We start from the raw sequence: 144,179 nt of genomic DNA on the forward strand, positions 1-144,179 counted from the left end.
ATTGCTTTTCATCTCATAGCAGTTGTTCTTTGCATGACCCCCGTGTCTCGCTCTATTGCTTTGTGAGGGTTCTGAATGAATTCTGGGTGATTAACTGGAAAGTGGTGATTGGCTTGAATGGATGGTGGGTTGTCCAGCCGCTGATTTTTACAATAGGAAACAATGGTGAATAGGCTTGTCTGACAAACATCCTTTGTCTGCTGTTTAAAAAACAGCTGTGTGTTTTTTAAAGAGAGAGAGAGAGAATCTGTGCCGGATACTTTATAGTACAAAATGGCTGTAAATTTAGAAATATCACATTTGTGCCTGAACCACATTTGCGAGGGCATCCAACTGTAAAAAAATGACATGATAAACATACTTTCATTTTTTTAATGTAAAGGTTTTTGACCCACAATTTTCTAACTTTCTTAAAGGAGTAGATCACCTTCAAAATGAAAATTCTGTCATCACTGACACGCCCTCCTGTCATTTCAAACCTGAATGACTGTCTTTCTGCTGCGGTACATAAAAGAAGATATTTTGAATAATGTTGGTAACAGAACAGCACAGTCCCCCATTCACTTCTATTGTAAGTGTAAGTGAATGGGACGCTGTTAATAACAATCTTCTGCGGAAGAAAGACAGTCACACAGGTTTGAAATGACAAGAGGGTGAGTAAATGATGACAGAATTTTCATTTTGACTGTGAACTACTCTTTTAAAAGGGAAAATTGTATAAGACTCATATGTGCATTTGTGTTTAGAGCAGTAATGTGCATGAAATGAGTTAATGTCTATAGAATGTGACCTTTAGCATTTGGAGAGCAGAACTCAGAACAAAATCCACGAAAGCTTGACATACTCAATACCAGCACTTTACCTTTTGTAGACACATGCTAATGCAAACACTCATGCTCTCTTTTTGGAGTTTATTGGAACAATGCAACCAGCCACTCGGTACTGCATTCCTAACGGTTTAGAGGTCAAAGGTTAAACTGGGGTGCACCTTTTTGTTCGACAAATAAAGCGAGGACCAGAGGCGCTGAAGTGTCATAGTGTGAGCACTAGAATTGTTTTGCCTAAGGGCAGATTCTCAGTATATTACATATTTTACTGTTTTCATATTGACTGATGCATCCACAGTTTAAATGTCCTTGTTTGGGATAAGCGCTTGATATTACTTGTAACAAGTAATATTTATTTTGTAAAAAAATACAATTCAAGTATATTTTTAATGAATTAATAAATGATGAATAAATAATTCATAAGCTACAAAATGTGGACACATACCACATGGGTTGGCCACCACAGAGTCAAGACCTTAACCCCATTGAGGATCTTTGGGATCTGCTGGAGAAGACTTTGCGCAGCGTCCCGACTCTCCCATCATCAATACACATTCTGGACATTGCGCAAGCTTATCGAAACAATGCCACAGCGAATGCGCTCCATCCTACTCTTAATTCTTCTAAATCAAAGCCCCCCCACCAGGTTTAGCTCAAATGTTTTGTGAAAACCTGCAGCGGTGTGATATAACATCACCGTTGCAACTGGTGGAAGTGTCTCTTTCTTCAAACAGTTTGTAATTTTGTCACTTTCCAGCGGTGCATTCTTAACAAAATGGCCTTGCAACATAATTAGAGTGTCTACTCCACAGCAATCCTTCCTAAAAGTATTTAAACTCAAGAGTTTAAGAGACAAGAAAAGCAAATCCACAATTGTATTTTTACAACTGTTGCCTCTCTGTCACCGTTTGAAACTAAATTGCAGGTTACTTTACAAACGTATCTTTACATATTTCAAATGATGTCAAACACACATTTCCTGTAAAATCGTAACTAACAACTTAAGTAGACAATTTTGAACACCGATCATTCGTGTACTCAATAACTGTTCATTCATATAATTAGTAGTTTTTAACCCCTTAGATGTATGGATTGCGGCTTTTAAAGCTCTGGGGAACACTTGATTCTTATTGATCATTGTGTGGTTAAATATCTTTGTGAAGACGCATGCACATCATTAGAAACCGCGGGTGGCCGGAGATGTCGCAAGCATTGTGCTGACCTGTGAGGGGTAAACGTGCTCCTGATTGGTTCTCGGTTTTGGCCATGGCAACGTGTAATCAGCACTGTTAGATGAGCTTTGCGGCCCTGACTTGATGTAGGGTATTTTAGGATCTGAAATGGGGCCCCCCAAACCCCCACTTCCCTCTAAAATTCTGCGGCACACCACAAGTAGATGCACTGAAAAGGGCCACCTTCATAGTCCACTTTAGGATTAGACCACTCCGTCTGAAAGCTATTATGGATTATATATTAGATATACTGTGTGTGCATATAGGGTGGCGAAAATAGACTTCTGCTCAGACCACCGCAAGTACTATTAAGACGAAAAAATAATGAATGCCACACGGTAGACTGTTCTTGAAAATGCATATTTAAACTAAAAGGATGAACGTTACTGAATTTGACATTATACTTGGAGGTAAGACGACAAAATTTATTTTTGGTAATATAAAGAAGAAACATATGCAAGATGTTGCACTATTCTTGGTCAATAATCAAATGAAAACACATTTGTTAGATTTAACCATGTTAACTATTGACTTGTAAGACAAGCATTCAGGAGCATCAAAATATGCTCATTCTCAATTGCATGTAGAATTTTATATTTTTGTCCGTAATATCGACAGATCATTATTTAATAGAGAATACACGCATTAGCATTTAATAACAAGTGTTTAATTTATTTGAATTGTCAGCTGGATATATTTGGAGGGGCCAAGAAAACTCTGGAGGGGCATGTTTCTTTAGTTCATGCTGTCAGTAAAAAACTTGCCGGCACCGAAAGCTAAAAATTCAAGACTTTGTAACAATTGAAAATCTTATACTCGTCATATAATTTGTAATGCAAATATTTGCATTAAATACTAGCACTTTTTCCTAGTAGTTTTAGATTTTTACATTCTGCTATAAACCTAGTAACACGTTTCACTAAAGTCAATCTAAACTTGATCCTTTATATCTTTTTATGATTAAACACATATGACATAGTAACTTATTTATTCGACAAATTCATACTGTACTCTTAACTGTAACTAAATAAAATATTTGCACATTGCAGAAAGCTATCATCCAAACTGAAATACCTATGTGAATAAATTAAAACTTGAGATTGTAATGAGACTAACACTCTATTTCAGTGTGAATGTATGCGTGTGTGCACTAGTATTCTCTTTATAATGTAATGCAGCATTCTGCATTCACAAGGGACCCTGCACACACATCCCCTCTACCCACAATCCCCCCTGGATTAACACATCCCTCCCTTTGCTGCTGTTGCCATAGGAAACCCTCCACCCCCTGTGGTCTTCTGAAGAGATAATTTGTCATGTGTGAACTCTTGTTGATGGTTGTGTGGCATGTGGATGTACGTTTTGATGTGCATTCAAACAACATACTTTTTAAAATCAAATTTTCCATCTGCATGAAATATCAAAGAATATATATGCTGTATGCAGTAGTGTAATCTAACACGGTTTTGAGTACATTTATTGAATGATCGAAAAATCTACTTGTATTTTTGTGTCCTAAATATCAGTGAGAGGTTATTTGACTTATGATGTATTTTCTTAATGTCAATTTTCATGATTTCAATTCGTATTTTTTTGTCCTCAGATTCCTCACTCGGTTCTCATTTTATCTTTCAGCGGTCATTCATCCCAGTGTGGAGATCAAGAACCTGATTGATGCAGAACCACGTGTTTTCTCTTTTTGCTGGTCTTGTTGAACATTCAACGCTGTCGGTGAGTTTCTGACATTAAAAAACCATCGACCGTTGATTGTGCCCTGAGGCCACGCCCACATCAACCAGACACACCAACTGTGGACACGCCCACCTCTGTCTTTCCATCTACAGTTAAAGGTCATGATCAACATTCATTGCTGTCGGTGGGTTTAGTTTCATAACAGCTCTCTGAACAATGAATGTAGCTACGGCCCAGAACATCACGCTCAGCAGAGATCTACTTCTTTCTTTCATGCTCCTCTCATCCTCGCGGAGCTGGAGTTCTTCAAGGTAGACGCAAATAGAAGCAGCCACGCTGACTGCTTCCTCCGGCATCTAATTGGTAGTTGTGCGTATGAGCGTGTGTATGTGTCGAGCGGATAGAAGGAAACGGAAGATGAATGTGTAATCATTGAGATGTTCTTCTCATTTGGCTGTTTTGTTTGTTAAATTATATACTGTGTTCATTGCAGCTTAAAATGGCACTTGAATACTGGGTCCTTTCTCTCTCAGCTGTGTGTATATGGTGTCCTGGCACTGTTTTCTAGCTTTTTCGTGATTGGGTGTGTAATATTCTGTGTGAACATGTGTCTGTTCAGTCTGCAGCTCAGACATCAGAAGAAGCTTCAGTCTCCAAGTCTCCAGACACTGAAACACAACAACGCAGTCTTTGTCTGATGCTGAACTATTTCTGTCTCTCTTTGACTACCTTTCATTCTTCCATGTTTTCATCTGAAGCGAATCTCTGAATAATAAAATCGTAGATGCACTTCCGCTGTGTCCTGATTTCGAATGCTCTGTTTTTCAAAGAGAGTTCTACACAACCTGACTAACAGTAAAATATGATTTTCTTAGAATAACCAAGCTTGTGTTCAGATTTGGACAGTTTTACCCAGTGGTTTTGCTTGGGAGACATTTTACTTACTACATCTGAAAGCATATCATCACGCTTTTCACTCCAGTATTAGTAAAAAAATGCAATTGAGTAAAAAGTGATTTAGTTAAAGATGTTTAGTGTCAAAGCTAAAAACGAAAAAAACGAAATATTTGTGAAATGTAGTGGAATAAAAAGTAGAGTATTCTTTGTATGAATTAAATAGTGATTCTTGTCTATTACATTTATTTGGCTTTAAATGATACTGCATGACATTAAACTAAATCAATATTATTTACAATAAGTTAATTATTCAACTAATATTAAACAGAACCTTTGCAGAAATACAGTAGTATCTGTCATAAGTCATGTCAATAAACTCACTAGTTAGGATATTATTGTGTTGTCATCAGTTTCTTGCTCAGGACCCCATGAGCCGTCAGACCCATAGCACTGGAATCAAACCACCTTGCCTAAAGCTAAAAATGAAACAAATGAAAGGTAGTGCATAGTGATGCTGTCTGACCGAGTTATTCTTGGAGTATGAGGTGTGTCTCTGTAAAGTCAATGGCTTAATTGGAAATCCAAGGCACTATCATTTGTTTAAAAAAAAGACATTTGTAAAAGATGAATTCCTTAACAATAGGTTATGCTCAAAAGGCAGTGGTTATACTGTGTGCTGCTGCTATCAAAAAAAAGATAAGGCATTTTAGTGACACAACACAAACATGCAGAAATGTGGACTTAAACATAAGATATTATTCAAATCATGACCATTCTGCATTACATACCACGGTGGAGTCAGGTTTTCGGAGCAGATGGCTTAAAAGTAAAAGATTTGTGACATCATCCAAAAAGGAAAGTTTTTTCATTTGACTTAAACAATGTGGGAGACCAACTCAACAGTACACAATATGACCAAAAGCATTATTTAAATTGGGTACATTTGGATTTATTGACTCTTAACTGGTGAAAATGACATAAAGGATTGTCAGCTCTTAAAGATCCGCAGACGTTCATTTGAGGCCATGAGTTTCAGGGGAAATTTTGCAGTTCAGCATTTGATTACGTGAAAGGAAAGATTAGAGCTGGGCAGCTGAGCTTTTTTGTTGCCGAGTTCCTGTTTGTGGCTCTTTAGGAATGTGTGTGTTTCTCCATTATTCAGCAGGAAGTCCTCTGTGTGTGCAGCCATGCAAAGAGCCAACGATGTCATGGCTATTAATTAAACCACTCAGCTGCAGGAAGTGTGTTCCTATCCTAATCGTATCCCAATTTTCATTTACTACAAGATGTTTCATATAGAATACTGAGATTTGATGGAGATTTGATAGATTTAAAACTGTCTATATGCAGATAATTCTGAAATAAAATATTTTATAAGTCATATAAAATATGCCCTGACCTAAAGATTGGGACCAATACATTCGACCTGAAAACAGTTCAACCTTTCTGATTACTGTGACATGTAATGTTTCTACATTAAAATATATTTAGGCCTTTCAAATGAGTGTTTTAATAAATATGAATATACTTGAATGTAAAAATTAATAACAATAACCTAAAAACATTATTGGTCTAATGTTGCTCTTTCACGGCACCTAAAATGCGTGTCAAACGTGAGAGAGCGACACCCAGTGGATTTTTGGATGACTTCACCCTTTTACAGTGGCATGTCGACTGTCTTAACATGTGACAAATGATGTTTCAAGCCTTGTTTGTTTTAAACCACGGTGAAGCTATTCCGCATTCTCGGGATTCCCTTTAGATGACACAATCATTGTTATTTCCAGAGCTCAAGTATTTATGGGGAATTTTTCACCGAAGAATATCTAGCAATGTAACCCTCCTCTTTAATTTACCTCTTGAATGAAAAACCACTTTCTAGTAACAAACATTTAAAACATATTTATTTAATCAAATCAATAATAAAAAAAATTCATTCATGCTTTCTATAAATCTCTACATTTCTTCACCTTTAATTGTTCTCGATAACCAAAGTAAACCGCAGCGTTTTATTTAAAAACAGAAACAGAAAACAACTTTCAACTTTACGTAAAAAAATTATTTTAATGCCTTTGATTAAAAAGAGACGGAACAAGCAATACAAAATTAACATGCATATACAAATATGCAAAATAGATTTTTATGCAAATTGCATAAAGAAAAGAACTCCTTCATGAAAAAAGAACTACATTACACATTTGGCAGGCACTTTTATCCAAACCAATTTGCAATGCATTGGCCTGTCTGGATGTTTTCCAAATTAATTTCTTCGTTTTTTCTTGATCGCCTCCACTTTCTCCCTAAAAAGACAAACAGACAACAGAATCATTAGCTTTGAGTGCAAACCTTCAATTACCCAACCGACTTCATTTAGCCTCCGTGTCTATTCACACATTTTTATCTTATCTGCAAGCTTACCTCAGTTTACGGATGTTTTCCATTACCCAGGATTTAGATGGGTCTGTGCAAATATTCCTGCCACCATGTGCATGAAATCTAAAAGGGAAGAATGATCACGTTGTATGAATTGTCTCTATGAATCAGTTATTTCATTCAGGGTGCAGCAGGTGTGTGTAGGTGCATCTCACACTTACATTACAGCATCAAGGTGGCAGTTTTCTTTGTTCGACTGAATGGAGAAGCCTCTGATATACGAGATAGGTATTCTTGTCTGGGTGTATTTTCTGCAGCACGCTGCAGACAGAACAAAGCAAATTAAAACATGCTGGGAGAAGAGGAAGCTTCTGCTGCGGAACTTAAAATCGACACGTCAAAGAAATTCAAAATGAGTTTCATTGACAAAGAGAGAAAGAGAGTTTTGTAAATTCATGTCCACTTTTAAACGTCTACTCTATGCTTTGGAGTGGAGATTTTGCCGACTATAAAATGTGAAAGAGAGAAGAACTGGTTAAACTAGTAAAATAGGTTTACAGCAAGAGATATACTTACACAAAGCCGAGGCATCTGTACAAAATGCACTGAGAGCCAAAACCAACAGCATGATCGTGATAACTGAAGTCCGAGACATCGTCTGTCTGTCTGTCGAGCTTTCTGTCTGTGATGCTCAAAGCGACAGTCAGGTGAGAACTGGGGCAGGTTTGAACGTACAACAGCTTTATAGAGGTAGGACTTGGAACATCCCTTGTGACAAAGCATTTGGTATTTCCAATGCATACGTAAACATGAACACATGTGTACAAATATATCATTAACTAAATCCACTCACAATGAGATGTGATGTAAAAAAATGTGCAACAAGGAAGAAGCTGAAGGTAGAAAGGCCTGAGGGAAAGTACGGCACCCTGTTACACATTCACCTACCTGAAGGAGAGAGTGAAACATGTAACATATTTAAATTGCTGGAAACTCCAGGAATAATGTGCTTTATGATGTTAAAGGTCAGGAGATTTAGGAAAGTGTTGAATGTTCCTAAAAATAGACATACATTTTTAACTTCAAAAATCTTATGTAACAGTTCTATGCAATGTAGTCTATAAATAGTATGGTACTTACAAACATATCATTGTTTTTACAGCGGTACAGTGAGCATCTTGATATTTATAGATTTTATACCAGTCAAAATAGTTTTCATGATATTAAAAACCTTTAGTTCCAACGGCAAATGTCGGAATCTTTGAAATTAGCTATGTGGAGAAAAATGCCACCATGTTGCTTTCATTACAAAACAAAAATGTTTTGAAAAAATAAAGAAAAGCAGCCAATAAGATTTCAGAATATACTATGGTTACCTTTGCTACAGTGGGTATTATTCTTAAATGTGACAAATATAAATAAAGGCTCGGTATGTGACACTAAACTTTTAACATGTAGTGTATGTTTTATAATGTGAAAATCAAATATAAAAGACGCCCATTAGAGGCACCTCAAGACATTAGTTTTGGTGATTTTATAGATTCAGTGATTAGAGATTGGAGTTTTCTGAATGAATGTTAAGTGTTTCTGTAATTGATGGAAATGAACATAAAGTCAAAAGAGTACAATCCAATAATATAAAAGACTTCATAATACTGAATTTGTCGAATATTCTGTACTTGCATATGGCTGGTTGCCAATGCCGAGAACTGCAAAAGGAATCTAATTTATTTGTTCAAAAGCATTTTGATAGTTCTTGAAAGTTTTAGTGTCAGGTATTATCCACCTGAGCAGGGACTCAAACCAACAACTTTGTGGTTGCAGTATGAAAATCATGTATTATGAGACTATTGTTATAATTATTAATAAACGAAAGCACACTCGAGTGGATTGTTCCAAACCACCCAGACGCTTGTTTGCATTTCGACATATTATGCGGTCCGTGTGGGTGTACTGGATTTGGTTTGTATCTTTTCTAGGTCATAATGTTTTATGTAACCCATGTCCTAAAATCGAAGAGTGAAATGGGTCACGAGAGCAAGAACAAAGCCTTACGATGTTCCATTATCACTGAGTAATTTCCTTTAAAAACCACAGACTTTGCTTACTGTTGCAGCATGACTTTATTGCTCTTAGAAGCTTAAAATGCAACTTGCATTGCTTAATACACTGGTAATTTCACTAAAACATCCTTTTGATTTAATTACGTACATCTACAGGTTTGGAGAGGTCTAAACCTTCTTGACATTTTGAAACTAATTTCTAAAAAAGAGACTTGTAACACGGGGGTCTGCAGAATCTCTCTTGATGCTGTTTTGTGTCATCAGACTGATTCAAGCTGTGATAAGAGATCATAGACAAGTGATCAGGGTTAGATTTCCTGGAAATGTGATGCCTTTGAACACACGTTAGTCTAGATCTTTTACTAAACGATTATATGATTTTCTCTTTGACATGCTTTGAAAGTATATAGAACGTTCAATATAAAGAGTTTGGAAATGTTTAGAATTAACATAAAAGATTGCCAGAAATGTTAGATCGATTAAGCAGTGGGGTGTATAGTATTAACATGTTATCAGAGATTGTGATCAGATTAAAGAAAATGTGATGAATCTTTGATCGGTTTTCTGATTTTTGATACTATAAATAGGTTCATGTTTATGTCAAATTTTTGTTTCATTCAAAATACTAATATTTTTACCACATTCTCAATTGAAATATTGTTTCTTTTTGTATTTATTTGGAGAAAATGAAAACTGGAGATACAGGTCAAAATAACAGAAATGATGCTGTGTATTTTTCAGACTTCAAATACTGCAAAGAAAACAAGACCATATTTACTTTTAAGCAATTCAGCAGTAATATTTTAGAAAAATCCAAAATATTTAATGTGATAACATAACCTCGTGTCATGTGTCATTCGGTCAGTCTTCCACATTGCTGTTGGATGACTTTATGGCCCTCTTGAGGTTTGATTAGTTTCAATTAATTGACATATACATTTATTAATTAAACAGACATTGATTAAACAGATGTTGGACTGGAACGGCCATCATTCATCCAAAAATACTGATTAAATTATAATTTTTTGCACGGCTATATCTCTGACCCCAGTGGTCTATAATGTGCTTTTTTATGTATTTTCTAAACGTTAACCACATATATGTAAAAGGTATACCTTAACAACATGGACATACTGTAAGCAAGTTGCTTCAAAAGTGATCATGGTATGGTTTAGATAATGGTTATTTTAAAACAACTGATTGGGCACTGTTTTCAAAAATATAGGTTTTACCTGTTTCAATTCAATTCAATTTTATTTATATAGCGCCTTTCACAATTTGCATTGTTCCAAAGCAGCTTTACAGGGGAAAAACGAAAAACCCAAGAAAGGGTAAAACACACTACATGGTGTTTTATATAATAAATCCAACTATTCTAGTAAATAATATCTAATGTCAGCATCTCCTGGTGGTTTATTTAGCATATTTGCATTAAGTGAATGCTTGGCTGAAAAGATGCGTTTTTAATCTAGATTTAAATTGGGCGAGTGTGTCTGATCCTCGAATAATATCAGGGAGGCTGTTCCAGAGTTTAGGTGCTACGTATGAGAAAGCTCGACCCGTCAACTATTTTGTGTAAAACTTTAAATACTACAGGAATTCTACAGTAGACCTATACAATTTTGAGAAAGAAATGATTGTTGCTAACAATAACAATATTGTTGACATTTATTAAAAATGATTATAAGTTCAATATCAAAGATTTTGTAACCAATACACATTTAAAATATTTTAATTGTATTATTTTACAAATCCACTCAATTCTGGCATACGATGTATGCATAATAACGATTATATATTAATTTTAATTATGTATAATAATGCGCATCATTATAAGAATGATAATAGTAATCTTATATCTTTTAATAGTATAGCAATATAATTGATGATAGGATGAACAGAATTTCTAAATGCACTATAGAAAATATTTCTAAAAATGGAATATCCCACTTGATAACACACACCTTTTCCTGACCTACAAACATTTACACCAATTTCCCCCTTTCCACCCTCCAATTCCGCTTTAACGTGGTCAACAAATTCCCCCCATGTATGTATATATTGTAGCTTCTTGGGATGTCAAATAATGTGGACACATATTAGACACATACACTCTAGTTCTTTCTGTACAACTGTCAAAGTTGTCATTTCATTTTGCGATCTCAGTTTTCTTTTCATTAAGCGACTTTTTACACTTTAATGATGAACAGACTTTTCCTGACATCTTCAACACTGCTGTTGTTGCTGTGCGTCTGTGTCACCTTGTGTCAAAGCGGTAAGTGAAAATATGATGCTTTCTGTGTTTACTGAATTCTTCAAGTTTACATGAATGAAAAATATACCTTAATGCTTGTAAATATTCAGGATAGGGACTGACAGAAACAGGTCACTTCACAAGTGCTTTTGCAATTGTTCTGATCAATTAAAATGTAAGAACATGGATTATAATAAAGTTAATCTCAGACTTATCTCACCCATTTCACTGAACCTCTGAACATTGCTAACCTAATGAATATAGTTTTTACAGCTGCATAAGGGGCCAATGGGTGGAGTGATAAAATATTGTCATATTCTCCTCTCGAGGAAACCAGAGTGCTACAATTTATTTCGAACATAGGACACATTTTGAAGATTCATACATTCAGTTATTTTCAGTGAAGTGGCAGTTCATAGTGACCACATCTGTCAAACTGCAAAAACCACCATAAAGAAAAACACTCCACAAAACGTGCATGTGTGTTTAAAAAAGCAGACATACGAATGAAATCTTTAAATAAAACGATAGGTCAGATTAGGTGTCATGAAACAAAGAGAAATTAGATTGCATAATAATGTGTCATGAAACAAAGAGAAATTAGATTGCATTTGTTGTGTTTTTAGGTCCGGTACGATGCTGTACCAAATATTCGACACAATCTCTTCCTCTCCGGTGGCTAAAAGATTACAAACGGCAAGATGTCACCATGACATGCAACATAGAGGCTGTCATGTAAGTAAAAATCTATTTAGGTGCATATATTCCTATATTCAAGTTATAGATTTCTGTTAGTGTATTCTTCACATATACTTTGTAAATGTTTGTGTGGTTGTAGTTTGATATTTTATCCTGCACTTTATTTTTCTTTTCTAAAGTTTCACTACTGTGAAGGACAAACTCATCTGTGCTAACCCGAAAGACCAGTGGGTTCAGAAAGCTATATCATATATCATGTAAGTTCACAAAGACTTACATTATGTGTTTCTTCTTTCATTTAAAAACAGTGCATGTAGCAACACACACTTGTAAATATTTGTTTATTCATACATTTGTTGTCTTTTATCTCTTAACAGGAAAACAAAGTCCGAATAATGTACACAGCAGACATGCCTCAAACTGGGATTTATGTTCTGACAAACCAAAATATTTGTTTATATATTAATTAATTCATGAAAGAAATGTATCTAAAACATGTGAGGATTTATTCCTCTTTTTTCCATTTGTTTTGTAACTCTAATATTGAAAGTATGGGTAGCCTACTTGAAGTTTCCTCAGTTCTTACCTTCCTTCTTATTTTGCTCTGACATTTTAAATGATGGAAACAATTCTAGGCAGAAGTAACAAAACATATTTTGAGTTATAAACAAGTGTAGAAACGCTTTGGATAAAAGCGTATGCTAAATGAATAAATGTAAATGTAAAAAGTTGTATGTTCATCCACTTATAATAAATACACACAAATCTCTCTTCTGCGACAAAATGACGGGTCACGTTTTCATCAGCATGTATTACTTAAAGTTAAACTAAGGCCAGTTATGCTGTAAGGTACGTTTGCCGCTAGACGTCAGTGTTTCCTTCGTTATTTGGCTAATGAATACAATTTAAAGAAACGTCACTGAAACGGAATTAATGGTTACAGTGAACCGTGTCTTTTGGGAACTATAGTGACATGTGTGGGTCCATAGATGAGAATATTATTATTATATAAGGTCTTAAATTAAAAATAATCCAAATAAATAAATGAATATAAAGTTCGTATGGGTTTTCGAAAACGGTGTCCTCACTGTATATGTCATCGAGGTTGTCTCATTTCAGTAAAAAAAGACATTTATTTCTCCTTAAAACTTAGCGGTTGCTTTTCTGAAAAGATCCTGAAATACTACATCCCTAACGTATGCGCCCGCCCAAAACACCATTTCCCACAAAGCCTTGCGCCGCTGACGAAACGTCACAAGTCAACATGGCGGAAAGCAGCGTTTTAACGCTTAACTCAAATGTGCCTGTTTTTGAATACACAGACGTGAGCTCCAAAGAGTTTCACATCGGTTCTTTTAGAGATTTATGGCTGAATGCGTTAAACCCGGATGTGTATTCATACAGCGACACGACTCCAGACATACAAGACGTGCAGCTTATTGAAGAGATGGGCATTGAACCTGAAACCCTGGAGGAACTGAAGAACATGTGCAGCGTTGAGTCCCTGAGAAGTGAACATGAAGACACAGACACCGTGCCCGCAGATTCTCAGCTCTCCACTTTGAAACTGCGCAAGAGAAGACAAGAATATAAAGAATCTCTAACCAGGGACCACATCGACAGACATGAAGCTTACGCCAATGAATTGGAGATGATATGTGTGGGTAAGAAGCCAGAAGACCTGGGAGATCTAGTCCCCGAGGGAGAGTTAATCCTGACTTTTAACGTGCTGTATCCCGTGCTATTTCAGCGGTTTAAGCATGTAAGAGCATATCAGACACTGAATGTGTTGGGCTCTCAAAAGTTGACCGAGCTTAAAGATGCCATCTGCTGTGTCAGCGATCTCCAGGTGTTTGGAGAGTTCAGCAACAGTCCAGACATGGTGCCGCAATTCATCAGCAAGGATCATTACAAGTCGGCTTTCTTCTTCTTCAACGGGACTTTCTACAACGACATGCGCTTCCCAGAATGCCGAGACATCAGCGCCACAACAATCGAATGGGCCAGAACCAGAGACTTTCCGGAATTTGAGATTGCCAAGATGGAGGACACTTGTTTCCACGACCTGAAGATGAAAGTGGGGTTTCCCTATTACTACACCCACCAGGGTGATTGCGAGCATGTTGTTATCCTCACCGACATCAGACTGGTCCATCAGGATGATTGTCTGGACAAGAAACTCTACCCGCTCATCACACATAAGCACAGGGTCGTGACTCGGAAGTGCTCTGTGTGTCATACCTACATCAGCAGATGGGTTACATCTAATGATGCTCTGGCCCCCACAGACCCCTGTCTGTTTTGTGAGCAGTGCTTTCGATTGTTTCACTACGACGATAAATTAGAAAAAGTAGGAGATTTCGTGGCCTACGCCTATGTCGATCCTGGCACGTTTAACTGATCCTTCAACACAATCGTGTTCTCCAGATGGCGTTGTTGCACTGTGTGTCACTGAAGATTTGTCATGACACTTCATCTTGCAATGTTGGGAAAGTAAAACATTTGCACTGTTATGTGCCACTTTATATGTTAAGTTCTCTGTTTTTGTGAAAAATTAAATAATTTTAAGACTTGAAGCGCTACAGAATCTATGTCGATTATCATGTTTATTGTAAAAAACAAATTCTTATACATTACCAAGGGATGTTATGTTCTGAATTAAAGTCTGGCAAGTTCAGAGTTGTTTGATAACAAATAAAATGGTATTTTGCGAAGTTGATAGTGTAATACAGCCCATTGTTCTTTATTTTTTATAAATTGTTTAAATGAGATCTGTCCAGCTGCGTAAATCTTTTAAAGATTTAAAGGCATAGTTAACTCAAAAATTCTAAATCTGTCATGAATTACTCACCCTATTTGTTCTAAATATGTATACATTTATTTTTGTTCGGTTAAACACAAAGATGTTTGGAAGAATGCTAGCAACTGACAGTTCTGAGGCATCATTGACTACCATAGTAGGAAAAATTTTAATATTAGTCAAAGGTGCCCCAGAACTGTTTGCTTTTCTAAATTCCTCAAAATATATTATTTTGTGTCCAACAGAACAACAGAAAATATATACAATAATTTTTCTTACTATGGTACTCAATGATGTCCCAGAAATGTCAGTTGCTAACATTTTCCCAAATATCTTTGTGTTCAACTGAACAAATGCATGTATACAGGTTTGAAATAACCTGAGGGTGAATAATTCATGACAGAATTTTCATTTTGGGGTGAACTCCCTTTAAGGTACACCTAGTATTTTTTATTAATGATCACACACAAAAAATATAAACAAAAGCCAGAAGACACCAATGCTTATTGCAGCCTATGTTTAAAATGATGTACCATTATGTTTAATGGCCTAAAAAGTAGTTTGCAGCTGAAAAAATGACCAGAAAAACTAGCTTTACACTTGACTGCCAAATGTATCTATTTGTTGTGCCTTATACCAAAAAAACGTTGGCCTGATCTTGTCCATTATTTATTGCTACTTTTAAAGAAGATATGGTGCAACCTTTAATTCTTCAAGGTGCAACCAAAAATCTGTGAATAAATACGTTCTTAATAGCATAGTGCTAAAAAAGGCATCAAACCACTTGCATGCAAAGCATTTGATAGATCATTAATTTGTCAATCCATACAATACAATCAGGATGTTTCATATTGCTGATATATCTGACTAAAATATAGTTTGTGCTAATTCACTATCGTAGGAATCTGATCTGAACTTCAGGAGCAATCAGCAAACTTGAGTCTTATTCATAAATATCATATTCCTTGATCCCATGTCTTACCACACTTTCTTAATTTCCCACATACCCACATACTGACTGGGATTTTGAAAACGATTGTAAAACCCCACCCATGAGGAGTCGAAGTTATATCACATACGAGCACATGCTTTACCCTCTTTATCGTAGAGCTGCAGACTTGCGTCAAACTCCCTTTATTTTAGGAGGGATGACTCCGTTGGCATCCAGTCCATAAATGTTCTTTCGATCAGTCAAGTATGACAAGACTTTAGGTCGATCGGGATTTTGACAGTCTGATAATCATTTCATCCATTCTTCAGCAGCCTTCCAGGGTGTAGTTTGTGTTAGTCCGCTAGTATAGGTATTCTTTAAGAAAAAGCGGCTCTGAACTCCAGGAGCAGTTGGCAAATTTGACTCGTATTCATAAACATCATTACACTTTTTGTCATGTCCTCTTCTTTTTTTAAATATACAGCATACGAATAAGTGTTATGTTTTTCATTGGGACTTTCTGAACTATTGTAAAACCCCACCAAAGATGTGCTGAAGTCATCGAGCCATTTATGTAGAGCCGAGCATAAGCTTTACCGTTTTTAGTGTAAAAGTCAAATCCTTTTATTAATGTGGGAATCATTCTGTTTTCATCATCAAACTCACAAATTGTTGGTTTAGTCTTTTGTGGACTTTTCCACATTATCGTTACTCTATATTCCAAGGTTTCAACTTGTGGACAAGTTTGGGTCAATAAGTGTCCTGATTAAATTATTTGTATTGTTTACTTGTAGACTTGTAGATTCTCTACCTGCTTAAAATCTTTGCTTCTCCAGTATCTTCTGCTTATTTGACCCCTGACCAGCAGACTTTATGATGTTGACATTCATCATTTCATACTTGGGTCAATTACCTGTATGAGACTGATACACAACCATTACAGCAAACACGATATATTTAAAAGTAAATCAGGTTGATGGTGCCAATTATTTTTTAAACTTATGAAAGTCATTACCAAATACAAAAATAAACAAAAACATCAGTTACCCAAAAGTTGACATTCACCTGACTTTTAAATGAGTATTGCCATGTGTTATTGATATGTAGATATGTTGAAAATAACGTGTTCAAGGCAGTACTAAATTAAAAACATAAGCCTTATTTTTAGAATTCCTCTTTTTTATGTAATCCAGCATAGTTGTGAAATGTAGCTCTTATCATACCAAAAATAGTGGGTAATTTGCAACCAAGTGGGACAATCTGAACGCATAGTTGCAAATACATGTTTGTGTTGGATTTACCCAATGGCTGAGTTTATCCCTTTACAGACTCACTCAACAGCATTTTTAGAGTTTCCTTTTATCTAAGCTTATAGTTTTTCCCACACTAAACTGGGCTGCGTTTTCCAAAAGCATCGTTACTTCAACAGCACTTGAAAATCATCGTAGATCTACGAGCACTCTGGAGTAATCGTAAAGCCCTAAGTGCATCCTAAAACAGATTTATGAGGTCACCTGCAGGAAACCAGAGAATTGCGTTTAAACCATTTTAGTGGCATTACACAATATTGTATGTAATTTTGTATTTCCCAAAGGAACATACAGAAAAAACGATTACTTTTTTAACTTTTATTAGTCTAAACAACCCTTTCCTTTACAAATAACCTTTTCTTCATGGTTCCTTGGAACCACTGAGCCATAAATTGTATTATATGGCATTATGATAGACCCTTATTTTTGCAAGTGTAAAATGCTTTAAACGTGTTACTACCTGTATATTCAACAATATCATTTTTTATCATATCAATATCAATATCATATTACAGCAAATAGCTATTAGAATTTACTCTACATAAATATAATGGATCCAAGGCCATAGGTCAAATGACACGATACATAGTTTAATCCATTTTTACAACATCATTTATTTCAAACAAATAGTTATAAAAGGTGTTTAGATGTTTTGCATGGGGTTTCATTTTACTACATCAGCAAAGTGTACTTTTGGATAGCTAACGATAACTCGTAGTTTTCTGCTGATAAAGCAAACTGTTTCAAAAGCCTTGTTTTGTCTTTTTCTGTCATCTGTTTCTGCCGTATTGGTTAAAAACAGAAACTAATTCAAGGAACTTTAACTTTAACATTTCTTATGAAAGTGGAATTAAAACTAACCCCGCTACTCAACCTAATAACCATAACCCCCTAACCCAAGCCATAACATAACATAACAACATAACAACATAACAACATAACAACATAACATAACATAACATGACATGACATGACATGACATGACATGACATGACATGACATGACATGACATGACATGACATAACATAACATAACATAACATAACATAACATAACATAACATAACATAACATAACATAACATAACATAACATAACATAACATAACATTACATAACATAACATAACATAACATAACATAACATAACATAACATAAGAGGGAAATAAGTTGATAAATATGGCATAGAAGACCTGGCTCCCTTTCTTTTTTCTCAATGAACACAATGGATCCTTATCTGACAGGAACATTATTGTAGTTGTCATATTACGTTCTCCTCTTTTTACTGAAAAATTTAGTAACATAATTAAAACTTGTACATACATTATGTGCAGATTTAAGTTGGCTCCACCCCCGGCTGCAGGCTGTGCGCGCGCCTGATGCAGCACCCTCCGCCCCGGATGAAGGCGCTGTCTTTTGCGTGCGCGTCCTTCCGGTAAAGAATGAACGCTTGCGATGGATCACTGTTTATGTTAAATGTTAATGTTGTATTTGGCTATAGTGAAATTCATGATGGATCCAACATCAGTTTGATGCTTTTCATTTCCTATTTCCAATCATGTAATTCAAAACTTCCAGGAGTATATACAGCGTGTTAGCATCTCAACCTATGTGACGGTACGTCTGTTAGATTCAGTAAGTAATGAGCAATGCACAACTATAATGTTGAATATCTTAACATTATCAAAGACACATTTTGAAGAGTAGAAATACTATTTATAATCGCGTCTTTAACGGCACAGTCGGAACTTACGCATGGTAGTACTTAACGTTACTTCGATAAACGGGGATACAATTCGTTTAGGGATCATTTAGCTATAAGGTTGGTTGATTGTTTATTTACTGTATTTAAATATATATGTACATATATTTATAATTTGTTTATAATCAAATATTAGCAATAAAATACAAAGGAAAATAATGCTATTGTCAATTACACATATGTCTGTGCGATAAAACGCCCACGATGTTCATAATCACAGTTATGTGTTTCACTTTAGAATCGGTTCATCTAGTTGCCATGCAAACGGAGGCTGAGCAAAATGGGATGTTTGTGGATGGGAGCTTTCCCGCTGATGACTCCTCCCTTTTCTCTGACTACACCACGCCCCTCTCCAGTTTGCTTGCTGAGATCACATGGCTCCGCCCACAGGTACAATGATTATTTTGTCGAGGCAAAAGTGTATGTAGATGTGGCTGTATTGAGCAGTGATTTCTGTTTTTGGCAAACTCTTAGGAGATATGTGAGCATCCTCGGCTCTTCCCGGATGAACCTGTTGAGGCCAACCCGAAGCAAGGGATTCTGGGAGATTGCTGGTTGCTATGTGCCTGCTCCATGTTACTCAAGAACCAGCATCTGATGAACAAGGTAAATTATGTGAGGTGTTCTGTTTTGCTATAAGTGTGATTTAAAACCTATGTGTTTTAAATTATTCATTAGATTGTTTTCTTACGTATCAGATTATCAGGTATTTCCACAGGAACAACCCTTATGGGGTGACAGTGGTTACCACGGTGATTTCCGCTTCCAGTTCTGGAAGAACGGAAAATGGATAGAGGTACGGGTGGATGACCGACTTCCCTGTATTAATGGTACCCCTTGTTTCTCACGGTGCGTGAGCTGCAGGTCATTCTGGGTAGCACTGCTGGAGAAAGCATATGCCAAGTAAGTGTTGTCACCTGTTTTAACACTTAACTATGGACCCAACCTGATTCATGTTTTAGTGTAAATATATACTAATGGACATACGCTTTATACCATTCTTTATGCAAGGTTACACGGTTCATATGAGAGTTTGTGGGCGGGTCAAGTGTGCGAGGCCATGGTGGACCTAAGTGGAGCAATAGCAGAACGATGGAGTCTAAAAGAGGTGAAGTCACTGCAACAGCCCAACAATATTCAGACTAAGGACAAACCCAATGGGACGAGTCTGTCACAGCTTTCAGAGGAGCTGAAAAAGCGATGTTCCATCAGCTGCTCCATCCACAATGCCACCACTGGTAAGAAAACAAAGTAACTTGGAAGTGTTTATGTATAAGGATTATAGATAGCAGCTTTGAATACAATAGGTCTTTCTTTCTTTTCACATAAAAGATTTCTAGTCATATTTTTGTTTGTCTGTTGGTTAAGTAACTTGTAGGTAGATTGATTAATTCCGGTAATGGGATTGTTTTTTGTCTGTTTTCTTTTTGTTTACATCTCTTTGTCCATCTTTGTCTTACTGCAGGGGTCCCAGAGCTTGGCCAGTTCCACGCCATGAGTGTGATGGAATGGACCAACGTAACAACAACAACTGGTGAAAAAGTTCAGCTGATCAGGATTCGAAACCCCTGGGGGAGGAGGAGTCGGAGTGGGACCTGGAAGGAGAGGTTAGTGAATGTGTTTGCTAAAAAGTTTCCAGTATATTTCTCTTCCTACATTTGCTTTTATGTTATTTTGTGTCTATTCTTTGTGCCACATCCAAATTCATGACACAAATATAAACAAATATTGATATTCATCCATACAGTGGTCCTTTAACACCATATAATGAGATTTATTTTATTTAATTAGAAACTGCAGTTTTGTTTCTGTCTGACGGTTGTTTCTTTTCATACAGTGGTTTAGGGTGGAGTTCTCTAGAACCCTCGTGTACTCAGGCTTTGCTGGCCCGTACGGCAGAGGGGGAGTTTTGGATGAACAAGACAGAATTCCAGCAGGAATTTGATGAGGTCACAGTTAGTTATCCAATTAGTGAGGAAGGACACCTACAGAGCATCTACACAGGTAGTATGTATGTTTGTTGGGTAATTTTCATCCCAAGACCATGTCATATAACTCGGTATCCTTTCATGTAGGTAACATTTTAACCCACAGCCACCACATTGGTGGTCACTGGGTCAAAGGTCACTCTGCAGGCGGTTGCCGTAACAACAGCACCTTCAGCACCAATCCTAAATACTGGCTGAAAGTGATTGAGAGGGGAGAGGTGTTGCTGTCATTGCTGCAGTGTACAATGCCTGACCAACCAACAGAGGGCAGTGTGAAGCTGGCTATTGCACTACATGTGTGGAAGGTTAGAGAATGGCAAAACTCATCTAACTCATTCTGTTGTACAAAGTGAATTTCACAGGTTTGATATTTTGGGCTTTGGAGTCTAGTTGCTTTTAAATTGTTTTTTATAGGTGGAGACACAGCGCTTTAACCTGACACGGACGATAAACAACCCACCACTTCTGTCACACACACATGCGTACGATCGCGAGGTGGTTCTACACACCCATCTGAGCCCTGGGTTTTACCTGCTGGTTCCAAGCACCTTTCTGCAGGGAGCTGAGGGACGATTTCTCTTGAGAATTTATTCATCCTGTTCTACCTCTGTCAGGTGACTGCACATATTTTATTTTTTATTCATGATAGACATATTTTGTTGTACTTTCATCCAGTAAAAGCTTATATTCATGCAAAGTGTGTTGCTTGAGCAAGATGTTTTTATCAGTCGATGCAAAAGTCCAAAACCTCTCTCTCTATTTCTCCAGTGTGATGAAATCGACGCCTCCTCTACAGCCCTGTTCAGGTGGAGACTGGGAGTCCATCAGCTCACATGGATGTTGGACTGTCGGTTCTACTGCCGGAGGAGGTCGCAACTTCCCCACACATGGACGTAATCCCCGCATACCCCTTGCTGTGACCTATGACCCGGGAGGCAACAATGTTAGGGTCACACTACAACAAAACAGGCCAGAAGATGCCTTACATGCCATTGGATTCCATATTTATAAGGTCAGAATATATATATGACCATAATCTATATCGGATTTCCCATATCAAATTTTCCAACCCAAAATCATCCTTCAAGAAGTGATATGATTTTTTGCAGGAAAGCACACACAATACTGGATGTTTATGAAAGTTAGACATAAACCTTTTATAAAAGTACAAGCAACAGAACAAGCATATTTTTGTCTTAAAACTAATTTCAGGATACAGCATAACAGGAATATGTGCGGTGTGTTCGTGTCCAGGTACCCGATGGTGTCTCATGCTCCTCATTGGCCCCCAGTGTCATGTCTCCTGTGGTTAGACTAGTCCCTCACGCCCACTCCCAGGAGGTCAGTGTGTCTTGCCATCTGCAGCCGGGCGAGTACGCTGTAATTCCCTCCACCTACCAGCCTGAGCTCAGCGGTCAATTCACCCTAACGCTTACACGCAGGATACATCGGTGAAGTCACCTTTCTTATGTCTCTTATACTGGTTTGATGTGTTGTGGCAACTCTTAAGTAATTTGTAAAACATGATCGGTTACACAATAAAAGTATATAGTTAGTTACCATCAAAACATCATGACCATGTGTCACATAATTTACCAAATAATAATTATATAAATGTCTCAAAAGATCTTTGTTACACTATAGATTTAGCACCAAACACAACGTCAAATGAAACTGCACAAATAGCTTTTGCCTACAGTACAGTATGCATATTTGGTGCATTTAGAAGTAGAACTTGTGAAATCATTGTGTTCCGGTACTAAAGCTGTCAAATTTTCCACAGGAAAGCATTGCAGTGTCAGGAGCATCTGGGTAGTGCCATTCAGGAGGTAAGAATCAATGTTCAGATGATCTTAAGCTTAGCACAATTTGTTTAGGAGAGCATGCATAGACTCTATTGATTTTGAAATTGATATATCAGCGCTTGTTTTCTTTTCACTTTTGCTACACCTAAGGCATTTACCCTTTACTGTGAGACAGTAAAGAATCCCGAATGGACGATTGTGATCTGTAATGCACCATCTGTGTGTGTAAGATGCTCAAATTTTTTCTTTTTTCTACAATAGGTCTCCTGTATCTCTGTGATGAGACGATAGTCTGGGGAAGTGGATGAGATGCCCATGCTGACGTGTGCTGGTCTCTTCCTCTCGGACAACAAATGAAAGTCTTCTTACAGCACAAAACAGGGTTTACAATGTTAACGCCTGCCAAAAAGTGTTGCAGCTTGCCACACCAGCACATAGAGTTCTGTTGATGTGCCTGTTAGAGGTGTGTGCATACTGACTATTTAACATTTGCTTTGAATGTGACCCATCCTCATTTTTTCACATCAGAAGTCTTTTTATTTGCATTTTACATAATATAAAGCTGTTTTTGCACTTATAGACATTAATTTATTTAGCATTTAAATCATCTTTTGTTTTGCCTTTGGTTTTGAATAAAAAGAGAAGAAATAACCACAATGGTGTGCTCTTCATTTATTTGTATTCCTGTGTAAATTCATGGAAAGTAGCATTACTACAGTTCTCTCAAATTTTAAGTGGAAAATCTTACATTGAACGTAAACCCGTTTGTTACATTTCCAGCAAGAATACTGATTTATCTCGAAAATATAAAGATACTGTCCTTTTACTGTAATGCAAGTTTTGTATACTGTATACTGCTTACAACAGGAATAGACCAGAGACAGAGAACTATCAAAGAAAAGGAAAACCAAAGACATCGATCAATTTGAAAATTATAAATAAAAATAATGTATTTTTATTATGCTTTATTATGCTATTATACATTATAATAACATTTCAACACAGTTGTTGTCACTTCAATTAGTGTTGTAATTGAAAAGAATGTGAAAAATTGCATTAAACTAAAGTAGCATGTTTTTGAGAAGTTTTTGAAAAGTATTTTCAGTTCTCGTAATAAGTTACGGTTTAATTTAGAGACTTCATTTAAAAACTAAAATTTGAGATGATATATATTCATCAATTAACTTGTCACACTGTGGTTAAACAACTATTCAACAGGCAGACAGAGCGCACGTCGTCCGATGTGGCGCGATGCGCGCGCCCGCTGCAGTCGTGCGCGGCGCCGTTGCTGCGGAATTGACGGGTTTGCCGTCGGCGCGAGAGCGGATACGGACACCCACATAGAAAATAATGAACAACAAATTTGACGCGTGAGTAATGAAGACTGCGTCACGCGTGGGTTATAATGCGTGAATGCATACTGCATGCATGCGTTTCACGCGATCTTTTAACGCGGGGCGAGAGAAGGAGAGAGAGAGAGTGAAAGAGGTGTGTCTGTAAGCTTTGGCATGGACTGGGCTGTCAGCGTTTGGTGCATGATCGGACTCTCTCGTTTTTGGTGAATCGGTTTTGAATACGTGCGGTCAATGCATCACGCACGTAAACCGTCAGAGGCCCCGGAGCTGCGCGCTCACGGCCTTCGAGCCGAGAACGGATCACCGGGTACGCGTGCGTGTGAGCAGCGGGGACAGGTGCTCTGCGACCCGGGCACGAACTCTCTTCTGCTGCCGTCCTGAAGTAGCGTTATAGTTTGCTTGTGAACCAAACTGTAGCAGATCACTGTAACATTGTTAAACTCATATGTTTGTAAACTTTTCACGCACAACGGGGTCACAAAGTACACTTCCTTACGAATATTAACCTTGCTTTTACTACTGTAACCATAGATTAACTTAAAATCATACTAACCACACATGTGCTATGGTCTCATTACAACCATTTTTAACCATACTGTGTAATAAAATATGGTAATACATGTGGTAATCAATCCGACAAAAACATACACTTTTAGGGTAAAAAAACATCTTAGGACTCGGCCAGCTCAGACTGCATATTATGTCATACATGGACATTATTATACAGTAATGGCAAGCTTTTTATGCTTTATAATGTTTTGTCTCTCTTTAAGCCTAAAAGATGATGACAGCGGAGACCATGACCAGGACAACATCTCACCGAAAGATGGGGAAAAGGGAAAAAATGACGACGAGGAGAAGGATTCAAACACTACAAAAAGAAAGGTGGGTGTTCAATATGAATAAAACATTTCTTTTTGATTTCTGATGCAAAGTGAATCGTTTTAAGTGAGTTGTGATGCCCTTATGCATAACTGTGCTTGTGTATACAATCTCAGGCGACGGTGCCAGGGGCCGGTGAACACCCTCTTCAATACAACTACTCATTTTGGTATTCTCGCCGCACACCGGGACGGCCTGCCAGCACGCAGAGCTACGAACAAAACATCAAACAAATCTGCAGCTTTGCTTCGGTGCCTACATATCTATTTATGCACACAAACTTGACACAGATATTTATTCACATTTATCTAATGCACTTTGAATGGCTTAGTTAGAATGCCTTAATGTGGATCACATGATTTACAGCTGTCCTGTATTTCTAGGTGGAGCAGTTCTGGCGTTTTTATAGTCACATGATCAGACCGGGCGATTTGACTGGCCACAGTGATTTCCACCTTTTTAAGGAAGGGATCAAGCCCATGTGGGAGGTGAGTGTGACGTGACAATTCTCTTTTTGAAAACCGCTTAAGTCTCTTAAATGTGTGCCACTTACAAAAGGATTTTGCAGCAGGATTATGAAAGCTTGAACGCTGATAGTCCCGCCCCATAAAATGTTTCTAGGATGATGCTAATAAGAGTGGAGGCAAATGGATCATTCGGCTTCGTAAAGGTCTGGCGTCCCGCTGCTGGGAGAATCTGATCCTGGCAATTCTGGGAGAACAGTTCATGGTGGGAGAGGAGATCTGTGGGGCTGTCGTGTCCGTTCGCTTCCAGGTACTGCTGAATGCTACATCTCATCTTCAGTTATATTTTCGTCTCATATTTTAGTTTTATCGATACCTCACTTAAACTTGATTTAGCATTTTTCCTTATATTTAATATTTTAGTTTTTATTTTATTTCATATTTTGCACAGTGTACAGTGTAGCTGTCCAGTTAGACATTCTACTACAAGCTGTTTATCTTTATCATCGTGTGAGATTATCTTTCATATTTTTCTAATCTGTATGAAAGTGACTTGTTTAATTCTCAATCTGTCTCTGTTCTTTTTAAAGGAAGATATCATTTCTATCTGGAATAAGACGGCCAGCGATCAGGGCACCACCGCTCGCATTAGAGACACTTTACGCAGAGTTCTCAATCTGCCTCCTAATACCATTATGGAGTACAAAACACACACCGACAGCATCAAGTGAGTTACGAGACGCGCACACACTTCACACATCTTGGCCTTTCTCAGAACCATATTAATTGTAGCTATAAGCCTGTGGATCAGAGCAAAATCTATATTATGCATTATAAACGTTACAGTATAAGGAAATATACATACATTCATTATAGCGACAGAATTATATAAAGTTTTATGACGTCAAAAAATGGGTGTTACATTTTTAACCAGCAATAGCGAAAGCTTATTGTTTTTGTGGGGTGTTGATATTTTGTGTAGTATTTGTTAATATTAACGATTTTTCATTTGTGTGTTACTTAAGGGCCTGGGAGGATTTTCATGGTCTTGTAAATCCAAGCGGAGGTCGCTAGTGTTTCATCCTGATTGTGCGTAACATAATTTTTAAGACAATTCTTTACAAACATACAATGAATATTGTGTCACCAAGCTGCTGTCATTACAACACGTACACAGTAACTGGTCTTATTGTAGCCGCTAAATTCATTCTCATTATTTCAGCATAACTCGGACGTCAAATGTTCACATTATATTTTCCCCATATCTACACTTCTAGGGTAATACTCCCAATGAAGATGACATGTCCCAGCGACACTGACCGGATATCTTATCGGCAAGAGAAGTTTTAACACTGAAAGCATCTGGATTTAGTTTTTAAGAGTCATCTGAATAAATCACCTGAAAGTTCGACAGAAGAAACCAAATCATCAGAAAACAAAATATTGTTTTGGACCCTACAGAAGTTGAGTGTAGAGTGGGTGGAGCCAGCGGGACCACAGAGCTCAGCCGCTGCGATATGAACTAATGGCTGGGAACTGCCACAGTTGTCTAAATAAAATAACACACCCCTGAGTAGTGAAGACACATTTACCTGAATTAGCACTTTATTAACGCAGTGTCCCAAAAAAAGCGAAAAGGCGGATTTTGTTTAGCTCACGTGAGGTCGCAGGTTGATGGGAATATTTTACTATAGTGCAGTATTTTAGCTACAGTGTTGAGAGTTGTTTTAACTTAGAACGGAAGAGTTATATTTCTATTTGAAAAGATCTTTAATGCAAACTTTATTTCTTGTTGATGGAGTGTAAACCCAAAGGACAGTGCCCTCCCTGAGGCGAGTGCCATGGGTACCATGCTGCCTGATTCACTGTGCCTGGTCTTCTGGCCAAAACACATTAGCGCAGATTTTCAAAATAGCTCTACATCCTGGCACTCCGCTGGGGGGTGGAGTCACTAAAGGCATCACGTGACGGTGTTCTCTCAAAAGAAGCCGATTTTAGAATCAGCGGAAATCACTCAAACATGTTGATGGATAGTGTTAACACATCTGGAGTTACTGGGGACTCTGGTATCAACACCTCAACTGCCTGAAATTCTGTGGACAAAGTTGAACTTGAGGTACAAAAGGAGATAAAATGTGGTTTAGGATTGATCACAGCAATAAATGTTGATTATGCATCTGCTGCTAATTTTCAGCTGTGTTGTGATTCCCTGGTAATATTATATTATTTGGGTAACATGCATATTGTATCCATGTTTTTATCAGGGTTTTATTATAGTATATTTAGTTTATATTTGTTAAACAAACATGTGTTTGATACTGGACCACAAAACCATTCATAAGGCTAAATTTGGTTTAAATAGATATTTATACATCATGAAAGTTGGATAAATAAGATTTCCATTGATGTATGATTTACCAGTATATGACCATATGTGGCCGAGATATAACTAATTGAAAATTCAAAATATTGAGAAAATCACCTTTAAAGTTGTCCATCAGAGATGTAGCAGGCTGTTGCTTCGAAGAAAAGAGGTTTGTTTTAACAATTTCTAATGTCTTATCGCTGTAATAACGTTGCAGAGAATATATAAATCACAAGCACACAATACATCATCGCATTGATTCACTATACTGTAAGTTTGTGTTGTTTACATTATGCGCAATAAGGTCATACGTCCAACTCGTTTTTTGACAAGTTGACAGTTGACCATGTCAAGCATGAGTAGACAGCAGGTTTTACATTGTAAATAAGAAAGAATGCACGAAACACTGTTAAATCACGCCTTTAACATGACACAAATCATTCACGCAGTTAATGGGTTATATAGTTAGATGACTGAAATAACTCATGATGAGACAACATTTTTTATCGTGTTTAATTAACTCATTCATAGAAACATGATGCGGTGCAATTCATTTTGCTATGATGCACACATTTCCTAATGCTATCTTCACAGAGATGTAACATCTGTCTGTGACGTTTGCAGTCCAGAATTCTTTTGTCGTTTATGCCCCCCAAATTCCACTTAGCTCATCTCAAAAAACATATGATTCTGTAAACAAAAAGAGTGAAAACAGCGTTTTTTTTAGTTCATCAGTCGGTATTCTTCAGCCAGACAAGAATCTGTTTTGATGTCTTACCAGAAGAAAGGTGGCAGCTAACAACAGCACTTTAACTTTTAGATTCATTCCTTGCGGTACTAAGAAAGACAAATGTTTTTAATAATCACCATATAGAGGCTTTTAAACTGTGACAAGATACACTTTCACTTGCTATGAAAGTGGATATTAATCTTACCATCCAGTCCGAAATACTCATGATCCATGTTGGATTCTTCTCTATAACCAGGCCACCTCTTCCATATTCGCCCAATGGTCTCACCAATACTTGATATTACCTAACAAAAAGGAAACAAGGTCATTCTCACAGCAGTCCAACATCAATAACCAGATCAGTCACTTTTCTTTGTAGAAATTATATTTCTATATGGCAAATATTTTGTCAAATAGAAAATCTAGTACTGTGCATTTCTCTCTGAAGATCTGAGTAAAATGGGTCGTTCCAGACATTGCTCAGAAGAACAGCGTACTTAAAACTACAAGCTGGAGAGTTTCTGACCTGGAGCTCCTGCTCGGAGAGACATCGTGTGTTACAGCAGGAACCCTGAATCCTTACAGTCGAGATGCCCTCAGAGTCACAGACCTCAAGATATGGCGTGAACATACTCCACCTGATAAAAACCAAAGTATCTTCCTTGTTAAACAGTTTTTGGGGTTTTGCCTTTAAATGTGCAGCTCACTAATAGAGAGGACAGGAAGCGAAGTGAGAGAGAGAAGGGGATGGGTTCGGGAAAGGACCACGAGACGGGAATTGATGCGCAACCGTGCCACGTGTCGGAGCAATGCCCACGAGGCTAGCTCCGATGTTAAGCAGTGTTTTGATGAGTCTCATATCTGTTTTATGGTGAAAAATATGTAGAGATGCACCAACGTATCAGCCGACAATTTCTTTTATTAAAAGAATCATATTTTCTAAAGAATAAAAACCTCTAATTACCAAACTGATAAACGTGTGTCTGGTGTACTGAGGAAAAGGAGGTTATGTTGATGTGTTCATTACATTTCCAAGTTTTTAATTGCATTCTTATAATGGTCAGAGATTTTCCTCTGACGCAATTCTTTATTACACACTGGTGACCTCCTCTGACATCTCACAATACTTGGCACCAGAATAAAGAGGGGAAAGGGAAAAAAGAGCAGAGAAGAGGATCAAAACAATTTAATGTGGCTGTGATGTAACGCAAAATAAAATTACACTCTGGTAACAATTTTTTTTTCTCTAAGTTAATATAATGAATCCGTGTTTTATGTACATCAGCATTTCTTATATTTTTAGGTGTTACGTTCTAAACAACACTCTATGTTAAAACTACAACACTCCAAGATACATAGGCCTATACTTTCCAAGAAACAATCCAAAAGCCAATACTAGTTTAATGCTAACAAATGTCTTGAGCTAGGTGGCCTATATAAACTTTAAAAACATTGGTGGAGTAGCTTTTTTTCTGTTTTGACAAGTGCACTGTCCAGATCTTGTGGTCACAATAAAAACGTTGGCTTTGTGAGTCTGCTGATCTCTACCTTTGATAGACTGTCCCGATCAGTTGTCTGTCAGGTGTGAATGCTCTCATTTCCATCAGGCAACATCCAAGCCAGCACACCTCTGCTCTCGAGGGCCTCTCAAACAAAAAGACGCATTCTGAATCTTTGTCAAAGCACTGTAATGAGCATGAGCGAGCTGGACCGCAGAACTGCACACAAACACATGAACTCTCTAACAAAGAAAGACACATTGTGAGTTATTCACATACACATCATTTCAAAGAATCTTTACAGAAAATCATACATACAGTACTTACCTGAAGCTACACCTAATGGATTTAGTGTGTTAGGTGAGTGGATTATTTTTTGGCAGTGGTTTTATAATGTGATGTGCATCTAGTTCTTTATATTTACCCTCTACAGCCACAAATATTTGATCTCTGGTTTCTGTGGAAATGCTGTATGTTCTTCGGGCGACACACTGTGGACCTGAGAGACACAACAAAGATACATAAGGTCGTTCGTAAACATCCCAGTAAACCGTTCAATATTTGTTAATGATGGAAGAACAATGTAGGTCATTCAGTTATAAATGTCTTAAACCATATTCCTTAACAGTAATAGAGATGCTTTCTTTCTAAACATGCAGAAGACAGTCATACAGGTTTTAAAGGACATTGAGGGTGAATACATGACAGAATGTTTATTTTTGGTTGAACTATGCCTTAAAATTAGCATTGTCCAATAGTTCTCCTAAAGTATGTTGTATTAATATCAAGTCTATTAGCTAAAATAGTGTGATCCTTAAAATCTTCAAAGGTGTCTTCAGCAACTATCAAAGAAATACCACAAAGCCTATGTACAAAAATGATTTTAAGTTAACTTTAAAGCTTTATGTTTAGATTTAAAGTAACCATCTCACCTTGCAGCTCTGGTCTGGCAGTAATGTGGAGTCGTGTGACTGTTTTCAGCACAGCTAGTTTTCCAAGTCTTTTATCCCCACCGTCTATCTCTGTATCTTCAGGACTTGCAGCCTGGACCACGAATGAGACGTTCTGCGGTTCATCTGTAGGTCTAACCTGCCTGTGGAAAGCCCTGAAGATCATGTCAATGTGTTTCTCTCTCTCTAGACCAAAGGGAAGCGGTTGAGTGGTCACAGATGAGAAGGCCTGGAGAGAGAAAGAAAGAGAGAGAGAGAGAGAGAGAGAGAGAGAGAGAGAGAGAGAGAGAGAGAGAGAGAGAGAGAGAGAGAGAGAGAGAGAGAGAGAGAGAGAGAGAGAGAGAGAGAGAGAGAGAGAGAGAGAGAGAGAGAGAGAGAGAGAGAGAGAGAGAGAGAGAGAGAGAGAGAGAGAGAGAGAGAGAGAGAGAGAGAGAGATAGGAGCAGGAGGTAAAAACACAGCATAACAATATTACTTTACGAAATCACTATAATGTGTATTTCTTAACGTTAATGCTAGAGGTTTAAAAAACAGCATTCTGCACTTAAAAGTTTAGATTTTTTAAATCAATTTTATATTTTCGAAGGATTGGTAAGAAATATTGAAAATATTTTTAACCATAAAAGCATAAAAAACATAAGTCCATAAAAAAGCAGTAAGCTACAGTTACGTATATTTTATATAAACACACAAAATAATAGAGCATTTATCGTGCAGATATATTTTATACAGTGTATCATAAGAGAATCTTCTCTTACCATTTTACCAGTTTCTTCTCAAAGTTCTTTTTGAGTCATGAAGTTTCAGGGGCTTTTGGCGTGTGTTAGTAGCTCTGATGCCTCCCCTACACTGGACACCCCCTCACCCCCATCCCTCTCTTTCTTTCCCGGATCTGGTCTTTGTAAGACAGAAAAGTACCAGTCTGCCATGTAATGAAGATCCTTTTCAAGTCAGTGGGGGGGGGACTACTAGTGCAACAGTGTGGCTTTTTAATGAAACTTTGACCAAAGTGAAAGATCATCATTTAATTCTTTTTTTAAATAAAAACAGCTGTTGAACTAATACGTACATTTCAGATGTATGTTTTTACGCTTTGCTGATAAAACGACAGTGAGTATACAGATTTATATGTACAGGTATCGTGCATACAGACAATAATTTAAGCAAATAAAAAATAACTTCAACAATGTATGAACACATTACATTTATACTTGTACATAACTCCTCTAAGCATTAAAATGCTTTCAGATCCGATTTTCCAAATCACTTTCGGGACCCAGCTTCTCTAAATTGAAACACTAAAAGTTCTATATCCTTAGTTGTGCTGTAGCAAAACCTGCTTGTCATCTATCTCTGAAGCAAACTACGTCCTTCAGGTTTCTATGCCTAGAGTTTTTCTCGTAGCTCTTCAGCTTGTGACGTCCCCAGGTGAGATTTCGGGCAGGTATTTTTTAAGATCTCCAGGGAAAGGCTGTGACGGTGCCTGGTTAAAATGGCCCGCCAAGAAGATTCCAATGGTGCCCAGTAAAAACAGCAACACCATGACGATGAAACACATCCTGTCGATCACCCTGGCGACCAGAAACCATTCTTCGTTTTCCTGCAGAGCGAACAGAGAGGATATCCGCAATCCACACATCAGCATGGGGTTTTCTTGTATTAGAAAGCTAATCCCCAGTGCATATATTTACTTATGGGAACGTATGTGCAAATGAGAGACAGTCAGTGTGAGGGATAAAGAATTAGGGATCAGTGACTTACACTTTGAAAGTCATTTTGATGTTTGGCACTTTCGGCGATGTGTTTGCAGGAAGCCACACATTGCTGCACTTCTGGTGATGCCAAAGCCAAACTGGATTCCAGATCCTGTGCTGTGTCTCCTGCCAGACCATTTTCTGAGGTTAAGGAAAAAACACATTTAACGCTGACAACCACAATGAAGTGAAATTTCATTGTGTGTGTATATAAGAGTTTTACGTGTTTTATCCCTACTAAAGGGATAGTGTTTAAATTACTATGATGTCATTCCAAACCTGTATGACTTTCTTTATTCTGCAGTGACCAACACTCAACAACATTGGCCTCCACTGACTCCACAAAACCACATTTATCAAATATCTTCTTTTGTGTTACACAAACAGGAGTCATAAACAAGTTTTGAACCACACTGGAGTGAATTAATGATGATAGATGCTATTGTTGGTTAGTTTGTAATGCTTGACTCACGTATTTTCTCTAAAGTGTTCTTCAGCAGTCCTTTCCTCTCCTTCAGCCGACTAAACATCAGCTCCGAGCGAGCCGTTCTGAACATGTACTCATCCGCCTTCGCTATCAGTCCCAGAGAGCTGCGTCTCCTGTGCCGGAGCGGAGTCCCGTTGCCCAGGGCGAACATCTTGAAATCCCCAACTTCTTCACTGTTCTCGGGTGTCCAGCGCTGCATAGTCATCCTCAGCAGGCGGGGAAGAATGTTCAGAAAGACCTAGGCAACAAAACATGGAGTAGAAAGAGGTTATATGATTATGCTTAGATTTTTGTAATTGAAGGACTTCTCTTTCATACCTTTCTAACATTGTTGCTCATGGGGTGTGTGTTTGGAGTTCGTAGTGAAACGTTCAGCACAACCACACAGTTCATCACAGTTAAAGTGGTCACGGACATCACAAACATCAGATACCTGACCAAACGAAACAAACATTTCCAATCAGAGTCACTCGGTAGGGGCTATAAAACAAATATTTATTCTCTTGATTGACCTCTTATGCTAACATTTTGTGTTTCAGAATCTCAAGAGTTACTACAGGTATCAGCCTTCAATGCTTTACTCATATGCACCCGGCCATGGTCTGTTCATTGATTTAAATTACATGAACTTCTGGCAAGCTGAATTGAAGCTTATATTCAAAAGAATTTAAATTTGTCACTAACTAATAAAAGTCAAAACCAGCCTAGTCAAAGCTTTGAAACTTGTTTCTTCTTTTGTTTGCTTTGAAAGTAGAGAACTATAAGAGAATGTTGTGCACTTAATAATAGCACAGCTAGGCATTGATAGAAGGTTTCTGACAATAAGAGGTGATGAAACAGACTCACTTGCCAATAAGAGGCACAGCTTTTGAGGTTTCTGGAACTTGCTTGGCAATAAGGAACAGGAAGACGGTCTGACCCAGCAATATTGCTATGGTCATTGTGCATTTCTGTCCTCCAGCTATTAGATAGACAAACACAGGCCAATTCATCAGTAAACACAGATCATAACCCAGTCAGTAATTATCAACAGAGATCATTTATTCTGAGCCAGTTTGATCAAGTGCACTGGTCTCGGGTTAAAGAGATTATCTGACTGTGAAACTTTTCTAAATAGCATTACACAGTATAATGAATCCAAGTTTATTAATCTGAATGCAAAGACAACATATTTTCCTATTTATTGTCAATATAAAATGTTTTTTATAAATTGAAAAATATGAGCACTTGGTAGGGATATTTAATATATTGCATTATATATTCCAGTATATATCCATATATTTTGTTTCATAAGGGCATATTCAATTATTTTTATCCAACTTTACATGTCTATAACTTATTTTAGTCAGACATTTCTCATGTAGGGCACCTTTAATAGAGCATGATGGAGTAAGAGAACTATAAAGACACTAAACAGTGGATGTTTAATGGAAATGATGCTGGTTTTGTTTAGACCTAGAGTCTCTAGTCAGTCTGGATATCAAAGTTATGTTAAGGCCAGCGAAGCATCGAGTTATTTTTGGCATGTTAACACGTGTGTGGCAAAGATGGAGCAAAACATAAAGAGCTGAGGGAGATTCATTCAGTAAAACAAAACAAATTAGAATTTCTAAGCTCTTGTTTAGGTACCAAGCCTGTTACATTTAAGGCACTGACACCTCTTAGCACTGGCTCAATAATCTGACCTTTGGCTGGCAGGAAGTAGACAAGCAATCCAAGAGAGGAGAAGAGGACGCATGGTACGATGATATTAATGATGTAGAACAGTGGCTTCCTCTGTATGATGAGGAAAAAGATGATCTCCTGGTACTCCAACTCATCTTGGCTATATCGTGGATTTACAATGTTCTTAGCTGGGCGGTGCTTAATAATCCATTCCCCATTCTCTGACCAATCAGAACACAGAAGAAATGCATGTTAATGACCTTAAGGACAATAAATGGTTGTCCTATTTAATATATTTGTACATGGATGTTTACGTTCTCTCCTAATTTCTTTAAGTAACTTTCCCACCTTGCATATAAAAAAAACCACATGACTTTTACATTGGTACATGGTTTCAATTGGGCCTTTTTGACCGAATTCTCATTTTTGGGCGAACTGTCCCTTTAACATCTCTCAACTAATGTATTTAACACTTTCACAGACTGAAATATGTGCTACTGCAGTACCAGTAAAAGCTTCTGGATCAATCTCAATCCATTCCATGGTGATGTTGTCCTCATCTGCCAGCATCAGTTTAATCTCATTAGAATTGTATGTCTGAGACCTGCCAATCGAAGTACAACCAAGTTTAAATGTTAAACTAACATTTAGGTTACTTTAGGAGAATTATAATATACTTCATGAAGTCAAAATTTTTATATTTGTACATCAGTCATACCTGAACACCATGCTGCAGTTTTGCCAGTCAAAGGGAAAATAGTTGACTTTAATGGCACAGGAGCTTCGGTAGATGGCCGGGGGCAACCAGTACACGTAGCCATCAGGATCTATCAGAGCATTCGTGTAAAGGGCCACCTCGAATTTCCCATCCACACTGCAAATAAACATTTTGAATTGCACTTGGACCAAATTACTTCGAAAGAAAAATGGTTTCCCATCAACCAAAGAGTATAATAAAACTACAGTGAGTTCACTGTAACACTGTCTCTGGGTGTCACTGTAAGGTAAATAAATCTCCTTTTCTTAATAACTCACTTGTTTTCCAGACCAACGTCAGGCAGCCAGATGGATTTAGAGGGAAGACGCATGCGAGTGATGTTCTCATAAACTTCGAACCCTGTCCTGTTAGCCCAACGGAGTCTATAATCACGCCATTGCTAGAGAGAGAGAGAAAGAGAGTTGGGGCAGATGTTGTTCAATCTTGCAATCGGCCAAACCAGCCAAGGCAATTCAAACTTAGATATTCTGGCTAACATTACCGCGTCTACATTTTCAAAGTCAGATATTTTTGAGGCTACAGTAGTTCATACTACTTTATGACATAGATTAAATGTTCTATGTTCATCCTCAAAATAGCCAAATGCATTTACATTAACGCATTTGACAGTGCTTCTATCCAAAGCAACTTACATTGCATTATGCAACATCATTTTTTTTCTAAGTAGACCTATGTGCAATCACTGTGATCAAACCCATAACCTTGGCAATGTTAACGCCATGCTCTAACCACTGAGCTACTGGAAATCTGTCTTACCATCTCAATCCAAACACAAGTGGTGAGAGTCTCCTCTTTCTGATTCTGAATATGAAAAGAGAAAGTTTAGTATAATAAAACCATACGGTGTCCTTTATTACACACATGCAGTGGTGGATTAACCATAATGGCAATTCGGCGAGTACCCAGGGGCACCAAATAAACACACCATGTACACATACTTCTTAAAATAGCAATTGAATAGCTGTATGTGCAATGAAACACGTCTGTTTAGTGCATCTCTCTAGCAGCTAAAATAGCAGTGTTGTAGTCGAGACCAGCTCATTCGAGTCAGAGTCTAGAATAGTTCGAGTTCGAAGCAAGACGGAGTCCAGAGAGGGTCGACTCTGAGTCAAGTCCGAGTCCGAAACAAGACCTATAGAAATCTTCAATAATATGTTAAATGTTTGGTGGAAACAATAAAACTGGCTCTTAGTGTGCATTAAATATTACATCGCATATACACTGTTTTATTTACTTAGACTGATATTTGTTTAAAGATATTTTTAGTTGAGGGTAAAAAGGCCACATAGTTGACTTTTTTTATTAAAATTTTATTACAATTTGGACTTCCCCCTGACCAAAGATAAGCACAAAAGACGTCTTTTCTGCTTCTTTCGATGTTGAAAAGACATCCCTTTATTGCCCTTTCATGGTGTTTTCTGAACGTCAGATATTGACGTACAGGGGATCTTTGTACAATGTAAAAACTGGTTAAAATCTGGAGTTTGTCAGAGTACTTTCAGTTTTCACATGGAAATAAATTAAATGAGACTCTTTGAAATAAATTGAGTTAAATGATTTGAATGGAGTAAGATATCAAAGGAAACATTAAAATAATGATAATTGCTTTAAATCAATATCAGTTTTGTAGCCACAATAATGGTGATTCAGTGTTTGCTTTAGATGGGCTCTTCATCCTTGACTTTTGTTAAATTAATTAGTTTAGGTCGTGTAATAGTGTTTTAGAAACACCTGTGCGCTGGAGAAAGACAGAGATGCTTTTAAAACATTTTTGTTATTCTCGTGGAAATTGTCAGGCTATAATAAAATGTAATAGTTTTAAACATTATGGATCAATGGATGATGGTCTGGCTAGTCAATGCACAAGTTGAGAGAAAATAAACTAAACTAACATTACACTATTACACTGACATCAACACTCATCATACAAATGGCGACGATCGTCATCATAACTTCCTGCTTGCACAATCAAACCTCTCCAGATGATCCAGAATGCGTTCATACGCAGATTCTCAATGTCTTTGTGTGTTAAAGGGGTTGAGCAGTTTGTGAATATGTTAATTCCTAAAGAAATCACAGTATATCAAACTACATATCCACAGAGCTGACACATTAATAAAACAAACCCTATAATTACAGTGATCCAAACAGCTTAACCATTCAGAAGTCATCAACTCTTTGCCACAACTAATGTATTTTAACACACAGTTAAGGCTGAAGGAAACCTAATTTATCATTAAAATAGAAGAGCCAAGAGCTTAACCTAAGCAAAAAAGATCACAATAATGGTGATTTCTGCAGGTAACAAAAGCAATACTGATTCAAAAAATACTTTCAAAATAAGTTGTTAGTGATTGTATTACAACACAAAGCAGGTGCCCCTTAACTATAGGCCTAATTGTTAAAGATACTTGATGAAAAGAGTCTATTCTACGAATGTGTAATTCTTGTCAAATAGTATCTTGTAAATTGCTGAGTTTCATCCTTATAAAATCTTTAAATGCATAAATATTTGAATGAGTGGATTATTGCATGTGGGAAGGTGGGTGGATGGGGGGCACCTCTGGGGCTGTTGCCCAGGGTCACCATGAGGTCTTAATACGCCTCCGCACACATATTGACTTTTTCTCACTGGCACACTTAGACAGGTAGAGCTTTACCAGAGAAATGAGGTTGGTGAGGGTCATCTTGATTTTTACATTGGTGATGTCTTCATTGTGCTCAGATGGCCGTATGTTTTTCTTGTAACCTCTCATCAGATCTCTATGCAGAGATCCTTCCAGATTACAGACCACAGCTGAAACACATACACACTCAAATTTGTTATTAAAAATAATTTTCTATAAACAGTGACATAGATTAAAAACAATTCATATTACTTCTTATTCACCATATACATTAAGGAACACTGAACAGTAGCCCTAATGTAAATATTGACTTGGATTTTAGCTTGATTCACAAACATTTGTATTCAAATTCAAATAATGAATGATCAGACTTCATCTACACTGTTAAACATGGTTGGTGCATGGCTTACATTTTTAAGTACAGTCAAATTGGCTCTACAAGTCATTTAAACTAACTGTTGAATTGATGTAACTTATAATTTGAATAAGTTGAATTAATTTAATAACATTTTAAATTGTAAATTTAAAAGACTTTAATTGAAATTCATTTCACCTACTGAACTTAAAAACTTAAGTCACCAAAATAGTTTTACAGTCTATATAAAGCCTGATCATTCACAATAGATGATAAATGAATATTTGTGTGCCATTATTTATTTGTTTTTGTTTCTTTTATCATTTATTTATTCACTGGGCTGACAGAATTAGTTGCTGCAAGTTCGACACTTTTCTACATTCCAAATGTAATCCGTTGAAATCATCATCAGATAAAAGACTGTGCAGAAAACAATAAAACATCCACATATGTCACCTGGGCCTGCTCATCACTCTTTAGTGAAGCCAGTTTCACAAACCCACATTTTTCATTCATCCCATGTGAAGTCTTACCTGAGGGCAGAAGAAAAAGAAAAATCCAGGTGACTGTAGATGTAGAGATTAGACCCATGTCTGGTATCCACAGAGCAGCATTAGAGAGAATATGGTCTCTATATCACAATACACATTCAGCAGCACCTGGCCTGTGTGGGTCGAACACAGTTGTGGGGAGGGATTATGGGAAAATGGGTGTGGTTTCAAACTTGAATCCACATTGTTATTTTCAGAATGCTCACACATTCTGTGCCCATACAGCTCTTCGCATTGTCAGCTGTCACCATCCACACATACTGTACACTCCCAACACACACACAGAATATCGCAGACATTGTGTCCAACAGGTCACAGGACCTATGTTGCCTTCACGCGTTCTTTCTTTGTTACTCTATGTGAAGTAAAGCAGAAAGGTTACAGTATTTCCGCAAAGGTCAGTTTACAGGTTTACAGTCATCAGTTGTCCTGCGTTTACCCCTGTCTAGTGACTGCCAGCTAGACTAAAGACTCAGGCCACCATGAAATCTATACTCAACTGCTTTGGTTTTAGATAAGCTTGTGAGAGTATTTTAGATGATGTTTTGGGAAATAGCAAAGATTAGATGATACACATTGTTATCACCTTCTATCAGCAAAACTATATGTGGAGGCTAATCCATAAACTGTAAAGTGGGTGCTAATAGGGACTTCTGAATATAATCTGTTGTGTATTTAAACTTTAAGCATCTCTGAAATGTATATATATAGAATCCTAAGAGGATTTTGAACAGAAGATGCATTAGGACATTAAAGGACCAGTTCTGGAGCAATTTTCACTACCAGTTTTTCCTTCTATGGTAGTCAATGCTGGCCAAGAACTGTTTGGTTAAAAGCATTCTTCCAAATATCTAAATGTTGACAGAATTTTAATTTTTGAATGAACTATCCCTTTAAGATTTATTCAAACATTGCTATCCCGCATCACTTTGGAATACTAAAAATGACAGATTGTTTTTGAGAATAAAAGATGCAAGACATATTATTCAATAATTTCAACTGGAATTAAATATTTACACTGTTAAAAGTGATTTACTGTTCAAGACAAGATCAGGATTTTTAGGGAAGGCCGGGTTATTAAGTGCTAATGTGAGATGCCATTGCTCAAGTATCCTGCAGAATCTTTAATAGTCTCTCTGAGAGCCTAATGGATTAGCATCACTTCCAAAGAAAGAATCTGAGCGGCGTTTGCCAGTAATTCAGAGACACCTGTCACAGAAGAGCACAATTACCACAGTTCCCGTATCCAACAACACCCCATGCTGTCGCTCACAGATCAAATCGGAGCCAAATAAAACAGCTCCCCTGTGTTCTCTAAAGCTGCCTACTGTTGACAGAGATGCTCAGCTGTGGAGGAGCGGAAAGCTTGGCTGCTTTGAAATCTGGCAGAGGTAAACAAGCTCCAGATGACTTGCCTTTCTGAGCCATTAAAGTGACAGTTCACCCAAAAAGGAAAATTAATAATTTATTCACCCTCATATGTCATTCAAAACCTGATTGTTTTTTTTTTGCAGAACACAAAAACATATTTTGAAGTCTAACGTGTATTCAAAAGGATGAATAAATGATGCCAGAATTTCTGTACTCATAGTATTTACAGAACAGAATAGTGAAGAATATGTAAATTGGAATGGATAAGTGGCTTAACAATAAGAAATAACAATACAAAATAATGAAAAAGAAATGAGAGGTTGGGACAGTAAGGCAAGGCAGTTTTTGTGTAAGAAAATAAAGGAAAAGTATAAAGACAAACATGTATTTAAATATAGTCAGTTCTCAAAATTTTATTTAGATATTTTTCCATAATGATTTATATTATGTAAAAATACAAATACTTAATGCAAATAAATATGACAAACATCAATTATAAAATCTGTACAGTTTGCAGGTGGGGCAGTAGGATCAACCTATACTCCTGCTGAATAAGTTAAGTCAGGGTAGACATAGCGTCACTGTCAGGTCAGGTCAGGTCAGTCCAAGATTGCAATGACCAGCTGGGATTGTTCATCGTCCAGAAAAGTGCCAGCTGTCCTGTACAACTCATTCTGAGAGGAAGACTTGTTGAAAAGCGCTCCCTTTGTGATGTGAGTTTGTAATGTAGGTAATGCCTTACAGCATCCAGTTACAGTATCATTTCCGCTTTCATTTACTTTTTGAGTGCATCAATGGCAATGCCAATGATTCGTGGCATGCTCCGGTAGAATGCCTCTGTCTCCAGACCCACCAAGCTGTAAAAAGTGAAAGGTTGCCCACCAACAGTAGCCTTGATCCGTGACTGATACAAACCGTGGTCATTCTTAGAGTTCAGGTCAACCAGCACCTGACACAACACGCACAATGAGATGCATGCTAAATTAAAATACAGCATAAAAACATTTTAGGTTGTTACACTGAACTAGTTTAATGAAACTTTTGACACACACCTCTTGGAAGATCATGTTTAGGTTGTTAGAGGGAACAGCCAGGATCCAACTGTACACCTGCTTGGTAATGCTGACCAGCTGAGCAGATTCAGTTACTCCTGAGCAGACTACACATTGCAAAAAAAAAAACCTTACCAAACACATTCTTTAACATGATAAGCAACAAATAATGTATTTTTTTAAATATTCCTTTGAAACAAAAATGAACCAGAAGCGTGTTTGCTTATTTGGGAGTAAAATACCCAAATCAACTGAAAATTACCTTTGTCATCTGTTGCTCGCGTACGTCTCTTGTGCAGATCTCTCTTCCTCCTGCGAAGGGCTTCTGGAATAAAATCAAACGCATCAGATTCAAACAGGCTGTTTATTTACAAATAAAATCTTAAATATTTAAAAAAAATTCCAAGTACAGTATCTGTGGCATTTACTAAAATTAGATTTACAGTAGTTTCTCAGTTTTCATCGATTTTCTAAGAAATTTCTTTAAATATTTGTATTAAAACCAATTGTGGTTTTAATAACCAATTAACAAGCATCACATACTTTCTTGCTGAGTAATACATCTAGAACACTATTCATGTATTTCATCATAATATCCTTTAATGTGTTAGACTGGAATGAAGCTTTTCACATTGTTTACTCATACATCATTTTATAACAGAATTGTAATTTTAAGTTGAACTGTTCTTTTAAACTATAAGAACCCAAATCATATTTTATCGTCTTACTTTTGAAGAGTGGCTGAGGATTCTGGGTAGGAACAGACTTTTTATCAAGCAGTGACTCAGCAGGGCCCAGGGTTCTTAACAGTTGAGCAGATGTTTTCACAGATGCTGTATCCATATTAACTTGAGGGTATGCGGTCATCACTGGACTTCCTGTGACACTTCCTGTGTCGCTTCCTGTGAGAGCTTTAAATATCTGAGCGGTGGTATCCTGTTGGGGTATCCAAGTGGTGGGAATGCTGAATTTCCTCTGAAACAGCTGATTTTCTAATTCTGGAATGACAGGAATGCGGAGTGACTCCAGTTTGGAGCGCAGGGAAGCAATGGAGGAGAGAAGTGCTCTGTCTAGCTGATGCACAGGTGATTTCTCGATGTTTCCATCCTGAAAATGTAAAAAGAAATCAGTTTATGGTTATCCGTCCAAAAAGTTAATAGTTAGTATGTTGCTTCATCACGGGCAAAACATCATATGTTATTACAGAAATGTACCGGTATAAAGAGTTGCTCCTCCTGAGACAGTTGCTTGGAGTTCTTCAACTTATTTTGCTGATCCAGATCTTCAGCAATGTCTCTGAGGTAGTTTTCCCAGTCGTCCACCAGAGGGCCCACTTTCTGGAAGAGTGCTGGTAATTCTACCTGCTCTTTGAGAACAATAAATTGATAATAAAAAAACAAATTTAGGATGAATTAAGGTCCTGAGTTATGATGGTAATTTAACATATACAATATACCATACTTAACCATTTTCTCTGGTTATGACTTATTTTTCTGATATAACACTGCCGTCTGCAGAGCACTGTACTGTACTGTTCTCTCCATCTTGGCAGTAAATGCACAGTGTAGAACAGTTTAATGGCTGTACCTGTTTCAGGTGCGTCTCTGCGCTGTCGTGTCATATGAGCAGAGTTGTAGACATTCTCCACCAGCTGAGGAAGAGTCTGCGTGAAAAAGGTCAGATCGACATTGTCTCTAATGTAGTCATCGGCCCTCTGAAGCAGGTCCAACAGAGTCTGCAGGAAGGAATGTAACTCTACAGAGAAAAAAGGATGTGATGCAAAATGAGTGCTATTGGTAAACAAAACAAGATATACATTCAGTAATCTGATGCATTTCCATATACTTTTATATACTGTACTTGAAAATTATGTTCAAATTCATATTTGACCCTGGACCACAAAACCAGTCACAATGCTACATTTTACGAAACTGAGATTTATACATCATCTGAAAGCTTTCCATTGATGTCTGGTTTGTTAGGAAAGGACAATATTTCGCCTTTGAAAGTGATCCGTCAGAGGAGCTGTTGAAGCTATCTTCACATGGATACAAATTTCCCAAATAACAGGCAGCAGCGAGAGAAGTTTGGCCATTTTTGTTTGTGATTTTGCTGCAGCCACTCACAAAAATAACATTTTCTGAATATCTTCATGAAACGTGATCTTTACTCAATATCCTTTTGAAAAGGAAAAATCTATAATTTTTGCCCAATGTTACCTATGACATGGTTTTGTGGTCCATGGTCACATATTTTTACAATACATAATACAAATAATAAATCAATTGTAAACTGTAAGTTTTATGTTATTTTAAAGAACATTTTAAGTGATCTTGAAGTACTGGATACAGTATAAAAATTACTAAACTAGTAGTTTACTGAGACGATACTTCCAAGTGTTTTTTCATAAAGAAAAAAAATTAAGTTTGAGCTACAGTAGTTGTAAGTCTGTATTAATGGGTCAGGTGTTGGCGGAAGAGATGTGTTTTTAGCTGATTCTTTAAGATGGCTACCGAATACACTATTACTATAATTATATTATTTTCTCTTTTATCCAAAAACGTAAGAAAGAATCATTCATGGTGATAGATTGGGTGATTCAAAGGTTTGATCAATGTTCATCAACTTCATCACAGTAATAAATTCTTCTAAAACACAAGCTGCATCACTTATAGTGATAAAAAACCTGGGCAACTTACGGCACTTCTTAAATCGGCTTTGGCATTTGTCCTGAGCGAGTTGCTGGCAGTCAGAGGGGTCAAGAGTCGAAGGGCAGGACAGTGTGTAGAAGTGGCAGAGGGTGGTGAACTCTGACATCTGTTGCTCTTCAGACAGATCGGTTGTCTTAAGCAACTCAGGACATGTGGGCTCTCGACTTCCAAGAGATTCTGAGATGCGAAGAATGTAATTCCATAATTGTGTATTTAAAACTTTTCAAATGGAAAGAAAGTCAGGTTGGTTTAATAGCGTGCTAGTGTGTATGTAACATCATTAACTCACTCTGTATCTCTGTCATGACCCAGTCAGAGAAAGCAGTGACCCGTGTGTACACCCCAGGCTTTCCTTTCTCCCCACAGCCATCACCCCAAGAGGTGATGCCAAAGAGCTGAAAACGTCCCGATAAACTGTCCTGAAAAATCAGTGGTCCTCCTGAATCGCCCTGTGCATATGCAAGGTGAAAAATATAGGCGAGATGTTTTTATTCCAGGTTTGAGAGGGTTCGAAAAATGTATGTTTCCTAATTTAAATGTGGTGTTAATAAAGCAAATGAATGCTTTTAAAAAAGTATGTTGTTAAAGCAAATAAAACATTTCTAAAGCAGGTCTGGTGTTTACAATGCATGTGACTATGATACCTGACATGAGTCAATGCCTCCAGACAGGTACCCAGCGCAAAACATGGTGTTAGTGAGAAGCTCCTTTCCAAGTGCATTGCGACAGGTGGTCTGAGACAGCAGAGGTACCTTCGCCTCCATTACCACATCTGCAGAAGGACCGTCTACAAACAAAGAAAACACAGACATTGAATTAAAAACTATATTTAGCCTCAAGCATTTCGAAAATTTTAAGTCGTGTGATTTCCCTTACCCTCAAACAGCGAGCCCCAGCCGGCTACCAGACATGGTGTTCCAGTTGGTGGATCGAGGTCAGAGGGCAAACAGACAGGTGTGACCCGTTCAGACAGAATAACCGGAGAACTGAGCTCAACCAGAGCAATGTCGTTATTGAATGTCTTTGGGTTAAACTACAATGAGAAAGAAGAGAGATGCATTTAGTATCAACATATTGTTTCTACTAGCTTAACAATTATGTCTGTGTTATTAAACTAACTTGCAATTCAATTGCAATTATGTGTAAAAATTATGTTTTATTCTGAGTAAAGTTTAGGTAAACAGAAACATTTGTGAATTATGCAATGTATTTGCCTTCGGGTGGGTGATGATGCGATTGACCTTCATGACCTGCTCATCAGGGTCGGTTTTCGTGAGATCAAACTCCCCTACCACAGCCGTCCAGGAACTCTCACTGCGACTCCTAATCATAAAAGTTGTATTTATATTTCGTTTGCCCAAACAATCAGGTTGGGTATTGAAAGGGCAAATGGTTGTGTTATGATGCTTAGGCGTTTTAATTTTCATAAATATTTAAATTAATTCCTATTGCAGGCCGCACTTTTGTTCATTAGGTCCGACTGCAATTGTGCAAATCAATTTTTTATTTTACAAAGGGAATCCAATCAGGTTTCAGAACATGAACTATGATTTTACTATACAAAAGAATTGTATACTCTGACAACCAATCCTTTAAGTATATTTATCACAAGAAACTAACAATATCTCAACTTCAAAAACTTTGGAAAAGCAAGAGGGCCATTATGTTTCTTACCCAGAAAAGCAGTGGGTAGCAGTGACAACCCAAGAGCTGTCCACCAACACACCTCCACACATCAGAGCCCCGTCCAGCCGCAGGTTCACCAGCCACGGCCAACTGCCAGGTGGGGCACGAGACCCTCCCATGATACGAGAGCGAGGCTGTGTCAGATTTTGCATGATGGACAGACGCTGACCACAGACAGCTGTATGAGACAAATGATCATTCATTAAAAAAGTATAGCATGTTGAGTGATCTTTCCCTTGTATTTGTGTGTGTTTACCCTGCGTTGTGGTTTGTGTGGCGGGCTCCAGGTTCTGCATGGTGTTGAGCAGACTGCAATGCAGGACACGAGCGCTACAGCTCTCCCCCATGACTCTGATGCACGAGTCTTTGTTCAGCTGAGCAGGTGTGCAGCGGTGTCTGTAGTAGCCACAGGCTTGACTGAGCAGCCAGCTCCGCTCGCCTTCATCTGATTCCTGCTGAGCACGAAAGATCGTCTCACAGCTCGGCTCCGACTGTGTTGCTTCCAGAGATGCTATGGAACGGCCATCACTATTACTACAACTTAAATTCTTCAGTCAAATAGTTTTCAATGTGAAAATGTGTGTGCCCATGCCTACCACAGGTGCCTGTTCGCTGTCCACAGTCCTGAAACAGACAGGGCACACACCCTCTGCAGCCCGCCTCCGCCTTACTGCGGTCTGATACGGCTGAATCTACCACAGACAGGGCGCGGGACAGAGCTGCCTCCATCACTACAGTTCCTCTATCAGACAGCGCTATGGAGAGAGGCGTGCAGGTAAAAATAACTACAGGACATGGCAAAACAACCACAAAGCCAACCCACCAAGCATGTTCTATGTCGAAAACATAAAATTAGGTTTGCATAAATAATGAGTGTGAGAAATGTTTAGACTTGCAACTGGGAAGAAACCTGGAACTGACTTCTGGTTTTCAATGTACAGGGCAAATGCAACATAGTTTTTCAATAATAATTGCTTTAAAATAAAGACTAAAGAATAAATTCAGTAAGGATACTGAAGAAGAAAAAAGGGAATGCTTTCACACGAAACAAATTGACAAAAACATCAGAGAAACCAGATTCATTCTGAACTTCTGGTGCCAACTGCTGGCAGTACAGTTCAATTTAAATCTTTGAGACTAATCGGAACATCATTCAGTTGTCCCCTCTTCTCTATATGCCAGAAAGCAACACGGGACCTCTGCTGGGACCTCAATTACCGGTCCGAACTCTGGCTTTCATGCGGTGACTATGCCACACTCTCACTGTAAGAGTCTTGATTCTTGGGCATTTTAAAATCTACAGATGTCCATAAATTAAGAGTTAAGTAAAAAATATTGTACCAAAAATACACATACTGGAGTTATTTGGATCTTATTAATGACATAAAGGTAAATGTCCGAAAAATGGTACAGTCACAATCCGGCATTTCAACTCTTCATGTTTTGGTAAAACTGTATTGAACCTTTAACATCTGAAGAACATTTCTGTCTCAAAAGGTTTTTTTTGTGGCAAAAAATGTGATAAAAAGATATGAAAGAGATGGTTGTAAGGTTCATTGTGCAACAAAAACATTTTCTTCTATGGCATCACTGTGAAGAACCTTTTTAAGCACCTTTCTTTTTAAGAGTGTAAGACAACACCTGAAATTTCTAGAACAGCAAAATAAGATCTGCACCTGACAAGTAAAACAATAGATCTGAATACCTTTGAGCGTGTTCTGTGGCATCCTGTAGATCTCCCTCACTGGTGGTGCTGCACTGCTCCGACCAATCACCATCAACAGCAGTAGCAACATCAATCCCATGATTCCACTTTTCCCGAGTCTTCCTAAGAAAAATTAATTTTGAATAGACAGACTTGTTGAAAATCCAGTTTCCTTCCTGCTGTGCAAAAGATAAGTCACAGATGCGTGCATCGATACACTACGGCTTCTTTCGCAAAGGGTGCGCTGGGGGTGCGAGGGCAGCGCAAGTGTTTTCCACCTTCTGACTTGCTCAGCTATCTCCCACAGTCCCTCTTCAAGTCTCAGTTTGTGGTGGTTGCTGATGTAACCATTGAAGTGCATGGAGCATTCCTGTAGATATATGCAAGAGCATCGCTCTTTAAAGGGGTGGGCGTGCAGGGCCAATGCACTTCCAGCTGAATTCATGAGAGCGAATCGAGAGGAACTTGCCAAGGCTGGAATTGGTTTAGTTCAGTGGTGAGAGAGAAAAAGAATAGAAGGGAGGGGAAAGAAAGAGATGGTTAGGGGGCGGGTCATTTGAATTCATTAACATTGGAGAGACGGAGAGAGAGAGCATCTGTCATTCAGCCAATCTCTGAATGAGGGCATTGTGCTCCTCCCCAAGAGTTCATCAAAGCGAGCGAACGTGGCGATCACAGGCACGCCGACCTCCTTGATCACTTTCACGCTTTTATGTGCTCCATTAAACTATGGTCAGTTCAGATCATTGCATCTTTCTCAGCTCAGCCTATCCTCATTGCATAAATACACACAACATTAAAAAACAACAGCTCATCGTTTGTTTACTCAGTACTGGTTTGAGGGTTCATAGAAATGTTTGTTTCTTCCAACTTTGATGGCTATCCCAGAATCTTCATAACATTGCAAAGAATGCCAATAATATTTCATGCAATTACATTATTTTGCCTGAGTTTAATATTTGGCTTTTACAATACTAAAACAAAAATTCAAAAATTACAGATGAGAATTAAATCAAAATCACAGAATCTAAATGATTTTCCTAGACATCAAGGATATTAAATAGAGCAAATGAAAACTTAAAATGAAGAAACCTTTGCTGAAGTTTCCTGCATCTTTGATATTGCTCCCACGAAAAAGACATCTCAACAATATCTAAAACTGAGCCCAGATTTTCCCGATCAAATGTAAATGTTGCTGAAGAATTACTACTAATAATAATTCCTTACATTTTTATAGCGCTTTTCTGGACACTCAAAGTGCTTTACATGGAAGGGGCAAGGTATCTATACTCTTTTGAAGGGGGGAATCTCCTCAACCACCACCAATATAATTTAAATATAATAATCTCATCAAATTTTCCCAACTCTCCATTATTTTACCTACAGTCTACATTTATTTTTACACCTCTAAAAATAAGTCATGTGGCTAAGTAAATATCACAAAATAATATATTTTTACAGTATATTAACTTGATAAAAATAAATGTCATCATTTAACTTTTTTTTCAATGGAACATATTTTAGAAATGATTAAAAATACAACAGTTCATTTTTCTAAAATGTATATATATTATTTAAGTTTGTTTAATGCAAAAATAAGTATTTAATTAACAAATTATACTTTTAAGATAAACTTAATATTTTTGGTGAATTCTAATTTGATAAACTTGAGTTCTTAGATTTACTTAATTTTTTTATTTACATTTACACCATTTAAACAGCTTTGATTTGATTTCACAATTTAAAATGTACTATTTTTGTGTAAATGTTTTCATGTCAGCGCTATTTTAACAATCATCTTATTTGTTTCAAATTTAGGAGAAACATTTAAGACTTGGAAAACTCTATCAATTCTCTTATACAATCAGTTATAAAATAGTTCAAATTGTGTTCAAATGCGCCTTAAATATTGCATCTGTTCTAAAGATTCTAACAAAAGACATCTTATCCATATGCATAAGATGAGAAATAGAAAGAATCAAATATTATTTGTCAATAAGAATTTAAAGTGTCAATATCCCACTAGAGTATATAGACAGTTTTTCAATGGCAACAACAAATGTTATGTGTTATGTGGCCCATTCTCCACGTCCAGAACTTCTTCTGGACCAGAAGACCTCCGCTAAGAATCAATAATTGCTGAGTAGTTTCAATGTATTGATTAAATTAAATTAAATTCAAATACAATCAAATATAAATATTAATTCATATAAATTAAATATAAAACAAATTGTTATATTATCACCAGATAGAAAGTTAACTTCAGGCCAGGGACGTGCGTCTGATAAAACCATATAGACATCCCATCTCAACAACATTCAACAATGTGATCCGTGCAATAAAGTGTGACATTTTTGCTTATTGACCCTTTTGCAAATGCCCCAAATCTTTTGTGAAATAAAATTCAACATTATCTTATCAATTTAGAAAAAAACCATCATAACGACCATGACCTGATTTTTGAGTTGAATGAATCTCTTGTCTTCAATCGTATTGCCTGTTTAATAAGGTAGGACATGACGACATCACACAGGCGTTACCGAATAGCAGAACAAAGCGCAACAACAAAAAAAACGTAAGGCCAGACTTCATCAGAGCTAATGAATGATCATTTTATGCTGTCACACGGTATCAGGTTGGTAGCATCTCTTTGATGTGGCCACATGACATGCTTTGTGATGAAGTGTGGAGAGATTAGCAAATCTGTCTAAAGACCAGAGAGGAACACTGTGTAATCTACGTGTGCTGAGTCTGCAGTCAGTATATCAAAGACCCAAATTGTAGTCATCTTTGAGCCAATTTTGCGACAAACGAACACAGAGAGGACATGCGGAACAGCAGCCAGCTTTTAAACTGCTTCACACAAGCCCTATACAGACAGCATACAGTATGGGATTGAATGTGCCACGACCTCCTTTGAAATACAGCAGCAGATAAGAAAGACAGGTCGGGTTTGGTCAGAGCTAAAATCCTATTTTATGAATCAGGTAGATATCAGAATGGAGGAATCAGATAGAAGTATTTAGTTATGCTTGGTGAACAAAGTTTTAAACACTGAAAATATGATCAAAGGAACAGATCAAAAGACAGAACATATCAAACAGAAATAAGGCCCAGAAGAGTCACATTCTCCTCCTCTTCTGGCATGCAGAATAAAACCAGGAGCCGACAGCGTGGTCCAGGCGTTTCATGCGGACCCAGCACAATGATTGTGCCGTCCAACTGCCAACAGAAGCACAGAGGGATGGCACAGAATAAACAAACAGGCGGTTGGTGTTCATTTATCTTTTGCCCGGTTTCCTCCCTCCACCCTGTTGCTCTCTTTGAAGTTGCCTGATTAATCTGGCCACAGCTCCCACCCGTCTTGTCCACTTTGTGGTGCTCTACCACTTTCCTCCACAGTGAGATGCTTATCGCAGCACTAAAATTAATAACTGGAAGACTTGTGACCACAGGTACCACAGATAGTATTTTAACTTCTATCTGAGTTTGTAGCTAACAAAAGCACTAACAACTGAAATAAACTTTAAATACCAATAAATTATCAAATGTTTGCATGTTTGTATTATGTAGGATAAACACAATTCGTGCTCTATTAATGGTTACATTTTTGTTTTAAAATACATATTTAATTGAGTTTGAGAGATTGCATTTGTAAGAAAATATGCATGTTTCCACCATACCTCAGCGAGGTATCATTGAATGTAATTGCAACAATATATCATCTTAACACAAATAAAGTAGATTTATTGTGAATATAGATTATATTTAACATGTACTTTTATTAAATAGTTTTTAAAAACAAATATATAGTAATAACTAAGAAAAAAGTGTTGTTTCCTCAAATTCATGTCTTTGGTGTTACAACAATGCATGTCGCCCCTTTAAGATCTATTTGGACTACTTCCTGTGTGTAAAGGTCATTGCAAGTGCTGTTTGATCGGAGGGGTGCATTGCCAGTACATATTTTCTTATAATTTTTCTTAAAGTTAGCTATTTCTAACAATTTCTTGGGTCGTGCTTTATTAGCATCTGATATTTGACCTGCTTTGACTTGCATAACCTTATATGTTTTGCTTGTAGTCAATATTTTCCTGTAGCTCAGTAGTAAGAGCATTGCGTTAACAATGCAAGGTTGTGGGTTCTTATATCAGGGGATTGCAGATACCTATGTAAAATGTATAGGATAATTCTATGTAAGTCGCTTTGGATAAAAGCGTCTGCCAAATGCCTAAATGTAAATAAATCTGACTATGTTGATAACTTGCAGACTTTATATATATAAATAAAAAATAAATACATTTACATTTAGTAGACGCTTTTTATCCAAAGCAACTTACATTCTTAATTATATTTCCATCATGCCCCCTGATCTTGAAATCATCACGATGGCAGCCTCCACTTTAGAAAAGTTTTCTCCAAATTTGGATAATCTCAAATGGTTGTTTCACCAGTGTTTGCTTAAAATTATTTAAAAATAAAAATGCTATAAGGCTTCAACTGTAATGGATACAGCATATTAAATGGATGTATAGCTAACCTAAATGGTGTGTTTGTTAATTTAATTAAGTGTTTATATTTTCTATGACATTTGTAGTAATGACAATTTTAGAGAGAGAGATTTTTGGTCGGCCGTTATCCCTTTTAGTAGAAATGAAAGTAAACTTTCAAGTATTAGATCAGTACAGAAAAAAATAACAGTCCATCAGTGTCTTAATCTTTATTATGTGTTTAATACAACAAAAACAGTACAGCTGTTGCTTGTTCAATGCTGAAAATGTCTTTCCTTAGAAGTCATACTGCTAACATCACTTCCCAAAAAAAACCTTAGCTTTGTATGGTAGGCTAAGACCAGTTTTACTGCACTTATTCTTTTTGCTGTCCTTCTTTCTGTTGTTCCAATTGCTTCTATTATTTACCTCATTTGTAAGTCGCTTTGGATAAAAGTAAAATGTTACTTCATAACATGTATGTATTAATGATTCCAACAATATCGTTTGACCTTAAGCGAGTTCCCACTTCAGCAACCCAGAAATCTGGTAAACAACTTGATTGTATCTACACACGCTACTGCTCCACTCTTTACTCTCGGGTCATCCCTGTAGGGGATTCAATGAGGAACAGTATTATTTAAACACTATTCTCAACCAAAGTTGGCAGGATTATCATGAGCTTTGATTACAATTATAAGTAGCATATTCTCCACCACCCGTTGCAAGGGAAACAAATAACAGCCCAAATTTGGATGAATTTAATGGATTATTATCATTTATACTTATCTGGGTCAAATTCATGATTTGGGAAGATCACTTGGCATTACGAGCAGTTAGCAAGAATCAGCATGATTAGGGACTCTGGATTATGAGCATGAACTACAAACAACGTCACGTGTGACATAAAACAGGATTACCTTGACTAGACACACTCATAATGGGCAGTCGTGGCCTAATGGTTAGAGAGTCGGACTCGTGACCAGAAGGTTGCCAGTTCGATCCTCAGGGCCGGCAGGTAACGACTGAGGTGCCCTTGAGCAAGGCACCTTACCCCTACTTGCTCCCCGGGCGCTGCAGTGATAGCTGCCCACTGCTCCGGGTGTATGTGTGTTCACCACTTGCTGTGCGTGTGTTCACTACTCTCTGGATGGGTTAAATGCAGAGGGCAAATTTCAGGTATGGTTCTCCATAACTGACAAATAGGTCACTTTCACTTCACTTTCACTACACACTTACGGTGTAGCATTGGAGGAAGGTCGAAGTTGAAGCAGAGAGAAGAACAGAACATGGATTTATGGCAGTATTTGATATTCAGAAGATCAATAGTCTAAACAAAACAGCAGTTTCTTGTTGGTATAGCACCTTTGTTAAAAGGATTAATGATGCTCTATGCATCCATCAATGAGAGTATGATACTTGCATGTCTTGCTCATCAAAAGAAAGAACGTGTCCAGATGCAGTTTGTTGAGGCCTCAGTTGATCTTGGCTGGATGTGATCCAGCCAAGAGAACCAGTTGAGAGAGAACCAGTTGATGCAGATTTCTGTATCTGGAAAGACAAGGCAGAAGCTGGCACAAATTTAGGGGTACGGGTGAAGAGAAAAGAGAGAAAAGAGAGAAAACACAGTGACGGTGGTCTCTTTTTAGCTGTAAGGATGTCACATCCTACAGATGTGACTGACCCAATCGAGAGATGGCACCTTTGGAGGGAAAGTTAATGGTCTTTGTCATCCAGCATTTGTTTTGCATGTGGATGTTCAGTAAGAAAACGTCTAAGCGTTTAATAAATCTTGTATATACTATATCAATAATTTTTACTTTTACTTTTTCATATTAATCACAGAAGCTCTACAACGCCAGCTTGTCTTGACTGGTTTGTTTACCGAGACTGCGTTCAATTTGAAAGGGTTCATACAAAGTGTTCACTGCTTCCTTCTACCTGAGCCCGGGATATCCGTTGAAGTTGACTTCACTGACAAAAAACGCTCAATTGTAATGCCCTGCAAATTCTTTAAAGAAAGAGATTATAATATAAATACATTTTGTAAAATGTAGAAATATACATAAACCTACCATGCATTATGTATCTAATCTATATAATCTTAACTTGTGTTTATACTTTTAATTGATTTGACTGATGCAGCTTTATTTGAAACTCCACTGTTATGCAAAAATACATTTTAATTTGGTTGAAGATGCTGCTTTTTACCAGTTTTACATTAGTTTGTATAATAATAGCAAAATGGATGAATCCTTACACATATGAAAACTTATTTTTAATAGCACAAAATATAAATACAAAAAAATCTATGCGTCATCTCTATTAGCCTACATAATAACATTATTACAACAAATAAAAAATGTTTTATGTGAAGCAAACAACAATATTTAATATAATTAACAATAATTAAATAAACTTTCACAATAAACCTAAGGCATAAGTTACCTTAACTCGTGCTTAGTTTTCTGACTCGTGACGCGCGCTCAATTACAGTTGGGTGCATTTCCACTTCTGGCGAATTCTGGAATCTCACTTTAGACGTCGAAAAACCCTGTAAAGTCCACTTCACAGTCCACTTACGTCCAAATGAAACGTACCTACACTTCCATAACACTCGGGTCATTATGAGGAAACCGAGACTGCAAGTTTGCCAAATTATCATAAATTATCATACTTCTAAATTATTATATTAGCCTTTCTGTATGAGACTGACATCTGGTGGTCATGTTTATGATCAACGGCACTGTTTTGAAAACAGGAACTTCGAGGGAAAAAACGAAAGCAAGCTGTCGCGCCGAATCGTTCTGTTTTATCCTCATTTCTGCGACATACAGTGAAATGGCAGAAGCCAGTATTTCAGTGGATCAGGATCAGTTCAGTTGTTCAATCTGTCTGGATCTACTAAATGATCCAGTGACTAACTGTGGACACAGTTACTGCATGAGCTGTATTACGGATTACTGGGATAAAGAGAGACCACACCTGCCCTCAGTGCAGACAGACATTCACTACAAGACCTGTTTTAGGTAAAAACACCATGCTGGCCGAAGTGGTGGAGAAACTGAAGAACACTAAACTGTTATCACACTGTTATGCTGGACCTGGAGACGTGGAGTGTGACGTCTGTACTGAGAGAAAACACAAAGCTGTCAAGTCTTGTCTGGCGTGTCTCAACTCATACTGTCAAAGTCATCTAGAACAACATGAGAATTTATTCAAAGGCAAGAGACACAAAGTGTCCGATGCCACTGGAAGACTTCAGCAGATGATCTGCTCTCAGCATGATAAACTACTTGAGTTTTACTGTCGTACTGATCAGTGCTGTATATGTTATCTATGCATGGCAGTCAAGCACAAAAAACATAATACTGTATCAGCTGAAGAAGAGAGGATTGAGGAACAGGTAAGAGCTGAAAAAACGGAAAGATGTGTTAATGTGATGAACACATAGTTTATTATTTCCACATTCAACAGAAACAACTGAAGGAAACACAAAGTAAATACCAGCAGAGGATTCAGGAGAGACAAAAGGAGCTCCAGGAGATGAAAAAGACTGTGAATATTCATAAGGTGAGTTTTGATCAGAGGACTGGAAGCTGCTTGAAGAGCTCTTTACAACTGAGCTGAGAGAATTCATTGATTCTAGTGGTCTCTCTCTCTCTCTCTCTCTCTCTCTCTCTCTCTCTCTCTGTCGTAAAAGCGCTCTGCACAGGCAGCAGTGGAGGACACTGAGAGGATCTTTACTGAACTGATCAGCTCGATTGAGAGAAGTCGCTCTGAGGTGATAAAGCTGATCAGAGATCAGGAAAAGGCTGCAGTGAGTCGAGCTGAAGGACTCTTGAAGCGTCTGGATCAGGAGATCGATGATCTGAGGAGGAGAGACACTGAGCTGGAGCAGCTTTCGCACACAGATGATCACATCCTTTTCCTCCAGGTAACAGGGTATCAGAGTATATATAATTAAGTATACACAAGACAATGAGTGTGAAGTGTACTTGTGTGCACTTGAGAAGGAACCTGTTGTGTTTCATTCACCGTTCTCAGGGAACATTTGTAACCAGATACGTTTATGTTTGTGTTGTTTGTTTTTGTGTCTGTGTAGAGTTTCAAGTCTCTATGTGTTCCTCCTGGATCTAATGACTCATTTTGCATCACTCTCAGTTCTCTCCTTTCCTTTGATGATGTACAAAAGAGTAAAGAGAAACTGGAGTGTCTGTGCAGAGAAAAGATAGAAAAGATATTTGATAGAGGTAAAGCAACTATTACAAACATACACATAATAAGTATATCATCTTAAGATGCTGATAAAAATATAAAGTCATAATATGCATTTAGTCGGTGTAAACCCATGGTTTCCAGGCAGATTAAAACATTGACATTTTGTATTTCAAATTTCTCCCAGAGTATTGTCAGGTCACTGTGAATCCAAACACAGCCCAGAAATGTCTCCATTTTTCTGAGCAAGGAGTAAGTACTTACACAATCAGCAGGAAGGGAGGGGCTTAGTAATTGTTGTCTAGTCCGCATTTTAAGTTTAACATTTAAAAGGACAGTTTCTTCTGTCTTCATTCTTACCACCCTCAAGTTGTTCTAAATCAATATACATTTCTTGGTTCCGATGAACACAGAGAAAGATATTTGGAAGAATGCTTGTAACCAAAGAGTTATTGGTCACCAGTGACTACCATAGTCAAAAATGCCTCAGAACTGTTTCCTTTGGTTTCCTTTTAAATATTCTTTAAAATATGTTATTTTATGAGCTTGAAGCACATTAACATGTTGTGTATGAACTCTGGGTGAGAAGCTCAACAAGAAGGAGCTCACTAAACAACTGGACAGGTTGTTGCAGGAGAAACCCGACAACCAGACCATATGTGACTGGATAGAGGTGAGCTTTTGTATTTTGGCTAGGGATTTAGGCTCATTGAAAAGTTACCATATGGGGAGAGTCCACCTAAAAGCAGTCTTTGCACATTAAAGGCCAACCTATTTGAGCAGCAGATAAGCTCCCATGAGTTTGTGCGGGCACTTATGACGTCTGTGTGTCAATCGGCCATTACACGTAAGAGAATCCTCTATGTGCGATCCACATTCCTTAGTTTTACCTGTTCCTGGTGTTTCATTGCATTGGTCATTCATGAATCTGTACAGGTGTCATCTCTTACAAGGTGGATGTGTCTCAGCTTAGTCAAAGAACCGGACTGTTATCTAAGTACCTGTGTGATGAAGAGAAGGAGTTGCAGGCGCTCTATGCTCTCCAGGCTCTCGTGGTGACAATGAAGCAGCCCTCAAGTGAGTTCCTTTTTTAATTCCTCCCATAGCATTCACGGGCCTTTTGATTTCTCTTAAGAATGTAGCTGAATAATGATTGACTTTTACCAGATTTGCTGCACATGTTCTTTGACTGCCTATACGATGAGGACATTATAAAGGACGAAGTTTTCTTCAAATGGGAGTCCAGCAAAGACCCGGGAGAGAGGCTGGGAAAGGGTGTGGCCCTGAAGTCCGTCACTGCCTTCTTTACCTGGTTACGAGAGGCTGAGTTTGACGAGTTAGAACTGGACTAAAACAAGCACACCCCTGCTAAACTCAAGCGAAATGATCTTTACATTATTTACAATAAATTGATAGAGAAATTGAAAATTACTCCAGCCATGGGTTTATTAAATTAATGTGAATGTATTTATATCTCATGGGAACCTATATTTATATTTTTTGGCTCCCTCCTTGTACAGTGCAATTAGCAAGTGGAGGATACAGTGAATAAATACAGAATACAATATTAGGGAAATATTATACAGTGGGCATTGACAAATGAAAATACTTAACAGTAGGTATGTACTTATGAAAATATAACAGTAGGTATGCACTATGAACAATATATACAGATGGCTATATACTATGAACATTAATGTACAGGTGGCTTTGAACAGATAATAATTTAAACTAAACAATAGTGCAAGTGACTTAAGTGTGCATAAGTTATAGACATTAGCTATTAAAGTTGCAGTGCAATAGGTGAGTTAATGCAGTTGTTGAAGTTATAGTGCAATAGATGAGTAGATGCAGTTAATAGAGTTACAGTGCAGTAGATAAGTTAGTGCAGTTATTGAAGTTACAGTGCAGTAGATAAGTTAATGCAGTTATGAAAGTGGTCCATTAGTGCAAATGAGCATTCGGTATAATATTTCTGGTGTGCAAGTGAGCAGAATAGAGTGCAAATGATGCTGTGTGTATGTAAACAGTCCGGTAGAGCAGATAACATGAAGTACTGGTGTGTACAGTTCAGTCATGCATGGCAGCCCTGTAGTGCAATGTAAACAATGTTATAGCAGCATTAAAGTTAAAGGTATGAGGGGTAGTGGAATCAGTGGGGGGCAGAGTTCAATAATGAAACAGCTCTGGGAAAAAGGCTGTTTCTTAGTCTGCTGGTTCGGAGGCACCGGAAGCGCCTAGCGGAAGGCAGGACAGTAAACAGTCTTTGAGCGGGCTGAGAGGAGTCCTTGAGAATGCTGCAAGCTCGACACAGAAAGAAGGGATGCTGGTGAGCCTTCTTGACCAGGCATGAGGTGTTGGTGGTCCAGGACAGGTCCTCCGAAATATGAGTCCCCAGGAACTTAAAACTGGAAACACGTTCAACAGCCATCCCATTAATGTGGATTGGGTTATGTGTGCCTCCTTTCACCTCCCTGAAGTCCACGATGATCTCCTTTGTCTTGGATTCGTTAAGGAGCAGGTTGTTGTCTGAGCACCATGTGACCAGGTGCCGGACCTCCTCCCTGTATGCAGTCTCATCGTTGTTGCTGATGAGACCAATCACCATTGTATCGCCTGCAAACTTGGAGTTAGATCCGTTCACAGGGAAAGGGGCTCAGTGTGCAGCCCTGTGGAACACCAGTGTTGAGGGTGATGGTGGCGGAGCAGATGTGGCCTATTCGTCAAAAGCTGAGGCCTGTTCCTCAAGACATCCATAATCCAGTTGCAGGTATTGTTAATGCCTAGGTTTCCAAGTTAGATGATTAGCTTGGAAGGGATGACGATATTGAATGCAGAGCTGAAGTCTACAAACAGCATGCGTGCATAAGTGTCCTTATTGTCCAGATGTGTGAGCACGGAGTGCAGCGCCATAGACACTGCATCATCTGTGCTCCTATTGCTATGGTAAATTTAATTGTGGTTTCCCATACCAGGAGTCGAACCCAGGCCACCTGGGTGAAAACCAGGAATCCTAACCGCTAGACAGTTCATCTTATTAAGCTAAATTGTCAAACTGTGCATAAACACGCTATGTGTTAACAGCTGTCATTATTCCAGACCGATAGTTCCCATTTTCACCTCCTTCATTATGCTGATATCTTAAACTCTCATGCAAATGTCCTCACAAAACAAATGTGAGATAAATGCAGAATCAGTATTTGTCATTTAAAACGCACCATTCAATTACATGAAAAGGTAACCCTCAATCTTTGTGCTCATTCTGATGACTTGAAATAGGTTTGTGCTTAGTTGTACAGTTAAAGCTAGAAATAAACACTAAGCATAATGCAGTTGAATGTTTAAACCGATATAGGCTAATATGTTTTGGGTGTTTAACAATGGATGTTCATGTTTCTAATAAAATAAAAGCTTTACATTTCACTCTTCTAACGAAACAACAGGATTTCTTCAGGTCTATGTAAAGTCCTCCTTCCGAAACGCTCTGATTGGTAAAGCTGACGAGGTCTTATGTCTAAAATAGACTTGCAATATAAAGCGTTTTTATATAAAGTCAAACACCCCAAAACATACTCAAAGCTTCAAAAACAGCGAAATAATTTCTCCTTTAAAACGTAGATGCGGATTCATTCGCAGAGTTATTACTTACCAGGACTCAGCAGTGCAGATTCGACACACCGCCATATTCCCGCCCACGTTCTCTGGTTTGTTACATAGATTTGAGTGAAGTCCCATTCAGCCAATCACAAGTGAGTGTTAACCTACGAGGCGAATCGTGTTTTCCTTTTCCTGAAATCTGTTTGTCCAAACTAATGAGCGGGAACAGCGGCTGTTGTATTGTGTTGTAGCGGCAACTGAAGTCGGGTCCTATGGGCACAGATGAAAGGTATGGACCATATATACGCGTTAAAAACAAGCTGCTGTGGTGTCGATCATGTGTGATTCGAGTATGCGGAAGTAAGGGCGTTTACAGGATAAAAGTTCAGAGCTCGCGATCACTGCAGTTGAACCTCTGAGAGGAACGGATGATTCATGCGCGTGCACGAATATTACATGTAATATTATAATTGAACGTTTTCGATGTCCCGCGGTACAGACCCGCACGTGACGGTCCAGGCATTGGCATGTCCCGTGTCATGAGGTTTCCCTCTGTTATTTAAAGTATTTGACGTAAGGATTTTTAACGTCATCAACCCTGAACCCTGACCTCTATGACAAGAATAGACGCGAATATTGTGCTTCAAAAGAACGTTTGAATATCTGTGTGTGTCATTGAAACACGTCTGTTTAGCACAGCAGTTCAAATCTAAGACTAATAATACATTTGAATGTTATTTCTCATAAATATTCCGACTATACATTGTAATCTGGTGAATTAAAGTCTCAATGTCCTGCTGAAACAGCAACATCAGCAAAACCTTGTTTCCTTAAAGTAAATATACGTGTGTATGTGTGACAGTATCTTTTAAAATGCCGCCTCCGCTCCTGGCTAAAGACTAATCTGAATCGTTCTCTAACATCTCCAGTTCACACCAACAGTGATTGACACCTTCAGTAAAGCTCCTCCTACATCAAACCACCAATAAATACCAGAAAGCAACAAGCAGAAGAATCACTTCAGGTGTAAGAACTGAAATCTTCACACAGTTGTTGGAGTTTGTGGAAGAGAAGCTTGAGAACACGAGAGATCCAGAACTACACACAACAGAAACTCAGAGGACTAAAGAACACAGAGGTTGGTTTCTGTTTTTAAATCTTTATTACAGATTGGATTTAAAATCTAGATTATAAATTTAGTGATTGTTGGTGGACAATAAATGCAGAAAATTAGCAATAAAATAAATTTCATTAATAATATGGCAATAGGTTGACCCCCCTTTCCGCTTTGTTTTTAAATAGCTTTTTTTACACATTTTCATCAGTCTATTTTTTTATTGTCTTATTGGAAAAAACATGAATGCATTTGTTCTTCTACCTGACCAGAACACGGACGTGATGATTTTAATTATAGGACATATAATTCAATGACACAACTTTTTTTTCAAATAAACATGAATTTGTTCTCTGGCTTGAACAAATAATATTTTAACATAGAAATAATAATTCTATTGCTTTTTCTGCTGGAAATCTCATTACCATAAAGCGTCCCGCTACATCTGAGTGCATTTTATGTTGTAATTTAAACAGAGTAAAGTTAAAATATTCTCTTAGGATGTGGTCAATTTACATGGCAAACACTTTTATCCAAAGCAATACTCAGTGCACTGAATGACTGAGTTAGCTGAAAATGAAACAATGATCTTGTCTTGTGATGTTGTTTTATACAATTGTAAAACTGTGTTTAACGGATAGTTTTGTTCACTTCAGATATGATGGAAGTGAATAAGGACAGTCAAGAAGAAGTAAAAGATGCTGATCAGAAACATCAACGTGCACAAAGATTCCAGAAAGTTTCACTGGAAGAAGCTCTGAGAACAGGAGACAAAAAGAGTGAAAAACAGCACATGAGAATTCACACAAGGGAGAAACCTCACGCATGTCTACAGTGTGGAAAGACTTTTACACAAACAAGTGACCTAAAGATTCATATGAGAATTCACACTGGAGAGAAACCTCACGTATGTCTACAGTGTGGAAAGACTTTTAGAAAAACAGGTCACCTTAAGAGACACATGCAAATTCACACTGGAGAGAAACCTCACGCATGTCTACAGTGTGGAAAGACTTTTACACAAACATATCACCTTAAGACACACATGAGAATTCACACTGGAGAGAAACCTAACGTATGTCTACAGTGTGGAAAGAGTTTTACAGGCACAAGTGACCTTAAGAAACACATTAGAATTCACACTGGAGAGAAACCTAACGTATGTCTACAGTGTGGAAAGAGTTTTACAGGCACAAGTGACCTTAAGATACACATGAGAATTCACACTGGAGAGAAACCTCACGCATGTCTACAGTGTGGAAAGAGTTTTACACAAACAGGAAACCTTCAGACACACATGAGAATTCACACTGGAGAGAAACCTCATGTATGTCTACAGTGTGGAAAGACTTTTACACAAACAGGAAACCTTCAGACACACATGAGAATTCACACTGGAGAGAAACCTCATGTATGTCTACAGTGTGGAAAGAGTTTTATAGGCACAAGTAACCTTAAGAAACACATGAGAATTCACACCGGAGAGAAACCTCACGCATGTCTACAGTGTGGAAAGACTTTTACACAAACAGGTGACCTAAAGATTCATATGAGAATTCACACTGGAGAGAAACCTCACGCATGTCTACAGTGTGGAAAGACTTTTAGAAAAACAGGTCACCTTAAGAGACACATGCAAATTCACACTGGAGAGAAACCTCACGCATGTCTACAGTGTGGAAAGACTTTTACACAAACAGGAAGCCTAAAGACACACATGAGAATTCACACCGGAGAAAAACGTCAGACATGTCTACAGTGTGGAAAGAGTTTTACAGGCACAAGTGACCTTAAGATACACATGAGAATTCACACTGGAGAGAAACCTCACGTATGTCTACAGTGTGGAAAGAGTTTTACAGGCACAAGTGACCTTAAGATACACATGAGAATTCACACTGGAGAGAAACCTCATGTATGTCTACAGTGTGGAAAGAGTTTTACACAAACAGGAAACCTTCAGACACACATGAGAATTCACACTGGAGAGAAACCTCACGTATGTCTACAGTGTGGAAAGAGTTTTACAGGCACAAGTGACCTTAAGAAACACATGAGACTTCACACTGGAGAGAAACCTCACGCATGTCTACAGTGTGGAAAGAGTTTTACACAAACAGGAAACCTTAAGACACATATGAGAATTCACACCGGAGAAAAACCTTACGCATGTCTACAGTGTGGAAAGACTTTTACACAAACAGGTGACCTAAAGATTCATATGAGAATTCACACTGGAGAGAAACCTCACGTATGTCTACAGTGTGGAAAGACTTTTAGAAAAACAGGTCACCTTAAGATACACATGCAAATTCACACTGGAGAGAAACCTCACGTATGTCTACAGTGTGGAAAGACTATTACAGATCCGAGTAACCTTAAGAGACACATGAGGCTTCACACTCGAGCGTAACCCTTCAATGGATCAGTGCAGTAAAACGTAGGGCTGTACGATGATGGTAAAATGATCATCATGATTATTTTGTCATTGAGAACTTTGGTTTTTAATTTCACTTGAGTGTTTATTAGGCCTATACTTTACAGCCAGTGAAAATGTTATAATCTGCTGCCATTGAACTTCTTCAACATGGTATTTCAAACCACGCAAACAATAATCTATAAAAATGTCGAAACAGAAATGAAAATGTTGTGACCTTCGGAATGAAACCTTGCTGCTCCTTTTTTTATATAAATCCTTATTATTGGTAACTCTTCATGTTTGTCTGTGTGTTTTGCAAGAGAGTATTAAAATAGTACAAATGCTGTGAAAAAATGTGCTCTTATTTCCTGTTAAGTGGCCATTTACAACCATTACAAGATACAACCATGATTTTCTGACGCTATCGGGAGTTTAGTGTTTGCTTTTAAAACATTATTGTCACCACGATTGTGCTAAATTAATTGCACATTTAATACACAGCTCGTTGGAATGCCTGATTCTGATTGGCCAGTCGCGACATTTGCAGGTTGGTTATTCCCAAATAACAACCGCTCAAATGACTGATAACACAATGTAATAACATATATTACATGATATTTACAACTTATTAAACCAAATTGCCTGTTCATGACATATGAACGTCCTTTCTGACCAAACTGAAAGTAAACGGCTCAACATCTGTAATCTGTATGAATTTCTTTCTATATCACCTTCAAACCGTCGGTAGAGACTGTCTCCAAACCCACCTTTATAGTTTGGTACAAAAAGAGGTTCTGGTGACCTATCTATTTAATTTTGTTATAATTCAGCTGTTAGGGGTGAATTTATCTGTTTCCATTATATTAAGCCTTAAAGTGCTGCATAATTTAGGTCATGGTCACATTTACATTACCAATTTACAAGTAGTCAACATTTTGTCATCACGCTAAACAGTACCGTTAGTTTTCAAGGCCATGCTACTTAGAGGATTAAAGCTGTAGTAAGCAAATGAGAGAATGAACAATAGGATTTTTATAGACACAAGACAAAGACTTGGTTATTGGTTAGTCAAATAAATGCAGAACATGTCTGCCGTTTGGGTGGATGCTGGTTGTTCATTCCACCACAAGGGATCCGAATGAGTAAAGGTTTTTGGAGGCGATTTGTTGCCTCGCTGTCGCTCATTTTCAGACTGAAGATGACCGGAAGGGATGTAGACCTGGAGCAGAGAGTTAAGGTCACTTTATTGACAGGTGGAATGCCGCTGCTGTCCGCCGTTTGTCGGTCTGAGCTAACTTGATCACGTCAAGATATTTATTTTAGTGGAAAAAGTTCTGTTAAAATAAAATGTAAATTTCTCACACAGCAATACTTAACTTTATTTGAAACGACAAAATGATTTAAATTAAGATTATGTCACGATCGTCAGCTGGAGTGCCCATGAACTCCAGTAGAGGTCCCTTCACTAAGGACTCTTTTTGTGTCCTTTCCCATTTTCAACTCCATTTCCCATAATCCTCGGACTAATCACCACCAGGTATTTCCAATTCCACTCCCTATATAATCTGGTTCCAGACTCTCAATCAAAGTAAAGTCTTTTTAAGCCTGTCTGACATTTCAGAGTTGTCCCTGTTGTTTTTGATCTCGGATTGCTTATACCGACTGTGATGACCTGCCCCGACCTCTGCTTGTTAGTGTTTTTGGATATCCCCTGACATACCTGACGCTGTTCTCTGACCTCTGCCCGTTTGACCATTCTTTATAATAAAATACTGCATATGGATCCGAACGTCTCTGACTCCACATTACAGATCGACATCATTCAATGTTTATGTACACAGTAAAACTGTAAACCAATTTTCAACGGCAAAACACTGTTCTTTTAAAAAACGGTTAAATAATGTTAATTTACAGCCATTGATCTGTAAATTAATTACTCGCTAGTAAAATTAGAACATTCAACCGTAAATCTGTTTACGGCATTTAACCATAAAGAGCTGTATAGCAAACAAAGGCAATCAGAGTTCATTTATATGAACTCTGATTGTCTATATAGTTATAGATTGTCTATATAGTTTATATCTATATTTAGTCTGGATTTATACATTTAAACAGAGTAATTCAAAACATTACTGTGATAATTTTTCCTAATTCTCTTCCCTTTCCTTTATAATAAAAAAAACTTACTAACCTCACTATTCTTAGCTTTGTATACTGTGCTAGGCTTTAATGGACTAGTTTGATGCACTTATGTATTTTGTTGCCTATGTTGTTATAATTGCTTCCAATGTTTCCTCATCTGTAAGTCGCTTTGGATAAAAGCTTAATGAGTAAATGTAAATGTAATTTACACAATCCTTTATTACAAAGTAAAAGAAGTTTGCAGAGTAAGTAATATACAAGTTATACAATTTAACTTTGCCCTCAGTTAAAAGAATTTCCCCATGGACAAATAATTAAAGGGATAACATAATTAAATCCCCTATTTAAAGGTTTTTTTCAGGGGTGAAACAAAATAACCCCATGTTTTACTCAACCTTAAAGTATCGGTGTCATCAGACAAATACAGTCGGTGATAGAGAATTTATAAAGTTTGGAAGAGAAAGGCTAACGGGTATGATAACTCAGAATGTATTCATAAAAAATACACCCTTTTTTGTTGAACCTAGACGCTTCGTTGGAATTCAACCAGAACGAGTCTCCAATACCTGCAGAGGAAAGGTAGTCTCCAAGAAGACCGGCAAGGTGGTGAGTAAAAATATTCATCAGTTAATCCAAAGGTTGCCTCTCTACTGAAGAATCTCATGGATTAGACACACACACACACACACACACACACACACTCACACAGATAGCTTGTAATGCACACAGTTTGGGCTTTTCCTGGCACCAGAGATGTTATATAATGTGCAGGGTTACAGTTTTCCGTGCATGAGAGAGCTTGTGATGCACTTGTGCACTGGTTTTTTCTTGCAGAAATTGCTATGCGTGTGAGTGTTCAAAACCAGTGCACGAGTTGTTCCCGCTTACTTGTTATTAAGGTTTCAATGAGATGACTGACCCTGGTAATGTCACAAAGACTATTCTAGCGGAGGTAGAGGTCGTCTCTGGATGCAAAAGAAATCCGTGCAGATGTTATGCATTCTGTTATAAAAGCAGGCCGTTTTATTAAGTGTAATTCTTCTTTTTCTTCCACTTCTCTGTGTTGCTGAACACACCGCTTTTTTATAATTCTGAGCTCCATTGTCTTTCTCATGGATCAGCATAGTCGTGGCTGTTACACGAAAATTCACGAGTTACACGAGCAGAGCATCATCATGCAACAAGTCTGCGTTATTTTTGGGGCAACTTGTTTGACGTGACCATCGACACACAGTGCACATTTCATTCATTTTAAACACCGTGGCGAGACTGTAGCTTTCCAGGAGCAGGGTTGGAGATACCTTCTATAGATACTCTGCTTAAAGTTTTTTTTCCTATCTTTCAGACTACCAGACCTGCGTCTGGAGTTGGTCACAGATGGTGGAAAGTTCTTTGCCTATTCAAGTTTTAATAAAACAATGTTTTTTACTGTTTTAGAAGTTTAGATAATATTTCTATAGACTGTTCTTTTTGCACAGTATCTGTTTATGGAGAAATAATAAATTGTAATCTGTTTAAATATGTCTATAGACTGGGTCCTTTATGCACAACATATCTGTTTGGTAATTTTATGGTTCCTCTTCTCATCTTTGCCAGTCTGTTGTTTAATTTACTTAAATAAAAAGCATTCATTTAGAAACTCTGCTGCTAGTATTTTACCATTAATTTACTGAAAATGTTATTTAATAAAACTGTAAAATTACGGTATGCAGCTGGAAACCCTATTGCCAGTACTTTACCGTTAATTTACAGAAAGCCGTAAATGAGTGAAGCCGTAAAATTCTTTACCTGGTTACGAGATGCTGAGTTTGACGAGTTAGAACTGGACTAAAACAAGCAAACTCCTGCTAAACTCAAGCGAAATGATCTTTACATTATTTACAATAAATTGATAGAGAAATTGAAAATTACTCCAGCCATGGGTTTATTAAATTAATGTGAATGTATTTATATCTCATGGGAACCTATATTTATATTTTTGGCTCCCTCCTTGTACAGTCCTATTAGCAAGTTGCAGTTAATAGAGTTACAGTGCAGTAGATAAGTTCGTGCAGTTATTGAAGTTACAGTGCAGTAGATAAGTTAATGCAGTTATGAAAGTGGTCCATTAGTGCAAATGAGCATTCAGTATAATATTTCTGGTGTGCAAGTGAGCAGAATAGTGTGCAAATGATGCTGTGTGTATGTAAACAGTCCGGTAGAGCAGATAACATGAAGTACTGGTGTGTACTAATAATGAAACAGCTCTGGGAAAAAGGCTGTTTCTTAGTCTGCTGGTTCGGAGGCACCGGAAGCGCCTACCGGAAGGCAGGACAGTAAACAGTCTATGAGCGGGCTGAGAGGAGTCCTTGCGAATGCTGCAAGCTCGACACAGAAAGAAGGGATGCTGGTGAGCCTTCTTGACCAGGCATGAGGTGTTGGTGGTCCAGGACAGGTCCTCCGAAATATGAGTCCCCAGGAACTTAAAACTGGAAACACGTTCAACAGCCATCCCATTAATGTGGATTGGGTTATGTGTGCCTCCTTTCACCTTCCTGAAGTCCACGATGATCTCCTTTGTCTTGGATTCGTTAAGGAGCATGTTGTTGTCTGAGCACCATGTGACCAGGTGCCGGACCTCCTCCCTGTATGCAGTCTCATCGTTGTTGCTGATGAGACCAATCACCATTGTATCGCCTGCAAACTTGGAGTTAGATCCGTTCACAGGGAAAGGGGCTCAGTATGCAGCCCTGTGGTACACCAGTGTTGAGGGTGATGGTGGCGGAGCAGATGTGACCTATTCGTCAAAAGCTGAAGCCTGTTCCTCAAGAAATCCATAATCCAGTTGCAGGTAGAGTTGTTAATGCCTAGGTTTCCAAGTTAGATGATTAGCTTGGAAGGGATGACGATATTGAATGCAGAGCTGAAGTCTACAAACAGCATGTGTGCATAAGTGTCCTTATTGTCCAGATGTGCGAGCACGGAGTGCAGCGCCATAGACACTGCATCATCTGTGCTCCTATTGCTATGGGAAATTAAATGGTGGTTTCCCATACCGGGAGTCGAACCCAGGCCACCTGGGTGAAAACCAGGAATCCTAACCACTAGACAGTTAATCTTATTAAGCTAAATTGTCAAACTGTGCATAAACACGCTATGTGTTAACAGCTGTCATTATTCCAGACCGATAGTTCCCATTTTCACCTTATATATCTTAAACTCTCATGCAAATGTCCTCACAAAACAAATATGAGATAAATGCAGAATCAGTATTTGTCATTTAAAACGCACCATTCAATTACATGAAAAGGTAACCCTCAATCTTTGTGCTCATTCTGATGACTTGAAATAGGTTTGTGCTTAGTTGTACAGTTAAAGTTAGAAATAAACACTAAGCATAATGCAGTTGAATGTTTAAACCGATATAGGCTAATATGTTTTGGGTGTTTAACAACGGATGTTCATGTTTCTAATAAAATAAAAGCTTTACATTTCACTCTTCTAACGAAACAACTGGATTTCTTCGGGTCTATGTAAAGTCCTCCTTCCGAAACGCTCTGATTGGTAAAGCTGACGAGGTCTTATGTCTAAAATAGACTTGAAATATAAAGCGTTTTTATATAAAGTCAAACACCCCAAAACATACTCAAAGCTTCAAAAACAGCGAAATAATTTCTCCTTTAAAACGTAGATGCGGATTCATTCGCAGAGTTATTACTTACCAGGACTCACCAGTGCAGATTCGACACACCGCCATATTCCCGCCCACGTTCTCTGGTTTGTTACATAGATATGAGTGAAGTCCCATTCAGCCAATCACAAGTGAGTGTTAACCTACGAGGCGAATCGTGTTTTCCTTTTCCCGGAATCTGTTTGTCCAAACTAATGAGCGGGAACAGCGGCTGTTGTATTGTGTTGTAGCGGCAACTGAAGTCGGGTCCTATGGGCACAGATGAAAGGTATGGACCATATATACGCGTTAAAAACAAGCTGCTGTGGTGTCGATCATGTGTGATTCGAGTATGCGGAAGTAAGGGCGTTTACAGGATAAAAGTTCAGAGCTCGCGATCACTGCAGTTGAAGCTCTGAGAGGAACGGATGATTCATGCGCGTGCACGAATATTACATGTAATATTATAATTGAACGTTTTCGTTGTCCCGCGGTACAGACCCGGACGTGACGGTCCAGGCATTGGCATGTCCCGTGTCATGAGGTTTCCCTCTGTTATTTAAAGTATTTGACGTAAGGATTTTTAACGTCATCAACCCTGAACCCTGACCTCTATGACAAGAATAGACGCGAATATTGTGCTTCAAAAGAACGTTTGAATATCTGTGTGTGTCATTGAAACACGTCTGTTTAGCACAGCAGTTCAAATCTAAGACTAATAATACATTTGAATGTTATTTCTCATAAATATTCCGACTATACATTGTAATCTGGTGAATTAAAGTCTCAATGTCCTGCTGAAACAGCAACATCAGCAAAACCTTGTTTCCTTAAATATACGTAAATATACGTGTGTATGAGTGACAGTATCTTTTAAAATGCCGCCTCCGCTCCTGGCTAAAGACTAATCTGAATCGTTCTCTAACATCTCCAGTTCACACCAACAGTGATTGACACCTTCAGTAAAGCTCCTCCTACATCAAACCACCAATAAATACCAGAAAGCAACAAGCAGAAGAATCACTTCAGGTGTAAGAACTGAAATCTTCACACAGTTGTTGGAGTTTGTGGAAGAGAAGCTTGAGAACACGAGAGATCCAGAACTACACACAACAGAAACTCAGAGGACTAAAGAACACAGAGGTTGGTTTCTGTTTTTAAATCTTTATTACAGATTGGATTTAAAATCTAGATAATAAATTTTGTGATTGTTGGTGGACAATAAATGCAGAAAATTAGCAATAAAATAAATGTCATTAATAATATGGCAATAGGTTGACCCCCCTTTCTGCTTTGTTTTTAAATCGCTTTTTTTACACATTTTCATCAGTCTATTTTTTTATTCTCTTATTTGAAAAAACATGAATGCATTTGTTCTTCTACCTGACCAGAACACGGACGTGATGATTTTAATTGCAGGACATATAATTCAATGACACAACTTTTTAAAAAATAAACATGAATTTGTTCTCTGGCTTGAACAAATAATATTTTAACACAGAAATAATAATTCTATTGCTTTTTCTGCTGGAAATCTCATCACTGTAAAGCGTCCCGCTACATCTGAGTGCATTTTATGTTGTAATTTAAACAGAGTAAAGTTAAAATATTCTCTTAGGATGTGGTCGATTTACATGGCAAACACTTTTATCCAAAGCAATACTCAGTGCACTGAATGACTGTGTTCGCTGAAAATGAAACAATGATCTTGTCTTGTGATGTTGTTTTATACAATTGTAAAACTGTGTTTAACAGATAGTTTTGTTCACTTCAGATATGATGGAAGTGAATAAGGACAGTCAAGAAGAAGTAAAAGATGCTGATCAGAAACATCAACGTGCACAAAGATTCCAGAAAGTTTCACTGGAAGAAGCTCTGAGAAAAGGAGACAAAAAACGTGAAAAACAGCACATGAGAATTCACACAAGGGAGAAACCTCATGTATGTCTACAGTGTGGAAAGAGTTTTACAGGCACAAGTGACCTTAAGATACACATGAGAATTCACACCGGAGAAAAACCTCACGTATGTCTACAGTGTGGAAAGACTTTTAGAAAAACAGGTGACCTTCAGACACACATGAGAATTCACACTGGAGAAAAACCTCACGTATGTCTACAGTGTGGAAAGAGTTTTACACAAACAGGAAACCTTAAGACACATATGAGAATTCACACAAGGGAGAAACCTCACGCATGTCTACAGTGTGGAAAGAGTTTTACAGGCACAAGTGACCTTAAGATACACATGAGAATTCACACTGGAGAGAAACCTCATGTATGTCTACAGTGTGGAAAGACTTTTACACAAACAGGAAACCTTAAGACACATATGAGAATTCACACTGGAGAGAAACCTCACGCATGTCTACAGTGTGGAAAGAGTTTTACAGGCACAAGTGACCTAAAGATTCACATGAGAATTCACACTGGAGAGAAACCTCACGTATGTCTACAGTGTGGAAAGACTTTTAGAAAAACAGGTCACCTTAAGACACACATGCAAATTCACACTGGAGAGAAACCTCATGTATGTCTACAGTGTGGAAAGACTTTTACACAAACAGGAAGCCTTAAGACACACATGAGAATTCACACCGGAGAAAAACCTCACACATGTCTACAGTGTGGGAAGACTTTTACACAAACAGGAAGCCTTAAGATACACATGAGAATTCACACTGGAGAGAAACCTAATGTATGTCTACAGTGTGGAAAGAGTTTTACAGGCACAAGTGACCTTAAGAAACACATGAGAATTCACACTGGAGAGAAACCTCATGTATGTCTACAGTGTGGAAAGAGTTTTACAGGCACAAGTGACCTTAAGATACACATGAGAATTCACACTGGAGAGAAACCTCATGTATGTCTACAGTGTGGAAAGAGTTTTACAGGCACAAGTGACCTTAAGCAACACATGAGAATTCACACTGGAGAGAAACCTCATGTATGTCTACAGTGTGGAAAGACTTTTACACAAAAAGGAAACCTTCAGACACACATGAGAATTCACACCGGAGAAAAACCTCATGTATGTCTACAGTGTGGAAAGAGTTTTACACAAACAGGTGACCTAAAGATTCATATGAGAATTCACACTGGAGAGAAACCTCACGCATGTCTACAGTGTGGAAAGACTTTTAGAAAAACAGGTCACCTTAAGATACACATGCAAATTCACACTGGAGAGAAACCTCATGTATGTCTACAGTGTGGAAAGACTTTTACACAAACCGGTGACCTAAAGATTCATATGAGAATTCACACTGGAGAGAAACCTCACGCATGTCTACAGTGTGGAAAGACTTTTAGAAATACAGGTCACCTTAAGATACACATGCAAATTCACACCGGAGAGAAACCTCATGTATGTCTACAGTGTGGAAAGACTTTTACAAAAACAGGAAACCTTCAGACACACATGAGAATTCACACTGGAGAGAAACCTCATGTATGTCTACAGTGTGGAAAGACTTTTACAGATCCGAGTAACCTTAAGACACACATGAGAATTCACACTGGAGAGAAACCTCATGTATGTCTACAGTGTGTAAAGAGTTTTACATATCCGAGTAACCTTAAGAGACACATGAGGCTTCACACTCGAGCGTAACCCTTCAATGGATCAGTGCAGTAAAACGTAGGGCTGTACGATGATGGTAAAATGATCATCATGATTATTTTGTCATTGAGAACTTTGGTTTTTAATTTCACTTGAGTGTTTATTAGGCCTATACTTTACAGCCAGTGAAAATGTTATAATCTGCTGCCATTGAACTTCTTCAACATGGTATTTCAAACCACGCAAACAATAATCTATAAAAATGTCGAAACAGAAATGAAAATGTTGTGACCTTCGGAATGAAACCTTGCTGCTCCTTTTTTTATATAAATCCTTATTATTGGTAACTCTTCATGTTTGTCTGTGTGTTTTGCAAGAGAGTATTAAAATAGTACAAATGCTGTGAAAAAATGTTGTGCTCTTATTTCCTGTTAAGTGGCCATTTACAACCATTACAAGATACAACCATGATTTTCTGACGCTATCGGGAGTTTAGTGTTTGCTTATAAAACATTATTGTCACCACGATTGTGCTAAATTAATTGCACATTTAATACACAGCTCGTTGGAATGCTTGATTCTGATTGGCCAGTCGCGACATTTGCAGGTTGGTTATTCCCAAGTAACAACCGCTCAAATGACTGATAACACAATGTAATAACATATATTACATGATATTTACAACTTATTAAACCAAATTGCCTGTTCATGACATATGAACGTCCTTCCTGACCAAACTGAAAGTAAACGGCTCAACATCTGTAATCTGTATGAATTTCTTTCTATATCACCTTCAAACCGTCGGTAGAGACTGTCTCCAAACCCACCTTTATAGTATGGTACAAAAAGAGGTTATGGTGACCTATCTATTTAATTTTGTTATAATTCAGCTGTTAGGGGGTGAATTTATCTAAACAGTACCGTTAGTTTTCAAGGCCATGCTACTTAGAGGATTAAAGCTGTGGTAAGCAAATGAGAGAAACAACAATAGGATTTTTATAGACACAAGACAAGACTTGGTTATTGGTTAGTCAAATAAATGCAGAACATGTCTGCCGTTTGGGTGGATGCTGGTTGTTCATTCCACCACAAGTGATCCGAATGAGTAAAGGTTTTTGGAGGCGATTTGTTGCCTCGCTGTCGCTCATTTTCAGACTGAAGATGACCGGAAGGGATGTAGACCTGGAGCAGAGAGTTAAGGTCACTTTATTGACAGGTGGAATGCCGCTGCTGTCCGCCGTTTGTCGGTCTGAGCTAACTTGATCACGTCAAGATATTTATTTTAGTGGAAAAAGTTCTGTTAAAATAAAATGTAAATTTCTCACACAGCAATACTTAACTTTATTTGAAACGACAAAATGATTTAAATTAAGATTATATCACGATCGTCAGCTGGAGTGCCCATGAACTCCAGTAGAGGTCCCTCCACTAAGGACTCTTTTTGTGTCCTTTCCCATTTTCAACTCCATTTCCCATAATCCTCGGACTAATCACCACCAGGTGTTTCCAATTCCACTCCCTATATAATCTGGTTCCAGAATCTCAATCAAAGTAAAGTCTTTTTAAGCCTGTCTGACATTTCAGAGTGGTCCCTGTGTTTGTCCCTGCTGTTTTAGATCTCGGATTGCTTATACCGACTGTGATGACCTGCCCCGACCTCTGCTTGTTAGTGTTTTTGGATATCCCCTGACACACCTGACGCTGTTCTCTGACCTCTGCCCGTTTGACCATTCTTTATAATAAAATACTGCATATGGATCCGAACGTCTCTGAATCCACATTACAGATAGACATCATTCAATGTTTACGTACACTGTAAAACTGTAAACCAATTTTCAACTGCAAAATACTGTTCTTTTAAAAAACGGTTTAATAATGTTAATTTACAGCCATTGATCTGTAAATTAATTACTCGCTAGTAAAATTAGAACATTCAACCGTAAATCTGTTTACGGCATTTAACCATAAAGAGCTGTATAGCAAACAAAGGCAATCAGAGTTCATTTTAATCTATATTTAGTCTGGATTTACATTTAAACAGAGTAATTCAAAACATTACTGTGATAATTTTTCCTAATTCTCTTCCCTTTCCTTTATAATAAAAAAACTTACTAACCTCACTATTCTTAGCTTTGTATACTGTGCTAGGCTTTAATGGACTAGTTTGATCCACTTATGTATTTTTGCCTATGTTGTTATAATTGCTTCCAATGTTTCCTCATCTGTAAGTCGCTTTGGATAAAAGCTTAATGAGTAAATGTAAATGTAATTTACACAATCCTTTATTACAAAGTAAAAGAAGTTTGCAGAGTAAGTAATATACAAGTTATACAATTTAACTTTGCCCTCAGTTAAAAGAATTTCCCCATGGACAAATAATTAAAGGGATAACATAATTAAATCACCTATTTAAAGGGTTTTTTCAGGGGTGAAACAAAATAACCCCATGTTTTACTCAACCTTAAAGTATCGGTTTCCTGGCACCAGAGATGGTATATAATGTCCAGGGTTACAGTTTTCCGTGCACGAGAGAGCTTGTGATGCACGAGTTGTTCCCGCTTACTTGTTATTAAGGTTTCAATGAGATGACTGACCCTGGTAATGTCACAAAGACTATTCTAGCGGAGGTAGAGGTCGTCTCTGGATGCAAAAGAAATCCGTGCAGATGTTATGCATTCTGTTATAAAAGCAGGCCGTTTTATTAAGTGTAATTCTTCTATTTCTTCCACTTCTCTGTGTTGCTGAACACACCGCTTCTTTATAGTTCTGAACTCCATTGTCTTTCTCATGGATCAGCATAGTCGTGGCTGTTACACGAAAATTCACGAGTTACACGAGCAGAGCATCATCATGCAACAAGTCTGCGTTATTTTTGGGGCAACTTGTTTGACGTGACCATCGACACACAGTGCACATTTCATTCATTTTAAACACCGTGGCGAGACTGTAGCTTTCCAGGAACAGGGTTGGAGATACCTTCTATAGATACTCTGCTTAAAGTTTTTTTTCCTATCTTTCAGACTACCAGACCTGCGTGTGGAGTTGGTCACAGATGGTGGAAAGTTCTTTGCCTATTCAAGTTTTAATAAAACAATGTTTTTTACTGTTTTAGAAGTTTAGATAATATTTCTATAGACTGTTCTTTTTGCACAGTATCTGTTTATGGAGCAATAATAAATTGTAATCTGTTTAAATATGTCTATAGACTGGGTCCTTTATGCACAACATATCTGTTTGGTAATTTTATGGTTCCTCTTCTCATCTTTTCCAGTCTGTTGTTTAATTTACTTAAATAAAAAGCATTCATTTAGAAACTCTGCTGCTAGTATTTTACCATTAATTTACTGAAAATGTTATTTAATAAAACTGTAAAATTACGGTATGCAGCTGGAAACCCTATTGCCAGTACTTTACCGTTAATTTACAGAAAGCCGTAAATGAGTGAAACCGTAAAATTCTTTACCTGGTTACAAGATGCTGAGTTTGACGAGTTAGAACTGGACTAAAACAAGCACACTCCTGCTAAACTCAAGCGAAATGATCTTTACATTATTTACAATAAATTGATAGAGAAATTGAAAATTACTCCAGCCATGGGTTTATTAAATTAATGTGAATGTATTTATATCTCATGGGAACCTATATTTATATTTTTTGGCTCCCTCCTTGTACAGTGCAATTAGCAAGTGGAGGATACAGTGAATAAATACAGAATACAATATTAGGGAAATATTATACAGTGAGCATTGACAAATGAAAATACTTAACAGTAGGTATGCACTATGAACAATATATACAGATGGCTATATACTATGAACATTAATGTACAGGTGGCTTTGAACAGATAATCATTTATACTAAAAAATAGTGCAAGTGACTTAAGTGTGCATAAGTTAAAGACATTAGCTATTAAAGTTGCAGTGCAATAGGTGAGTTAATGCAGTTGTTGAAGTTACAGTGCAATAGATGAGTAGATGCAGTTAATAGAGTTACAGTGCAGTAGATAAGTTCGTGCAGTTATTGAAGTTACAGTGCAGTAGATAAGTTAATGCAGTTATGAAAGTGGTCCATTAGTGCAAAGAAGCATTCAGTATAATATTTCTGGTGTGCAAGTGAGCAGAATAGAGTGCAAATGATGCTGTGTGTATGTAAACAGTCCCGTAGAGCAGATAAAATGAAGTACTGGTGTGTACAGTTCAGTCATGAGAATGCTGCAAGCTCGACACAGAAAGAAGGGATGCTGGTGAGCCTTCTTGACCAGGCATGAGGTGCTGGTGGTCCAGGACAGGTCCTCCGAAATATGAGTCCCCAGGAACTTAAAACTGGAAACACGTTCAACAGCCATCCCATTAATGTGGATTGGGTTATGTGTGCCTCCTTTCACCTTCCTGAAGTCCACGATGATTTCCTTTGTCTTGGATTCGTTAAGGAGCATGTTGTTGTCTGAGCACCATGTGACCAGGTGCCGGACCTCCTCCCTGTATGCAGTCTCATCGTTGTTGCTGATGAGACCAATCACCATTGTATCACCTGCAAGCTTGGAGTTAGATCCGTTCACAGGGAAAGGGGCTCAGTATGCAGCCCTGTGGTACACCAGTGTTGAGGGTGATGGTGGCGGAGCAGATGTGGCCTATTCGTCAAAAGCTGAGGCTGTTCCTCAAGAAATCCATAATCCAGTTGCAGGTAGAGTTGTTAATGCCTAGGTTTCCAAGTTAGATGATTAGCTTGAAAGGGATGACGGTATTGAATGCAGAGCTGAAGTCTACAAACAGCATGCGTGCATAAGTGTCCTTATTGTCCAGATGTGCGAGCACGGAGTGCAGCGCCATAGACACTGCATCATCTGTGCTCCTATTGCTATGGGAAATTAAATGGTGGTTTCCCATACCGGGAGTCAAACCAAGGCCACCTGGGTGAAAACCAGGAATCCTAACCGCTAGACAGTTCATCTTATTAAGCTAAATTGTCAAACTGTGCATAAACACGCTATGTGTTAACAGTTGTCATTATTCCAGACCGATAGTTCCCATTTTCACCTCCTTCATTATGCTGATATCTTAAACTCTCATGCAAATGTCCTCACAAAACAAATGTGAGATAAATGCAGAATCAGTATTTGTCATTTAAAACGCACCATTCAATTACATGAAAAGGTAACCCTCATTTTTTGTGCTCATTCTGATGACTTGAAATAGGTTTGTGCTTAGTTGTAATTTATTGGAAATCTGGAAATTACTGAATTGAGTTGTTAAACTGAGTTATTTTGAATGAAATCGATTTTTATTGTGAATCGAACAGAACTGATTCATTCTGAGATCAGTTTTTAATCGAATTGAAAACTTGTTGGTTCAAATTGAATAAACTACCTAAAGATTCATTACAGTCAATCCCTGCGTTCAATGACAGTTAAAGTTAGAAATAAACACTAAGCATAATGCAGTTGAATGTTTAAACCGATATAGGCTAATATGTTTTGGGTGTTTAACAATGGATGTTCATGTTCCTAATAAAATAAAAGCTTTACATTTCACTCTTCTAACGAAACAACTGGATTTCTTCGGGTCTATGTAAAGTCCTCCTTCCGAAACGCTCTGATTGGTAAAGAGGTTTAATAACAGGTTTCCCTTTGTTATTTAAAGTATTTGACGTAAGGATTTTTAACGTCATCAACCCTGAACCCTGACCTCTATGACAAGAATAGACGTGAATATTGTGCTTCAAAAGAACGTTTGAATATCTGTGTGTGTCATTGAAACACGTCTGTTTAGCACAGCAGTTCAAATCTAAGACTAATAATACATTTGAATGTTATTTCTCATAAATATCCCGACTATACATTGTAATCTGGTGAATTAAAGTCTCAATGTCCTGTCTCTGTTTTTAAATCTCTTTTTTGACCCTTTTTTACACATTTTCATCAGTCTATTTTTATTGTCTTATTGGAAAAAACATGAATGCATTTGTTCTTCTACCTGACCAGAACACGGACGTGATGATTTTAATTACAGGACATATAATTCAATGACACAACTTTTTTTTTAAATAAACATGAATTTGTTCTCTGGCTTGAACAAATAATATTTTAACATAGAAATAATAATTCTATTGCTTTTTCTGCTGGAAATCACATTACTGTAAAGCGTCCCGCTACATCTGAGTGCATTTTATGTTGTAATTTGAACAGAGTAAAGTTAAAATATTCTCTTAGGATGTGGTCAATTTACATGGCAAACACTTTTATCCAAAGCAATACTCAGTGCACTGAATGACTGTGTTCGCTGAAAATGAAACAATGATCTTGTCTTGTGATGTTGTTTTATACAATTGTAAAACTGTGTTTAACAGATAGTTTTGTTCATTCAGATATGATGGAAGTGAATAAGGACAGTCAAGAAGAAGTAAAAGATGCTGATCAGAAACATCAACGTGCACAAAGATTCCAGAAAGTTTCACTGGAAGAAGCTCTGAGAAAAGGAGACAAAAAGAGTGAAAAACAGCACATGAGAATTCACACAAGGGAGAAACCTCATGTATGTCTACAGTGTGGAAAGAGTTTTACAGGCACAAGTGACCTTAAGATACACATGAGAATTCACACTGGAGAGAAACCTCATGTATGTCTACAGTGTGGAAAGAGTTTTACACAAACAGGTGACCTAAAGATTCATATGAGAATTCACACAGGAGAGAAACCTCACACATGTCTCCAGTGTGGAAAGACTTTTAGAAAAACAGGAAGCCTTAAGACACACATGCAAATTCACACTGGAGAGAAACCTCACGCATGTCTACAGTGTGGAAGGAGTTTTACAGATCCGAGTAACCTTAAGAGACACATGAGAATTCACACTGAAGAAAAACCTCATGTATGTCTACAGTGTGGAAAGAGTTTTACACAAACAGGAAACCTTCAGACACACATGAGAATTCACACTGGAGAGAAACCTCATGTATGTCTACAGTGTGGAAAGAGTTTTACAAGCACAAGTGACCTTAAGATACACATGAGAATTCACACTGGAGAGAAACCTCATGTATGTCTACAGTGTGGAAAGAGTTTTACACAAACAGGAAACCTTCAGACACACATGAGAATTCACACCGGAGAGAAACCTCACGTATGTCTACAGTGTGGAAAGAGTTTTACACAAACAGGAAACCTTCAGACACACATGAGAATTCACACTGGAGAGAAACCTCATGTATGTCTACAGTGTGGAAAGAGTTTTACAGGCACAAGTGACCTTAAGAAACACATGAGAATTCACACTGGAGAGAAACCTCATGTATGTCTACAGTGTGGAAAGAGTTTTACACAAACAGGAAACCTTCAGACACACATGAGAATTCACACCGGAGAGAAACCTCACACATGTCTACAGTGTGGAAAGAGTTTTACACAAACAGGTCGCCTTCAGACACACATGAGAATTCACACTGGAGAGAAACCTCACACATGTCTACAGTGTGGAAAGAGTTTTACACAAACAGGAAACCTTCAGACACACATGAGAATTCACACCGGAGAAAAACCTCACGTATGTCTACAGTGTGGAAAGACTTTTAGAAAAACAGGTCACCTTAAGACACACATGCAAATTCACACTGGAGAGAAACCTCATGTATGTCTACAGTGTGGAAAGAGTTTTACACAAACAGGAAACCTTCAGACACACATGAGAATTCACACTGGAGAGAAACCTCATGTATGTCTACAGTGTGTAAAGAGTTTTACAGATCCGAGTAACCTTAAGAGACACATGAGGCTTCACACTCGAGCGTAACCCTTCAATGGATCAGTGCAGTAAAACGTAGGGCTGTACGATGATGGTAAAATGATCATCATGATTATTTTGTCATTGAGAACTTTGGTTTTTAATTTCACTTGAGTGTTTATTAGGCCTATACTTTACAGCCAGTGAAAATATTATAATCTGCTGCCATTGAACTTCTTCAACATGGTATTTCAAACCACGCAAACAATAATCTATAAAAATGTTGAAACAGAAATGAAAATGTTGTGACCTTCGGAATGAAACCTTGCTGCTCCTTTTTTTATATAAATCCTTATTATTGGTAACTCTTCATGTTTGTCTGTGTGTTTTGCAAGAGAGTGTTAAAATAGTACAAATGCTGTGAAAAAATGTTGTGCTCTTATTTCCTGTTAAGTGGCCATTTACAACCATTACAAGATACAACCATGATTTTCTGACGCTATCGGGAGTTTAGTGTTTGCTTATAAAACATTATTGTCACCACAATTGTGCTAAATTAATTGCACATTTAATACACAGCTCGTTGGAATGCTTGATTTTGATTGGCCAGTCGCGACATTTGCAGGTTGGTTATTCCCAAGTAACAACCGCTCAAATGACTGATAACACAATGTAATAACGTATATTACATGATATTTACAACTTATTAAACCAAATTGCCTGTTCATGACATATGAACGTCCTTCCAGACCAAACTGAAAGTAAAAGGCTCAACATCTGTAATCTGTATGAATTTCTTTCTATATCACCTTCAAACCGTCGGTAGAGACTGTCTCCAAACCCACCTTTATAGTTTGGTAAAAAAAGAGGTTCTGGTGACCTATCTATTTAATTTTGTTATAATTCAGCTGTTAGGGGGTGAATTTATCTGTTTCCATTATATTAAGCCTTAAAGTGCTGCATAATTAAGGGCATGGTCACATTTACATTACCAACTTACAAGTAGTCAACATTTTGTCATCACGCTAAACAGTACCGTTAGTTTTCAAGGCCATGCTACTTAGAGGATTTAAGCTGTAGTAAGCAAATGAGAGAATGAACAATAGGATTTTTATAGACACAAGACAAAGACTTGGTTATTGGTTAGTCAAATAAATGCAGAACATGTCCGCCGTTTGGTTGGATGCTGGTTGTTCATTCCACCACAAGGGATCCGAATGAGTAAAGGTTTTTGGAGGCGATTTGTTGCCTCGCTGTCGCTCATTTTCAGACTGAAGATGACCGGAAGGGATGTAGACCTGGAGCAGAGAGTTAAGGTCACTTTATTGACAGGTGGAATGCCGCTGCTGTCCGCCGTTTGTCGGTCTGAGCTAACTTGATCACGTCAAGATATTTATTTTAGTGGAAAAAGTTCTGTTAAAATAAAATGTAAATTTCTCACACAGCAATACTTAACTTTATTTGAAACGACAAAATGATTTAAATTAAGATTATGTCACGATCGTCAGCTGGAGTGCCCATGAACTCCAGTAGAGGTCCCTCCACTAAGGACTCTTTTTGTGTCCTTTCCCATTTTCAACTCCATTTCCCATAATCCTCGGACTAATCACCACCAGGTATTTCCAATTCCACTCCCTATATAATCTGGTTCCAGAATCTCAATCAAAGTAAAGTCTTTTTAAGCCTGTCTGACATTTCAGAGTGGTCCCTGTGTTTGTCCCTGCTGTTTTAGATCTCGGATTGCTTATACCGACTGTGATGACCTGCCCCGACCTCTGCTTGTTAGTGTTTTTGGATATCCCCTGACATACCTGACGCTGTTCTCTGACCTCTGCCCGTTTGACCATTCTTTATAATAAAATACTGCATATGGATCCGAACGTCTCTGATTCCACATTACAGATAGACATCATTCAATGTTTATGTACACAGTAAAACTGTAAACCAATTTTCAACGGCAAAATACTGTTCTTTTAAAAAACGGTTTAATAATGTTAATTTACAGCCATTGATCTGTAAATTAATTACTCGCTAGTAAAATTAGAACATTCAACCGTAAATCTGTTTACGGCATTTAACCATAAAGAGCTGTATAGCAAACAAAGGCAATCAGAGTTCATTTTAATCTTTATTTAGTCTGGATTTACATTTAAACAGAGTAATTCAAAACATTCCTGTGATAATTTTTCCTAATTCTCTTCCCTTTCCTTCTTTATAATAAAAAAAAAACTTACTAACCTCACTATTCTTAGCTTTGTATACTGTGCTAGGCTTTAATGGACTAGTTTGATGCACTTATGTATTTTGTTGCCTATGTTGTTATAATTGCTTCCAATGTTTCCTCATCTGTAAGTCGCTTTGGATAAAAGCTTAATGAGTAAATGTAAATGTAATTTACACAATCCTTTATTACAAAGTAAAAGAAGTTTGCAGAGTAAGTAATATACAAGTTATACAATTTAACTTTGCCCTCAGTTAAAACAATTTCCCCATGGACAAATAATTAAAGGGATAACATAATAAAATCCCCTATTTAAAGGGTTTTTTCAGGGGTGAAACAAAATAACCCCATGTTTTACTCAACCTTAAAGTATCGGTGTCATCAGACAAATACAGTCGGTGATAGAGAATTTATAAAGTTTGGAAGAGAAAGGCTAACGGGTATGATAACTCAGAATGTATTCATAAAAAATACACCCTTTTTTGTTGAACCTAGACGCTTCGTTGGAATTAAACCAGAACGAGTCTCCAATACCTGCAGAGGAAAGGTAGTCTCCAAGAAGACCGGCAAGGTGGTGAGTAAAAATATTCATCAGTTAATCCAAAGGTTGCCTCTCTACTGAAGAATCTCATGGATTAGACACACACACACACACACACACACACACACACACTCACACAGATAGCTTGTAATGCACACAGTTTGGGCTCTTCCTGGCACCAGAGATGGTATATAATGTGCAGGGTTACAGTTTTCCGTGCACGAGAGTTCTTAGTCTGCTGGTTCGGAGGCACCGGAAGCGCCTACCGGAAGGCAGGACAGTAAACAGTCTATGAGCGGGCTGAGAGGAGTCCTTGCGAATGCTGCAAGCTCGACACAGAAAGAAGGGATGCTGGTGAGCCTTCTTGACCAGGCATGAGGTGTTGGTGGTCCAGGACAGGTCCTCCGAAATATGAGTCCCCAGGAACTTAAAACTGGAAACACGTTCAACAGCCATCCCATTAATGTGGATTGGGTTATGTGTGCCTTCTTTCACCTTCCTGAAGTCCACGATGATCTCCTTTGTCTTGGATTCGTTAAGGAGCATGTTGTTGTCTGAGCACCATGTGACCAGGTGCCGGACCTCCTCCCTGTATGCAGTCTCATCGTTGTTGCTGATGAGACCAATCACCATTGTATCGCCTGCAAACTTGGAGTTAGATCCGTTCACAGGGAAAGGGGCTCAGTATGCAGCCCTGTGGTACACCAGTGTTGAGGGTGATGGTGGCGGAGCAGATGTGACCTATTCGTCAAAAGCTGAGGCCTGTTCCTCAAGAAATGCATAATCCAGTTGCAGGTAGAGTTGTTAATGTCTAGGTTTCCAAGTTAGATGATTAGCTTGGAAGGGATGACGGTATTGAATGCAGAGCTGAAGTCTACAAACAGCATGCGTGCATAAGTGTCCTTATTGTCCAGATGTGTGAGCACGGAGTGCAGCACCATAGACACTGCATCATCTGTGCTCCTATTGCTATGGTAAATTAAATGGTGGTTTCCCATACCGGGAGTCAAACCCAGGCCACCTGGGTGAAAACCAGGAATCCTAACCGCTAGACAGTTCATCTTATTAAGCTAAATTGTCAAACTGTGCATAAACACGCTGTGTGTTAACAGCTGTCATTATTCCAGACCGATAGTTCCCATTTTCACCTCCTTCATTATGCTGATATCTTAAACTCTCATGCAAATGTCCTCACAAAACAAATGTGAGATAAATGCAGAATCAGTATTTGTCATTTAAAACGCACCATTCAATTACATGAAAAGGTAACCCTCAATCTTTGTGCTCATTCTGATGACTTGAAATAGGTTTGTGCTTAGTTGTACAGTTAAAGTTAGAAATAAACACTAAGCATAATGCAGTTGAATGTTTAAACTGATATAGGCTAATATGTTTTGGGTGTTTAACAATGGATGTTCATGTTTCTAATAAAATAAAAGCTTTACATTTCACTCTTCTAACGAAACAACTGGATTTCTTCGGGTCTATGTAAAGTCCTCCTTCCGAAACGCTCTGATTGGCAAAGCTGACGAGGTCTTATGTCTAAAATAGACTTGAAATATAAAGCGTTTTTATATAAAGTCAAACACCCCAAAACATACTCAAAGCTTGACGGACTTTTTCGCTTCAGTCCTGCATGTTCAAAAATTTGAAGAAAGTCAAAGAGACCGTTTTTCCCAATAAGTTTAAGTAAAATTTATTATCAGATGTAAAAGCTTCTTTCCAGCTGGGGTTGCCTCTCAACATATATATGAGCGAACAACTGAAAAACACACTTCCGGGTTACAGATATTTATAATATATGTGACCTCGATTCTCTCTTCAGGCTCCTCCCCTTCCTTGGGCGGGCGTTCAATCCTCTGGAACCAATCACCTCGGGACATTTTAATCTGACTCCATTCTCCCCCAACCATTGGTTCCCTGCAAAACATTTTGAAATTTTTTTTTATTATTTATTTTTTCCGCTTTATTTATTTATTTGAATTACTTTGATTTACTTGGAGTTGCTCAGCTCCCGTTGCATCATGGGATAGGTAAGTTTTTTTTTATTTTTATTTTATTATTATTAACATTGTATAACATTAACAAAAAAGACAATCATAGTTTAACATTCACAACCAACCTTAGCTTACATACAAATATTAGAACATAATATTCATATCATTCTTAAGTAAAATGAAGACAGTGAAAAAAAAACATAAATAAATAAATAAACAAACAATAATTTAAACAAAGTAGTGGAGTAGGAAGTTATTCACATTATAAAACCAAAATCTTCCAACACTGAGTACAAAAACACTGCTTTAGGGCTTTTCAACTTTTTCACGGTCATTAAATATACTCTGAATTCCTCCTTGAAAGCCACTAACCGTGGAGGAATTTTGAAAAAATTACATTTGTGTATATAAAATTTCAATAAAAGCAACATATTATTAATTACAAAAAATAACTTTTTATCCTTAATTAAGAGTCCAAAATTAATAAGTTCCCATGACAATATCAGCCTTACAGGTAATCTTTGTTGCAACCAGCTCAACGCATCATTCCAGAATACGGTTACCAAATTACACTGATAAAATAAGTGTTCAACCGTTTCTATCTCTACCTTGCATATTTGACATACATTTGAATCACCAACGTTAAATCTTACTCTTAAAAATTCTTTTGTTGGATATATATGATTCAGAATTTTAAAATGCACCTCTTTACATTTAGGATTAATGGGAAATGAAAGAAACACGGTCCTAATTTTACACACATCGTTCTTCTCATAATGACGAAAAATATAATTTCTCAATACTGGACCAGGAAAACAATGTTGTATTAAACAGTCTCTTAAGAATTTGTTGGAACATTTTCTGTCAACAAAACTTACATATAATAAGTGCTTGTAGTTTAGGAGTTATCATTGACTATTTAAACTGTTCTCTCACTAATTTAAGCATCGGAAATGGAATACTTTTGATAATTTTTTCATACATTTTAGAGAAGCAAATTATATTGTATTTACCACAAAAAGCATCATAGCTCAGAATATTTCCAACATTGTCCATTATATGAGATAGTGACCATATGCCTTTCTGCCACCACTCATCAATAAACAAAGATTTTCTGTTCACAGTTATACATCTGTTGTTCCAGATTGACATATTATGAGGACTAAAATTATGCTTGAATATCAATTTCCAGTTTAATAATACTTGTTGATGGAAAGCAGAAAGTTTTACAGGGATGTCGCATTGCAGCAAAAAACTTATGCCACCACATTTATTGAATACGCTAGTAGGGATCTCAAACCAAAAAGAGGACTTATCATTAATGAAAGACTGCAACCATCTAAGTTTAATGACTCCATTCATAATATCAAAGTCAATTGTTTTAAGACCACCTTCTTCATAATCTTTAATCATATCACTTTTACGTATATAATGACTTTTCATTTTCCATATGAAATCAAAGTTTAATTTATTCACTGCCTTTATCTTTTTTGCCGAGACTGCTAAAGAGAAACAAGGATAGATAAACCTAGAAAGAATTTCTACTTTTGTCAGTAATATTCTTCCAAAAATCGTTACGTCTCTCTGCAGCCAAGTATTCCTTATTAATTTACAATTGTCCAAAGTTTTATCAAAATGTAATTGTTCCAAGTTATCAATCTTCTTAGATAAGCGAATACCTAAATATTTGACTTCATTTTTAACTGGGATATTATATAATGTTAGATTAGGATGATCATGAATGGCCATTAACTCACATTTTGACATATTTAGCATTAAACCTGAAGCTTCTGAAAAACATCTGATTAACTGAAGTGCTATGGGAATTTGTTTTTCATTTCTTAAAAAAACAGTAGTGTCGTCAGCAAATTGACTGACAGTAAAATTTTTACCTTCAAAACGAATGCCTGATATAGTTCCCATTTTGAGTAAAATAGACAACAATTCTGCTACCATTATAAATAATAAAGGTGAGCATCCACATCCTTGCCTGATGCCTCTTCTAACCTCAAATCTTGGACAAGTACCTTGGGTAAGAGCTACAGAACTGTTTATGTCTTTATAAAGCATTCCAACTATACTAATGAATTTAGGACCAAAACCAAAGTGTTTAAGCGTTTGAAAAATAAAAGAATGCTCCACCATGTCAAAAGCCTTATAGAAATCCAAAAATAAAATGAAACCATCTTCTTCAATTAAATGACCATATTCAATCAAATCAAAAACTAACCTGATATTATTATGAATTGACCTATCCTTTAAGAATCCTGATTGGGTAACACTAATAATTTGCGCTATTCCTGATTTTAATCTGGAAGCCATTACTTTAGAAAACAGTTTATAATCTGTATTTAGTAATGTTATAGGGCATAAATTGTCTAATATCTTCTCATCTTTTCCTGGTTTTGGTAACAAAATTATAAGTCCTTGTTTCATAGTTGGCAATAATTCAAAATTATCTATACACTCTTGTAAGGCTTCAAATAATAGATATTTTAGGTCATCCCAAAAGATTTTATAAAATTCTATGGTTAACCCATCAGGACCCGGTGATTTACCGGGTTTACTCTGTTTAATCGCCGTATCAATCTCATGTATGATATGTCAGAGTCACATAGTTCTTTAAATACACTATCAATAGACGGTATGTTATTTTTTAAGATCTGAAAAAAAGAATTAGAATTAACAGAGGAAAAAGAAGAGGAATACAATTTAGAGTAAAATTGAAACACCTCTTTTACTATTAAGTTATGATTTAAGAGTTCTTCTTGGTCCACAATTAAACTATTGATCGAATTTTTTTCTTGTCGTCTTTTCTCCAAATTAATGAAGTATGAGCAATTTTTTCCCCCTCTTCCAGCCACTTAGCTCTAGATCTCACGTATGCCCCTTTGGCCTTTTTAATATAGAATTCATCTAGAATGGAATGAAGCTTAATAAGTTTTTCTTTATCTTCATCTGACATATTAGGTTGACAACAGCAATTATTAATCTCTTGAATTAACTGGATTTCTTTTTCACGTTTCTTTTTCATCAGATTTTTGCAAAAGGTCATTGAATATTCTCTTAATTTATGTTTTAAATATTCCCATTTAATACCACTTGGCATCTTTTTTTACTTTGAATTCAGAAATTATTTTTTTAATACATGTACAAAAGTCGATATGATTCAGCAAATCTGCATTGAATTTCCAATAGCCTTTAGTGTTACAAGATTTATTTTTTTGTTCTAAAATTAAGTTGATCACACAATGATCTGTTAAGGGGGCACCTGAAATATTACATTTAGTTACATTACTTGACAGAGCAAGAGATCCGAGCCAATAATCAATTCTCGACCTTGAAGTGGCATTCGGTTTGAACCATGAAAAGTGTCTGGCAGTGGGGTTTAATTTTCTCCAAACATCAATTAATCCATTAAATAAGCAGAAATTCTGAATAATACTATTCACATGAGAACTATCAAATTTAGAAGGTTGTCAGTCTAAATATTCATCTGGAGTCGTGTTGAAATCACCACCTATTAAAATATAATCTGTTGGGTAACTTGATTTCAGGTCACTAATGACATTTGTTATTGTCTCTAACAGGTCTTTATTCTGAGTTTGGACATTATACCCATATACATTAACTAAAATGAAAAATATTTCGTCTATGTGTAGGACCACTGCAAGCCAATGACCATTAACATCAGTTTTATGAGTAATTATCTTGCCTGGACATTTATTCATGCATATAGCGACCCCTGCCGACCGATTTGATCCATGACTAAATATCATATCATCCCCCCACTGCTTTTTCCAAAAGTTAACATCTTCCAACTCTGAATGTGTTTCTTGTAAAAAAAACATTGTGATTTTTGACTTTTGCAAAATAAAAAAATTGCCTTTCTCTTAACTAAGTCCTTTAAACCCCTACAATTTAAAGAAGAAAATGAGATATCAGATTTTAACACGAACATGAACAATAGAACTTTAGATTGAATATATAAAAAAATAAAAGAGAAAATTGAATCAAAATAAAGATGTAGAGTGTAGACTATAAACGTGTAGAGTTTGTGGGATAGAAAAAAAATCCCAATTCTTAATCATTCCACCTCACCTCATGTCAAAAAGATGCAGACAATACACTTTTTACGAGATACGTTTACCCTCGATATATCCAAAAGGACCTCTGAAGCCAGCTGCCTTGCCTTCCTTTCTGGCTTGTTCGATTCTTGGCCATAAGTCACGTCTCATTAGTCCGTCTTCTTTCGTCAGATCTTCGGCAAAACGGATGTCAGCTTCTTTGCATACCGATGACGATTTTGTTTTCTTCCATACTTCATCACGTACCATCTGCGGGTAAAGAGAACGATCACCTCTCTCGAACGACCAATCTCCTTCTTTCCCACCCGATGCATGACATCCACAGCCTCCCCCATGTTAGAAGCAAACTCGGGTGTTATTTTGCCCAGCAGTTGAATCACATCCTCTCTTATGCGCTCGTTTGAGTTCTCTTTGAGACCTTTTATACGAAGACACCATCTTCTCTTATATCTTTCCTCTTCCAACACACGAACTTTCAGATCATTGTTAACTTCAGACAGATTTACCAATTGTTTCCCCATTATTTTTATTTTATCTTTGCATTCTCGTAACTCTTGCGCATTTATTTGGACGGATTTAGCAACGCTTGCAATCATTGCACTGTGCTGCTTCATTTGCGTGCTTAATTCTTCGTGCTGTAGCCTAAATCTACCTTAGTTCCAAGGGCTTTAATTGCATCCAGTATATATAGCCAAATTTGACACCTCATTTTTCTCACTCTCTGTTGGTGTTTTAGGCTTTTTCTCCTTTTGAGGTTTACTCGGTGTGGGTGGATCAGAATCAGCTCCTCTCTCCCCTTTGTTCGAAGATACAGCTTTTTCCATTCCGTAACAATGGTCTTCCATATCGGCTCTACAATTTGGGTGTGTATATTAGCAGGTGGAGGTGGAAAAAAAAACTTGTCAAACTGAACTAACTTGGGAAATTTGTAAGAGCACGAAACAGCTTGACTACTCAGTACGCCATCTCGAACCTTCGAACATTTTGAAAATAGCCGTCCTGCCGAAAAATGCGATTTACACACACCATAGTTGCCAAGTCCGCTTATAATACAGGTTGCGGGTTGCGTTTTTTTGTGCTTATTAAAAATTTATGGTTGCTTGTTAGGAAAATCTGACAAGCAACTTCGTTTTCTTTACACCTATGGCCAATCTCCAATACATGCAATAATATAAGTGCTGTGGCGTAATTCGTCAAAACATTCTACCGAATCATCCATATAGCTTGCCACACAGCAGTTAATTCAGTTGATCACTTAGGTGAATTGGTAAATTCGGCCTTTGAAAAGGACGTGAGCATCCATCGTACAAAATGTACAGCACTTATCACCAATGTCATAGCCCCCTGCATGTTTAAAGATTTGCTAAAAGATATTGGAGAGGCTTCGTATTCACTGGTAATCGACGAGAGCACCGATGTCGCTTCGGGAAAGCAGCTGTGTGTAGTAGTGCGTTATTTCAGTGTCTCATTAAACAAAATTGTTTCAACATTTTTGGGTTTAGTGGATATGCAGGGAGAGACGGCAGAAACAATCGCGACAACACTGACGCAGTTTCTTGACAGTATCGGTCTGGATTTCAATTTATTTTATTAAGCTAAATATTTGTTACAGCTCCCCTTAATGCTCTTGTCTTTTCCTGCTTGTCTTTTTGTCCTTTTCCACCTCTCCAATCCTATCCAGCCTCACAGGTGATCGGAGATGAGGATAGTACGTGCCGTGCCCTCCGCTTTGTTGCAGTTCGCTGATTTTTATTTTTTATCCTTTTTTTCCTAATCCGTTTATCCTTTTGTAATAAAGGAGTGGTTTCAGTTTAATATGTTGCAGGCTCATTTATTGGTAATAAATAATAAATGATAATGCTGAAAATAAATAATCTAATAATATTGGGCGTGTTTGGGCTTGTTTTTGAAGCTCCAGTTGCTTATTTGTCTCGCGAGAGTTGGCAACTGTGACACACACACACACGTTAGGCTTGTTTGAGATGCGCCTTGCCTCGCCTGAAATGTAGGTGAGAGTAGGCGGCTGCAGTAAGGGGAGGAGTCAAAAAAGACCTTTGAAGTCGGACACTTAGTGAATCTCGCTGTCTTGTCGCTTGTAAACGTGAACAGTGGAGGAGATCGCGTTCGCGTTTTTTATCGCAGACGAAGTGGATGTAATCGAAATACCACTGTTTTTACATGAAGATGGTTACAATAATAATCACAGAATGTACTGTGAAATAATGTCCGAATAAACAGCTTACACAACAACATGTAAGACATTTTCAAGGATTGTATAAACAAATGGTAAATTAAGTAAATTGCAAGTTGCTTTTGAGAGACAGAGGTCATAACAAAGTTTTATAATATTTAATAACAAGCAGGTTTCTGCCACCATTTCACGTCCATAGTATTTTTCCATACCATGCAAGTCAAAGCTGTATTGTACCAAACATTCTTCAGAATTTTTTCCCTTGTTTTAAGACCCAGACATTTCTCAGATTGAAACCACACAAAGATGAGGCATTATGTCTAAACAGTCCATTTAGATATGTATGTGTGCATGTATATTTTTAATGGATTCATTTATTAATTCACACAAACATACAATAGAATAAAGTGAAAATTACAACAGGGAAGAATTCTATTGAAGAGAAATATAAAATATGCATGTCCTAATTCTTAACTTCACTAGGCGTGTTTTGTTTTTGTTTCGTTTGCATGTAAATATAAATAAACAGATGGGTAATTTAATTCTTAGAATAAAGAGAAAATGCATCAGTCGACATTATCAGCCAATGAGCATGAAGCTGTGTCGTCAGTCAGTGGTTTCCCATCATGCTTTTGAATAGCGCAGTCGGAGGAGAGCAACTGCGCTCGACTGCTCAATCCGATACAGCCGCCTCGCCGTCGCGAGAGTTTTTTGGCACACGTCAGCATGACACCAGAGCAAGGCGGACGTAACTCGGACACTTTTCTAACCGGCATGCAGCTCGCGGTGATCACCGGTGATCGGTTCTGCGCAGATTTTGCTAATCTCAAACAAGCCTGTTATTTGAAACTCAGCTTCCGCATTCGTCAAAGCTCTCGTTTCACACTCCTGCCAACTAGTTTTCAAGATTAGAAAAACCAGCACCGCATGGACATACTCATATCATTATATTTGACAGTAAAACAACAGTAAACATAAATTTATAATGCATAGAACATCGTAACCCCAACAAGCTTAAAAAACAGCGAAATAATTTCTCCTTTAAAACGTAGATGCGGATTCATTCGCAGAGTTATTACTTACCAGGACTCACCAGTGCAGATTCGACACACCGCCATATTCCCGCCCACGTTCTCTGATTTGTTACATAGATTTGAGTGAAGTCACATTCAGCCAATCACAAGTGAGTGTTAACCTACGAGGCGAATCGTGTTTTCCTTTTCCTGAAATCTGTTTGTCCAAACTAATGAGCGGGAACAGCGGCTGTTGTTGTATTGTGTTGTAGCGGCAACTGAAGTCGGGTCCTATGGGCACAGATGAAAGGTATGGACCATATATACGCGTTAAAAACAAGCTGCTGTGGTGTCGATCATGTGTGATTCGAGTATGCGGAAGTAAGGGCGTTTACAGGATAAAAGTTCAGAGCTCGCGATCACTGCAGTTGAAGCTCTGAGAGGAACGGATGATTCATGCGCGTGCACAGGGCCGGCCCGAGGCATAAGCGAACTAAGCGGCTGCTTGGGGCCCCCTGACCACCAGGGGGCCCCTCAATCGTTTATTTTATTTATTTATTTTTACAATTAAATAACTTAAACAAGTGATATAAATGAATGAACGAATGAATATGAATGAATGAATAATTCAAGACAAGAAAATTCAGATTTCCCGACAACTGCGCCTGTGTCTGCTAGCGTTTGAGTCATGCGCAATAGACATCTCGCGTGCGTTGACAATTAGCGCCGTTGCGCAAGTGCGCGTCACTGTAATAAATGGTAAGCCATGTAACAAAAAAGGATGTATCCTCTGGTGCCGAAAAGAGAAAGAAGAAAAGGACAGAAAATGAGCAAGATTAGCGGTAGCACAAAGTTTGCTCACGTCACTTCAGGTACCATGATCTTTTATAAGCCATCACCAGAGCTAACGTAAACATCCCCGCCATCAAAAGTAAAATGTCTCGCATTATTAATATACATTTATCTAGGTGTAGTTCACGTATTGATTTTATATATATATATATATATATCAGTTTAAGTTGGTGAAAACAGCCGAAGGGGAACTTAACCGGTGAAAGCGATGCCAGCTAGCATTGCTGTGTGTGTTGAAGTGAACGTTAGAAAATATGCCTATACCGTGGGGAGACTTCTGTGATGAAAATAGACTTCAATTTTATTAATATGGTGGCGAGTGTTGTAGCAGGGCTATCCTCATATTTATAGGCTGCAGTTATGCGATGTTGAGGTCATTGTTGTACAATTGTCATTGTTGAACCGCTTGCTGTTCTTATGTTTGCTTTCATTATTTAAGTATCTATTTTTTTGTAACATTCTGTGGTATTGTAAAGATGATTTAAGAATAATCCAGGCAACACGAGAGTAGTGAATCCGTAACTTTCTTTTCTCAACTTTCTTCTTCTTTCGTGCGTCATTACGTACGTAAGTCACGTCTCATCACGTGACAACAGCAAGCGTTACTATTTACAAACAGTATACACAAATAGTAATATTGCACATTTCTCATGAACACAACACATTCTGTTTTTGATTATATTAATGTTTGTCTATTTTTGTTTTATTTTTAAGATTGCAAATTATTTATTTCATGTTTTGTGACAGTTTGTATTCAGAAGTTTAAGAGTAAAGTATTTTATTTAAGTATCGATTTTGTATTATTTATTTCGTATTAATACATAACCTGTTACATGAATGTTACATTATAGCATGACATTTATGTCAATAATCTTCAAGCAAATGGTGACTCCGCGTGGTGGGAGGGGGGCCCCCAAATCAAATTCTGCTTAGGGCCCCGAGAGGCTCGGGCCGGCACTGCGCGTTCACGAATATTACATGTAATATTATAATTGAACGTTTTCGTTGTCCCGCGGTACAGACCCGGACGTGACGGTCCAGGCATTGGCATGTCCCGTGTCATGAGGTTTCCCTCTTTTATTTAAAGTATTTGACGTAAGGATTTTTAAAGTCATCAACCCTGAACCCTGACCTCTATGACAAGAATAGACGCCAATATTGTGCTTCAAAAGAACGTTTGAATATCTGTGTGTGTCATTGAAACACGTCTGTTTAGCACAGCAGTTCAAATCTAAGACTAATAATACATTTGAATGTTATTTCTCATAAATATTCCGACTATACGTTGTAATCTGGTGAATTAAAGTCTCAATGTCCTGCTGAAACAGCAACATCAGCAAAACCTTGTTTCCTTAAATATACGTAAATATACGTGTGTATGTGTGACAGTATCTTTTAAAATGCCGCCTCCGCTCCTGGCTAAAGACTAATCTGAATCGTTCTCTAACATCTCCAGTTCACACCAACAGTGATTGACACCTTCAGTAAAGCTCCTCCTACATCAAACCACCAATAAATACCAGAAAGCAACAAGCAGAAGAATCACTTCAGGTGTAAGAACTGAAATCTTCACACAGTTGTTGGAGTTTGTGGAAGAGAAGCTTGAGAACACGAGAGATCCAGAACTACACACCACAGAAACTCCGAGGACTAAAGAACACAGAGGTTGGTTTCTGTTTTTAAATCTTTATTACAGATTGGATTTAAAATCTAGATAATACATTTAGTGATTGTTGGTGGGCAATAAATGCAGAAAATTAGCAATGAAATAAATTTCATTAATAATATGGCAATAGGTTGACCCCCCTTTCTGCTTTATTTTTAAATAGCTTTTTTGACCCTTTTTTACACATTTTCATCAGTCTATTTTTTTATTGTCTTATTGGAAAAAACATGAATGCATTTGTTCTTCTACCTGACCAGAACACGGACGTGATGATTTTAATTACAGGACATATAATTCAATGACACAACTTTTTAAAAAAATAAACATGAATTTGTTCTCTGGCTTGAACAAATAATATTTTAACATAGAAATAATAATTCTATTGCTTTTTCTGCTGGAAATCTCATAACCGTAAAGCGTCCCGCTACATCTGAGTGCATTTTATGTTGTAATTTAAACAGAGTAAAGTTAAAATATTCTCTTAGGATGTGGTCAATTTACATGGCAAACACTTTTATCCAAAGCAATACTCAGTGCACTGAATGACTGTGTTCGCTGAAAATGAAACAATGATCTTGTCTTGTGATGTTGTTTTATACAATTGTAAAACTGTGTTTAACAGATAGTTTTGTTCACTTCAGATATGATGGAAGTGAATAAGGACAGTCAAGAAGAAGTAAAAGATGCTGATCAGAAACATCAACGGGCACAAAGATTCCAGAAAGTTTCACTGGAAGAAGCTCTGAGAACAGGAGACAAAAAAAGTGAAAAACAGCACATGAGAATTCACACAAGGGAGAAACCTCACGCATGTCTACAGTGTGGAAAGAGTTTTACAGGCACAAGTGACCTTAAGAAACACATGAGATTTCACACTGGAGAGAAACCTCACGTATGTCTACAGTGTGGAAAGACTTTTAGAAAAACAGGTCACCTTAAGAGACACATGCAAATTCACACTGGAGAGAAACCTCACGCATGTCTACAGTGTGGAAAGACTTTTACACAAACAGGTCACCTTCAGACACACATGAGAATTCACACTGGAGAAAAACCTCATGTATGTCTACAGTGTGGAAAGAGTTTTACAGGCACAAGTGACCTTAAGAAACACATGAGAATTCACACTGGAGAGAAACCTCACGTATGTCTACAGTGTGGAAAGAGTTTTACAGGCACAAGTGACCTTAAGATACACATGAGAATTCACACTGGAGAGAAACCTCATGTATGTCTACAGTGTGGAAAGACTTTTACACAAACAGGAAACCTTCAGACACACATGAGAATTCACACTGGAGAGAAACCTCATGTATGTCTACAGTGTGGAAAGAGTTTTACAGGCACAAGTCACCTTAAGAAACACATGAGAATTCACACTGGAGAGAAACCTCACGCATGTCTACAGTGTGGAAAGACTTTTACCCAAACAGGTGACCTAAAGATTCATATGAGAATTCACACCGGAGAAAAACCTCACGCATGTCTACAGTGTGGAAAGACTTTTAGAAAAACAGGAAGCCTTAAGACACACATGAGAATTCACACTGGAGAGAAACCTCATGTATGTCTACAGTGTGGAAAGACTTTTACACAAACAGGAAAACTTAAGACACACATGAGAATTCACACTGGAGAGAAACCTCATGTATGTCTACAGTGTGGAAAGAGTTTTACAGGCACAAGTGACCTTAAGAAACACATGAGAATTCACACTGGAGAGAAACCTCATGTATGTCTACAGTGTGGAAAGACTTTTACACAAACAGGAAACCTTAAGACACATATGAGAATTCACACCGGAGAAAAACCTCACACATGTCTACAGTGTGGAAAGAGTTTTACACAAACAGGTGACCTAAAGATTCATATGAGAATTCACACTGGAGAGAAACCTTACGCATGTCTACAGTGTGGAAAGACTTTTAGAAAAACAGGTCACCTTAAGACACACATGCAAATTCACACTGGAGAGAAACCTTATGTATGTCTACAGTGTGGAAAGACCTTTACACAAACAGGAAAACTTAAGACACATGAGAATTCACACCGGAGAGAAACCTCACACATGTCTACAGTGTGGAAAGAGTTTTACACAAACAGGAAACCTTCAGACACACATGAGAATTCACACTGGAGAGAAACCTCATGTATGTCTACAGTGTGGAAAGAGTTTTACACAAACAGGAAACCTTAAGACACACATGAGAATTCACACTGGAGAGAAACCTCATGTATGTCTACAGTGTGGAAAGACTTTTTCAGATCCGAGTAACCTTAAGAGACACATGAGGCTTCACACTCGAGCGGAACCCTTCAATGGATCAGTGCAGTAAAACGTAGGGCTGTACGATGATGGTAAAATGATCATCATGATTATTTTGTCATTGAGAACTTTGTTTTTTAATTTCACTTGAGTGTTTATTAGGCCTATACTTTACAGCCAGTGAAAATTTTATAATCTGCTGCCATTGAACTTCTTCAACATGGTATTTCAAACCACGCAAACAATAATCTATAAAAATGTCGAAACAGAAATGAAAATGTTGTGACCTTCGGAATGAAACCTTGCTGCTCCTTTTTTTATATAAATCCTTATTATTGGTACCTCTTCATGTTTGTCTGTGTGTTTTGCAAGAGAGTATTAAAATAGTACAAATGCTGTGAAAAAATGTTGTGCTCTTATTTCCTGTTAAGTGGCCATTTACAACCATTACAAGATACAACCATGATTTTCTGACGCTATCGGGAGTTTAGTGTTTGCTTATAAAACATTATTGTCACTACGATTGTGCTAAATTAATTGCACATTTAATACACAGCTCGTTGGAATGCTTGATTCTGATTGGCCAGTCGCGACATTTGCAGGTTGGTTATTCCCAAATAACAACCGCTCAAATGACTGATAACACAATGTAATAACATATATTACATGATATTTACAACTTATTAAACCAAATTGCCTGTTCATGACATATGAACGTCTTTTCTGACCAAACTGAAAGTAAACGGCTCAACATCTGTAATCTGTATGAATTTCTTTCTATATCACCTTCAAACCGTCGGTAGACACTGTGTCCAAACCCACCTTTATAGTTTGGTACAAAAAGAGGTTCTGGTGACCTATCTATTTAATTTTGTTATAATTCAGCTGTTAGGGGGTGAATTTATCTGTTTCCATTATATTAAGCCTTAAAGTGCTGCTTAATTAAGGGCATGGTCACATTTACATTACCAATTTACAAGTAGTCAACATTTTGTCATCACGCTAAACAGTACCGTTAGTTTTCAAGGCCATGCTACTTAGAGGATTAAAGCTGTAGTAAGCAAATGAGAGAATGAACAATAGGATTTTTATAGACACAAGACAACGACTTGGTTATTGGTTAGTCAAATAAATGCAGAACATGTCTGCCGTTTGGTTGGACGCTGGTTGTTCATCCCACCACAAGGGATCCGAATGAGTAAAGGTTTTTGCAGGCGATTTGATGCCTCGCTGTTGCTCATTTTCAGACTGAAGATGACCGGAAGGGATGTAGACCTGGAGCAGAGAGTTAAGGTCACTTTATTGACAGGTGGAATGCCGCTGCTGTCCGCCGTTTGTCGGTCTGAGCTAACTTGATCACGTCAAGATATTTATTTTAGTGGAAAAAGTTCTGTTAAAATAAAATGTAAATTTCTCACACAGCAATACTTAACTTTATTTGAAACGACAAAATGATTTAAATTAAGATTATGTCACGATCGTCAGCTGGAGTGCCCATGAACTCCAGTAGAGGTCCCTCCACTAAGGACTCTTTTTGTGTCCTTTCCCATTTTCAACTCCATTTCCCATAATCCCCTTCTCATAACATCACCACCAGGAGTTTCCAATTCCACTCCCTATATAATCTGGTTCCAGACTCTCAATCAAAGTAAAGTCTTTTTAAGCCTGTCTGACATTTCAGAGTTGTCCCTGTGTTTGTCCCTGCTGTTTTTGATCTCGGATTGCTTATACCGACTGTGATGACCTGCCCCGACCTTTGCTTGTTAGTGTTTTTGGATATCCCCTGACATACCTGACGCTGTTCTCTGACCTCTGCCCGTTTGACCATTCTTTATAATAAAATACTGCATATGGATCCGAACGTCTCTGACTCCACATTACAGATAGACATCATTCAATGTTTATGTACACTGTAAAACTGTATACCAATTTCCAACGGCAAAATACTGTTCTTTTAAAAAACGGTTTAATAATGTTAATTTACAGCCATTGATCTGTAAATGAATTACTCGCTAGTAAAATTAGAACATTCAACTGTAAATCTGTTTACGGCATTTAACCATTAAGAGCTGTATAGCAAACAAAGGCAATCAGAGTTCATTTTAATCTTTATTTAGTCTGGATTTACATTTAAACAGAGTAATTCAAAACATTCCTGTGATCATTTTTCCTAATTCTCTTCCCTTTCCTTCTTTATAATAAAAAAAAACTTACTAACCTCACTATTCTTAGCTTTGTATACTGTGCTAGGCTTTAATGGACTAGTTTGATGCACTTATGTATTTTGTTGCCTATGTTGTTATAATTCCTTCCAATGTTTCCTCATCTGTAAGTCGCTTTGGATAAAAGCTTAATGAGTAAATGTAAATGTAATTTACACAATCCTTTATTACAAAGTAAAAGAAGTTTGCAGAGTAAGAAATATACAAGTTATACAATTTAACTTTGCCCTCAGTTAAAACAATTTCCCCATGGACAAATAATTAAAGGGATAACATAATTAAATCCCCTATTTAAAGGGTTTTTTCAGGGGTGAAACAAAATAACCCCATGTTTTACTCAACCATAAAGTATGGGTGTATCATCAGACAAATACAGTCGGTGATAGAGAATTCATAAAGTTTGGAAGAGAAAGGCTAACGGGTATGGTAACTCAGAATGTATTCATAAAAATACACCCTTTAACAGAGACATCACAGCCAGCGGTGATTTTCAGAAAGACTTGCCGAGGTGAGGCTGCGTTGGGCGGGGTGCATAAGTGAAACCGACTCCCTTGTCCGAAACCGTTGGAGAAATTTTTTTAATAGATGCTATCTTTATTAAACGACCGCAGATTTGAACTTTATACACATACATTCTCATCTAAACAACTCTTAAAACTACATTTTGTAACACAAAACAGTCATATTTTGAAGCTCTTGGCTCGATGACAACAGTAACGTTACTTGCGCAACTAACGTTAGCTAATTTACGGATTACGTTTTAACAAATGTCCACGAGAACACGAGTACGTCAGGAGACGGCCATATCTTCCTTGACACTGTTCAAGGTAAGTGTATTTATTTGTATTTATCTATTATTTTATTATGTTGCGCTTCGAAAATGATATATTTTGACTGAGCTGCGTGGCGTGAATTACCTAGACCATGGGTCTCAAACTCAGTTCCTGGAGGGCCATAGTACAGCTCTGCACAGTTTAGCTCCAACCAGCTCTAAACCACACCTGCTTGGAAGTTTCTTTTAATCCTGAAGGTGTTGATTAGCTGAATCAGGTGTGTTTGATTAGGGTTGGAGCTAAACTGTGCAGAGCTGTGGCCCTCCAGGAACTGAGTTTGAGACCCATAATCTAGACTGACAGACAACCAGAGAGTTCTCACATGGCCACCACTGACGAGCATCAAGCATAAGTAGAAGCGGTGCGGAAGGGGGAAACTGGTAGATAATTCAGCGACACTCCTCGACTAAAAGTTGTAGCAGAAACGTTACAGATTCAATCTCAAATTGAAGCTGTTTACAAGGTAGTATATCATGGGAACTAAACCAGTCTAGTTGCTTAATTGTTTTATTTTATTTGTTAATTTTAACCTGTGTACAATATCAAACTGTGAGAGTGATTCTTTAATTTGATTGAATAATTTGTTCTTTTTATAATAGTCTGAAATGTGTGTTCGCTAGATGATCTTGTAGAGTCTGTTTATAATGTACGTCTTTTGGTCACGGTTGCTATCCCCTCCCCAACCGCTTGGGTTCTTACTCCGCAGCACAAGAGTCAGTGGCGAACCTGCTGAATGAATTCTAGTCAGTGTGACACACCTCACGGTTTTCGTAGCTGCATACATTTCATTTCAAGTCTCGTCTGAAGAAACTCATGTGATTCAAGTTTGATTATTAAATGAGTTTTGTGTCTCCACAGACACGTTCTGTTGCAAATACGGTAAAGTAGACTGGTGGTTTGCTTCGTTAAATTGGCGATAACCGCGTGCAGTACAACGTCGATATTTAACATTATAATTTACTAAATAACTTCAAATAAAGCAAAAAATACAGCGCAATATATTACATGTGTGGTATGCTTTTGTAAGTTAGCTAGACCAAGAAGACTTTGTAAATTGCCGTAAAGTGACTATTACCTGAGGTAACGTAAATCCCTTCAGATATAAATGAATGAAATTCAGACTTGTGCTGTTTCGTGGTGTTAAAGATGAGCAATGTTTTTTTGCAAGCTTTGTGGACTCGTATGTAGTACTATACCTGCATTTGTGAGACATGTTTCCCATGTCAGGTTTAATTGTGCTTTGCCTGTTTGCAATAAGAAACTCACTGTTATCAGATCTGTGTCAGTGACCTTATTTGAATAAACATCTAATGTTTTTCGTGTCAAGTTTTCGTGAAACTATTAAAGACCTTTATAAGCATCTTAAATCGCACATTAGAGACGGGAGGGATGAAGACTGTTCTGTCCCAGGCTGATAACACAGAGATGGCCCACCTGCTTATCAATCTTCAGCTGTCCCGTTTTCAGGAACATGAAGATGGACTTGTTTTATGCATTTTCTTTCCACTAGTAATTTATGCAAATGTATGTATTGAAGTAATTTTTTGATGTTTTTCCATGTATTGTGTTTGCTCTACAGGTTACTGCATCTTCGTCTGATGTTGAGAAGACACTCATTCTACCTGCCAGTCCTCGTCTGATTTTGCTCGGTTAGTGTCTCATTAGTATGTGACGATGTAGAAAAATTGTTGAGATGCAAAAACTGTAGAAGCATTTATTTGCTAACTGGTTGTTCAAATGAGGCAATCTCAAAGGCAGTTCATTGAAATTATAATGTAAAGTTTTTTTTCATTTTTTTTTTTCATTTTAGACATTGGAGGGCAGGCAAATGCTGTAAGATGGATGCTTGGTCTAGAGGGCCGTATTATTTTTGAGAGTGTGCAACAATGTTTGCTTTGTACTACATCTTCCATCTGCAGTATCATGAGGAGGCTTGTTGCACTTAAGAATTTCTTCAAAGGTATGACCTCTAAGAGTTTTCCATCCTTTTACTTTTTAGTGTATCTAAATTCTTCAATCAGAATGATTAACAAATGGTTATTGTATTCTGTGGAAATTTGTTGAACCTAGACGCTTCATTGGAATTAAACCAGAACGAGTCTCCAATACCTGCAGAGGAAAGGTAGTCTCCAAGAAGACCGGCAAGGTGGTGAGTAAAAATATTCATCAGTTAATCCAAAGGTTGCCTCTCTACTGAAGAATCTCATGGATTAGACACACACACACACACACACACACACACACTCACACAGATAGCTTGTAATGCACACAGTTTGGGCTTTTCCTGGCACCAGAGATGGTATATAATGTGCAGGGTTACAGTTTTCCGTGCACGAGAGAGCTTGTGATGCACGCGGCTCAGTGCACGAGTTGTTCCCGCTTACGTGTCCTGAACCTTAGTTTTTATTAAGGTTTCAATGAGATGACCGGCCCTGGTAATGTCACAAAGACTATTCTAGCGGAGGTAGAGGTCGTCTCTGGATGCGAAAGAACTCTGTGCAGATGTTATGCATTCTGTTATAAAAGCAGGCCGTTTTATTAAGTGTAATTCTTCTTTTTCTTCCACTTCTCTGTGTTGCTGAACACACCGCTTTTTTATAATTCTGAGCTCCATTGTCTTTCTCATGGATCAGCATAGTCGTGGCTGTTACACGAGCAGAGCATCATCATGCAACAAGTCTGCGTTATTTTTGGGGCAACTTGTTTGACGTGACCATCGACAGTGCACATTTCATTCATTTTAAACACCGTGGCGAGACACTAGCTTTCCAGGAGCAGGGTTGGAGATATCTTCTATAGATATTCTGCTTAAAGTTTTTTTTCCTATCTTTCAGACTACCAGACCTGCGTGTGGAGTTGGTCACAGATGGTGGAAAGTTCTTTGCCTATTCAAGTTTTAATAAAACAATGTTTTTTACTGTTTTAGAAGTTTAGATAATATGTCTATAGACTGTTCTTTTTGCACAGTATCTGTTTATGGAGAAATAATAATAAATTGTAATCTGTTTAAATATGTCTATAGACTGGGTCCTTTATGCACAACATGTCTGTTTGGTAATTTTATGGTTCCTCTTCTCATCTTTGCCAGTCTGTTGTTTAATTTACTTAAATAAAAAGCATTCATTTAGAAACTCTGCTGCTAGTATTTTACCATTAATTTACTGAAAATGTTATTTAATAAAACTGTAAAATTACGGTATGCAGCTGGAAACCCTATTGCCAGTACTTTACCGTTAATTTACAGAAAGCCGTAAATGAGTGAAACCGTAAAATTCTTTACCTGGTTACGAGAGGCTGAGTTTGACGAGTTAGAACTGGACTAAAACAAGCACACTCCTGCTAAACTCAAGCGAAATGATCTTTACATTATTTACAATAAATTGATAGAGAAATTTAAAATGACTCCAGCCATGGGTTTATTAAATTAATGTGAATGTATTTATATCTCATGGGAACCTATATTTATATTTTTTGGCTCCCTCCTTGTACAGTGCAATTAGCAAGTGGAGGATACAGTGAATACAGAATACAATATTAGGGAAATATTATACAGTGGGCATTGACAAATGAAAATACTTAACAGTAGGTATGTACTTATGAAAATATAACAGTAGGTATGCACTATGAACAATATATACAGATGGCTATATACTATGAACATTAATGTACAGGTGGCTTTGAACAGATAATAATTTATACTAAACAATAGTGCAAGTGACTTAAGTGTGCATAAGTTATAGACATTAGCTATTAAAGTTGCAGTGCAGTAGATAAGTTAGTGCAGTTATTGAAGTTACAGTGCAGTAGATAATTTAATGCAGTTATGAAAGTGGTCCATTAGTGCAAATGAGCATTCGTTATAATATTTCTGGTGTGCAAGTGAGCAGAATAGAGTGCAAATGATGCTGTGTGTATGTAAACAGGCCGGTAGAGCAGATAACATGAAGTACTGGGACCCGTTTCAATAAGGAGGTTCAAGCAACACTGAGTTAAAATATGAACTCTGAGTTGATTTACTCAGATAATCGCTACTCTGAGTTTTCTGTTTCAGAACAGCTGGTTTCAATGAGTTCAATCCACTCTGAGTAAGTTTACTCGAGGTTACGCGTGTTCATCGCGGCTTTAAAAAGCCATCATCAATTGAGCGAAGATAACATGATTCACCATGGCAACGCCACGTGACAAAAAGCGCTCCGTTTATTTCTTGCAGACGAATTGGAGGCACTATATAAAAATGTGTCTATATATACACATTTACATGTAAGATATACATACATATATATATATATAAACACATATATACCTTCGGTTTTTGTCATGTAGGTGCAATCCTTCTGCAATAAAAAGAACATGGCAGCAGCTGAAAATAAAATAACATCATTCAGTCCGGTGAGTTTAAATGCTCTTGCTTGTAGGATGCCTGACTGGGAAATGCTTGATATATTTAATAAACTGGCTTTGAAAGTTATGAGGATATGAGAACCGAGCACTGTGGCTATAGAAGACCAAAAACTGGCTATGCTTGCCCCTGCTCCAGCTGTGTGTAACGGAGTGAAGAGCTGTGCAGTGTGTAATCTTCACTCCCTGACCAACAGACAGAGACGCTCTACGGCTCATCGTTAGAGCGCCCATCTCCCATTCGGGCCAATGTCGGTTCGAAGACCGCGCGAGTGGGACCGGCTACATGTGCACCCAATCACAATGGGAAATCCTTAAGGGTATTTGAATTATTAGCTACTTCCAGAGGTGGCAGCAAGACCACATTTATTTGATCAGATTAATTCAGAAAGACGTTCACCATTCACCTTTAATCCTATGAAACTCCTCTTTGATGACTCTCACAGGAAACTTAACACAAATGTATAAAAAGTGCTTGAGAGCGATTCACACTTTTCTTACTGCTCTGCATACAGTTGCCTTGCTAACATGTTCTGCATCGGTGTTATAAAGAAAGCTTCCATTAGCAAAGAAACGTGACCATAAAAATAATCTGCTCAGATGTAAGAGCGCATTCACGAGAGAGGTTTGTGATGTAAGGATGAAGCAGATTGTGAATATATTTAATGGACTGTAAAGAAAAACTGTATCGCTCAAATAAAAAATCCTCCGGATATGATAAAACATCCAAACGGGGCTTCACCATATATTCTCTCCCGACTTAAATTTAACTCTCTCTGAATGAATGCAGCTTCCTCATCTACGGGTACTGAATAAACGGACATTTAATGTCTGCGTTATAAACTTGTGCGCGATTAAGGAAAACGATTGAAAAAACAAACGGCGAAGGCAATTTCAACACCGCTCGCGCTTCTAAAAGGGGCGGAGATTGTAACAAACCTCGGGTTAGTGGAATAAAACCTGCTCCCGACCAGGTTAGGTTCACAGAGTAGGTTACTATGGTTACTCACTCTAAGTATAAGATACCTTGATTTCTGAAACGGGCTTGACTTACCCCACGGTCACGGGTTTGATATACCTCGCGTTCTGAAACTGAAAACCCAGAGTATCCCGTTTTCTGGGGTTAACTTACTCTGAGTTTGCACTTACCCTGCTTTCTGAAACGGGTCCCAGGGGTCCTTTCTTCGTACGTCGCTAACTCGGTTAGCTGGATTTGATTGTTGATGATTTGGCATGATCTTGGATTGTTCGGTTTTTGGACGCTCATCCTGGACTTGCTGTCATAGCAACAGGTCCGTAAGCTTGAACCTGCTCGGGAGCAGGCTAACTTCATGTAAACAGGATTAGATTGCGGCTTTATAAGCGGAGGAGATAGGTAAGTCTGTCGCATCCATGTCTTGTCCATTTATACGACAGCAACAAGGTGCAAGAATAATTCGCAGAGCTTTTCAAATGAATTGCGTATTGCGTGATAGACAGGATCCTTTAGCGCAGCGCGATAGTGTCATTGTTGAGAGATACCGTTTTTCTCCTGAGGGTGTTATTTACATCATTCATTTGTTGGAACCAAACATTACGTGTTCAACACAGAGGAGTCAGGCTTTAACAACAGCACAGACTGTGTGGCACTTTCCTTTACGCTATTGGAGATGCAGAGAACTTTGTGAAAAGTGCTGTCTGTCGTGCCATTCGCAAAGTTTACCTGGCGCTCAAGCAGTTTTTAGGGGTTTTTGTGTTATTTCCAAGCCACTTAAGACCCCAACTTGTAAAGCAGGATTTTTTTGCGATTGCAGGTACATTTATAATTGATAATGACATGCAATCATGACCATGCCAATAAGTATGAATAACAGTATGTGTCCTTCAGGCTTCCCTAACGTTATTGGTGCCATAGACTGCACACACGTCCCCATCAAGACCCCACCAGGCCCCAATGAGGGGGATTTTGTGAACCGAAAGGGGGTTCACAGTGTAAATGTGCAGGTAAATTACTATTACAATTTATAATATTCCTGATAAGTGAAAAAATTGGAATGAAATCAGAAAGTATGCAGTTGACTAAATAAAATCTCTTAGATGGTGTGTGACTGACTCTATGTTCCATATCACCAATGTGGAAGCAAAATGGCCAGGATCAGTGCATGACTCAAGAACTTTCAGACAGTCACATTTATGCACATTATTTGAACGTGGTAAGGGAACATATACATTTCAAGCTCACAGTATTATACACAGTATTATGCTGAGTCTAACAGAACTGGCATTTTTCCATTAAACAGGGGATTTTGACGGGATTTGCTTGGAGACAGGGGCTATGCCTGCAGGCAGTATTTTATGACGCCCTTCCCTGAGCCAAACCCTGGACCACAAACCTGTTACAATGCAGCTCTAGCCAGGACAAGGGCACGCATTGAAATGACCTTTGGGCAACTAAAGGGAAGATTTCAGTGTCGGAGAGTTGCACCTGGCAAGGCCTGTGATATAATTGTTGCATGTACCATATTGCCACTATCAGAAAGGAGAGGACCCCTGTGGTGGGGGTGCAGCCTGACGATGACCTCCGGCCAGTGCACTTGGACCAACCTAGTGGCAGAGCTGCACGGGACAGAATTGTGGAACACCATTTTTGAATATAATAAAAGACAAGACAAATATACTTAGTTCCTTGAGTTTTATTGAAAATATTCTTTATAAAGAAAAGCCAGCAAGTCATCTTTTGCCTGCAATAAGAGATAGTTATCTTAAGTCAGAAGTACTACGATGTGTGATAGTGTATTAGCACTTGTTCTGAAGGTCCTTTTGAAGCATCTCTATCTCCAGTGCAATTTTTCTCTTTTTCAAGATGTCGCGTTCTATTTCTCCTCTTAATTTCTCTTTTTTCAACTCAAAATACTAAATTTTCTGTTTAAGATGCCGTTTATATAGGGTACGGATGTCACCCTGTGTATTTTCGTGAAAAAAAGGGTCAAAACATGCCTCATGCAACAAAACACTGCCCACCTCTCTATCAGTTCTTTGTGCAGACTGTTCTGTAGGCCTTTGTGTGGACTCATGTTGCAGACAGAAAGAATAGGTACACAAGTATATACAAATTAGGGTAAAGTTATTTATGCACTTGCATGTTCTTCCTCCAAAGGACAGTCATCTGAGAGGGTTTCTTCACCGTCCTGTGCAATGGAAATAAATGGGTATTACAAAGTGTTGTACTCTTCCCTTTTGATGTAAAAAAACACAACTTACTGCATATGCTTCAGCCACCACTTGTCACTTGGGAAATAATGTCATTACAATTAACTACACTGTTAAAAAAAGAATGTGATCAATTACTTGTGGCAACATATTTTAAATGAACTAAAAGTTTAAAAGTTTTCACTGTAATGACCATTTGGATTATACTTAATTTAATGCAGCAACAAACCATTTTACAGTATACAAGAGAATTGAAAGCTCATTTAGCCTAACAGTAATTAAAGTGTTGCTGCTACTGGTCCCTGGCTTTGGGTCTAAGGAAGAGCTGCTCCCAGGGATGCCCTCCACAATGAGTCGGTTTGAATTCAACCCAAGGGCCAGCTCTTCTGCTGGGGTATATTGTGTGGGTGCAGGACCACCACCTGTAATCTTTCAGCCTTTTTCTTGGTGGCTGTCATAAATAGACACATCATTTAACAGTGGCTTTTAAAATAAGGACTGTATAAAAAGTAAAGGCTACCATTTTGTAGAATATTCTTGTACTTCACATTTACTTGTTCCCATGTTCTACTGGGTCCGTGGTGGCTCTGACAAAAGTAAATATGAAATAAATAAAAAATACATACTGTAGAAAGTGATCGAAACATCTGACATGGACACCACTTACGCATTTAATTTGTTAGAATGAAATGTTCAAATTGGGCATAACCTTCCATTAAAAGCTCTTTTTCTGCTTGGGAGAAAAACTGGGCGTGTTCTTTAGCCATACTGAACAGCCAATCACAGTGTTGCTGATCATTGTTTCTACTATCGATACATATCGCCTTTTAAACCAGAGCAAGAACACGCAATGATCTCAGATAACTCAGTCCAGCGATACTAATCATAAGCGGCAAGTGTGTTCGAAGAACCCAATTAGCAGGATCTTGATTACCATGATGATATTATCTTGGATGTGTCTTTTGATCTCGGATGTAATAAGCGACATACGAAGAACGGACCCCTGGTGTGTACAGTTCAGTCATGCATGGCAGCCCTGTATTGCAATGTAAACAATGTTATAGCAGCATTAAAGGTAAAGGTATGAGGGGTAGTGGAATCAGTGGGGGGCAGAGTTCAATAATGAAACAGCTCTGGAAAAAAGGCTGTTTCTTAGTCTGCTGGTTCGGAGGCACCGTAAGCGCCTACCGGAAGGCAGGACAGTAAACAGTCTATGAGCGGGCTGAGAGGAGTCCTTGAGAATGCTGCAAGCTCGACACAGAAAGAAGGGATGCTGGTGAGCCTTCTTGACCAGGCATGAGGTGTTGGTGGTCCAGGACAGGTCCTCCGAAATATGAGTCCCCAGGAACTTAAAACGGGAAACACGTTCAACAGCCACCCCATTAATGTGGATTGGGTTATGTGTGCCTCCTTTCACCTCCATGAAGTCCACGATGATCTCCTTTGTCTTGGATTCGTTAAGGAGCATGTTGTTGTCTGAGCACCATGTGACCAGGTGCCGGACCTCCTCCCTGTATGCAATCTCATCGTTGTTGCTGATGAGACCAATCACCATTGTATCGCCTGCAAACTTGGAGTTAGATCCGTTCACAGGGAAAGGGGCTCAGTATGCAGCCCTGTGGTACACCAGTGTTGAGGGTGATGGTGGCGGAGCAGATGTGGCCTATTCGTCAAAAGCTGAGGCCTGTTCCTCAAGAAATCCATAATCTAGTTGCAGGTAGAGTTGTTAATGCCTAGGTTTCCAAGTTAGATGATTAGCTTGGAAGGGATGACGATATTGAATGCCGAGCTGAAGTCTTCAAACAGCATGCGTGCATAAGTGTCCTTATTGTCCAGATGTGTGAGCACGGAGTGCAGCGCCATAGACACTGCATCATCTGTGCTCCTATTGCTATGGTAAATTAAATGGTGGTTTCCCATACCGGGAGTCAAACCCAGGCCACCTGGGTGAAAACCAGGAATCCTAACCGCTAGACAGTTCATCTTATTAAGCTAAATTGTCAAACTGTGCATAAACACGCTATGTGTTAAAAGCTGTCATTATTCCAGACCGATAGTTCCCATTTTCACCTCCTTCATTATGCTGATTTCTTAAACTCTCATGCAAATGTCCTCACAAAACAAATGTGAGATAAATGCAGAATCAGTATTTGTCATTTAAAACGCACCATTCAATTACATGAAAAGGTAACCCTCAATCTTTGTGCTCATTCTGATGACTTGAAATAGGTTTGTGCTTAGTTGTACAGTTAAAGTTAGAAATAAACACTAAGCATAATGCAGTTGAATGTTTAAACCGATATAGGCTAATATGTTTTGGGTGTTTAACAATGGATGTTCATGTTTCTAATAAAATAAAAGCTTTACATTTCACTCTTCTAACGAAACAACTGGATTTCTTCGGGTCTATGTAAAGTCCTCCTTCCGAAACGCTCTGATTGATAGAGCTGACGAGGTCTTATGTCTAAAATAGACTTGAAATATAAAGCGTTTTTATATAAAGTCAAACACCCCAAAACATACTCAAAGCTTCAAAAACAGCGAAATAATTTCTCGCTACTCTGAGTTTTCTGTTTCAGAACAGCTGGTTTCAATGAGTTCAATCCACTCTGAGTAAGTTTACTCTCTAGGTTACACGTGTTCATCGCGGCTTTAAAAAGCCATCATCAATTGAGCGAAGATAACACGATTCACCATGGCAACGCCACGTGACAAAAAGCGCTCTGTTTATTTCTCACCAGTCGAATTGGAGGCACTATATCTTTATATCTATATCTATATATATACATATATGTATATATGTATATATAAACATATATACCTACGATTTTTGTCATGTAGGTGCAATCCTTCTGCAATAAAAAGAACATGGCAGCAGCTGAAAATGAAATATAAAAACATCATTCAGTCCGGTGAGTTTAAATGCTCTTACTAGTAGGATGCCTGACTGGGAAATGTTTGATATATTTAATAAACTGGCCTTGAAAGTTATGAGGACATGAGAACCGAGCACTGTGGCTATAGAAGACAGAAAACTGGCCATGCTTGCCCCTGCTCCAGCTATGTGTAACGGAGGCCAGCTAGTGAAGAGCTGTGCAGTGTGTAACCCTAACTCCCCGACCAACAGAGACTAGGGATGTACCGATCCGATACTCTGGATCGGATTTGGCTCCGATCCATACCTTTTTGAATGGATCGGGTATCGATCATGCGCGAGTCAGCACAACCGATCCAAATTCCGATACCAAATTACCAGCAATTGTTGAACGGGGAGCTGTATTTAAGTAAATAGAATTTTGAGAAAAATACATTTACTTAAAAATAATAATTAAATACTTTGAAATTTATTTTGCGTAATGGCCCGACAGGCGAGTTTAGTGGGGAGACCTTTCAGGACCCAACTTTATGCCTATATGGAAATTTCAGCGCGTTGAAGATGTCGCAGATATGGAAATATTTCACGCTTGAAACAACAGAAAGCAGCACAGCTGCCAGTGTGTAAGTACTGTTGCGCGTTACAACACGACACATTTAATCAAACATCTTCAGAAGCATCACGGAAAAGATCACAAAGAGTTTGTACAAGCGAAACGCAAAAAGGACCAATTAAAGCACCAAACCTTGCAGGAATTATTTCAAAGGCAAGAAAAACTTCACAAGACGACAAATAAATCTGTAAAAATCACAGAAAAAGTTGTAGAATTTATTGTACTAGATAATCAGCCTCTCTCTGTTGTGGAAAATGTAGGCTTCCGTCGTCTGAACCGCGTTAGTTTACCATCGCGTAAATACATTTCTGAAACAGCTTTGCCCGAGTTATTTTATAGTGTCGTCGCATGTTGCGGATCAGTTAAAAGATGTCAAATCTTTGAGCTTCACTGCTAATATTTGGAGCTCCGACGTGTGTCCCATTCCCTTTTGAGTTTAACCGCGCATAGGATGGATTCTGGTTACGCATTGCAGAGTGCTGTGCTACATGCTAAAGAGTTGCGAGGATCACACAGAAGCAGCGTGATTTCAGCTTCAATCAAAGAAATGCTGGATGGTTGGAAAATACAGATTGTCATTTGGATGACTCCATAGCTTGATTAAATGTAATTGATTTCAATTATAAGTTTAGCACAGTGTTCTTAATAAAGATGTCCGTCATACTGTGTATATTATTTATCTAAGTTTTGATGTATTTCATGAATATGCAAAGCTTGACTTTAAGCAGATAAATTTAATGACTGTGTGAGTTACAGACATTCTAAACCTTAAAAGGTCAACAATAACTGATATCGGATTTGGATCGGTATCGGCCGATATTTGTAAGTTCGGTATCGGAATCGGATCGGCAGAGAAAAACTGGTATTGGTGCATCCCTAACAGAGACGCTCTACTGACAGACGCTATAGGGACTGCAGTCTTTAGGCTCGTCGTTAGAGCGCCCGTCTCTCATTCTGACCGACATCTGTTCGAAGCCCGCGCAGAACGGGACAAGTGGGACCTTTTAAATGTGCACCCAATCACAATGGGAAATCCTAAAGGGTATTTGAATTATTAGAGGTGGCAGCAAGACCACATTTATTTGATCAGCCTAATTCAGAAAGACGTTCACCATTCCCCCGCAATCCTATGAAACTCCTCTTTGAAGGCTCTCACAGGAAACTTAACACAAATGTATATAAAGTGTGTGAGAGCGATGCACACTTATCTTAATGCTCTGCATACAGTTGCCTTGCTAACGTGTTCTGCATCCCCGGTGTTATAAAGAAAGCTTCCATTAGCAAAGAAACATAAAGCCATACAGAGAATCTGCTCAGATGTAAGTGGTCAGTTGTGGCCTGGGGGTTAGAGCGTTGGGCTTGTGATAAGAAGGTTGCCGGTTCTAATCTCAGTGCCAGCAGGTCATGACTGAAGTGCCCTTGAGCAAGGCACCTTACCCCTGATTGCTCTGCAGTAATGTGTCACTGTAAAAAAAACTACTTGTAAGTCGCTTTGGATAAAAGGGTCTGCCAAATGAATAAATAAATATTTAATGGACTGTAATGAAAAACAGTATCGCTCAAATAAAAAATCCTCCGGATTTTTTATTTAAATCTTCACACAGTTGTTGGAGTTGATAAAGCATCCAAACGGGGCTTCACCATATATTCTCTCCTGACGAAAATTTAACTCTCTCTGAATGAATGCAGCTTCCTCATCTACGGGTTCCTGAATAAACGGACATGCCATTTTAATGTCTGTGTTACGAACTTGTGCGCGATTAAGGAAAACGAATGAAAAAACAAACGGCGAAGGCAATTTCAACTCCGCTTGCGCTTCTAAAAGGGGCGGAGATTGTAACAAACCTCGGGTTAGTGGAATAAAACCTGCTCCCGATCAGGTTAGGTTCACAGAGTAGGTTATTATGGTTACTCACTCTAAGTATAATATACCTTGATTTCTGAAACGGGTTTCACTTACCCCGCGGTCACAGGTTTGATTTACCTTCTGAAACTGAAAACCCAGAGTATCCCGTTTTCTGGGGTTAACTTACACTGAGTTTGCACTTACCCTGCTTTCTGAAACGGGTCCCAGGACTCACCAGTGCAGATTCGACACACCACCATATTCCCGCCCACGTTCTCTGGTTTGTTACATAGATTTGAGTGAAGTCACATTCAGCCAATCACAAGTGAGTGTTAACCTACGAGGCGAATCGTGTTTTCATTTTCCCGGAATCTGTTTGTCCAAACTAATGAGCGGCAACAGCGGCTGTTGTTGTATTGTGTTGTAGCGGCAACTGAAGTCGGGTCCTATGGGCACAGATGAAAGGTATGGACCATATATACGCGTTAAAAACAAGCTGCTGTGGTGTCGATCATGTGTGATTCGAGTATGCGGAAGTAAGGGCGTTTACAGGATAAAAGTTCAGAGCTCGCGATCACTGCAGTTGAAGCTCTGAGAGGAACGGATGATTCATGCGCGTGCACGAATATTACATGTAATATTATAATTGAACGTTTTCGATGTCCCGCGGTACAGACCCGCACGTGACGGTCCAGGCATTGGCATGTCCCGTGTCATGAGGTTTCCCTCTGTTATTTAAAGTATTTGACGTAAGGATTTTTAACGTCATCAACCCTGAACCCTGACCTCTATGACAAGAATAGACGCGAATATTATGCTTCAAAAGAGCGTTTGAATATCTGTGTGTGTCATTGAAACACGTCTGTTTAGCACAGCAGTTCAAATCTAAGACTAATAATACATTTGAATGTTATTTCTCATAAATATCCCGACTATACATTGTAATCTGGTGAATTAAAGTCTCAATGTCCTGCTGAAACAGCAACATCAGCAAAACCTTGTTTCCTTAAAGTAAATATACGTGTGTGTGTGTGACAGTATCTTTTAAAATGCCGCCTCCGCTCCTGGCTAAAGACTAATCTGAATCGTTCTCTAACATCTCCAGTTCACACCAACAGTGATTGACACCTTCAGTAAAGCTCCTCCTACATCAAACCACCAATAAATACCAGAAAGCAACAAGCAGAAGAATCACTTCAGGTGTAAGAACTGAAATCTTCACACAGTTGTTGGAGTTTGTGGAAGAGAAGCTTGAGAACACGAGAGATCCAGAACTACACACCACAGAAACTCAGAGGACTAAAGAACACAGAGGTTGGTTTCTGTTTTTAAATCTTTATTACAGATTGGATTTAAAATCTAGATAATACATTTAGTGATTGTTGGTGGACAATAAATGCAGAAAATTAGCAATAAAATACATTTCATTAATAATATGGCAATAGGTTGACCCCCCTTTCTGCTTTATTTTTAAATAGCTTTTTTTACACATTTTCATCAGTCTATTTTTTTATTGTCTTATTGGAAAAAACATGAATGCATTTGTTCTTCTACCTGACCAGAACACGGACGTGATGATGTTAATTACAGGACATATAATTCAATGACACAACTTTTTTTTAAATAAACATGAATTTGTTCTCTGGCTTGAACAAATAATATTTTAACATAGAAATAATAATTCTATTGCTTTTTCTGCTGGAAATCTCATTACCGTAAAGCGTCCCGCTACATCTGAGTGCATTTTATGTTGTAATTTAAACAGAGTAAAGTTAAAAGTTAATTTACATGGCAAACACTTTTATCCAAAGCAATACTCAGTGCACTGAATGACTGAGTTCGCTGAAAATGAAACAATGATCTTGTCTTGTGATGTTGTTTTATACAATTGTAAAACTGTGTTTAACGGATAGTTTTGTTCACTTCAGATATGATGGAAGTGAATAAGGACAGTCAAGAAGAAGTAAAAGATGCTGATCAGAAACATCAACGTGCACAAAGATTCCAGAAAGTTTCACTGGAAGAAGCTCTGAGAACAGGAGACAAAAAGAGTGAAAAACAGCACATGAGAATTCACACAAGGGAGAAACCTCACGCATGTCTACAGTGTGGAAAGAGTTTTACACAAACAGGAAACCTTCAGACACACATGAGAATTCACACTGGAGAGAAACCTCACGTATGTCTACAGTGTGGAAAGAGTTTTACACAAACAGGAAACCTTCAGATACACATGAGAATTCACACTGGAGAGAAACCTCATGTATGTCTACAGTGTGGAAAGAGTTTTACAGGCACAAGTGACCTTAAGATACACATGAGAATTCACACCGGAGAAAAACCTCACGTATGTCTACAGTGTGGAAAGAGTTTTACACAAACAGGAAACCTTCAGACACACATGAGAATTCACACTGGAGAGAAACCTCATGTATGTCTACAGTGTGGAAAGAGTTTTACACAAACAGGAAACCTTCAGACACACATGAGAATTCACACTGGAGAGAAACCTCATGTATGTCTACAGTGTGGAAAGAGTTTTACAGGCACAAGTGACCTTAAGAAACACATGAGAATTCACACTGGAGAGAAACCTCATGTATGTCTACAGTGTGGAAAGACTTTTACACAAAAAGGAAGCCTTAAGACACATATGAGAATTCACACCGGAGAAAAACCTCACGTATGTCTACAGTGTGGAAATAGTTTTACACAAACAGGTGACCTAAAGGTTCATATGAGAATTCACACTGGAGAGAAACCTCACGTATGTCTACAGTGTGGAAAGACTTTTAGAAAAACAGGTCACCTTAAGAGACACATGCAAATTCACACTGGAGAGAAACCTCTCGCATGTCTACAGTGTGGAAAGACTTTTACACAAACATATCACCTTCAGACACACATGAGAATTCACACTGGAGAAAAACCTCATGTATGTCTACGATGTGGAAAGAGTTTTACAGGCACAAGTGACCTTAAGAAACACATGAGAATTCACACTGGAGAGAAACCTCACGTATGTCTACAGTGTGGAAAGAGTTTTACAGGCACAAGTGACCTTAAGAAACACATGAGAATTCACACTGGAGAGAAACCTCACACATGTCTACAGTGTGGAAAGAGTTTTACACAAACAGGAAGCCTTAAGACACATATGACAATTCACACTGGAGAGAAACCTCATGTATGTCTACAGTGTGGAAAGAGTTTTACACAAACAGGTGACCTAAAGATTCACATGCAAATTCACACTGGAGAGAAACCTCACGCATGTCTACAGTGTGGAAAGACTTTTAGAAAAACAGGTCACCTAAAGATACACATGCAAATTCACACTGGAGAGAAACCTCATGTATGTCTACAGTGTGGAAAGACTTTTACAGAAACAGGAAACCTTCAGACACACATGAGAATTCACACTGGAGAGAAACCTCATGTATGTCTACAGTGTGTAAAGAGTTTTACAGATCCGAGTAACCTTAAGAGACACATGAGGCTTCACACTCGAGCGGAACCCTTCAATGGATCAGTGCAGTAAAACGTAGGGCTGTACGATGATGGTAAAATGATCATCATGATTATTTTGTCATTGAGAACTTTGGTTTTTAATTTCACTTGAGTGTTTATTAGGCTTATACTTTACAGCCAGTGAAAATGTTATAATCTGCTGCCATTGAACTTCTTCAACATGGTATTTCAAACCACGCAAACAATAATCTATAAAAATGTCGAAACAAAAATGAAAATGTTGTGACCTTCGGAATGAAACCTTGCTGCTCCTTTTTTTATATAAATCCTTATTATTGGTAACTCTTCATGTTTGTCTGTGTGTTTTGCAAGAGAGTATTAAAATAGTACAAATGCTGTGGAAAAAAATTGTGCTCTTTTATTTCCTGTTAAGTGGCCATTTACAACCATTACAAGATACAACCATGATTTTCTGACGCTATCGGGAGTTTAGTGTTTGCTTTTAAAACATTATTGTCACCACGATTGTGCTAAATTAATTGCACATTTAATACACAGCTCGTTGGAATGCTTGATTCTGATTGGCCAGTCGCGACATTTGCAGGTTGGTTATTCCCAAATAACAACCGCTCAAATGACTGATAACACAACGTAATAACATATATTACATGATATTTACAACTTATTAAACCAAATTGCCTGTTCATGACATATGAACGTCCTTTCTGACCAAACTGAAAGTAAACGGCTCAACATCTGTAATCTGTATGAATTTCTTTCTATATCACCTTCAAACCGTCGGTAGAGACTGTCTCCAAACCCACCTTTATAGTTTGGTACAAAAAGAGGTTCTGGTGACCTATCTATTTAATTTTGTTATAATTCAGCTGTTAGGGGGTGAATTTATCTGTTTCCATTATATTAAGCCTTAAAGTGCTGCATAATTAAGGGCATGGTCACATTTACATTACCAACTTACAAGTAGTCAACATTTTGTCATCACGCTAAACAGTACCTGTTGCGAATTCTATTTAGGTTAATGTTTATTGTAATTTTTTCCATACTTTACATAAGACGCATCTTTAGTTTATGTGCGCACTTTACGTAAGACCCGATTCTCTGGTAAGTGAACAGAGGATACGCTTGTTATTTTATCAAGGTTGTTTGTTCAAGTTGGTGATGTTAGACGCTCCAAATGAGCACTTTGATCATGTTTTATGTTCGGGTTTATAACCGCTAGCATAGTGGCTAAGCGGACAAATGTGTACACGTTATTTGGTGTATTTATACATTTAATAACACAAGTTATGCTTGTGGCTGCTACAGCTCCATATCCTGATGTGATACCTCGGTATTATGCCACCGCATTTATACATTACTATGTTATACTGAGGGTGCTGATATTGTTTAATATTGTTATTAGAAATGTACATCTTTATTTGTAAGAGTAATGCTTATTCCTTTATATTCTATTGTTTACAGAAACTACCTCAATACACAACAGTGTATGTGGTCAAAACTGCCAATAAATAATAATAATACCCTGATGATATCTCCTTCCCTCTCTTACCGGAGTGCTGTGGTGGTCAATAAAATCCAAACTAGCAATCAGTGGGGCAATCCCTAACAAATGGTCCTTCGAGCCGGATTTACTGACCACTACAGTGATGTCATCAGAAGAGCGAACAACCTCAGCCCCAACTGCAGGAGCATCAGAAAGACTGCAACGCCATCGTCAAGCACCCAAGCATCTGGACGACTATTTCCTTGGCTACAGCCACCACCGACCGACACTCTCCTCCCAGCCTACAGCAGAGGTGCCATTGGAGCAGAGAGATGCCGCAGCCGCAGTGGACACATGTAGCCCTATGGGAATTTTGGTGTCCTAAAGAAAGAAACTAAATGTATTTTTGTTTAATGTATTTAAACTGTATATTTCTTTGTTAAAAATGTTTTAAAAAAGGTTTATGTGTGTTAAATATTAAGTTGGTTAAAATAGAGGTACCCTGAAGAAAGATCCAATCAGGAGTCAGGGTGAGAGGGCGAAAGAGGGGGAGAAGAGGGGTGAGAACCGCGTGTGAAGAGTCACGTTAGAAGTTGGTAAAAAGCCAAGTTAATGCGTGTGTGATAGAAAATGTACTTGTAGACTGCACTAAGAGTGAGTTACAGACATTTGATTAAGTTTACGGAGTAGTAGTTTATGTTGTGAAGCACTCGGTTAGAGTTTCACGAGGAGGAAGAGCGGACAGCGAGTCAACCCGACTTCGTTACAAGGACTTTGCGAGTGAGTAGCCTGCTCGGTTGCCCGGTTGTGCATCGTCTAAAAAAGCACTTATCTCCAGGACTATTGACTGCATAACTGTCAGATGACGCTTTCTATCATCATCATCGCAATCATCGCGTAGCGCGGAGTGACGGACAACGCGCTGATCAGCACTACTACATCAGCGAGTGAGTTATTTTTTGTTGCGCCACGGCGCGAAGCGGCCATTGTGTTTAAGGTCTCCCCGCTCGCCAGCAACACTACAGGCCTGCGACGTATCCTCCTTTGACTATCGGGGTATTCATTTTATTCAATTGAGGTGCCATTTGAGTCATTTTGCCGGCTTAGCTTTAGGGAATTTAATGGGTTTATTTGAATTGCATTGTTGCTGTTTGAACTGTATAGATGTCAATACTATTTTCTTTTTCTCTCTTTTCCCAGTAAATAATTCAAACGTATTCCTGTGGTAGTTTGCATTACTTGTGGTTTACGATATTGATCATTTTGATACTTAATGCAATATAATATGCTTGATGTATACAGTATCCTGGGTTAAAGTGAAAGTGTCTATATATTCAGATTAATATAAGTGACCTTTAAATTGATGCTTATTGCTTTAAAGTATTTAGAGTCATTGAAAAAGGGTGGAAACGTACTGTAACTATAAAGTTATCGTTTGGGGTAACCAATCATGTGAGATAGTTGCATACATTTAGCGAATTGCTCTAACTTAGCTATAAAATACGGTATTGCTACTTTGCACTAAATTAACAGCTGTCAGTAAAGTAAACGGTTACAAGAAGGTGATAATTAAGGAATTCGGGGAGCGCACTTCACACTAGCTAGACACGCTAGGGGCGCTACATAAAATGGGGGCTCGTCCGTCGATTATTAATGCAATTAAGTAATTGGTAGTTTGAAGCTAAAAGCCGTCAGCAGTAGCTGTTAAATTTTTGTTAGTTCCGCAAAGAAATTAAGTATAGAGAAAAAAATGGAGGCTAAGTGTAGCACTGCAGAATTAGTCCAAGAGCTCAAAGACTGGTGCAGAAGAGAAGAGTTGGATGATGCTCACTCCCTCATGGTACTGATTTCAGAAGACGTTGCGACTGCCCAGGTTGAAGAAACCCTAGGAACTATCAAAGCCTTGGGGCGAGTACGAGTGAGAGGACGGACAGTAAGTCTGAAGCTGGATAGTCACAAGGTACTATGCGAATGTAAAGAGACAGTGGACCCCACCAAAGTCCCTCATGAAGTGTTGCCAGAAGGCAAGATAAAAAAATGGATGATTGTTATTGCTTCTGAAAGTCCTGCTCCTACTGAACCGTTAAAGAGTTTGTTGGAAGAACTACCAGAGAGTGGCTCAGCAGAATCTATTATTCGTGCAGTGGGTGATTTGTTGACTAAGATGGGGAAACCATCAGGTGACAACAGCAGTTACCGTCGTCTGAGAGTGTTCTCAGGTACTTTGCCAACCCCAGTTGGAGAAGAGTGTCTTGAGCATTGGTTAGAACATGCACGCCTGATGGTCGAGGAGAGTGAGTGTTCCTCTAAGGAGAAACGACGACGTATCATGGAAAGTCTGAAAGGGCCGGCGTTGGCTGTTGTAAAGGCTGCACGAACTGCTGATCCAGAGGTTAATCCTACGCTGTGCTTAGAGGCCATTGAAGGTGCTTTTGGGTCTGCTGAGACCGGCGAAGACCTGTATTTTGCCTTTAGACTGCTACAGCAGCAGCCAAAGGAAAGGTTGTCTGATTTTCTAAGGCGCATAGAATTGTCGTTGGCCAAGGTGGTTCGTCGGGGAGGTCTCACTACAGGCCGTGCTGACCGTGCTCGAGTAGAGCAGCTGCTGAGAGGTGCTGTCCACTCTGATATGATGCTTGTCTCGCTAAAACTCAGGGAAAGGAAGGAAAACCCTCCATCATTCTTGGAACTGCTGAGTGAAATCAGAGGTGAAGAAGAGTATGAGTCATCTAGGATGAAGCTGAACACCTCTGTCCAGAGAGTTCACACAAACAGTGTTACAGACAGTAGACAGGATGAGGTTGAGCGTCTGAGAACAGAAATTCAAGAACTCAAGTCAATGTTCACAGCCATGAATACTTTGCCTAGCCAGGCTGTAGCAGATACCAAAGGACCTGTGTCAATGACAAGGATACCCACCCCAGAGACAGAGGCTGATAGTGAAGTAGCTGTTTTGAGAAAACAAGTAAAAAACTTGCAAAAGCAAATGACAGGCCATAAGCTTAAAGTCTCTGAATCCCCTACTTCAGTTCTGCGAGTAGAGCCATCAAGACAAGCCCATTATGACAACAGAAAGCAACCATCTAATGACTCCGATGGGAATTTTTGTTATCGCTGTGGTGAAAATGGCCATTACTCTGCCAAATGCCAGAATGCAGAGAATCAAGCCAAAGTGATTCAAAAGCTGATACATGCCCTAAAGAAAGCTAAACAAGGCGATCCATCTTCTCAAGCATCAAGCGGCAGTCACACAGTGTGCTCAGCTAAGAAAAGTGAAGTAACCACCCTTCAAAGAGGCATTCCTCAAGGACTGATCGGCCCCTCTTCGATCATTCCAGTGAAGATAAATGGCCAGTGCTGCGATGCACTTCTTGATAGCGGCTCTCAAATCACCATCATCTTCGAGACCTGGTACAAGAACCATTTATCTGCGGTCCCCATCCAGCCAGTGTCAGGGTTGGCGATATGGGGTCTAAGCGACACCAGTTACCCCTACCTGGGATATGTCGTAGTGGAGATGGAATTTCCTGAGAAGGTCACGGGTGCAAAGGAGACACTTTCCGTCCTTGCTCTTATTTGCCCAAGTCCACAAAGTTCTGGAAAGACCCCTGTGATCCTTGGCACAAATGCAAACCTGTTCCAGAGACTGTCCATGCTCTGCCGAGAGACCACAGGAGTAGACATTGCCCAGACCCTTGGCATAAAGGCAAAGAACTCCGTTGTTCACACAGACCAACCAAACACTGAGGGTGAAGAAGATGAAGTTGCATGTGTGAAGTGGATGGGTCCAGGCTCACTAACATTACCTCCTGGTAGCGAATGCTGCGCCATTGGTGAAGTGGAGTTAAGGAGGCCTCTGGGTAAAGACATGTTGATGGTCGAAGCATCACCCACCGCTCCATTACCATCCGGAGTACTGCTACAGCCTATGGTCTTGCATGGTACTGCAGTGGACGATCACCTCACGGTCCTTATCCAGAATGAGTCCATGAAAGACACAGTCATCCCAGTTGGAACTGTCTTAGGCCAACTGTGTCACGCTGATCCAGTCGTTCCATCGCTGAAAGTTGAAACCGAGGCCGTGACTGTACCCACAGAGTTAGACCCTCAACTGATTCAGTTTGGTGACTCGCCCATACCACCACAATGGAAAGCGCGACTCCGTCAGAAGTTATGCGAGCGTGCAAACGTATTCTCATTGCATGAATGGGATGTCGGCCTGGCGAAGGATGTGGAACATCATATCAGGATGACCGACGCAAAACCATTTAGAGAACGTTCAAGACGTTTAGCTCCTGCCGATATTGACGATGTTCGTCAGCACTTGCAAGAGTTGTTAAAGGCTGGTATAATTGAGGAGTCCCGTAGCCAGTATGCATCACCCATTGTCATAGCCAGAAAGAAAACTGGGCGTATCAGAATGTGCATTGACTATAGGACCCTTAATGGGCGTACCGTTCCAGACCAGTACACGACTCCTCGCATAGATGATGCGTTAGATTGCCTAGCTGGGAGCAAATGGTTTTCTGTCCTTGATTTACGTAGTGGCTACTACCAGATCGCCATGGCGGAAGAGGACAAAGAAAAAACCGCCTTCATTTGTCCCCTTGGATTTTTCCAATTTGAAAGGATGCCCCAGGGCATAACAGGAGCGCCTGCCACATTCCAAAGACTTATGGAGAAAGCGGTCGGTGATATGAATCTCCTTCAGGTGTTAGTTTATTTGGATGATCTCATAGTCTTTGGACGGTCATTAGAAGAACACGAAGAACGCCTTCTGCGAGTGTTAGATAGACTTGAAGAGGTGGGGCTAAAACTGTCCATTGACAAGTGTCAATTTTGTCAACCCAGGGTTAAGTATGTGGGTCACATAGTGTCCGCTGATGGTGTTGCTACTGACCCTGAAAAGTTAGAGGCAGTCGCTAGGTGGCCTAAGCCCACAGACCTTAAGTCACTGCGGTCTTTCTTAGGTTTCTGCGGGTATTATCGACGTTTTATAGCAAACTACTCTGCGATTGTTAGACCCCTCACGGAACTGACAAAGGGCTATGCACCCACACAGCGTAGCAGGAAGCCAGCCCCAGACAAGACCAAGACGTATTTTAAAAACTCAGACCCATTCAGTGACCGATGGGATCAGTCCTGCACAGACGCATTCCACCGTATTATTCAGTGTCTGCTCAATGCGCCTGTACTGGCATTTGCTGATGCCAATAAGCCATATGTCCTACACACAGACGCCAGTTTCAAAGGGATCGGTGCCGTACTCTATCAGGAACACCCAGAAGGGTTGAGACCAGTGGCATTCGCCAGCAGAAAGTTGAGTTCTCCTGAACAGAGATATCCTGTACATCAACTAGAATTCCTTGCATTGAAATGGGCTGTCGTTGATAAATTTCACGACTACCTCTATGGAGTTAAGTTCACCGTACGCACCGACAATAACCCGTTGACTTATGTGCTTACCACAGCCAAACTTAATGCAACAGGTCATCGTTGGCTTGCAGCCCTGGCCACCTATGATTTCGACGTAAAGTATAGGCCTGGAAAAACAAACATTGATGCTGACTTGCTGTCCCGCAACTTACCTGAAGACGGGGACTGGGAGGACATGTCACAGAACGTAGTGAAGTCCATATGTAGGCGGGTGGAAGTGGATGAATCCCCAAATTCGTCTCCCAGATATGTGGAACAGTTAGGGGCTTCGCCAGCATGTATTCCGGAAGTGTATGCTTTTCCATCTCAGATACACCTCAGCTCACTGGAGCAACTATCAAAAGCAGACTTGATGACTGCCCAGAAGAGGGATGCAGTGATCAGACGCGTGCTTGAGGCATTGAAACAGGGAGTCTGGCCTAGCAGCAAAGACTTGGACCCAGAGATGCTGCTGATGAAGAGGGAGGTTGGCAGACTTGTGATGAGAGAGGGACTGCTGTACAGAGCAAGTAAGAAAGCTGCAGAGGAGGCACTACAGCTGGTGTTGCCTGCTGAGTTCAGAGAAGTGGTGTTGCACTCTCTTCATGACGACATGGGCCACTTAGGTGTGGAAAGGGTAACTCAACTCCTAAGAGCAAGGTTCTACTGGCCCAAAATGGCTCAACATACAGAGGAATATGTGCGGAATTGTGGAATGTGCGTCATTCGTAAAACGCCTGCCAAAAAAGCTGCTGCCCTACACCAAATCACCAGCAGTGGTCCTATGGACCTTGTGTGTATTGACTTTTTGTCGATGGAACATGATTCCCGAGGCATTAACAACGTCCTGGTTGTGACCGATCACTATACCCGATATGCACAAGCCTTTCCTGCAAAGAATCAGAAAGCCCTGACAGTAGCGAAGATCTTAGTTGAAAAGTATTTTGTTCACTATGGCCTGCCGGTTCGAATTCATTCTGATCAGGGAAGAGATTTTGAGTCGAGACTGATAAGAGAACTGTTGACAACCTTGGGCATACGGAAATCAAGAACGACTCCGTATCACCCTCAAGGGGACCCCCAGCCGGAGCGGTTCAACCGTACGCTGCTCTCTATGCTGGCTACGTTAGGCCAAGAGAAGAAGAGATCCTGGAGTCAGCATGTTGCGTCACTAGTCCATGCGTACAACAGCACAAAAAGTGATGCGACGGGATACTCTCCTTACTATTTAATGTTTGGTAGGGAAGCCAGACTACCGGTAGACCTGTGCTTTGAAACGTCCAAAGATGGAACTGAGGAGAGGGACCATTTCCAGTACGTTGAAAGCCTGAGACGTGACCTTCAGAGAGCCTATCAACTGGCTAGTCGGGCTGCGGACAAGACTCATTTGAGGAACAAGAGAGCCTATGATCAAAAGGTCAGTTTTCAGAACATTCAGGAAGGAGACCGTGTTCTTCTGAAGAATCTAGGACTCAAAGGGAAACACAAGCTGGAAAGCCGATGGAGTTCCATACCCCATGTAGTGGTAGGAAAGATGCCGAACTTACCTGTATTCCGTGTGAGACCTGAGGGAGGCAGAGGCGGAGTAAGAACCATCCATCGAGACCACATCTTACCGATTGGGCAATCTGTGAGGATCCCAGTGGAGCAAGCATGTGAAGAAACCCCTGTGAGACCCAGAACCCGTTCAACTCGGACAAGACAAAAACAACTGATCATGAGTCAAAGAGAAGTCCCAGAGACGACGGATTCCTCATCTGATGTGGAGTGTGATCATTCTATTATACCATACCAGGAGTACGTGGAACGTCTACTAAAGAGGAGAGAAGTGTCCGATAGAGTCTCAGTGCGGGCCCACAATGAAGACGACATTGAACCAAGTCCTGTGCAGTCCGCCGAAGAGCTAGAGTCCGACATAGAAGATGCCGAAGAAGGTCAAGCGGTGACAGATTCGGATCCTTATGATTCAGGAACAGACATGGATGCTGGAAGAAATTCTGTCTATGCACCTAAGGAAAAACTGAGCTCTAAAACAAAAGTTAAGAGAGAAACTAGATCAAGGTTAACTGAGAAAAGACAAATAAAACCAGTGTTGAGACTTACCTATGATGAACCTGGAAAAGCCAGTGACCAACCACTTACCATAGTTCATAGGGGAGTAATTATTAAACTAGGAAAACACTAGGGATCCACTAAGTTCAAAAAGAGCTCATAGTTCAAAAAAAAAAAAAAAGAGTTCATTAATCCACATAGTTGAATGTTGGGGATTATGTGTTATGTCTAATGAGGACATTTAGACATTTAGTAAGGGGAGGATGTAGCCCTATGGGAATTTTGGTGTCCTAAAGAAAGAAACTAAATGTATTTTTGTTTAATGTATTTAAACTGTATATTTCTTTGTTAAAAATGTTTTAAAAAAGGTTTATGTGTGTTAAATATTAAGTTGGTTAAAATAGAGGTACCCTGAAGAAAGATCCAATCAGGAGTCAGGGTGAGAGGGCGAAAGAGGGGGAGAAGAGGGGTGAGAACCGCGTGTGAAGAGTCACGTTAGAAGTTGGTAAAAAGCCAAGTTAATGCGTGTGTGATAGAAAATGTACTTGTAGACTGCACTAAGAGTGAGTTACAGACATTTGATTAAGTTTACGGAGTAGTAGTTTATGTTGTGAAGCACTCGGTTAGAGTTTCACGAGGAGGAAGAGCGGACAGCGAGTCAACCCGACTTCGTTACAAGGACTTTGCGAGTGAGTAGCCTGCTCGGTTGCCCGGTTGTGCATCGTCTAAAAAAGCACTTATCTCCAGGACTATTGACTGCATAACTGTCAGATGACGCTTTCTATCATCATCATCGCAATCATCGCGTAGCGCGGAGTGACGGACAACGCGCTGATCAGCACTACTACATCAGCGAGTGAGTTATTTTTTGTTGCGCCACGGCGCGAAGCGGCCATTGTGTTTAAGGTCTCCCCGCTCGCCAGCAACACTACAGGCCTGCGACGTATCCTCCTTTGACTATCGGGGTATTCATTTTATTCAATTGAGGTGCCATTTGAGTCATTTTGCCGGCTTAGCTTTAGGGAATTTAATGGGTTTATTTGAATTGCATTGTTGCTGTTTGAACTGTATAGATGTCAATACTATTTTCTTTTTCTCTCTTTTCCCAGTAAATAATTCAAACGTATTCCTGTGGTAGTTTGCATTACTTGTGGTTTACGATATTGATCATTTTGATACTTAATGCAATATAATATGCTTGATGTATACAGTATCCTGGGTTAAAGTGAAAGTGTCTATATATTCAGATTAATATAAGTGACCTTTAAATTGATGCTTATTGCTTTAAAGTATTTAGAGTCATTGAAAAAGGGTGGAAACGTACTGTAACTATAAAGTTATCGTTTGGGGTAACCAATCATGTGAGATAGTTGCATACATTTAGCGAATTGCTCTAACTTAGCTATAAAATACGGTATTGCTACTTTGCACTAAATTAACAGCTGTCAGTAAAGTAAACGGTTACAAGAAGGTGATAATTAAGGAATTCGGGGAGCGCACTTCACACTAGCTAGACACGCTAGGGGCGCTACACACAGTTTGCCAATCACAACCAGCCACCAGCCTGGGTGAGCATCCCGAAGCAAGCCCCACAGGCTTACTGAGTATGAGTTCACTGAGGGAGCTGTTGCAGTCTATGTCTGAGAAGGAAAGGGATGAAGCTGCAGATATGGCCGCACTACAAAGCAAGCTCAAACTGTACGAACAACGTCAGCAAAGGCGTCAGAAGCTGATGGAACATATCACATCATTCCTAAGGGAAGTAGGTAAGGAAGAGGAACCACCTGTGTCTAACATGCAACCAGTCAGGTCACCTCCGCCACCCTCATTATCCAGTCTGTTTTCCTCTTCATCACAGTCACCTGAAAGGGACTTACAAATAGAGAGACATGTGAGTGCTAGGGAACCAAATGTAGGCCCACCAGCTACAGAGACGGAGTTTATTAACCCAGGATTTGTACCCATACAGCCAGTCACACTTCCTGTGTACTCACCAATTTCGTCGGGGACGCCTGCTTGAGCTGAGCCCCAACACCAACATGCTACAATGGCAGACACTGTGTCACCAATGTTTAGGAAACCATTTTCTTTTCATGACACTGGGAGAGCCTTTCAGCCTCCGGTTCATCCAAAGCTGGTGACTCCCAAACCCACCTACCAGCATCCCAGTATGCCTCAGGTCTATACTACGTTAGCTCATACGCTACAGCCATATGCTTCAACAGCACCAAACAGTTCAGTCCCAGCAGTATCACTGCCGCAAGTCATGCCAAGAACTTCAGATCCTGCTATGAACATTCCAGCTTATGGAGGCTCTTTACCTCAGCCACTGAACTACTCAGAAAGTGCGGTCTTTCAACGCCCTTCACATGCTGCACCCCAGCCAAAAATTCCTGATTTTCTCTATGACAACGAGAGGGAATTTGCTAATCTCAAGCTTGCTCTCGATAACCTCCTCGAACCTCATGTGGAGCTGGATGAGAAATATAAATATCACATTCTGTTAGAACACCTCAAACTACCTGAAGCACAGATGATTGGCCAGTCCTATCGCCACCATCCATATCCCTACAGTGCAGCAATGCAGGCTCTGCAGTTGCAGTATGGTCAACCCCACCAGCTGGCGCAAAGTGAGATAGCAGCAATCCTTACAGCCCCAGAGGTAAAACCCAACGATGCTCAGAGCTTTCAGAGTTTTGCTCTCCGTGTCCACCTTCTGGTGAGTATGCTGCTGTCCTTGGAGGGACCTAGAGGTATGGAGTTAAACTGCTGCTCGCATGTGGATCGTTTGCTCAGTAAGCTCCCCAAATACTTACGGGATGGATTCATAGAGTTTCTCCAGCTACAAGGGAAGCTCAACTCCCCCAGTGTCAATCCATATAACCTTCAAGACCTTGCAGCGTGGCTCCAAGTTAAAGCTCAGCAGCAGAGGCTGTCTAACAGACTAGTTCAACGCTACCAGTGCGACAGAAACACAAGCAATTCGAAGGAGAAGAGCATGCCTAAACCAAGAACCCAAAGTACAGCCTTATACCACGGAGCAGCGGCTGCAGAGGTAAAAGCATTCTCCAGTCCTAAGGTGTCTCCAAAGAAGACCCCATTCAAGATTCACTGCCTTTTCTGTGGCAGTAACGAGCACTACATCACCCGATGTGAGAATATTGCAGAACAATCAGCTGCTGATCTTTGTAAGTGGATTTCGGATGGAAAACGCTGCTGGAAATGTGCACGTTCCCATACACCTGAGAACTGTAACCTAAAAAAACCCTGCAGCGAATGTGGTGGCATTCACCTACAGGTGCTGCATCGTGTGGCTCAACACCATGTAATCAACACATCAACAGCGGCAAATGAGAGTCGTATCTACCTCTTACCGTCCATTGCTTCTGGAAGAGTCCTCCTAAAAGTGGTGCCAGTGCTGCTACATCACAACTCCAAGAGCATTGAAACCTATGCCATACTGGATGATGGGGCCCAGCGGACCATGATTCTACCCACTGCTGTTCAGCAACTTCGGCTGATAGGTGAGCCTGAGATGTTAGCTCTGCGTACCGTTAGACCAGACACTACTCACCTCAGTGGTTCCAAAATCTCCTTTGAAATCTCCCCAAGAGGTAAGCCTGAGAAACGATACCAGGTGACCGGAGCTTTCACCGCATCTGGACTCGATCTGGTGGAGCAATCATACCCAGTACAGACACTTCAAAAAAGGTATGCACACTTAAAGGGGATCCCACTGCAGTCATTCCAAAATGTACGTCCACTGGTGCTCATAGGCTCTGACCAAGTCCATCTTATCACGCCTAAAGAACCTATCCGTCAAGGCACCAGAGGAGGACCTGTAGCAATTCATACAGCTCTCGGTTGGGCACTTCAAGGGACAGTAATGGGTAGCACAAGTCATACATCGATTCAGCAGTGCCTTTTCATCTCCGCTACTCATCCAGACGATCTTCTCTTCCGAAACGTGGAAAAGTTATGGCAGCTGGACGTGCTACCCTTTCGCAATGAGAAACTTGTTGTCCGTTCTAAACAAGACAAAGAGGCTATGCATCTACTGGAGTCTCAGATCCAGCCAGTCATTGTAAAGGAAGTACAGCGTTATGCCACCCCTCTTCTGTGGAAGCAAGGTACACCAGCACTTAACGGGGCTGTGCAACTCGTACTGTTCAATCTGAGAAGCATAGAAAGAAGACTTAAGAAGGATTCCGGAAAGGCTTCGATATATTCCGAAGAGATTGCTAAACTTCTGGCTGCAGGCTACGTGCACAAACTCAACCCGAAAGAATCAGCACAGTCAGAAGGAGTCTGGTACCTTCCCCATCATCTGGTGAGCCATAATAATAAGTCACGACTGGTGTTTGACTGTTCTTTCAAGCACAATGGACTATCGCTTAACGATCAGCTCCTCCAGGTCCCACACTTGGACCCTCACTGTTAGGAGTGCTCCTAAGATTCAGGCAGCATCCTGTGGCTGTAAGCGCAGATATTAAGGGCATGTTCCACCAGGTACGCCTGTTGCCAAAGGACAAACCCTTCCTTCGTTTCATCTGGAGAGATATGCAGAGTGAACACCCCCCAGAAGTGTATGAGTGGCAGGTTCTGCCCTTCGGCACTACAAGTAGTCCATGCTGTGCCATCTTCGCTCTGCAGCACCATGCCCACAATACCGAGGACAGATATCCAAGTCTGGTACAGATTGTATCTCAAAGCTTCTATGTGGATAATTGTCTCACAAGTTTCCAGACCATCTCTGAAGCCAAGCAAGCCGTAAACCAGTTACGTAGCATGTTAGCAGAGGGGGGCTTTGATCTTAGACAGTGGGCCAGCAGTCACTCAGCAGTGGTAGCTCATCTACCGACTGAGGCGCAGTCCTCAGGCACAGAGCAGTGGTTGATGCAGAACCGCGTCGACCCTATGGAGCCCACATTAGGCCTCAGGTGGAATTGTGCAGCCGATACTCTCAGCTATCACTACCGGCCCATTGAGCATCCAGCACTCACCATGAGAGCAGCTTACCAGGTATTAGCGTCCCAGTACGATCCGCTAGGATACATCTTGCCATCCACTACCAGGGCAAAGAGGATCATTCAACAGTTGTGGGCTAAAAAGAGAGACTGGGATGACCCCAATCTACCGCCGAACCTTCAGGCCGCGTGGATCGACTGGGAAAAGGAGCTTACACATCTCAGGGCTGTTTCCATCCCTCGCTGCTACTCTCCGGCCTCCACCACCATGGCAGGTGAACTCAGTACCCTTCATGTATTCTGTGATGCCTCTGAAAAGGCGTATGGGGCAGTGGCATATCTGGCAATTCAAACCAGCAGTGGTATGCACGTCTCCTTTGTAATGGCCAGATCACGGGTCGCTCCTAAGAGGCAGCAGTCCATACCACGCTTAGAGCTTTGTGCAGCTTTAGCCGGGGCTCAGCTGGCCAAGCTAGTTACCAATGAGCTGACAATCACTTTTGATCAAACCATCTTATGGACAGATTCCATGACTGTGCTGGAGTGGATTCAGTCCGACTCCTGTCGTTACAAAGTGTTTGTTGGGACAAGAGTCTCCGAAATACAGGAATTAACAGACTACAAGGCATGGAGGTATGTTAACACGCAGGACAATCCAGCCGATGATATTACAAGAGGTACAACTCTCTTGAGTCTGACCGAGCCCAGTCGATGGAGTCAGGGGCCGCCTTGCTTGAAACAGAGTTCAGAGCACTGGCCTAAGAAACCTGAAGTTGCCCGGTCAGAATCAGTCTCCGAGATAAAGGGTTTATCCTGCTACGCTGTAATGACAGTTGAATCTAAGCCCAACCTCCTTGATGTCAACCAATTCAAGAGCTGGCAAGAGTTAGTGGAATCAATACGCCAAGCAGGTCAAGAGACAGCATCCTCGGACAGTGTGACTATGACAAACAGAGAAGCAGAACTTGTTCTGCTAAGGCGATGTCAAGCCGAGAGCTTCGCAGAGGAAGTAGCTGGCCTACAAGCTGACAAAGCTGTTCCTGTGCACAGTCGACTGGCTAATCTAGCTCCTGAGTGGGACTCACTTATCAAGGTGATACGAGTTGGGGGGCGTCTAAGGAGGTTAGTGAATTCTGATCCCGAACAAATTCACCCTATAGTGCTTGACCCCAAAAATGCTGTGACTAAGCTCCTTATCAAAGAATTTGATGAACGTATGCTACATTCAGGAGCTGAGAGAGTCTATGCCGAGATAAGGAGACAGTATTGGATTCTTAGAGGTCGCCAGGCCATCAAACTCCATCAACGCAGTTGTCTCTCCTGTCAGCGATGGCGAGCTCAGCCGAAGGTTCCTCAGATGGCAGATTTGCCCCCAGAACGCCTCCGACTGCTCTGTCCACCCTTTTACTCAACGGGTGTCGACTGTTTTGGCCCCTACATGGTCAAGATAGGAAGACGGAACGAGAAGCGCTGGGGTTTGATCCTCAAATGTCTCACGACTAGAGCAGTTCATATTGAGTTGCTCAACTCAATGGATGCAGACGCCTTTCTTCTCGCACTCCGCCGGTTCATTGCCAGAAGAGGTCTTCCTCAGGAGATCCGTTCGGACTGTGGCACTAACTTCCGTGGGGCAGAGAGAGAGCTACATGAAGCATTCTTCAACATGGAGTCAGAACTCCAAACCCGTCTTGCGAACTACCAAATCATCTTTAAGTTCAATCCACCCAGTGCTCCGCATTTTGGTGGATTGTGGGAACGTGAAGTCCGCTCTATAAAGAATGCCTTGCAGGTAGCCGTTGGCAACCAAGCGGTTACAGAGGATGTTCTAACAACAGTGCTAGTGGAAGTGGAAGGAATTCTTAATTCAAAGCCACTAGGATATGCCTCAACAGATATTGCAGACATCGACCCAATCACTCCAAACCTTCTCCTTATGGGGCGGCGGGATGCTTCACTTCCTCAAGTAGCCTATGCGCCAGGAGAAATGGGGCGGCGGAGGTGGCGTCACTGTCAGACTATAATCGACCAATTCTGGACGCATTTCACCAGGAACTATTTGCCTACACTCCAGACCCGACAAAAGTGGCAAAGGACTTCAGACAACTTGGAATTGGACTCGGTGTTGGTGTTGATTGTGGATCCACAACTCCCTAGGGCCCAGTGGCCCATGGGCAAAGTTTGCAAGATATTGCCAGGCAGTGAGGGTAGTGTAAGGACTGTTGAGGTTGAGATTGAGGGTAAAACTTACCTCAGACCAGTGGCTCGCCTGATACAATTGCCTGCAATGGACAGTAACCCCAGAGACTGAATTCTCTTAATTTCACATTTCTATACAAATGTGGGGGCGGCTGTTGCGAATTCTATTTAGGTTAATGTTTATTGTAATTTTTTCCATACTTTACATAAGACGCATCTTTAGTTTATGTGCGCACTTTACGTAAGACCCGATTCTCTGGTAAGTGAACAGAGGATACGCTTGTCATTCACGTGCAGCAGTTCGCCAGGCAGTAAAGTATTAGACGATGTAAGTTATATATTGTCCATTTATGTTACTACTTACAGTGTCTAAGACCACCATATAATGTTACTTGTTATTTTATCAAGGTTGTTTGTTCAAGTTGGTGATGTTAAACGCTCCAAATGAGCACTTTGATCATGTTTTATGTTCGGGTTTATAACCGCTAGCATAGTGGCTAAGCGGACAAATGTGTGCACGTTATTTGGTGTATTTATACATTTAATAACACAAGTTATGCTTGTGGCTGCTACAGCTCCATATCCTGATGTGATACCTCGGTATTATGCCACCGCATTTATACATTACTATGTTATACTGAGGGTGCTGATATTGTTTAATATTGTTATTAGAAATGTACATCTTTATTTGTAAGAGTAATGCTTATTCCTTTATATTCTATTGTTTACAGAAACTACCTCAATACACAACAGTGTATGTGGTCAAAACTGCCAATAAATAATAATAATACCCTGATGATATCTCCTTCCCTCTCTTACCGGAGTGCTGTGGTGGTCAATAAAATCCAAACTAGCAATCAGTGGGGCAATCCCTAACAGTACCGTTAGTTTTCAAGGCCATGCTACTTAGAGGATTAAAGCTGTAGTAAGCAAATGAGAGAATGAACAATAGGATTTTTATAGACACAAGACAAAGACTTGGTTATTGGTTAGTCAAATAAATGCAGAACATGTCGGCCGTTTGGGTGGATGCTGGTTGTTCATTCCACCACAAGGGATCCGAATGAGTAAAGGTTTTTGCAGGCAATTTGATGCCTCGCTGTCGCTCATTTTCAGACTGAAGATGACCGGAAGGGATGTAGACCTGGAGCAGAGAGTTAAGGTCACTTTATTGACAGGTGGAATGCCGCTGCTGTCCGCCGTTTGTCGGTCTGAGCTAACTTGATCACGTCAAAATATTTATTTTAGTGGAAAAAGTTCTGTTAAAATAAAATGTAAATTTCTCACACAGCAATACTTAACTTTATTTGAAACGACAAAATCATTTAAATTAAGATTATGTCACGATTGTCAGCTGGAGTGCCCATGAACTCCAGTAGAGGTCCCTCCACTAAGGACTCTTTTTGTGTCCTTTCCCATTTCCAACTCCATTTCCCATAATCCTCGGACTAATCACCACCAGGTGTTTCCAATTCCACTCCCTATATAATCTGGTTCCAGACTCTCAATCAAAGTAAAGTCTTTTTAAGCCTGTCTGACATTTCAGAGTTGTCCCTGTTGTTTTTGATCTCGGATTGCTTATACCGACTGTGATGACCTGCCCCGACCTTTGCTTGTTAGTGTTTTTGGATATCGCCTGACATACCTGACGCTGTTCTCTGACCTCTGCCCATTTGACCATTCTTTATAATAAAATACTGCATATGGATCCGAACGTCTCTGACTCCACATTACAGATAGACATCATTCAATGTTTATGTACACTGTAAAACTGTATACCAATTTTCAACGGCAAAATACTGTTCTTTTAAAAAACGGTTTAATAATGTTAATTTACAGCCATTGATCTGTAAATGAATTATTCGCTAGTAAAATTAGAACATTCAACTGTAAATCTGTTTACGGCATTTAACCATTAAGAGCTGTATAGCAAACAAAGACAATCAGAGTTCATTTTAATCTTTATTTAGTCTGGATTTACATTTAAACAGAGTAATTCAAAACATTCCTGTGATAATTTTTCCTAATTCTCTTCCCTTTCCTTCTTTATAATAAAAAAAAAACTTACTAACCTCACTATTCTTAGCTTTGTATACTGTGCTAGGCTTTAATGGACTAGTTTGATGCACTTATGTATTTTGTTGCCTATGTTGTTATAATTGCTTCCAATGTTTCCTCATCTGTAAGTCGCTTTGGATAAAAGCTTAATGAGTAAATGTAAATGTAATTTACACAATCCTTTATTACAAAGTAAAAGAAGTTTGCAGAGTAAGAAATATACAAGTTATACAATTTAACTTTGCCCTCAGTTAAAACAATTTCCCCATGGACAAATAATTAAAGGGATAACATAATTAAATCCCCTATTTAAAGGGTTTTTTCAGGGGTGAAACAAAATAACCCCATGTTTTACTCAACCATAAAGTATGGGTGTATCATCAGACAAATACAGTCGGTGATAGAGAATTTATAAAGTTTGGAAGAGAAAGGCTAACGGGTATGATAACTCAGAATGTATTCATAAAAATACACCCTTTAACAGAGACATCACAGCCAGCGGTGATTTTCAGAAAGACTTGCCGAGGTGAGGCTGCGTTGGGCGGGGTGCATAAGTGAAACCGACTCCCTTGTCCGAAACCTTTGGAGAATTTTTTTTAATAGACGCTATCTTTATTAAACGACCGCAGATTTGAACTTTATACACATACATTCTCGTCTAAACAACTCTTAAAACTACATTTTGTAACACAAAACAGTCATATTTTGAAGCTCTTGGCTCGATGACAACAGTAACGTTACTTGCGCAACTAACGTTAGCTAATTTACGGATGACGTTTGTACAAGTCCACGAGAACACGAGTACGTCAGGAGACGGCCATATCTTCCTTGACACTGTTCAAGGTAAGTGTATTTATTTGTATTTATCTATTATTTTATTATGTTGCGCTTCGAAAATTATATATTTTGACTGAGCTGCGTGGTGCGAATTACCTAGACCATGGGTCTCAAACTCAGTTCCTGGAGGGCCATAGTACAGCTCTGCACAGTTTAGCTCCAACCAGCTCTAATACACACCTGCTTGGAAGTTTCTTGTAATCCTGAAGATGTTGATTAGCTGAATCAGGTGTGTTTGATTAGGGTTGGAGCTAAACTGTGCAGAGCTGTGGCCCTCCAGGAACTGAGTTTGAGACCCATGACCTAGACTGACAGACAACCAGAGAGTTCTCACATGGCCACCACTGACGAGCATCAAGCATAAGTAGAAGCGGTGCGGAAGGGGGAAACTGGTAGATAATTCAGCGACACTCCTCGACTAAAAGTTGTAGCAGAAACGTTACAGATTCAATCTCAAATTGAAGCTGTTTACAAGGTAGTATATCATGGGAACTAAACCAGTCTAGTTGCTTAATTGTTTTATTTTATTTGTTAATTTTAACCTGTGTACAATATCAAACTGTGAGAGTGATTCTTTAATTTGATTGAATAATTTGTTCTTTTTATAATAGTCTGAAATGTGTGTTCGCTAGATGATCTTGTAGAGTCTGTTTATAATGTACGTCTTTTGGTCACGGTTGCTATCCCCTCCCCAACCGCTTGGGTTCTTACTCCGCAGCACAAGAGTCAGTGGCGAACCTGCTGAATGAATTCTAGTCAGTGTGACACACCTCACGGTTTTCGTAGCTGCATACATTTCATTTCAAGTCTCGTCTGAAGAAACTCATGTGATTCAAGTTTGATTATTAAATGAGTTTTGTGTCTCCACAGACACGTGCTGTTGCAAATATGGTACAGTAGACTGGTGGTTTGCTTCGTTAAATTGGCGATAACCGCGTGCAGTACAACGTCGATATTTAACATTATAATTTACTAAATAACTTCAAATAAAGCAAAAAATACAGCGCAATATATTACATGTGTGGTATGCTTTTGTAAGTTAGCTAGACCAAGAAGACTTTGTAAATTGCCGTAAAGTGACTATTACCTGAGGTAACGTAAATCCCTTCAGATATAAATTAATGAAATTCAGACTTGTGCTGTTTCGTGGTGTTAAAGATAAGCAATGTTTTTTGCAAGCTTTGTGGACACGTATGTAGTACTATACCTGCATTTGTGAGACATGTTTCCCATGTCAGGTTTAATTGTGCTTTGCCTGTTTGCAATAAGAAACTCACTGTTATCAGATCTGTGTCAGTGACCTTATTTGAATAAACATCTAATGTTTTTTGTGTCAAGTCAGGTGTGAAACTCTGAAAGACCTTTATAAGCATCTTAAATCGCACATTAGAGACGGGAGGGATGAAGACTGTTCTGTCCCAGGCTGATAACACAGAGATGGCCCACCTGCATATCAATCTTCAGCTGTCCCGTTTTCAGGAACATGAAGATGGACTTGTTTTATGCATTTTCTTTCCACTAGTAATTTATGCAAATGTATGTATTGAAGTAATTTTTTGATGTTTTTCCATGTATTGTGTTTGCTCTACAGGTTACTGCATCTTCGTCTGATGTTGAGAAGACACTCATTCTACCTGCCAGTCCTCGTCTGATTTTGCTCGTTAGTGTCTCATTAGTATGTGCCGATGTAGAAAAATTGTTGAGATGCAAAAACTGTAGAAGCATTTATTTGCTAACTGGTTGTTCAAATGAGGCAATCTCAAAGGCAGTTCATTGAAATTATAATGTAAAGTTTTTTTTCATTTTAGACATTGGAGGGCAGGCAAATGCTGTAAGATGGATGCTTGGTCTAGCGGGCTGTATTATTTTTGAGAGTGTGCAACAATGTTTGCTTTGTACTACATCTTCCATCTGCAGTATCATGAGGAGGCTTGTTGCACTTAAGAATTTCTTCAAAGGTATGACCTCTAAGAGTTTTCCATCCTTTTACTTTTTAGTGTATCTAAATTCTTCAATCAGAATGATTAACAAATGGTTATTGTATTCTGTGGAAATTTGTTGAACCTAGACGCTTCATTGGAATTAAACCAGAACGAGTCTCCAATACCTGCAGAGGAAAGGTAGTCTCCAAGAAGACCGGCAAGGTGGTGAGTAAAAATATTCATCAGTTAATCCAAAGGTTGCCTCTCTACTGAAGAATCTAATGGATTAGACACACACACACACACACACACACACTCACACAGATAGCTTGTAATGCACACAGTTTGGGCTTTTCCTGGCACCAGAGATGGTATATAATGTGCAGGGTTACAGTTTTCCGTGCATGAGAGAGCTTGTGATGCACGCGGCTCAGTGCACGAGTTGTTCCCGCTTACGTGTCCTGAACCTTAGTTTTTATTAAGGTTTCAATGAGATGACTGACCCTGGTAAAGTCACAAAGACTATTCTAGCGGAGGTAGAGGTCGTCTCTGGATGCGAAAGAACTCTGTACAAATGTTGTGCATTCTGTTATAAAAGCAGGCCGTTTTATTAAGTGTAATTCTTCTTTTTCTTCCACTTCTCTGTGTTGCTGAACACACCGCTCTTTTATAATTCTGAGCTCCATTGTCTTTCTCATGGATCAGCATAGTCGTGGCTGTTACACGAAAATTCACGAGTTACACGAGCAGAGCATCATCATGCAACAAGTCTGCGTTATTTTTGGGGCAACTTGTTTGACGTGACCATCGACACACAGTGCACATTTCATTCATTTTAAACACCGTGGCGAGACTGTAGCTTTCCAGGAGCAGGGTTGGAGATACATTCTATAGATACTCTGCTTAAAGTTTTTTTTCTTATCTTTCAGACTACCAGACCTGCGTGTGGAGTTGGTCACAGATGGTGGAAAGTTCTTTGCCTATTCAAGTTTTAATAAAACAATGTTTTAGAAGTTTAGATAATATGTCTATAGACTGTTCTTTTTGCACAGTATCTGTTTATAGAGAAATAATAATAAATTGTAATCTGTTTAAATATGTCTATAGACTGGGTCCTTTATGCACAACATATCTGTTTGCTAATTTTATGGTTCCTCTTCTCATCTTTGCCAGTCTGTTGTTTAATTTACTTAAATAAAAAGCATTCATTTAGAAAGTCTGCTGCTAGTATTTTACCATTAATTTACTGAAAATGTTATTTAATAAAACTGTAAAATTACGGTATGCAGCTGGAAACCCTATTGCCAGTACTTTACCGTTAATTTACAGAAAGCCGTAAATGAGTGAAACCGTAAAATTCTTTACCTGGTTACGAGAGGCTGAGTTTGACGAGTTAGAACTGGACTAAAACAAGCACACTCCTGCTAAACTCAAGCGAAATGATCTTTACATTATTTACAATAAATTGATAGAGAAATTGAAAATTACTCCAGCCATGGGTTTATTAAATTAATGTGAATGTATTTATATCTCATGGGAACCTATATTTATATTTTTGGCTCCCTCCTTGTACAGTGCAATTAGCAAGTGGAGGATACAGTGAATAAATACAGAATACAATATTAGGGAAATATTATACAGTGGGCATTGACAAATGAAAATACTTAACAGTAGGTATGTACTTATGAAAATATAACAGGTATGCACTATGAACAATATATACAGATGGCTATATACTATGAACATTAATGTACAGTTGGCTTTGAACAGATAATAATTTATACTAAACAATAGTGCAAGTGACTTAAGTGTGCATAAGTTATAGACATTAGCTATTAAAGTTGCAGTGCAATAGGTGAGTTAATGCAGTTGTTGAAGTTATAGTGCAATAGATGAGTAGATGCAGTTAATAGAGTTACAGTGCAGTAGATAAGTTAGTGCAGTTATTGAAGTTACAGTGCAGTAGATAAGTTAATGCAGTTATGAAAGTGGTCCATTAGTGCAAATGAGCATTCGGTATAATATTTCTGGTGTGCAAGTGAGCAGAATAGAGTGCAAATGATGCTGTGTGTATGTAAACAGTCCGGTAGAGCAGATAACATGAAGTACTGGTGTGTACAGTTCAGTCATGCATGGCAGCCCTGTAGTGCAATGTAAACAATGTTATAGCAGCATTAAAGTTAAAGGTATGAGGGGTAGTGGAATCGGTGGGGGGTAGAGTTCAATAATGAAACAGAAAACTCTGGGAAAAAAGCTGTTTCTTAGTCTGCTGGTTCGGAGGCACCGGAAGCGCCTACTGGAAGGCAGGACAGTAAACAGTCTATGAGCGGGCTGAGAGGAGTCCTTGAGAATGCTGCAAGCTCGACACAGAAAGAAGGGATGCTGGTGAGCCTTCTTGACCAGGCATGAGGTGTTGGTGGTCCAGGACAGGTCCTCCGAAATATGAGTCCCCAGGAACTTAAAACTGGAAACACGTTCAACAGCCATCCCATTAATGTGGATTGGGTTATGTGTGCCTTCTTTCACCTTCCTGAAGTCCATGATGATCTCCTTTGTCTTGGATTCGTTAAGGAGCATGTTGTTGTCTGAGCACCATGTGACCAGGTGCCGGACCTCCTCCCTGTATGCAGTCTCATCGTTGTTGCTGATGAGACCAATCACTGTTGTATCGCCTGCAAACTTGGAGTTAGATCCATTCACAGGGAAAGGGGCTCAGTATGCAGCCCTGTGGTACACCAGTGTTGAGGGTGATGGTGGCGGAGCAGATGTGGCCTATTCGTCAAAAGCTGAGGCCTGTTCCTCAAGAAATCCATAATCCAGTTGCAGGTAGAGTTGTTAATGCCTAGGTTTCCAAGTTAGATGATTAGCTTGGAAGGGATGACGGTATTGAATGCAGAGCTCATGTCTACAAACAGCATGCGTGCATAAGTGTCCTTATTGTCCAGATTCGTGAGCACGGAGTGCAGTGCCATAGACACTGCATCATCTGTGCTCCTATTGCTATGGTAAATTTAATGGTGGTTTCCCATACCGGGAGTCAAACCCAGGCCACCTGGGTGAAAACCAGGAATCCTAACCGCTAGACAGTTAATCATATTAAGCTAAATTGTCAAACTGTGCATAAACACGCTATGTGTTAACAGCTGTCATTATTCCAGACCGATAGTTCCCATTTTCACCTCCTTCATTATGCTGATATCTTAAACTCTCATGCAAATGTCCTCACAAAACAAATGTGAGATAAATGCAGAATCAGTATTTGTCATTTAAAACGCACCATTCAATTACATGAAAAGGTAACCCTCAATTTTTGTGCTCATTCTGATGACTTGAAATAGGTTTGTGCTTAGTTGTAATTTATTGGAAATCTGGAAATTACTGAATTGAGTTGTTAAACTGAGTTATTTTGAATGAAATCGATTTTTATTATGAATCGAACAGAACTGATTCATTCTGAGATCAGATTTTAATCGAATTGAAAACTTGTTGGTTCAAATTGAATAAACTACCTAAAGATTCATTACAGTCAATCCCTGCGTTCAATGACAGTTAAAGTTAGAAATAAACACTAAGCATAATGCAGTTGAATGTTTAAACCGATATAGGCTAATATGTTTTGGGTGTTTAACAATGGATCTTCATGTTTCTAATAAAATAAATGCTTTACATTTCACTCTTCTAACGAAACAACTGGATTTCTTCGGGTCTATGTAAAGTCCTCCTTCCGAAACGCTCTGATTGGTAAAGAGGTTTAATAACAGGTTTCCCTCTGTTATTTAAAGTATTTGACGTAAGGATTTTTAACGTCATCAACCCTGAACCCTGACCTCTATGACAAGAATAGACGCAAATATTGTGCTTCAAAAGAGCGTTTGAATATCTGTGTGTGTCATTGAAACATGTCTGTTTAGCACAGCAGTTCAAATCTAAGACTAATAATACATTTGAATGTTATTTCTCATAAATATCCCGACTATACATTGTAACCTGGTGAATTAAAGTCTCAATGTCCTGCTGAAACAGCAACATCAGCAAAACCTTGTTTCCTTAAAGTAAATATACGTGTGTATGTGTGACAGTATCTTTTAAAATGCCGCCTCCGCTCCTGGCTAAAGACTAATCTGAATCGTTCTCTAACATCTCCAGTTCACACCAACAGTGATTGACACCTTCAGTAAAGCTCCTCCTACATCAAACCACCAATAAATACCAGAAAGCAACAAGCAGAAGAATCACTTCAGGTGTAAGAACTGAAATCTTCACACAGTTGTTGGAGTTTGTGGAAGAGAAGCTTGAGAACACGAGAGATCCAGAACTATACACCACAGAAACTCAGAGGACTAAAGAACACAGAGGTTGGTTTCTGTTTTTAAATCTTTATTACAGATTGGATTTAAAATCTAGATAATACATTTAGTGATTGTTGGTGGGCAATAAATGCAGAAAATTTGCAATAAAATACATTTCATTAATAATATGGCAATAGGTTGACCCCCCTTTCCGCTTTGTTTTTAAATAGCTTTTTTTACACATTTTCATCAGTCTATTTTTTTATTGTCTTATCGGAAAAAACATGAATGCATTTGTTCTTCTACCTGACCAGAACACGGACGTGATGATTTTAATTATAGGACATACAATTCAATGACACAACTTTTTTTTTAAATAAACATGAATTTGTTCTCTGGCTTGAACAAATAATATTTTAACATAGAAATAATAATTCTATTGCTTTTTTCTGCTGGAAATCTCATTACCGTAAAGCGTCCCGCTACATCGAAGTGCAATTTATGTTGTAATTTAAACAGAGTAAAGTTAAAATATTCTCTTAGGATGTGGTCAATTTACATGGCAAACACTTTTATCCAAAGCAATACTCAGTGCACTGAATGACTGAGTTCGCTGAAAATGAAACAATGATCTTATCTTGTGATGTTGTTTTATATAATTGTAAAACTGTGTTTAACAGATAGTTTTGTTCACTTCGAGTAATGATGGAAGTGAATAAGGACAGTCAAGAAGAAGTAAAAGATGCTGATCAGAAACATCAACGTGCACAAAGATTCCAGAAATTTTCACTGGAAGAAGCTCTGAGAACAGGAGACAAAAAGAGTGAAAAACAGCACATGAGAATTCACACAAGGGAGAAACCTCACGCATGTCTACAGTGTGGAAAGAGTTTTACACAAACAGGAAACCTTAAGACACATATGAGAATTCACACCGGAGAAAAACCTTACGCATGTCTACAGTGTGGAAAGACTTTTACACAAACAAGTGACCTAAAGATTCATATGAGAATTCACACTGGAGAAAAACCTCACGTATGTCTACAGTGTGGAAAGACTTTTAGAAAAACAGGTCACCTTAAGACACACATGAGAATTCACACTGGAGAGAAACCTCACGCATGTCTACAGTGTGGAAAGAGTTTTACAGATCCGAGTAACCTTAAAAGACACATGAGAATTCACACTGGAGAGAAACCTCATGTATGTCTACAGTGTGGAAAGAGTTTTACAGATCCGAGTAACCTTAAGATACACATGCAAATTCACACTGGAGAGAAACCTTACGCATGTCTACAGTGTGGAAAGAGTTTTACAGGCACAAGTGACCTTAAAAGACACATGAGAATTCACACTGGAGAGAAACCTCATGTATGTCTACAGTGTGGAAAGAGTTTTACAGATCCGAGTAACCTTAAGATACACATGAGAATTCACACTGGAGAAAAACCTCATGTATGTCTACAGTGTGGAAAGAGTTTTACAGATCCGAGTAACCTTAAGATACACATGAGAATTCACACTGGAGAAAAACCTCATGTATGTCTACAGTGTGGAAAGAGTTTTACAGATCCGAGTAACCTTAAGATACACATGAGAATTCACACTGGAGAGAAACCTCATGTATGTCTACAGTGTGGAAAGAGTTTTACACAAACAGGAAACCTTCAGACACACTTGAGAATTCACACTGGAGAAAAACCTCACACATGTCTACAGTGTGGAAAGAGTTTTACAGGCACAAGTGACCTTAAGATACACATGAGAATTCACACTGGAGAAAAACCTCATGTATGTCTACAGTGTGGAAAGAGTTTTACACAAACAGGAAGCCTTCAGACACACATGAGAATTCACACCGGAGAGAAACCTCACGCATGTCTACAGTGTGGAAAGACTTTTACACAAACAGGTCACCTTAAGACACATATGAGAATTCACACCGGAGAAAAACCTCACGTATGTCTACAGTGTGGAAAGAGTTTTACACAAACAGGTGACCTAAAGATTCATATGGGAATTCACACTGGAGAGAAACCTCACGTATGTCTACAGTGTGGAAAGAGTTTTACACAAACAGGTGACCTAAAGATTCATATGGGAATTCACACTGGAGAGAAACCTCACGCATGTC

General features: G+C 38.8%; 13 protein-coding genes across 21 annotated transcripts; 9 read left to right on the forward strand and 4 right to left on the reverse strand.

The window, feature by feature from the left end:
• Nucleotides 1–6,535: 6,535 nt before the first annotated feature.
• Nucleotides 6,536–7,737, reverse strand: ccl20a.3 (chemokine (C-C motif) ligand 20a, duplicate 3). The gene is made up of 4 exons (XM_079453743.1): nt 7,598–7,737; nt 7,243–7,342; nt 7,067–7,144; nt 6,536–6,948 (listed from the first exon to the last, which is right to left on the reverse strand). The coding sequence occupies exons 1-4, from the start codon at nt 7,674–7,676 to the stop codon at nt 6,909–6,911; spliced, it is 297 nt and encodes a 98-aa protein (XP_079309869.1). The 5' UTR covers nt 7,677–7,737; the 3' UTR covers nt 6,536–6,908.
• A 3,432-nt stretch (nt 7,738–11,169) lies between these two features.
• ccl20a.4 (chemokine (C-C motif) ligand 20a, duplicate 4) lies at nt 11,170–12,817 on the forward strand. The gene is made up of 4 exons (XM_079453374.1): nt 11,170–11,359; nt 11,965–12,073; nt 12,217–12,294; nt 12,415–12,817. The coding sequence occupies exons 1-4, from the start codon at nt 11,284–11,286 to the stop codon at nt 12,431–12,433; spliced, it is 282 nt and encodes a 93-aa protein (XP_079309500.1). The 5' UTR covers nt 11,170–11,283; the 3' UTR covers nt 12,434–12,817.
• A 449-nt stretch (nt 12,818–13,266) lies between these two features.
• snapc3 (small nuclear RNA activating complex, polypeptide 3) lies at nt 13,267–14,924 on the forward strand. The gene has a single exon (XM_079453727.1). It carries the CDS (start codon nt 13,302–13,304, stop codon nt 14,436–14,438), a length of 1,137 nt encoding a protein of 378 aa, XP_079309853.1. The 5' UTR covers nt 13,267–13,301; the 3' UTR covers nt 14,439–14,924.
• Nucleotides 14,925–18,436: 3,512 nt separating this feature from the next.
• On the forward strand, nt 18,437–23,282 carry capn10 (calpain 10). 8 transcript variants are annotated; one of them, XM_079453720.1, is made up of 14 exons: nt 18,437–18,509; nt 18,653–18,691; nt 19,075–19,226; nt 19,311–19,442; nt 19,543–19,739; nt 19,848–20,074; nt 20,302–20,443; nt 20,674–20,840; nt 20,912–21,129; nt 21,239–21,438; nt 21,593–21,836; nt 22,079–22,275; nt 22,608–22,653; nt 22,891–23,282. In XM_079453720.1, exons 3-14 carry the CDS (start codon nt 19,095–19,097, stop codon nt 22,918–22,920), a joined length of 1,932 nt encoding a protein of 643 aa, XP_079309846.1. In that variant the 5' UTR covers nt 18,437–18,509; nt 18,653–18,691; nt 19,075–19,094; the 3' UTR covers nt 22,921–23,282. The 8 variants fall into 8 exon arrangements, with proteins under 8 accessions (XP_079309846.1, XP_079309848.1, XP_079309844.1 ...); XM_079453722.1 differs by having other exon boundaries at nt 18,483–18,709; nt 19,535–19,739; XM_079453718.1 differs by having other exon boundaries at nt 18,483–18,709.
• Nucleotides 23,283–23,824: 542 nt separating this feature from the next.
• eif4e2 (eukaryotic translation initiation factor 4E family member 2) lies at nt 23,825–27,511 on the forward strand. 2 transcript variants are annotated; one of them, XM_079453837.1, is made up of 8 exons: nt 23,825–23,999; nt 24,758–24,869; nt 24,983–25,117; nt 25,250–25,354; nt 25,488–25,640; nt 25,921–26,057; nt 26,356–26,419; nt 26,608–27,511. In XM_079453837.1, exons 1-7 carry the CDS (start codon nt 23,980–23,982, stop codon nt 26,402–26,404), a joined length of 711 nt encoding a protein of 236 aa, XP_079309963.1. In that variant the 5' UTR covers nt 23,825–23,979; the 3' UTR covers nt 26,405–26,419; nt 26,608–27,511. The 2 variants fall into 2 exon arrangements, with proteins under 2 accessions (XP_079309963.1, XP_079309962.1); XM_079453836.1 differs by lacking the exon at nt 23,825–23,999 and having other exon boundaries at nt 24,449–24,869.
• Nucleotides 27,512–28,200: 689 nt separating this feature from the next.
• On the reverse strand, nt 28,201–31,744 carry LOC306892523 (phospholipid scramblase family member 5; the record flags this gene model as incomplete). The annotated part of the gene is made up of 8 exons (XM_079453650.1): nt 28,201–28,385; nt 28,474–28,532; nt 28,631–28,730; nt 28,952–29,063; nt 29,974–30,166; nt 30,349–30,423; nt 30,857–31,103; nt 31,739–31,744. 8 exons carry the CDS (start codon nt 31,742–31,744, stop codon nt 28,359–28,361), a joined length of 819 nt encoding a protein of 272 aa, XP_079309776.1. The 3' UTR covers nt 28,201–28,358.
• A 140-nt stretch (nt 31,745–31,884) lies between these two features.
• On the reverse strand, nt 31,885–39,190 carry chrng (cholinergic receptor, nicotinic, gamma). Its single transcript, XM_079453108.1, has 12 exons — nt 39,073–39,190; nt 38,218–38,354; nt 36,314–36,358; nt 35,815–35,936; nt 35,498–35,653; nt 35,286–35,383; nt 34,800–35,000; nt 33,961–34,075; nt 33,433–33,547; nt 33,100–33,352; nt 32,635–32,768; nt 31,885–32,473 (listed from the first exon to the last, which is right to left on the reverse strand). Exons 1-12 carry the CDS (start codon nt 39,128–39,130, stop codon nt 32,282–32,284), a joined length of 1,626 nt encoding a protein of 541 aa, XP_079309234.1. The 5' UTR covers nt 39,131–39,190; the 3' UTR covers nt 31,885–32,281.
• Nucleotides 39,191–40,542: 1,352 nt separating this feature from the next.
• prss56 (serine protease 56) lies at nt 40,543–46,639 on the reverse strand (the record flags this gene model as incomplete). The annotated part of the gene is made up of 14 exons (XM_079453651.1): nt 40,543–41,410; nt 41,514–41,620; nt 41,776–41,838; nt 42,242–42,620; nt 42,728–42,879; nt 43,101–43,268; nt 44,213–44,401; nt 44,514–44,673; nt 44,869–45,011; nt 45,101–45,257; nt 45,439–45,547; nt 45,899–46,088; nt 46,167–46,421; nt 46,507–46,639. The coding sequence occupies 14 exons, from the start codon at nt 46,637–46,639 to the stop codon at nt 41,237–41,239; spliced, it is 2,379 nt and encodes a 792-aa protein (XP_079309777.1). The 3' UTR covers nt 40,543–41,236.
• Nucleotides 46,640–54,847: 8,208 nt separating this feature from the next.
• On the forward strand, nt 54,848–57,747 carry LOC306891494 (E3 ubiquitin-protein ligase TRIM47-like). Its single transcript, XM_079451788.1, has 9 exons — nt 54,848–55,511; nt 55,583–55,678; nt 55,809–56,042; nt 56,211–56,358; nt 56,511–56,575; nt 56,913–56,996; nt 57,089–57,170; nt 57,260–57,400; nt 57,491–57,747. The coding sequence occupies exons 1-9, from the start codon at nt 55,146–55,148 to the stop codon at nt 57,673–57,675; spliced, it is 1,401 nt and encodes a 466-aa protein (XP_079307914.1). The 5' UTR covers nt 54,848–55,145; the 3' UTR covers nt 57,676–57,747.
• Nucleotides 57,748–60,104: 2,357 nt separating this feature from the next.
• Nucleotides 60,105–63,795, forward strand: LOC306891491 (uncharacterized protein). Its single transcript, XM_079451785.1, has 3 exons — nt 60,105–60,209; nt 60,850–61,058; nt 61,691–63,795. The coding sequence occupies exon 3, from the start codon at nt 61,693–61,695 to the stop codon at nt 63,445–63,447; it is 1,755 nt and encodes a 584-aa protein (XP_079307911.1). The 5' UTR covers nt 60,105–60,209; nt 60,850–61,058; nt 61,691–61,692; the 3' UTR covers nt 63,448–63,795.
• A 5,654-nt stretch (nt 63,796–69,449) lies between these two features.
• On the forward strand, nt 69,450–73,213 carry LOC306891490 (uncharacterized protein). The gene is made up of 3 exons (XM_079451784.1): nt 69,450–69,533; nt 70,179–70,387; nt 71,019–73,213. Exon 3 carries the CDS (start codon nt 71,021–71,023, stop codon nt 72,857–72,859), a length of 1,839 nt encoding a protein of 612 aa, XP_079307910.1. The 5' UTR covers nt 69,450–69,533; nt 70,179–70,387; nt 71,019–71,020; the 3' UTR covers nt 72,860–73,213.
• A 22,525-nt stretch (nt 73,214–95,738) lies between these two features.
• On the forward strand, nt 95,739–97,757 carry LOC306892525 (uncharacterized protein; the record flags this gene model as incomplete). The annotated part of the gene is made up of 2 exons (XM_079453652.1): nt 95,739–97,255; nt 97,339–97,757. The coding sequence occupies 2 exons, from the start codon at nt 95,739–95,741 to the stop codon at nt 97,382–97,384; spliced, it is 1,563 nt and encodes a 520-aa protein (XP_079309778.1). The 3' UTR covers nt 97,385–97,757.
• Nucleotides 97,758–114,525: 16,768 nt separating this feature from the next.
• On the forward strand, nt 114,526–117,206 carry LOC306891493 (uncharacterized protein). The gene is made up of 2 exons (XM_079451787.1): nt 114,526–114,648; nt 115,263–117,206. The coding sequence occupies exon 2, from the start codon at nt 115,265–115,267 to the stop codon at nt 116,873–116,875; it is 1,611 nt and encodes a 536-aa protein (XP_079307913.1). The 5' UTR covers nt 114,526–114,648; nt 115,263–115,264; the 3' UTR covers nt 116,876–117,206.
• The last annotated feature ends 26,973 nt before the right edge of the window (nt 117,207–144,179 follow it).

This window comes from Barbatula barbatula (assembly GCF_947034865.1).
Source record: "Barbatula barbatula genome assembly, chromosome: 3".
NCBI lineage: Eukaryota > Metazoa > Chordata > Actinopteri > Cypriniformes > Nemacheilidae > Barbatula > Barbatula barbatula.

Coding starts and splice junctions, on each gene's coding strand:
- LOC306891490 (XM_079451784.1), top strand. CDS start 71,021: ATGATGGAAGTGAATAAGGACAGTCAAGAAGAAGTAAAAGATGCTGAT.
- ccl20a.3 (XM_079453743.1), bottom strand. CDS start 7,676: ATGTCTCGGACTTCAGTTATCACGATCATGCTGTTGGTTTTGGCTCTC. Junction 7,343..7,597: donor TACAGATGCCTCGGCTTTGT/GTAAGTATATCT, acceptor TTCTGTCTGCAG/CGTGCTGCAGAAAATACACC. Junction 7,145..7,242: donor TGCCACCTTGATGCTGTAAT/GTAAGTGTGAGA, acceptor CTTCCCTTTTAG/ATTTCATGCACATGGTGGCA.
- LOC306891493 (XM_079451787.1), top strand. CDS start 115,265: ATGATGGAAGTGAATAAGGACAGTCAAGAAGAAGTAAAAGATGCTGAT.
- chrng (XM_079453108.1), bottom strand. CDS start 39,130: ATGGGTCTAATCTCTACATCTACAGTCACCTGGATTTTTCTTTTTCTT. Junction 38,355..39,072: donor TCTTTTTCTTCTGCCCTCAG/GTAAGACTTCAC, acceptor TATGTGTTTCAG/CTGTGGTCTGTAATCTGGAA. Junction 35,384..35,497: donor AACTGCAGCATGGTGTTCAG/GTATGACTGATG, acceptor TTCGATTGGCAG/GTCTCAGACATACAATTCTA.
- eif4e2 (XM_079453836.1), top strand. CDS start 24,594: ATGGTAATACATGTGGTAATCAATCCGACAAAAACATACACTTTTAGG. Junction 25,118..25,249: donor AAATCTGCAGCTTTGCTTCG/GTGCCTACATAT, acceptor CTGTATTTCTAG/GTGGAGCAGTTCTGGCGTTT. Junction 25,641..25,920: donor TCGTGTCCGTTCGCTTCCAG/GTACTGCTGAAT, acceptor TTCTTTTTAAAG/GAAGATATCATTTCTATCTG.
- ccl20a.4 (XM_079453374.1), top strand. CDS start 11,284: ATGATGAACAGACTTTTCCTGACATCTTCAACACTGCTGTTGTTGCTG. Junction 11,360..11,964: donor TGTCACCTTGTGTCAAAGCG/GTAAGTGAAAAT, acceptor TTGTGTTTTTAG/GTCCGGTACGATGCTGTACC. Junction 12,074..12,216: donor TGCAACATAGAGGCTGTCAT/GTAAGTAAAAAT, acceptor TCTTTTCTAAAG/TTTCACTACTGTGAAGGACA.
- LOC306891491 (XM_079451785.1), top strand. CDS start 61,693: ATGATGGAAGTGAATAAGGACAGTCAAGAAGAAGTAAAAGATGCTGAT.
- snapc3 (XM_079453727.1), top strand. CDS start 13,302: ATGGCGGAAAGCAGCGTTTTAACGCTTAACTCAAATGTGCCTGTTTTT.
- LOC306891494 (XM_079451788.1), top strand. CDS start 55,146: ATGCTGGCCGAAGTGGTGGAGAAACTGAAGAACACTAAACTGTTATCA. Junction 55,512..55,582: donor AAGAGAGGATTGAGGAACAG/GTAAGAGCTGAA, acceptor CACATTCAACAG/AAACAACTGAAGGAAACACA. Junction 57,401..57,490: donor GACAATGAAGCAGCCCTCAA/GTGAGTTCCTTT, acceptor GACTTTTACCAG/ATTTGCTGCACATGTTCTTT.
- capn10 (XM_079453715.1), top strand. CDS start 19,095: ATGCAAACGGAGGCTGAGCAAAATGGGATGTTTGTGGATGGGAGCTTT. Junction 21,837..22,078: donor TTGGATTCCATATTTATAAG/GTCAGAATATAT, acceptor GTTCGTGTCCAG/GTACCCGATGGTGTCTCATG. Junction 22,276..22,607: donor CTTACACGCAGGATACATCG/GTGAAGTCACCT, acceptor AATTTTCCACAG/GAAAGCATTGCAGTGTCAGG.